At 48.5% G+C, this 115,790-nt stretch overlaps 3 protein-coding genes and 2 non-coding genes across 5 annotated transcripts; 2 read left to right on the forward strand and 3 right to left on the reverse strand.

The window, feature by feature from the left end:
* Positions 1-2,399: 2,399 nt before the first annotated feature.
* Positions 2,400-6,162, forward strand: LOC122372707. The gene is made up of 4 exons (XM_043350234.1): positions 2,400-3,823; positions 4,268-4,557; positions 5,476-5,626; positions 5,732-6,162. The coding sequence occupies exons 1-4, from the start codon at positions 2,497-2,499 to the stop codon at positions 6,160-6,162; spliced, it is 2,199 nt and encodes a 732-aa protein (XP_043206169.1). The 5' UTR covers positions 2,400-2,496.
* Positions 6,163-7,012: 850 nt separating this feature from the next.
* LOC122372704 (WD repeat and FYVE domain-containing protein 3-like) lies at positions 7,013-98,805 on the forward strand. The gene is made up of 40 exons (XM_043350227.1): positions 7,013-7,024; positions 9,483-9,622; positions 63,921-64,092; positions 64,552-64,722; positions 64,958-65,066; positions 66,412-66,504; positions 66,944-67,148; positions 67,471-67,563; positions 68,722-68,878; positions 69,270-69,443; positions 70,083-70,262; positions 70,444-70,544; positions 70,990-71,110; positions 71,865-72,051; positions 72,432-72,616; positions 72,944-73,068; positions 73,486-73,617; positions 74,171-74,269; positions 74,766-74,901; positions 75,782-75,993; positions 76,299-76,431; positions 76,962-77,115; positions 77,485-77,622; positions 78,045-78,141; positions 79,149-79,269; positions 81,757-81,874; positions 82,258-82,381; positions 84,641-84,764; positions 85,244-85,361; positions 86,630-86,739; positions 87,126-87,317; positions 87,699-87,885; positions 88,707-88,916; positions 90,809-90,978; positions 91,411-91,605; positions 91,985-92,204; positions 94,036-94,147; positions 94,496-94,566; positions 95,961-96,081; positions 96,755-98,805. The coding sequence occupies exons 2-40, from the start codon at positions 9,594-9,596 to the stop codon at positions 96,846-96,848; spliced, it is 5,490 nt and encodes a 1,829-aa protein (XP_043206162.1). The 5' UTR covers positions 7,013-7,024; positions 9,483-9,593; the 3' UTR covers positions 96,849-98,805.
* On the reverse strand, positions 58,022-61,967 carry LOC122372705. The gene is made up of 2 exons (XM_043350228.1): positions 61,728-61,967; positions 58,022-60,710 (listed from the first exon to the last, which is right to left on the reverse strand). The coding sequence occupies exons 1-2, from the start codon at positions 61,908-61,910 to the stop codon at positions 58,548-58,550; spliced, it is 2,346 nt and encodes a 781-aa protein (XP_043206163.1). The 5' UTR covers positions 61,911-61,967; the 3' UTR covers positions 58,022-58,547.
* On the reverse strand, positions 67,720-67,828 carry LOC122372710. The gene has a single exon (XR_006254916.1). It is a non-coding gene; the product is annotated as a U6 spliceosomal RNA (small nuclear RNA).
* On the reverse strand, positions 82,725-82,795 carry Trnag-gcc. The gene has a single exon. It is a non-coding gene; the product is annotated as a tRNA-Gly (tRNA).
* Positions 98,806-115,790: the final 16,985 nt, after the last annotated feature.

Here is a 115,790-nt window from a genome sequence, read left to right on the forward strand (position 1 = left end):
TTTTAGTATCTTATTTTACATTTTTGATGCATTTAAGCCAGGGATGCGGAGCCGTGGAAATTTCAGACGGCTCCGGCTCCGGCTCCGGCTCCGGAGAAAAAAAATCGGCTCCGGCTCCGGCTCCGGCTCCGGGTGAAATGTTATGGCGGCTCCGGCTCCGGCTCCGGCTCCGAGTAAAATGGTCCGGCTCCGGCGGCTCCGGCTCCGACTCAGTACATCCCCTACGCAATCAATTAAATACGGGTGGAAGAAAAATTGGATTGGTTATACGCGTTACTCTTTGCCATGACCGGCTCACCGCGTCCCCGCGCAAACGCACCTCGGAGAGAACTGGCAGAACAAAGGGCTAGGAAGCGATGGCATTGGAAACGCAGTCGCCGCGAATCGGAGTTCAGTGAACCATCGTAAGCTGACACCTGTCTCGGCTGCATTGGGGGGTGAGGGGTGGGGGGTGTGTGGGATGAGACGGTGCTGGGAGTCGCAGTCCACTGCACTGGTTTGAAAACAATGGCCGTCACCTGATGACTGGTCCTCATGTTCTGGGGATGCAGTAGACGTGGGGGGGGGGGGGGGGGGGGGGAAGAGCAAACAGGAAGTTGTTTGCGTACTGTGGAATACTGGGGATATTCGGATTTTTTCATTCACTTGATGGCCCATGACGTAAGTACCATATGTTTTACTGCCTTGTACTGTCAAACCGAACTAGGTCAATTATTTTTTCCTCTTCAAAAAATAAAAAGGAGCCGGAGTCGCCCCCTTTTTTGGCGGCTCCGGCTCCGGCTCCGGCTCCGGGCTATATTGTTTCACGGCTCCGGCTCCGGCTCCGGCTCCGGGCAAAATATGCCGGCTCCGGCGGCTCCGGCTCCGACTCCGGCTCCGGCTCCGCATCCCTGATTTAAGCATCATATCTGAATTCAGGACATCAAACAGTGTAAGAATGTGCATTTTTTCTTGTTAAAATAATATTGCGGACCTAAAGTAAATATTTACCGAATATTTTTAATATGATTTACTTAATAATTTAATAATTTAATAATAATTAAATTTACTGAAAAAATAGGTACGTTGCCGGTTGCAGGCAGAAATACTAAAATATAATCTAATCTGACTTAACCTTAGGTATCAAACGTAATCTAACCTTGCCTGGCTCAACTGCAAGGGGTGGTTAGGTGTAACTTATCATTGTTTTGTGTAAAAAGTATTGTTAGTATAGATGTGTGGTATCTTTTTTCAAGCTTAGTAGCATGTGTTCTTTTTCATGTTTTTTTAAATTTTGTGCATTCCTTTAGTTTTTTAGAGGGTGCGAAAGGTAGCCGTAACTGAAGAGTGTGATTACAAAATGTTGCCAATTTTTAATTTGGAAGGTGAAATGGCCATGGGTGGCTACCTAATAGATGATTTTGCTATGGCAAAAGCATGGTCCATCAGGCATTTTTGTGAATTGAAGTGGCAAAATTGTTAGGTACTTATCAATTTAGGTGATCACTTTGATCACTGTGCTGTGAAATTACTTTATCTACCTTGCCCATCCTAACTTACCCTAATATTTATTGTTGTTTTGGTTGTTATTGTTGATACATAAACATTCATTCTGCAAAATGAAACAACATATAACTGAAGCAAATATCAATGTAACTCCTCATGCATCTTTACAATTGTGTACGATTATAAAGCTCATACATAATGTACTGTCTCTGTTCCTTGTCTTGTTCTACTGTGTTCTACATTTGTGATATGACACGCCTACACATCCAGGCAGTATTTGAGCTCAGAAAAGTGTTTATCTGACTTTTCCACATAGCATTGTTCTCAGTAAGCATACTTATTAACAACTAAATGTCTAGTGTTCAAATCACATCATAAGAGAGGAAGATAAAGGCCCACCATTGTCATGTCCTTGCTGCAAAGGGGCATTGCTATTACACTGGTAGGTAATTGACATATGGGAATGTGCGTTTATTTCCAGCACCTGGTGTCTCCACGGAGACAGTCTCTGCCGCGCCCACGGAGACAGTCACTGCCGCGCCCACGGAGACAGTCTCTGCCGCGCCCACGGAGACAGTCTCTGCCGCGCCCACGGAGACAGTCACTCTCTCTGCTCCGCCCACGGAGACAGCCGCTGCTGGTCCCACGGAGACAGCCGCTGCTGGTCCCACGGAGACAGTCTCTGCCGCGCCCACGGAGACAGTCACTCTCTCTGCTCCGCCCATGGAGACAGCCGCTGCTGGTCCCGCGAAGACAGTCTCTGCCGCGCCCACGGAGACAGTCACTCTCTCTGCTCCGCCCATGGAGACAGTCACTCTCTCTGCTCCGCACACGGAGACAGCCGCTGCTGGTCCCACGGAGACAGCCGCTGCTGGTCCCACGGAGACAGTCTCTGCCGCGCCCACGGAGACAGTCACTCTCTCTGCTCCGCCCACGGAGACAGCCGCTGCTGGGCCCGCGAAGACAGTCTTGGGGACAGTCGTTGATGTGCCTGTGTATATATCAACAGTGATGAGTAGTATTCGGCAGATTGAGGGCAGAATGGCAGAAATCAGCGAATCTCTCAAGCGACCGAGCGTGCAGTCCGGACCAACCGTTCTTGCGATGGAGTCAGACATGACGTCCGTGCGAGATCTTGCAAGGATCTTAAGCACTGCACCTGAACTGGTTGCCGTACCAGAGCAGAGCTGCATTTACTGCTCCACTTGTCTGCCTGAGTTCCGACCAGACCGTGATATGCAGACTGCAAAGTCTAACCTGGGCGGACTCTTCCGGTACGACTTTAGCCATGGCGTAAGCTTTCCAAGGTCGTGTCCGGTTCCGAGGGCCTTCAGCGCCATGAAGGATGCTGTCAGGTCGCACCTGTGCGGCAAACGGCATAAGCACCAAGTGGAGGTGAAGAAGGCAAGGGAAGAAAGTATCGCGAAGAGAGAGCAGTCCTCCGCGCGGACTGCCAGGAATGTGCTGCGTGTGGCTTATCACGTGCTGAAGGACTCCCTGCCTCACAGCCAGTTCGAAAAAATGATAGTTACATGCCACAAAGCAGGCGCAAAGATGGGGAATCTGTGCCACTCGGCTCAACAGATGCAGCGATATCGAAAGGCTTTCAGCCAAGAGATAATGGAAAGTCTAGCCCGCCATGTGATGTTCTCACCATGCGTGTCGCTGGTAGTGGACAAGGTCACCGTCATGCACCGCACCATGGACATAACCGGCATTGTCACCATCATCCCCACTGCGCCGCCGCAGCAGCTGTTCCAGAGTTTTGTGGTTGGAGCCCCGATCGTGAAGAACCACGACGGTGCTGGGCTTGCGGAGGAGTGGTTGGGCACAGTCAAGTCATGTGGTGTGACAACCGCTGACAAACTGGCTGCCATCAGCACGGACGGGCAGTACCACCACGGTGGTGTTCCAGGCCGGTTTCTGAAGCGCCTGCGGGACTCTGAAGAGGATGTCGCACAACGGTCAAAGAGGCCATGTGTGCCGTGCCTGTGGGACGATGCGCACCTCTTGCAGCTGGCCGATGGTGACGCACGGAAGGGCGATGGGTGTCAGTGGGTTAGAGAAACCGTGGACACCATCACCCGCATCAACAAGAAGTTCACGCATGGGAAAGCCTATGAAAGCTTTCGTGACACCATTGAGGCTCTGGGCGGCGAGGGAAAAGGCATACTGCTGTGGTCAGACACGCGGTTTGCTCCGCATGCCGCGAAGGTGCTGAAGGCGTTTATCGCCAACCTGCCTGCCTTCAAAGCCGACATGGAGAAGCAGCTGATGTCTGGCGATGTGAAGTCGTCTGTCCTGGTTGAGATTCGACAGGACATCAAGATGATGACAGGTTAGTGAGGCCGTTTTCTGAACAAAATTGGGCATGACATTTTCTTCTCATTTTCACAAGTTCTTGAGAGGAACACATTTATTCGATCGTTGCCATTCAGCAAATATCCACAGTCCGTGGAAAATGCTCAGCTGCGGTGCGTCAGCATGGTCGAGTAATCATCTTTCATATCTAACAATTTACGGATGTCAGCTGTGTCTGTTAAATTGGGTGCTCTTGCATGCTGTTTAACATATTGAGCTGCGTCCTTTTTAGGTGACGGCCTATGATCACTGATCAGGCACACTGCAAAACTCCCGATATATTTTAGCGCCATTATGCTAACGGAGGAGCCCGCTTATATTCACGCAGTATTGGTTCAAGTGTTTCTATTATAATAGAAGGGACGTTGCTATTTACATCGTGTTGTTATTTTTCTGCTTTCTAATTAATCATTATTTTCAGCCAGGTGGTTTCAAGCGCGTGTGGCGGCACTGCTGGACTTGTATACCGCTCTGTCGGAGGCCAGCAAAGCCCAGCAAAACCTCCAGCTTCTGCCCTGGGAACGCCTGAAGCTTCGCAATGGACTGCTGGAGGAACTGCGCTCCAAACACCTCTCGCTACCTCGCGCACGGAGGCCTGGAGAGGTCTCTTCAGCACAAATCCGGGAGCTGCTTGCAGAAAAGGATCCAGAGGACACACCGAGCTACTGGCCAAACCTGGCAAGGCATCTGGAAAACATGTCTCCGTCACAGGTATGCATATTATTAATTCACATTTCGTTTAGTTGGAAGCATGCCAACGAGTCTTTTACTTTTGAACTGATTGATCTAGGTCCACATAAAATTGACTAATAATTCCGTTGATTTTGAGTTTTCTCTTCTTGTTTTTGTTAATGTCTTGAATAGCATATTTTAAATTTATGTATCGGCATTTCAATGACAAATACATCTAGCTGGAGGTGGCTGAGCCTAGGGTAAACATTTTGACCATGGTAAAAATGTTGCACTCATTTGAATTCGGGCTTTTTTACACTCGCCCAATATTATTCCGTGCATTTTCTTGCAAGCTTGGCTTGCGTTCTTCTACGCTTAATCGGAAAATCGGTTCCTTTATTTCGAACTCGACAATATGTCTAAGCCAAAATGTAACAAACCATCTGGCTTGCATGCGGTAAAATATACTAAACGCGGTCGGTGATAAATGTTTACTAACTCCATCTTTACTTCTTCTAACCCGGCCTGCGGCGTTATTCAGCATGCTATATTCCTTACAGCTAAATCGTCCATTATCTCCTTTGTCCATTACCGTATTGTCCATCGTCCATTATCGCATTCATTGCTAAGAATATAGCATGCTTCTAGGTGCCCATGTGATCTTGTTGGTTTGTTTTGGTGCAGTCTTTATAAGACAGTGAGCTATGGTATTCGCCTTTCAATTGTATTCAAGAGACGTACAACAAAGTGATCTGGTGTGGATGGACGTCCAAAATACATTTGCGACACTGACTTTTTGTTCATATTATTTTGGTTGATGTTCTTCTCACACCTCATCCTAAAGTTTTAATGGTCAATATCGCCTATTTGTGTCTTCAATCAGAATACGATTGCCTGGCCATTGTCGAGTCGCAAGGTAAGAAAATGTGTTTATTTGAATGCGCTCGTCTTTTTCAGGTGTGCGAGATCGCGACGTTCACAAAGGCGTTGATCGAGCGCTGTGCCAGTCGCGCAAAAGGCCAGGACTCCCGCGGCTCCTCCAAGGGAAGTCACAACGAGAAGGTGGCCGACAGCATGGAGGACATCCAAACGGTCAGCGATCTGGCGGGTATCCAAGCCTCTCCTACGTCAGGGATCGTGGGCACAGTAGTAATTAGGGCTAGTCGGCTTCATAGGGCGGGGATCATCCCGAATGAGCTTTCCCACACTTCAGCGCGAGCTATGTTCACTGCTCTCAAAAAACTACCACCGGCTGACAACAAAAGGCTCTTCAAAGAACTGTGGGACATGGCCAAGCATGACCAGTCGCTGAGCGACTACATGGCCCTGGTCGTGCGCCTATGGCTCATCTGGCCGGTGGAGACAGTCGTCGAGAGCATGGCGAGCGTGCTCAAAGCCGTCTTCAAAGACTGCCGAGTGCTGGACCACGACAATGCTGCCATGGAGCTCATCATCCGTTGGAACGGCCCAGACGTGGCGCATGCGGAGGGTCTTATAGACCAAGTGCTTCGCCACAACCAGCAGCTGAACAATTTCACGCGCGCCACAATCGTTCAGGCTGTCGAAGGCACAGTCATCTCCCGACATATGTCTTCCCGTCATCCTCGCTCATACATTTATCTCGAAGCTAGGAAGCGTAACTAGTGAAAATGTGTAGCAGTGTCTGTGGTGCGTGCAGTGTTATGAATGTGTAAGCAACTCATTGTGTGTGTAATGTCGGGCCACGTAGGCAATGGAACCAGTGAATTGTCTTGTGAGTTGTGACATTCAATGTACATGGCTTTCCGTCTTCCATGACTTGCATCGAGTCAACGCCAGATCAGAATAGTTTTTTGCCAGGAACACATTGATGGTAATCAATATCCATAATACTGAGTGCTGTTGGTTCTGTGGGTAAGCGGCGATTATTAGTGGGTTCTTTATCCTATTGTAATGTCAGGCCGCAGGGCTGTACACCCGGTGAAAGTGTCCGTATTTCAAAGAATTTCGGCGTCTTTCCAGATCGTTTTTGTCAATCTGCTTCCTGGCTGTATGAATGTTAATACGATGTTCGATCATTCATATCGTACATCCACGGATGGACGGTGAACTCTGCCTTTTAGATGATTTGGCATGGGCCGGAGCGCACGCATTAGTTCTGGGCCCATGCTCTTATTTTCATTTGTTATAGTGCTCGTGTACGATTTTTAGCCCAGTGCCCACTACCATTGATACCAAATACAACGATCTCAGGCCGCTCTCCGGCAAATGCATTACGATGGTGGTGTTTGATACCGAGGCTGGCGACAGTAGCATCAGAAGTGAATTCAAATACATGCATTATTTACTTAAAAAACGTTCCGTTGGCTGTCCAACACCCTAAGGGCTATGGGCATTGGCCAGCCGGTGCTGCGACCACCATCTGAGCGAAAGTTTTGGTCGGCGACCACTAAACGCTTTTTTTGAGCCCTGACTGGGCGCCTCCGCCCCATACTTTGGTGAGTGGGTGCCTCCGCCTCATACACTGGTGAGTGGGCGCCTCCGCCTCATACACTGGTGAGTGGGCGCCTCCGCCTCTTGGTGAGTGGGCGCCCCCGCCTCATACCTTGGTGAGTGGGCGCCTCCGCCTTATACCTTGGTGAGTGGGCGCCTCCGCCTTATACCTTGGTGAGTGGACGCCTCCGACCCATACCTTGGTGAGTGGGCGCCTCCGCCTCATACTTTGGTGAGTGGACGCCTCCGCCTTATACTTTGGTGAGTGGACGCCTCCGCCTCATACTTTGGTGAGTGGGCGCCTCCGCCTCATACTTTGGTGAGTGGGCGCCTCCGCCTCACACACTGGTGAGTGGGCGCCTCCGCCTTATACCTTGGTGAGTGGGCGCCTCCGCCGCTATGAGGCGGTACTTTGGTGAGTGGGTTTGTTGTGTTATTATGTGGTATAACCCTCGCCGGCACAGGGGGGGGGGGGTTGATGCAACCCCCCCTAAGGTTTTTCGCGAATAACTCGCGTAAAAAGCGGCTGATCGCGACGAAACTTTCAGTACCCTCGCATTGATCAATTTTACATGTTCCCTGAAAATTTCATGACCCTGACCCCAATGACCTTTGACCTGTGACCTCTTTTCCGTGACCATGTTTGGCCGAAATCGCGGTTCGGCGCATGTCGGCTCGCATTAGCCGCGCGTTTGCAAGCTTTTCGTGGTTTCAAACGTTCAAACATGTGATTTGATGTTGCTCCCATACATTAGGGTGGGTGTCAAGGTCACCTGAAGGTCAGGTCAGGTCAATGACCTTTGGTGACCTCGGGTGACCTCGGTTCACTTTTTCGAGTTTTACATGTTTCTAGGCTAGTTTTTGGAGCTGAATTCGAATTTAGCAACCATTTGAACATTTACGAAGTAGTTTTGGTGCCTTCGTAACATGTTACGAAGCTGTCAGAGGCGGTTGACACGCATTACGAATACCCGTCACAACCCATACCGGTTGACCTGACCTGACCTGACCTGACCTGGTCTAAATGCTTAAAAACATCGTCTCTGATCAAAACTAACACGATATTCGTGATCAGCATCCCGGAAAACCACGTAGCAGCCACACTTTACGACTTTCTAACATGTCCCGATTTTCCCGGTTTTCGGGTCATTGACCTGACCTGGAAGGTCACCTGATGACCTAGGACCTTAAAATTGGGTATCATCGGCTTCCTCTCGTGACGGGCAACACGCTCGCTTTTTTCCGCGAAGCTCTAGCTCGATCAGGGGCCAAACGCGAGGGGGGGTCGTACCAACCCCCCCCCCCCCTGTGCCGTCGAAGGACGCAAAATGGCCTGTGCCGGCGAGGGTTAACGTACACAACAGCACGTAATAATATCACATTATGTGGATGCTGGTTTGAAAAAGAGGTGAACATAACTTTTTGGTGTTGGGCTATTGTTTCGTATTTTATCAATGAAAAAGTAGGTGAGTGGCTTTGAGAGGGTCAATTGCCAAACAATGTAAATTTGATTGTTTTCGCAGGAGCTTGCCAATTTTGACTATCATGCTTATGAATCCGTTCTTACGGTATCTTATTTTCTAATCAAGGGAAGAGTTTCCCTGAAACATCAGCTAATGTTGTTTTTAAACACTTTTCATCGATTCGAAACAACTGTGCTTCGCGTTTCCTATTTTGGATTAACGAAATTACTAACTAAAGCTCGTAATGGCGTAGTTCATTACACTAGCAGGTCTATTGACACGGAAGTTTTCGGCGCTCCAATCGCTAATCATTGGCATGGAACGGGTGATGTATGTGTGCCTCGTACCTTTGCTCTGACTCGAGTTTGCTTTCGTCACTTTCCTTTCAACACGTGTAAGCATTGGGTGCCCGTTGTTAAGGATGTGGGCTTAATGAAGTCATGCTTGTGCGGTACACAGTACGTCATTGTGAGGACTCTTGCTGGGCCGCAATAGCAGGATCAGTCGCTGCGCCATGGCTCGACGGCTTATGTGGCGTTTTCTAAATAGCCGTGCTGGAACGTACTTCATTTATCTGGGTCTAGTTCTTGCCGATTTGGCTGTGTCATTGTTTTTTTTTATCGTGACCTCATTGATTCCGGTGTGATGTACGAATTACGGTCATATCGAAACCACATTATATTATTCTGAACTGAATATTTCTTTGATTGCTGCATGACCTCTCGTAACTTTTGCTATCACATTAACCCAGTTCTTGACCTTTGCGGACCGTGGGCGTTATTGTTTCCCTTTGACCTCGTGACCGTACTGATAAGGATGACACTTGTGACCCACCAGCGATCTCGTGGACTTCCCTGACCCTATGATTGTGACCCAGACCCCTTCGTCAAACCTCTTTGACTTTTGTAAGTCCATTAGTAACCCCATTGACCTTCCTGACCCTTTGGTGACCCGTCTGACCTCTATGACCTCATCACTGACCTCATTGACCTCCCTGACCTTTTGCTAACACCTCTCACGTCCGAGCAGCTGACCCTGGATACGATCTGGCTGTACGTGTGCGGAATCGACCCGGCCTCCGGGGGCAGGCTGCCCAGTCGACTGTGTGTCATCCCCGAGGCTCTTACTTGTCTTCTGGAGATGGTCCGTGCTCACCTCAACTACGAAAGGTGAGAAATCGGAGGGTCAAAGGAAATAGTTCACTTTTAACATGAGATTTTGAACTGGAATAGCAGTTTGGTAGCTTGCGCTGAGACTAGTACAAATCAGGAGCTGTTACGGCCCAACGATCATCCTAGACGAAGATATTCCATTTCTCGTTCCGAAAAGAGTGCTTTGCAGAGGAATGCGTGCCTTGCACAGGAATGCAGCCACGTCATCGTCAGCCAATCAGCATGCTGCTTTGTACACTACAGAATCCTCGCCTCAGACGGAAGCACTTGCTGCGCGCTCCACAAATGGCAAATCTGGGCAACTTGCGCGTGCCATTCTTTGTGATAGATGCCGTTGCCTGCGGTGCAGTTTTGTGAAGTCTGATTGTGAGCGCGCCTATATAATGTAAAATATACATGAAAAAAATCAGCATGCTGCTTACAGCCAATGCAGCATGCGTAGGTTTGAACTACGCAATATGATTGGTCAACGCGTAATAAGCTTCCGCGTCGAAACATTATTTTATACAGAATATAGTTCTTCCTACATTAAACTATTGAAAATAATCCTTTTTACAAAAAGGTTTTATTTTATTTATCGAACATTTTGAGCATATAAAAATCATAAATCCATAGGAAAATACTACTTTCAGGAATGACGTGAACTATTTCCTTTAATGTGTGCATGTGGTGAATGGTGTTAGGAACTCTTGAATGGAGTGGTGTATGAGATGATTTTTTTTTTTAAATTTAGTCCGAACCTTTTGATGGGAAGGATTCACAAGGACAGAGCCACCGCTAAGCGAAGCTTGTTGCGGTGACCCTGCCCTCTACCCTCCGATCGCGTAATTCCAGTTCTATGGCAGAATTTAGAGTCCAAAGTTTAACGTGCGCACATAGCCGCGCATGGCCGGTCCCCTCACTGACTTCACCTGGCTACGGCCTGCCACCAACCGCAACCATACCTGTCAGGAGGCCCATAAATGTCAAGCGCCCGTCGCGCTTCGAACCTGGACTGTTGTAACCGGGAACGCGTGCTCTCACCACGCGGAGTCCAACGCTCTACCAACTGAACTACGGGACCGGCTGACCTCTGACCTCTGTGACCTCATCACTGACCCAATGGACCCCTGATCCTTGGCTAACACCTCCCTCGTCCGAACAGCATGATAAACAACACATACGTTTTGTGGTTTATTGATCACACGGCAAGCGGAGGCTCAAAAAAGCATGCACCAACATTCGGCATTGGATAAGCATTAGCAACATTGATGTTGACATACAAAAGATATTTGAATCAGGATTTTAACCGCTGTCAATGACAAGGCATCGTCACAAAAGTGATGTTCATGACATCTACAGGCTCTACAAATTTTCCGTATGGCAAGGTCTTACTGAACCCTACCTAACACTCAATCCATGACCTTCCCTAGCCATACCATACTCACTCCACCCTTACCTTCTACCCTTACTTCACCCTGTAGAAGCGTGCGACTCAAGCGGTTCTACTCAAAGCTTGATTGATGACTATGACTACCTCGACACGACATGGACTAAGCGGCAAAGCAGCACTGAACGGCTCACACCACGAAAACCCTCCGTCAAAGCCCCATTTCCATTGGGGTCAAAGTTGTCCACTTGCATTGAATTGTATTGTTTTGTGACCGATTTGACCTTACGAGTTAGAATCCTTAAAAATAAGAGTTTAGGTTTAGCAGAACGCGTAAGTTATGATTATCCTGGCAAGTTGTTATTACTTTAATTGGGTTGGTCAATACTTATATCGCCACCAAACTTTACGATTGATGCGACCCTATAATCAATTTGCTACCAAACTGTTTCATTTTGCACCTGATCCTGTTAAGATTTGACTTAAAAAGGCAAAGTGGATCTGCGTTACAACTCAGATTCCTTCTCAACCCTCTGTGCCCAGTGCGGATCACGTGCCCGCTGTTGAACAAGAGGGTCCTTCGGCCGATCCATCCGGTCACTGGCTGATGACTTGTACTGCTCGTCTGGTAGACGGAAGAGCCTGTCCACGCCGCCCCCTGCCTGGCACTGACTATCCAATGGGACGAGTTGTGGTTTTGGTGGCTGGCGGGGCACGGTGACGTAGTGACGCGTACCTCCGTAATCGCCGTGACCATGTGGCAGGCCTCCCACTGCTCCTCTCTGGTGACCAAATGGAGTGAGACATGGGCTCTGGTAACCCTTCTCCAACTGTTCTGGGCCACGGCTGGTATATGTCGAGACAGGCCCGGCACTGGTTGGGCGGTCTATTAAATCCTCCATGTCTTGGTGAGACGTGTGGCCAGTCGTATTTCCAGCGTCGTGAGTCATTTCGTGGCCGGGCTCAGACATTCCGTGCGCCTCCGTCGATGAATGTGGCGACTGGGACTTTTGGGACTTTTGGCGGACTTCTTCCGACTTTTTTTCCGGTTTTGTTTCACGACTGGTGTGTGTTTCGCCGGTTCCGACGCTGTTCGTGCTGTCTGGGGCGCCCTGATCGGCCGGCTGGTGGGACGCGGTGTCGACTGACCCGGGTACGTAGTTCTGAATCGGTGCGCTGATCGTGGGTCGTGAGTCCGGTCCGGGAGTCTGCTGATCGTCAGAGGGGTGCAGCGGAAAAGTAGCAAATTGGACTTGGTGGGGGTCGGTGTGTTGACCGTCAGATGGATCCAGCAGGGCGTGATAGGGGGACCCGCTTGTCTGCCGATCCTCGGCAGAGACTCGTGACCAACGAGCTACATTTCCTATACCTGAGTGGCGTGTTGTTCGCCTGCGTCGGCTTCCATTTTGTCCTTCAGCACTCGAGTGTTGTCTGAAATGACGTCGAACAAAAAATGCGGTGACGGCTAGCGCAATCAGGACCGCGGGAATGATGGTAGCGACTAGGATCTCATTATGGGTGAAGCCGGTGCGGACCTGGTCTGATCCATCAGCGGACGTTTGGTCCCCGGTCTCAGAGATCGTTTGTTGGTCCTGTTCATTTGATTCACCGGCTGTCTGAGGCGGCTGTGGCGGCCCGCCTCGCGGTGGCGGCCTACCTCCTCTGAGTAGCTTGGTCGGATTAGTGGGCGGTGGGATGGTGGTGGGTCTAGGACAGAACTCCTTCAGGTAGTGGCCCAGTGGCGGTCGAAAACCATTGATCACGCAGAGAGGCTGGTGTATCCAGAACTCGTTCTCAGAAGATGCATCGAGTCCCAGAGCTGTCGCTATGTCGCACGTACAGGGAATGTCCAATGTCATGTCATGCATTGTTATCATCTGGGTCTGGTTGAACTGCAGTGAACCGTTCTGTGGACGTTTGATGTGGAGATTGTCTAACAGAATCCGGTTGCGAGCTGTGCTGTTTTCTTTCATCACACTTACCGACCTGAAGGCTCCCTTTTGCAGAACATCAATTGTGCAGTTCCTGATTGTGATATCGTCTGCACGCACCGTAAGTGCTTCCTCTGACGCTTCAGCGATAGTGCTGTTCTCAATGTAAAACTTCGTAACATTCAGCTGCAGTCCATCCTTTGCTATTGTTCCGAATATGTTGTTCTTGATTCGAACATTCTCAACGGTCCCGCAGATGCCCGATGTTTCGATCTCGTCAAATTCGCTGTTTTCTAGAATAAGCTCAGTCATCCCTTTGCAAGCTGAAATGCAGTTCTTTCTGGTTCGATTGATATGCGACGAGCTCAGGGATAAATATCCAATTTTGCCCCCGAATGTGTTTTCACCGCATGCTTCCATGGCAACATCTTTTACCTTTAGCTTGTCAATGTTTGCCTCGATACCATCCGGCTCAATGTTGAGGTACTTCACTTTTTCCAGCCTGGCCTCTGTCATCCTCGAGTTTCGGGACAGTGCACCTGAATGTATAGTGAGGTTGTCGGTGCCGTCAATCCAGGCCTTGTGCACTGTGACATTTGACGTGAATGCTTGCTTTGATATCGAAAGTGTTTTTATACCTATCATGTGAACATTTTCTATCAGAGAATCATCGCTGAAGGCGCTTTCATGAACAACCAGTGATTGTATTCCACTCAATGTCAAGCTGCGAAACTGTGCGCCAGCAGCGGAAAAAGGGAACAGCTGGCAGTCATCCACGTCTGTTATGGTGATCCTGGAGTCTCCTTTCCAGTCTTGGAATGTCTTGGAATGCAGCTGAAGACTCTTCACTGTGCTAATCCTCACGGTGATCGGTTCGGAGTTGCCGCCGCGCGCCAGAGAACGGGGAAGCAGGATCAAGGTGTTGACGTCGTTGACCTCGATGACGTCCAGGAATTCCAGAGAGGAGATGGAGTCTGCACTGATCGTAATGGTCTCAGCATCGGATATTTTGATTTCTTTTACACCTCTTGGAAACGATGCTGCTGTGATGTTTATCTGGAACAGAGTCATGAACCCTCTGTCATCATTAGAGGTGGCAGAAGATGAAAATTTTGGGAACCAGACTCGAACCAGACCCGGCTGGACATTTCTGGAACCAGTCGGACCCGGTCTTAGTTGGAATCGGAACCAGTCGGACCCGTTCCCCAAAAGTCAATTAATACAAACTACTTGTAGGTATCATTAGTTGCATCATGTAAAACAGCCTATTTCCCACTGGGAATACTCATGAGATACTGTGTGCAAAGAAACATTCACTTCATATTTTGCGGTAATGTGTAGTGTGCAAGATGTATAGTTAATGGTAGGACCCGGTTGGACCCGTCAGAAAAGTTCCAGGAACCGGTCTGGACCCATATGGGTCCGGACTGGTTCTTTGGACCGGGTCCTCGGGTCCACATTTTGCCACCTCTAGTCATCATCATCATCATCGTTGTCGTCACCACCACCACCACCATCATCAATCATCATCGTCATCGTCATCATCACCATCATCATCATCATCAATCATCATCATCGGCATCAGCCATCAGCATCAGGCATCATCAGCCATCATCATCAGCATCAGGCATCATCAGCATCATCATCAGTATCAGCCACCGCCATCAGCATCAATTATCAGCATCAGCCATCAGCATCAGCCATCAGGTCAGCCATCGACATCAGCATCAATCATCATCGTCAGCATCAATCAACAGCATCAATCATTAGCATGATCATCAATCATCAGCATCAGCACTAATCATCATCATCATCATCATCATCATCATCATCATCATCATCAATCATCATCATCGGCATCAGCCATCATCATCAGCATCAGCCATCATCATCAAACATCGGCATCAGCATCAATCATCTGTATCAACATCAATCATCATCATCATCATCATCGTTAGCATTAACAGTTACATCATCATCGGCCATCGCTCATCGTCATATTTATCTGCTCCACCTACCTGTTTCGTTGGCCGGTTTTTCATGCTGCAGATTACTGTATCGGAGGTCTGACATTCTTCCCGTACAACAAACTCGCAGTTGGAAATGTAACAGTCGGTGGCGGAGACCACATGCCGGCCGACGGTCAGCACAATCAGAAATGAGATCACTGAGGTGATAATCCCCATAATGGGTAGTTATATTGAGTTACGGACAAGGGTGGTGCCGCGTTCATGTTACTGTAACAGCGGCACGGCGACGAATGACTTGCAGCGCCTGTTGCACAGAGATTGCTTATCAGTTGTTGGACTATCTTGTTTGCTTTCAGGGGCGTTTGAAAGGTGGGCAGGGCATTGAAACAGAGCACGGAGTTCAGGACGGGACAGGACGGCCGGAGGTCACCCATCATCATTCATTCAACCATCTCCAACGAACTGAGGGTCCGCGCTGAGCTATGAAGACGTGAATAACAACAATCGCGTACGTCTGTGACTTGACTGGGACGGCGGTTCGACTCCAAATGACCTGATTGCGGCCATTGAAGCGGTGCTACACAGATTGCTTGTCACAGTCCGTGGTGAACTGTCATCGGTTGGCTTGTTGACACATTCAAAAGGTGGGCAGAACTTTCGAGCAGGATGGATTAGGACGCCATGGGACTTCCAGTGGTCATCCATCATCGTTCTGTTCATCGGTCGGTGGATCCGCACTTAGCCATGGATAAGGGTGCCATCACATCGTAAGTGTGCCGGGGACAGCGGCCTGACGTCGGATGATTGGGCTTAGGCGTGCCGAGACTAACGCGCAGCCTCACGCAGATGGTTTGGGACTGTTCGGGTCCGTGCAGCATAGATCTGTGCTGCGTGCGTTATACTCGGGTGGCGTCAACCGCCTGGCTCCGCCCACTCTCCGCCGGCACGCAGGGGCCGAGCGCCGCTCCACGCGCGGCAAACCGTGGCGCGGGTGGACTGTCGTTATTGGATTTGTTAAATTAGATTGTCGCATGGGTGAAAAACATACAAAAAACTTTGTATGTTTTTGAGGTCCCATGTGGGACCCCAACGCAAACATCTGGAACCCCAATTTTCGTTTTGAGACCCCGATAGTGGAGGCCCTAGAAACGTGTCAGCTACTTTGCAAATGGAGGTCCGCTGCTCATATACGGAGATTCTCTGTACAAATAGGCGGCCCACTGAACCAGAAGTGGAGATCTCGGGGGGGGGGGGGGGTCAGGACCCCCCCTGAAAACGAAATACTGCTATGTAAGTCAATGGTACTGCATCCAGCCCGCCTCCATCTGCCCGGCCTGGACCCCCGGGACATTTTGACAGATCTCCACCCCTGCACTGAACAAACAGGAGGTCCCATGGACAAGAAGGAGGTCCTCTGGACAAATAGAAGGCCCCTTGCACATATAAAAGGCCCTCTGTCCTCTGTACAAATGGGAGGTCCCCTAGGCAAATAGGAGGCCCTCGGTACAAACAGGAGGCCCCCTGGACAAATAGGAGGCCCTCTGAAGATATGTTGTGTGAAGGTCTTTGTGCCGTTTATAGAAAGGAAGTTTGTAATAAGAGATATTAACCTTACTCTCATATTAGCCAAAAGATATACAATTTCAAAAAGACAAAATACAGTTTCGGGAGCTTTCGGCTTTGCGCCTTTATCAACCGTTATGTATTATTTAGATCATTTTCGTCACAAACTTGCATGGAACAGAAAATTCGAATTGGTACGAACATGCAGAAATCACACACGCACTTCCCAGGCTGGGGGGATCCGTGCTATCGTAAGTTATATCGGACGTGGCTGCGAAACTTCTCTCGGTACGAAACTTCTCTTGATCGGAAGAAAATCGGAGGGATGAAAAAGAAAGAGCGGCCCATCGGAGCTACGTTGTACGTAAGTTGTTTCGCAGCGTTTAAATGCCAGTTTTACTACGATTTAAATGCCAAGCAGATCAGCTGACTTCGTAGTACCATGTCGATAAGGTCGAATTCCCCATACGTATATAGTGTAAAAGTGACCCCTATTGCAAATGGGCTGTCAGGGACATCTCCTCCTCTGTAAATTTGGAGGGATCATGTGTCGGCATTCCCACGTTCGTTTCGGAGTCCATCTGTTCCATTTGGAGCCCGTCAGTTGGCGTCAAGAGTTGGCGCAGCGAGCGCCCCGAAGACTGCGTCTGCGCACGAGGCTTCGCGATGGAGGAGTATTTTGACAAAATCGCCCTCGCTGCAGAAGAAATAGAGGGACTTGTTGAGAAAGAGGAGGCCGCAGTGTGCCGACGACTTTAAACTGTACGCCAACGCCAAGACCAAGGCAATCAGGGGGCGCTCAGATGATCGGGAGGTTTCAATTGATCAGGGACCCACCAGGTGACCAGGGAACCCTCTGATAACCAGGGGCCCTTCCAGTAACCAGGGACTCCTTCAATAACCAGGGGCCCCTCAGTAAACGTGGGCCACTCAGGTTACTGCAAGAGACAGTAGTCCCTTATAACCAGGGACCGGCAAGGTCTCTCAGGTCCGTTTTTGACAAAGCTGTTATTGACGTCATATGCGAGCCCTTTGCCACCAGCAGAGGGCCATTTCAAGCCTTTTTAGGGCCGTTTAACGTCTCTTGAGTTTCCTTTGAGGCTAAGGGCCTCTTCAGCAGCCGAGTGGTCTTTGAGGCCTTTTTGAGGGCCTCTTAACGTCAGCTGAGGACCGTTGGACGCCATCTGAGGACCGTTTGGGGCCTTCTGATGGCCAGTAGATGCCAACTGAGGGCTCTCTGACACCAGCTGAGGGCACGCTGACACCAACTGGGGGCCTCCTGACACCAGCTAAGGGCGCTTTTATATTTGATACGAGCTCAGGGCCCTTTGACGCCCTTTGAGACCTTCTGAGGTCCGTTTGACGCCAGCAGAGGACCCTTTGGGGTCATATGAGGGCCCTTTGCTGCCTTCTAAGCGGCCTTTGAGGCTTTTTGAGGGCCGCTTGACGCCACCTGAGGACCGTTGCGGTTGGACTCCAGTTACGGACCGTTTGAGGCCTTCTGATGGCCATTTTGCGCCAACTGAGGGCCCTCTGACACTAGCTGGGGGCCCTCTGACACCAGATAAAGGCCCTTTAAGGCCTTCTGAAGTCCGGTTAACGCTAGCGGAGGGCCTTTTGAGGCCAAATGAGGGCCCTTTGAGACATTATAAGGGCTCCTTGAGTCTTTTGAGGGCCGCGTGACGGCATCTGAGGACCGTTGTACTCCAGCTGACGACCGTTTGAGGCCTTCAGATGGACTTTTGGCGCCAGCTGAGGAGGGCTCACTGACACCAGCTGGGGGCCCTCTGACACAAGCTAAGGACTCTTTTAGGCCTTCGGAGGGTCGTTTGACGCGAGCTCAGGGCCCTCTGACGCAGGTTTAGGGCCCTTTGACGCCCTTTAAGGTCTTCTGAGGTAGGTTTAACGTTGGCTGAGAGCCCTTTGAACCCATCTGAGGGCCCTTTGAGGCCATCTTGTGACCCTTCATTTGGCCATCTGAGGGCCCTTTGACACCAGATGAGGGCCATTTGACGCTAACCGAGGGCCCTTCGAGACCATCTGAGGACCCGGTGACCCCATCTGTGGGCCCTTTGAGGTCTTTTGAGGGCCATTGAAATTTCACCACAATACCCCTGGCTGCGCTACTGGGCATTTATGGACTCGTATGAGCCTGCTGGGGAACGAGATGGGCCCTCCCGGTCTTTTCAATCATTATTTCAGTTCATTTTGCATGGTCTTCGGCGGTCTAAAGATTAGGGGCCCCAACTCGAATGGGAGGGGAGGCCCGTGTGCCCTCTCCTGTGTGCGGCCTTGCCGACACTACACCGCTTCCCCTCCCTCCGCCATAAACGCACCGCTGCACTGTTAGGCGCCGACAAATACGGACCGGCGCCGCAACCGGCTCCCCCGCGGCCTGCCTCGCGTTGACATAGCCCTTCCCGAACACCAGTGTAACCCCCACGCGGCCTAGGTATCGCCGCGCCCACCTGTCCGCGGCGCGGCCTCTGATGGCGTATCGGATCATTGATGGTGCGATACATGTTTTGGTCAGATTTTCGCAATTAACGCGAAAAATTGCCCAAAACACTTTTTAAATTTCATAATTGAAAAAAAATTACAAAAATGACGTGAAAGTGACCGTTTTCAACGTGTAAATTTAAAACGCTCTAGCGCAGCCATTTTTGAAGATATCGACTTCAAATTTTGCACACGTGTTCATCAACCATATTTGTTTAACATATATTTCGGTTTTGTGAAAATTTTGAAAATTTCTTATATTTTTCTCTGGAGAAAGAGGTAAAGCTTCGCTGCGATCGGCCTTCCGATCGACCGAGAAGATTCGTAAAGTTAGTTCGTATCTTCACCATTTGCGATACAACTTGCGTATCTACTTAGCCTACGATGTGATGGATCCCTCCAATATCTGTTCCGATTCAACTTACGTTTGATCGCAACTGCGAGGTGCCTTGCGATCACATGGATCCCCCCAGCCCCAGCTACTCTTTAAAAACGCATCTATGCAAAACTTACAGAGACATAAAAGATTTATCATGAAGTGCAGAACAAGATAGTCATGTCGAAAACATGAGTCATACGTTCAGCGGAGATAGTATATATCGTGGGTACATCATCAATAATGGGTCCCGATCCCCCGACCAACATTAAAAATATGGAGATAAGCATATATGAGGTAAGTACATGCATGCATACGATAACAGAAGTGTACAACAGCACAACCGCACGGCGCACACCCGCGCACACAAGTTTCCACGGTCAGTCAGTTTAGATATAATGACCACTCAGATGATAGGCCAAGACGAGGTTTGCGTGTTAAGAGTGGGTTGAAGTTCGCGAATAAAAATGGATTCCCAAATTTTTTCTATCTGGGCCGTCTTTTGACGCATGCAGAATCTTGATTGAGACGTTTGAGCAGTCCAGTTGCATAGAGTGTTTCGTTTGGTGAAGGCCAAAAGGGGTGTCTAGTTTGTTGTTTTTTGCATCTCTCATGTGTTCATCTAACTTACTATTTGAGGAGGGTGCGTCTGTCCGTTACCGAGGTCCCGACTTGGTGGTGCTTTGCGTGGACTACAGGCCAGACCGTTGCACCTAGCCCGGTGAAATTTGCACAACTTATAGATCAAGGATGCGCGACGTGCCTTTGGGGGGTCTCAGCTCGATCGGGTCGATAGGGAGCGCGTGGCGCGTGCTCAAAAAGTGCAAATTCGCGTCATAGACTTTACATGTATAAATCGGCTTGCAAAATCGGGCGAAAACGGCTAATATTGGCCGACACGGGTCCAGTTCCCGTGCAATATCTTGGTGACCAGGGGTCCGACCGGCACGGGGAAAACAGCATCGTGTACAGAATTGAACGGGCTATTGAATGGTGTGCAATGCAGAGGATAGCACGCGCCACGTGCACCGCAGAGGGCACTTTTATTTGAAAAATTGCGGTTTTTGAGGGATTTTGGAATTAATTTTATTTTTAGGTGACCGTTAAATGGAGCGAGTTGAATCAACGCTTATTTGCAAGAGAAAGGTACCGCCTCTCATATAAAAATTGTGAAAAGCTGATTGATCCAAATCAAGGTGGTGCAAATCACAGGAGAAAATGGTGTTTGTCAATTTTGTGCCACTTTATTAATCACACGGGGTTTGCTGCATAACCTGATACCTTTGGCAATTGAATATGGTACCATTGGATAGAGCATTCAATTCTGTCCAATATTCACTCTTCATTTTTGCATGATTAGCAACAGTATCCTTAAAAATGTAAATGTTCCAAACCATTACATTGTCATTTTTAGCGAAATTCATCGATGGCCCTCAAAAGACTTCACGTCAGTTTTCGAATCATTCTAAAGTAGAACGCATGATAATACGACACGGGCACCTCGATGCGATGTATCTTTTTGTTTCTTACAAAATGCTTGGCCGTCAAAAAGCAATCGAACGAAATGGATATCTACCAACCAAATCGACACAGACCAACCCAATACCCACGGGTCAAAAAATCCCCCTTCGCGTTGCGGAGCACGCGGGTAACCCTAGTTATATCTAAGCCTGACAGATCGGCGTGTTTCACCGACATACACAGACTCGCCTTGTGCGCACAGTTGACATTCCATCTGGTACACCACATTCTTTTCATGACATCTCCCACGCAACCCTGCCTCACAGCATGGACACTTCCTGCCCCCACCTGGGCAGGGTGCTGGTTGGTAGGCCGCCCGCACTAGTTTTTGTTTCAGGTTGGGACCTCCTTTCCATGCAACTTTCAGGTTGAGGTGACTAGCCCTAATGATACCCTCAATCCTGTGGCTGAGTGCATCATCAATGAATGGAAGCGGCCCAGATAGAAAAATTTGGGAATCCATTTTTATTCGCGAACTTCAACCCACTCTTAACCCTCGCCGGCCGAGGGGGGGGGGGGGCGGGTGCCGCCCCCCCCCATAGGGTTTTTTCGCGATAGCTCCGAACACGCTGGCGATAGAGAGCTGAAACTTGGCATACCTGACCTTTGATCCAAGCCGCATCTTTTGACACCAACCGCATTTTTGGGTCAGGTCAGGTCACTGACCTATGACGTCATAAGTGAACCTCTGCACGGTCTTCAGATGTCGCAACTTCGCAACGCCCTCACTGCCAGAGGAGATGTCACAGGGAAATGAAACTTGCAGGATCTAGTATCCATTATGAGTCCCACAACTTGTATATCTCGGATTTTTCCTAAAGGTCATATGAGGTCAGGTCATTTTCGTGACCTCACCATTATAAGTCAATGGGGAAAAATGAAAACTGCTATTCTGGCGCCGGGAACGATCTCCAACTATCTCAAGCACACAGAATCGTGATTTGATGCACTCCTTGCAAGGTTAGATGCGTCACTTTTGCAATGTTGACCTTGCGTGACGTCATTTATGACGTCATCAAGGTCATATTAGTTTTTCGTCAATAACTCTTGATCAAATTGAGCTAGCGAGTCGGGAAAGCCACCAATGGACTCAGGAAGACCTGCCGAATCGAATGATATGCGACATGACCCCTTTCGACCAGCTTCGTGACCTGGGGGTGCTGACCTGACCTTGACCTGAGGTCAACACCCCAAGTTGACCTGACCCGGACAAAAAGTATATTATTCGACGCGCCTGAGCGAGACGAACACGATGCTGCCAAAATCGGCGCTCTGCGGCCGTTTTTTGCGAAGTTATTCACCAAAAACTGAACCGTACCTTGGGGCACTTGACCTGACCTCAGAGGTCACCGGTTGACCTAGGACCTTAAAATCGGGTACCAATCTCTGCGTCTCGTAACGGCGCACACGCTCGTTTTTTCCGCGACGCGCTAGCTCCACCAGGGGCGAAACGGCGAGGGGGGGGTCGTACCCGCCCCCCCCCCCCTCGGCCGGCGCGTATGTAGAAAACCAATAGGTCCGGCGAGGGTTAACACGCAAACCTCGTCTTGGCCTATCATCTGAGTGGTCATTATATCTAAACTGACTGACCGTGGAAACTTGTGTGCGCGGGTGTGCGCCGTGCGGTTGTGCTGTTGTACACTTCTGTTATCGTATGCATGCATGTACTTACCTCATATATGCTTATCTCCATATTTTTAATGTTGGTCGGGGGATCGGGACCCATTATTGATGATGTACCCACGATATATACTATCTCCGCTGAACGTATGACTCATGTTTTCGACATGACTATCTTGTTCTGCACTTCATGATAAATCTTTTATGTCTCTGTAAGTTTTGCATAGATGCGTTTTTAAAGAGTAGCTGGGAAGTGCGTGTGTGATTTCTGCATGTTCATACCAATTCGAATTTTCTGTTCCATGCAAGTTTGTGACGAAAATGATTTAAATAATACATAACGGTTGATAAAGGCGCAAAGCCGAAAGCTCCCGAAACTGTATTTTGTCTTTTTGAAATTGTATATCTTTTGGCTAATATGAGAGTAAGGTTAATATCTCTTATTATATTCATAATGTCTCTCAAAACTGTGCTAAAAACCATTCAAGAAAGGAAGTTTGCATGAAACCAGTTACTGACTTTTTTAGTAACTTCATTTACAGTTCTTTGTAGGCTATGTATGCATTTATCTTTAAATATAATGGCAGTGTCATCTGCATAGGAGAGGCAAGCTACGTCAGGACTGATGTTTGATAAATCACTGGTATATCAAATAAATAACAGAGGACCCAATATCGATCCCTGTGGAACTCCCATAGTAACATTTTTGACAGATGAGTATGATTTTCTTATTTTCACACATTGCTTCCTTTCTTGCAAGTATGAAAATAATTTTTTTGTTGTGGTTTGTTTTGTGTCTTGCACCATACCTTTCTAGTTTTTGCAGTAGCAACTAGCAAATCAATGTGCACGGTGTCAAAAGCTTTTTTTACTTCTAGAAATAAGCCGAACGAAAGTGGCCCTCTTCGAAAGCTCTAGTAATTATATCTTGAAGAAGAATTGGCGTATAAGTTGACTTTCCTTTTTGAAAACCCAATTGATTACAGTGAATAATGTTGTTTCGGTGAAGATGGTCAATGAGCCTTCGATATATAAGTTTGTCAATAATTTTTAAACGGTAAGATGTTAATTGGTCTGTAATTACCCACTTGCTTATTATCGCCGTTCTTAGATATTGGTTTTACGATTTCCACTTAAAGGGCTGATGGAGATTCGGCTTTGCTTAATCAGGTGTTCAAGAAGTGAAGTGATGGATTTAGTACGGTCTTTTTATGAAACTTTAAAGAATTTAGAGTTAATGAGTTAAAGAGTCAATTTGTCGTATGCAGGCCTTCCGGCATCATTTTATAAACCTACGGGCTACGATTGAAATCGAGGGTTCTACCAATCTGCGTTGTTAGTGCATGAGTCACAGCACTCCTATCGTAGACATGCCAGCGGATGGTGAAATGGTCTGAAGGCTTTGAGTTTGAGTGTATTTGGATAAGCCCTGGGGCCCCTGCAGGCGCCTGGTAGTCTTGACGTCAGGGTACTACCGTGTGCAGCAATCCTCGTCAAGCTGAATACAGATCAGTTCACACCTTTGATAGCACCGGAAAGTAAATCAACTTTAGACTGCAATCAAATCATCTGACCGCTACAGGCTACAGTTCTTAATTATTTTGTTGCAAGGTGATTTTACCTACACCCAAATTCTGCAATGTAAACGATCTTTTTCGGGCGCACTTTGTGATCTTCATAAAAATATCGTTTACAAATTGGCGACTCAGGCGTGCAAGCTGCAGTGCATATAGACTACCGAAATAATTACCAAAATGTATTCTTGTATCTCAGAATATCATGTACCGTACCTACCTAACCTACACTACTCACTCTTAAAGTGTGGCTTCCCATCAGCTCACCACCATGCCAACCGTTCACATTTGACAGCTCATATTCCCGAGGTATATGTATACCTATGAGCACAGACTTTTCTGATAGGATCTTTACCCTCTGGAGGCTAAACCGTTGATCTGAGGTCAAATCTGAGGACGCGTTAGCGAAAGAACGTTAAAATCCATCGAATGCGCTTTTCCGCGGCGCTGTACCTCTATTGGTTCACAACTTAGCCGTCGGGTGTTTCAAAATTGTTGAAATCGACAAAATTTGACCTTTGGTGACGTCTGGCGACCAAACCTTTGACCTGACCTTAAAAATGACCGAAGTGTTTCTGTTTTCTTCGGAAGAAAACAGAATAAGGAAGAAATTCTTCCTTATTTTTTACGCTCTTTCGATTGGCGCTTACCGCGTGTCACTACGTGTCCCAGGAGCCGAGTTAGACGGGGGGAGGGGGGGGGGGGTTGAAAACGCCCCCCCCCCCAACACTCGGCGGAAAGTTCAGACCACAAGCACGGCGCGGGTTCAAAGAACTTAAGGATTCATAAAATCGAGACCAATGTTGCCAGGGCAAGACAGGACGCTGTCAGGTCAAAATGCTCTCACTAAGTTCCCATACGACTGTGATCGTCACTTGTTGATTCCCATAGCCGCTCCTCCATCGTAAGCAAATATAATATATATGTATTATGGCAAACACTTTAATACCAGCCAACAGGCCACAATAGACACACAAAATATACGGGTAGGTACAGTCCACGGCATAAGTAATGTGCGGTTTCAGTCCTCGGTATGTTCTGCTTCTGAAGCTTAGGAATGATAAGCCAGACCGGAATGAAACTTTGATTGTAGCTAACCTGTATCGTCACCCTTGCAGCTGCAACTTTATCTACTGACGTCTTCTTTTCGATCGCTCTGCATTAATAAATCGCCAGTCAAAGCCATCCGTTGAGATTGGTACACATTACTTTAGCGGTGGGCTGTACCTGCAGCTAAGATTAAGATAAACACGATTCATCTGAGCACTGAGCTATACTGCGGAGCTAAAGAACCAGCTTCGGGTCAGCCGGAGGGTCACGGCTCAGAGCGGATCTTTTGCAACAAAATATACCCTATTTCCTCGTACATTTTTCTATGGCTTACCAGGCGAGTTGGAATTCGCCCGCTGGGCTTTCTAGGTGACGGTGGTAGGTCATGGTGGGTGGATGAGATGGTCATAGTGTGTCGTGGATTCCAGGCACTGGTGGTGATGTTGGGTTGGGTTGAGCCGGTGATAGTGGCAGAGGGAGGGTGTGAGAGAGGCGAGCTCGAGTGTTGCGGGCCCTCCCTCCTCCATCTGTTGATGACATTCGGCTATTTCCTGGTAAGGCGCCTCGACAGTCTCATATACATCATCATCAGCATCATCTTCGTGACCGTGCGCACACTCTTCAAGCGCTTCCGTTGGCGGAGGTGGCGGTAAAGGCATAAAGGAGACGTGCTGAGCTCTCCTTTCTGGATGTGTTACACGTGTGTTGTGTGTCCCGGCTGGCCCTGCACTGGCCTGGCTTGTTGGAACACCTTGATCTGGTGTGTGAGAGTTGATGTCGACTGGCTCGACTACCTCGTAAACCGGCGCGCCGATCGGTCGAATTGAGTCTACTCCGTGAGTAGGCCGAGTTTCAGGGGATTCCAGCAGGGTTCTTGTGACAATCTCTGTCAATTGATGGAGTCTGACATCTCGCGAGCGACGTCGACATTTTGTTCGCCTACGTCGGCCTCCATTTTGTCCTTCAGCACGCGACCGTTGTCTGAAATGACGACCAACGAAAAATGCGATGACAGCTGTCGCAATCAGGACCGCGACACTGATGGTGGCGATCATTATCTCCATGTCGGTGGAGCCGGTGCGGACCTGGTCTGAGCCATCGTCGGACGTCTGGTCTGAGCCATCGCCGGGAGTCTGGTCACTGGTCTCACGGTTTGTTTGAGAGTCCTGTTCATTTGATTCACCGGCTGTCTGAGGCGGCAGTGACGATTTGCCTCCTCTGTGCGAGTTGGTCGGGCTAGTAGGCTGCGGAGTGGTGGTGGGCTCCGTGCAGAGCTCCTCCAGGTATTCGTCTAGTTTCCACCGTGTGTTATTGACCTCGCAAAGAGTCTCGTTGATCCAGAAGTCGTTCTCAGAAGATACATCGAGACCCAGTGCTGTCGCTATGTCGCACGTACAGGGAATGTCCAATGTCAGGCCATGCACTGTTACTCTTTGGTTCTGGCTAAACTGCAGCGAACCGTTATCTGGATGTTGGATGTGGAGATTGCCTAGCTGAATCCGGTGGCGAGCTGTGGCGTTTCCTTTCGCCACCCTTAGCGAGCTGAAGGCTTCCTTTCGCACAGCATTGATCGTGCAGTTCCTGATCGTGATATCGCTGTCAGCAAGCACCACGAATGCTTTTTCTGATGCTTCAACGATATCGCTGCACTCAAAGGAAAACTTCGTAACATTCAGCTGCAGCCCTTCCTTTTCTATCGCTCCGAATGTGCTGTTCTTGATTTGAACTTCCCTGACCGTCCCGTAGAAAGCCGATGTTTCAGTGTGGTTAAAGCGGCTGTTTTCAATGATCAGTTTGTTCATTTCGCTGCCAGCTGATATGCAGTGTTCTGTAGCCCGATGGATATGCGACGAGCTCAGGGATAAACTTCCAATCTTGCCCCCGAACGTGTTTTCACCACACGTTTCCATTTCAACTTCTTTTACCTTCAACTTGTCAATGTTTGCCTGAATGCCATGCGGTTCAACGCTGAGATACTTCACTTTTTTCAACTCGGCCTCCTTCATTCTCGAGTTTTGGGACAGTGCACCTGAGTGTATGGTGAGGTTTTCGATGCCTTCAATCCATGTCTTGTGCACTGTGACATTTGACGTGAATGCTTGTTTTGATATCGAAAGTGATTTTATACCTGTCATGTGAACTTTTTCTATCAGAGAATCATCGCTGAAGGCGCTTTCATGAACAGCCAGTGATTGTATTCCGCTCAATGTCAAGCTGAAAAACTGTGCGTTAGCAATGGAAGACGAGAACAGCTGGCAGTCATCCACGTCTTCTATGATGATCCTCGAGTCCCCGCTCAAGTCTTGGAATGTCTGGGAACGCAGCTGAAGACTCGTCACTGCGCGTATTCTCACTGTAATCCGTTCGGAGTTGTTGCCGCGCGCCAGAGACCTGGGCTGAAGAATCAAGGTGTTGACTTTGGTGATCTCGATTTCCTCCAGCGATGTCAGAGAGGAGATGGAGTCCTCATCGATCGTTATGGTCTCAACATCGGTTATCTTGATTTCTCGGGCATCTCTCGGGAACGATGCTGCCGTGATGTTTATCTGGAACAGACATGAACCATCTGCCATCATCATCATCATCATCATCATCATCATCATCATCATCATCATCATCAGTATCAGCATCAGCATCATCATCATCATCATTTTTATTATCAGCATCATCACCATCATCATCATCATCATCATTATTATTTTTATTATTATCATCATCATCATCATCAGTATCAGCCACCGCCATCAGCATCAATCATCAGCATCAGCCATCAGATCAGCCATCAATCAACAGCATCAATCATCATCATCATCATCATCATCATCATCATCATCATCATCATCATCATCATCATCATCATCAACAATCATCATCAGCATGAATCGTCACTATCAGCATCAGCCATCATCATCAGCATCAGTCATAAGCATCAATCATTAGCATCAGCACCAATCATTAGCATCAGCATCAATCATTAGCATCAGCATCAACATTAATCATTAGCACCAATCATCATCATCAGCATCAGTATCAATCATTAGCATCAATTATTATCATCAGCATCAATCATCAATCATCAGCATCAGCATCAATCATCAGCATCGCCATCAATCATCCCCGTGGCTCAGTGGATAAGGCGTCCGTCTCCTAACTCGGTGGCAGCGAGTTCGCGGCCGGGAAGCTCCACGTCGTTTGACCCGCATTCCTATATTCAGCCAGCTGGCAACTGGCGAGAGAGGGCCACGCTAGACCCGGGAGGACCGTGCCGCCATCTACCTGCGGCACGTTAAACTTTCGATCCAAATTATCACCGGTGAACCGGGCGCGGGCAAGGTCGGGTGGTGGGTCCGTGGTGTCATTCGCAACAAGCACTGCTTAGCGGGGCACCCGGGCCCATAGTCACCCATGACCCATTCATTCATTCGGATAAACTTAAAGAAAAAAAATCATCAGCATCAATCATCACCTTCAGCATCGATCATCATCATTATCATCATCATCACTCATCACCATATCTATCTGCCTCCACTCACCTGTTTCATTGGCCGGTTTTTCATGTCGCAGAACACTGTCTCGGAGGTCTGGCATTCTTCCCGTACAACAAACTCGCAGTTGGACTCTTTACAGTCGGTGGCAGAGACCACATGCCGGCCGACGGTCAATACAATCAGAAATGAAATCACTGAGGTGATAATTCCCATAATGGGTAGCAATATTGAGTTACGGACAAGGGTGGTACCGCGTTCATGTTACTGTAACAGCGGTACGGCGACGAATGACTTGCAGCGCCTGTTGCACAGAGATTGCTTATCAGCCCCGCTTCGGGCTGTATCTTGTTTGCTTTCAGGGGCGTTCCAAAGGTGGGCAGGGCATTGAAACAGAGCACGAAGTTCAGGACGGGATAGGACGGCCGGAGGTCATCGTTCACTCATCAATCTGCAACGAACTGATGGTCCACGCTGACACTACTTAGCAATGGAGACGTGAATTATAACAACAATCGCGTACACATGTGGCTGGGACGGCGGTCCGACGCCACATGACCTGAGGGCGGCCATTGAAGCGGTGCTACGCAGATTGCTTATCACAGTCTGTGGTAAGCTGTCTCGGTTGGTTTGTTGACACATTCAAGAGGTGGATATGACTTTTGCGGAGGACGGAATATGACTCAATAGGACGCCCGGTGGTCATCCATCATCGTTCTGTTCATCGGTCGGTGGATCCGCACTTAGCCATGGATAAGGGTGCTATCACATCGTAAGTGTGCCGGGGACTGCGGCCCTACGCCGGATGATTGGGCTTAGGCGTTTCGAGACTAACGCGCAGACTCACGCAGATTGTTTGGGGTGTACGGGTCCGTGCAGCATAGATATGTGCTGCGTGCGTCATACTTTGATGACATCAGGGGCATTCCAGGACGATTCAACAGGTGCATAACACCCGACCCCCTCAGATTTGCTTCTAAATTGCTGTACAGGGTTATTCTGTGCCCAGAAGCCGATTCTGAAATTGTCAGACCCGTAGAAGCAACAGTTTTTGGGTTATAGCATTGGCAAATTTTGGAAAGTTAAAAAACATCATTGTATTTTAGTAGCTATATCTAATCGAAAACTTTTATTAAACTATAAAAATTATACATATTTGAACTCGCCACATCACAAGCTTTCTGATGGTATGCAAAAATATTCAAAATTTTTAATTTTTTATTTTCCGAAAATTGTTCAGAAATTTATTTCAAATTTTTCAAAGTGTGGCCAGTTAAATAAAATTTATTTTTTTAGCTTTTACTAATGCTTAGGGTATTGGGAAACTATATTGTGAAAATTAGAGATAGGTATTTTTATAAATATTTTATTTTATTTTTTTTTACTTTCTCCATGTAAATATACCATTTTGCTTTGATATGGTGCCGAGTGCCGACGGTGCTATCTCGGGAACGGATGATCGTAGCGCGCCGGACGAGGCGGCAATGGAAAGATCTCAACAAGATGGATCTAGACATTGTCCGAATGTTGTTCTTAAAGGTCACGGGTCAGGTCAAGGTCAGGTCAAAGACCAAAATTTCCAGGTTCTCATTCCCCGGCTGCTCCTGAGGCACTTTCATAATGATGAAGCGATGTGAAAATCGCACAGCATGCGTCCAACATATTTATAAAGGCGGTGAATCAGTAAATATGCAATCACAAGGTGAGGTCAATGTCAAAATCAGGTCACGAAAGGTCATGATGAATAAACAGGGATTAGGGACATGCGACACATGTTTTATAAGTTATTTTCGGATTCCAAGTCAATGGTGATGGGCATTTGACCATTCGGGACCAAATCAAGTCAGATTAGGCCAATGCCAAGGTCAATGTGTAAAGTTGCTGTTTCTATGTCGGCATTAAAATACCTACCTAATAAAATTGTATGATATATGGCTATACTAGAGTAATGAGTGAAATGAAATGAATAATTTTTACATTTGTCTCCGTTTCCAAATTTCCATTTGGCCCATCCCGAAACCTATCGCTATATCATCTGCGCCTGTGACAGACCAGTCACTGCGAGCTCGGCTCGCTCGAATGAGCCTTGGCGCGGTGACAGACGACGCGCCGGTCCATGCGGTCAATACAGCACAATAAAATCATCGGGTGCCATAAACGCATAGGGTAGGGCTGATAATCCCGGGATCGGGATCCCGGGATCCCGGGATTGTATTAATCCCGAATCCCGGGATTAGAAGCATCGGGATTTCGGGATCCCGATATTTTCCGTACAGAAACATCGTTCATAAAGTGTAGCTGATAGTAGGTATGTAAAAAAAGGTAAGTGAGTAACAACGCATTACAGTGCAGTTTTATGTCCAAAGATCTTACTTACGCCGTGCAAAGTCGTTATGCACAAGTATTGGTTACATATATACCTAATTGACATTGTTTCACACCGTCTCAGCCTTCACAATGTGGCGAGAGACGAGCTCTCTCTCGGCTCATCTCTCGCTCCCCGCGACGTCCCTCGCGTACTCGGTTTAACAGATCATTTTGCACGATGACATACTATGCCGACTATCGAATTCGAGTCCATCGAGTGGGAGGAGGTCGGCCGTCTTCTCTGTGTGACTGTGGGAGCACGTCTGGTGGCTCAGTTACTGTCAGTGCCCCGTGGCTGGACGATCCATGAGGCTGGCCGGGCGCCCTGGGCATGGTTACCGTTAGTGAATAATTATTAATTACGTGCCTTTGTGATAAGCTATAGCTAACTTTGCCAAAATGTCGGATTTTGCTGAATTTAATTGCATGTAAACTGCATGTAAACGCGATTGCATGTAAACTGTCTGATGCGTTGAAACAGCGCATCCGACAGAGACGGTCACGTGCTGCTAAAGTCCTACAATCGCTCCATAACAAAATGTCGGCAGACAGAGACTGGAAAGATATTTTTCCTAGTGCCTCTCGCAAGGAAGCACAGGACTTAGTTGTCCACATGATGGAAAGATTGGGAGAACAGATGCATGATACCGAAGTAGGTGTAGTAGATACAGAAGTGATGGACGCTGATGATCCTGAATCAGCGCCGTCTTTTCAGTCGATGCTTCAACAAGCTCTAGATGAGGTTAGAGCTCCAGAGCAAGGCACCAGTTCATGCCCGTCTGGGATTAACTTTTAGCAATCTTCTCTGATGATGACGAAGGCCATAAGGAAAGAATTGGAAAATTTACCTATCTCAGGAAGGACAGGCATGGTAGCGCTGTCCTACAACTGGCTGAAGGGCATAGTTCCTACGAGTGTTGAATCGGAACGAGTGTTTTCCACTGTCGGGAATATCGTCACAAAAGTGCGGTCGAGTCTCGGCGACGAAGTCGTTGATGCACTTTGCTTCCTCAAGTGCTACTACCGTAACAAGTGAATGTGACCAGGACATGCTGCTGGTCAGACGACCACAATCCGTAGGCACGTCTACTGTATCCTGACTCGAAATATAAACAAGAAATACAATGATCAATGTCATTCATGCTCTTATATTTGTTCGGGGTGAAGGTGTATGCCTGGTATTGTGTTTATGATGGTAAGGATGCGCCATATACATACGATATTGCAAGAAAATTATGCTTTGTGGACAGGTTAAAATAAAAACTGCTCAATCCCGGGATCCCGGGATATCCCGGGATTGCATTTCTAAAATCCCGGGATCCCGGGATTGCCAAAAAGTCCCGGGATTATCAGCCCTAGCATAGGGTGACGTTGGTCGCTGGTCACAGCTGCGCGGGCCAGTTGCGGGATGGGGACTCCAGTCTTCCGAAAGGCACCGCATGCGACAGTGCGTGTGAACCGTTCGTGCTTGGAAATGTCACCACGTGCAGCAAGAAATTACTGCCAGGATCCGTTTGATTGTCATCATCCGAATCGAGTGCTGAAAGGAGTTCAGAGAGTATCCGCAAGACTAGTGAGTGAAGTCAATGACGACAGGGTAGGAACTGGTGCATTTTTATGCGTTTCCTGCCGGAAACGACTGAGCTTAAAGATCCAAAATGTCTACCGCCAAGAGAACGGTCATCGCCGATCCCTTCGAGCAGCCAGCAAAGGTCACCAAGTCTTCCAAGCGACAATGATCCTGCCACTCAAAGGAGCTCATCAGTGCAGAGTCATCACTGGGACGCGCCACAGTGCACCGTTCACCCGTTCGTGGTGTACTGGAGGGAGAATGGAGAGGGACAGCACCAGAGCTTCTGCATTATCTCAGATAATCTAAAGCACAACACGACCGCTGTCCATGCTTTCCAAAAGGCTCTGATTCCACAACTGAAGGAAAAAATTCCGTCTTTGACTAAAATCAGATACTTTTCAGACGGCTCAGCAGCACAGTACAAAAACCGCTTCCATTTTTCAAGTATCTGCGCTCACAAAAGTGACTTTGGGCTAGACTGCGACTGGCAATTTTTTGCCACCTCGCACGGGAAAGGCGCATGTGACGGCGTGGGAGGCACCGTGAAGAGAGCGACCGCTCTCGAGAGTCTACGCAGGCCCACAAGGGAGCAAATCACAAACGCGACCGAAATGTTTGAGTTTTTAAGTGACAAATTCGAGACTACAGTGAACTTTGTATTCGTGTCCAGGGTCGAAGTCGAAAAAGCTGCAGAACACCTCAAGGAGCGTTTCAGCAAAGCGGTGGCAGTGAAAGGCACGCAGAGTCTGCACTGCTTTATTCCGGTCAACCACGAGACACTGCGAGTCTCAAAGTTGTCAGGGGGACCAGGCCGGCTGGTGAAAGTGCAACGCAGTAGGGCACCGAAAAGACGAAAGTGAGCCCGCGTAGACTTGCTAGCACCCCTGCCGTGTGTCTGTATGGTGGCTGTCTGTGCACTGTATTGTTGGTGATGTGTGTGCCCAATACATTTCAACGAGCTGGTCACCAAAATAAGTGTTGTATTTCCTTCGTTGAACAAGGGATTGGTTGACCTGACCGTGACCTGACCTGAACTGACCTGATTTTGTCCCGAATCGTCAAATGCCCATCACCATTGACTTTGAATTGGAAAATAACCCATAAAACATGTGTCGCATGCACATAATCCCTTTTTATTCATTATGACCTTTCATGACCTGACCTTGACCTGACCCGTGACCTTTAAGAACAACATTCGGACAATCTCTAGATCCATCTTGTTGAGATCTTTCCATTGCCGCCTCGTCCGGCGCGCTACGATCATCCGTTCCCGAGATAGCATCGTCGGCACCATATCAAAGCAAAATGGTATATTTACACGGGTTACGGACAAAAGTACGTATCGCTTAAGTACGTAGGACAAAAGTACGTAAGCAAAAGTACGTAGGATTTAAGTACGTATCGCAGAAGTACGTACAGTATAAAGTACGTATGGACAAAAGTACGTCAGGGACAAAAGTACGTATCGCAGAAGTACGTACAATATAAAGTACGTATGGACAAAAGTACGTCAAGGACAAAAGTACGTATCCCAGAAGTACGTACAGTATAAAGTACGTATGGACAAAAGTACGTCAGGGACAAAAGTACGTATCGCAGAAGTACGTACTATATAAAGTACGTATGGACAAAAGTACGTCAGGGACAAAAGTACGTATCGCAGAAGTACGTGGGGTATAAAGTACGTATGGACAAAAGTACGTCACGGACAAAAGTACGTATAGCTAATGTACGTTGGGTAAAAAGTACGTATGGACAAAAGTACGTATCGCAGGAGTACGTAGGGCATAAAGTACGTATGGACAAAAAAGTACGTCACGTACAAAAGCCTACGTATAGCAAATGTACGTAGAGTATAAAGCCTTGGGCAAAACTCCCCAGATAATTTTTTTTTTTTTTTGCTACATAGGTACCTACTTTTGTCTCACACCACCTGGAAGGCCAAATTTGTGCTCAATGTGTTCTTTGGACATTTTACTTTAAATTCCACCCCTCAAATTCATTCACTTATGATCGGACTCCCAGCTAGGAAGTGCTTTGTGAAGTAACTGCAAATGGGGCATTTTGCCCTAACCCCAGGGCAAAACGCGCCACGGCCAGTGTATGGGGCAAGAAGCCCCATACACTAGATTAACCCTCGCGGGCCCGGTTTGGTATCTCTTTTGTTTGCGTAGCTCCCTTATTTACGGAGTTAGACGGGGGGGGGGGGGCGATAAACGCCCCTCCCCGGGCTGCGGTGGTTGGAATTACCGCCCGGACCCGGCCGGGTTAACAGAAGAGAAGGTCTTTCCCCAGAACCCTGCCAGCTCCGAGAAACATCGGTGAGGCGTTTTACCTCGGCGGGGCGACTTGCCCGGTCTACCCTACGTGTGGACAAAAGTACGTCACGGACAAAAGTACGTATAGCAAATGTACGTAGGGTATTAAGTACGTACCCCACCCTTGGGTTAAGTTGATAAATGTGTAATACCTTTCTTATTCTTTATTTAATGAGCATTTGTTACAAGGCATAGCAAAATTTCTCGATGAGTAAATTGGCGAAATGGACAAAGCTATATTATTTGGTATATGAATTTGTCATGAGTTCCCTGTAGTATGGCAACAGAGCAGCAATAAAGAAAAAGTGGCTCAGCTTACACTACTATACCCTACTTCTAGCTTACGTACTTTATACACTACGTACTTTGGCATACGAACCGTACGTACTTTTGGCATACGTACTTTTTACACTACGTACTTTTGCATACGAACTTTTGCGTACGAACATTTGCGTACGTACTTTTGACATACGTACTTTATACACTACGTACTTTTGTATACGTACTTTTGCGTACGAACATTTGCGTACGTACTTTTGGCATACGTACTTTATACACTACGTACTTTTGCATACGAACTTTTGCGTACGAACATTTGCGTACGTACTTTTGTCATACGTACATTTTACACTACGTACTTTTGCATACGTACTTTTGCGTACGAACATTTGCGTACGTATTTTTGGCATACGTACTTTATGCACTACGTACTTTTTCATACGTACTTTTGCGTACGAATATTTGCGTACGTACTTTTGACATACGTACTTTATGCACTACGTACTTTTGCATACGTACTTTTGCGTACGAACATTTGCGTACGTACTTTTGGCATACGAACTTTATCGCCTACGTATATTTGCGTACGAACATTTGCATACGTACTTTTGTCCTACGTACTTTAGCGATACGTACTTTAGTCCTAAAATCATTTACACGGAGAAAGTGAAAAAATAAAATAAAATATTTATAAAAAATACCTATCTCCAATTTTCACAATATAGTTTCCCAATACCCTAAGCATTAATAAAAGCTAAAAAAATAAATTTTATTTAACTGGCCACACTTTGAAAAATTTGAAAGAAATTTTTGAACAATTTTTTGAAAATTCAAAATTCAAAATTTTGAAAATTTTTGCATACCATCTGAAAGCTTGTGATGTGGCGAGTTCAAATATGTATAATTTTTATAGTTTAAGAAAAGTTTTCGATTAGATATAGCTACTAAAATACAATGATGTTTTTTAACTTTCCAAAATTTCCCAATGTTATAACTCAAAAACCGTTGCTCCTACAGGTCTAAAAATCTCAGATTCGGCTTCTGGGCACAGAATAACCCTATACAGCAATTTTGAAGAAAATCTGAGTGGGTCGGGTGTTAATTTGCACCCATGAGCTGTTGAATCGTCCTGGAATGCCCCATCAGCCACCTGGCTCCGCCCACTCTCCGCCGGCACGCAGGGGCCGAGCGCCGCTCCACACGAGGCAAACCGTGGCGCGGGTGGACTGTTGTTATTGGTTTTCTTCATTTTGATTGTCGTCGTGGATTGTCGTTTAAATAATGGTTAAAATGCGTTCAAGTGTGGTTAATTGCAATGTGCTACTGAAAAGAGTGATAATGATACTAAAAAAACAACATACAAGCTCCTTACAATAAGAAATATATGACGGTAAACTAAAATTCGCGCCACTTTCGCCTCCTGCAGCACCGAATTTCCGGCTGCAGGAAAGAGAAGTATGCTTCAGTAGGTGACACTGACGTCACACAGGCGGTGACGCAGTGGTGTGGGCGGGACTAACTGGTGGCGTAGCCCCCACTGCGCATGCGTGCTGCAGCATATTTCATTTTGGCTGCGCAGCCGAACAGCTCTTATCAACCGTGCGTGTTGAGTGGCCCGGCCGTCTAATCGTACGTTCAAAGAGCTAGAACGGTCCAGCGTTCCGGTATGCCCAGCTCCGTGAGTTTCTGACCCAATTGGAGGTCAAGGCACAAGCCCACTCACCGGCTGTCGGACCCGAACCCAGTTGCCGACTCGCCAGTGCCGCGCGCCAGTCGACCCCCGGGGTCTTGACTAGCCTCAGAAACTTGACAAAAACCTTTGCTTAGTTGTGCCTACCTCGTCCTACTACATAGTTACAGACTAGTGCCCATGCTGAGGCTATTATTGAGCTTTTTGGTTGAAAAAAAGCTGGGAGGTAGACACATCGAGTGGTACTACCATCTAACTCCCAAAGTAAATTTGATGTTATGTCCAATTTTCGCGTGATAAAACCATTTTGCTTAATCGATTTTTATCATTAGTTTAAAAATGTTTATATCTTTTTAACCTTTAACTTCTATTGAGTGATCTAGGTGCCTTTTTGCGGCAGACATAAATTATAGTACTGGATCATTTTTATAGATGACGCTTTTCAGATCATGCTATAACAGATGACGCTTTTTTCTTCTTTACTTTTCAACTGGTAGATATGTTTGCTTTGTTCTCCATTTTTCCCTCATGACTGAGATCATGGAATGGATAACAATTCGTAACCAGTTTTATAAATTATTCGTGGTACCAAATCTGCTGCCTTTCTGTAGCTTTTTATTAGGATTTAGGATTTGACATTTCTTCTTTCGTTCATTTACTGCTATATTTAATGCTCATTGACAGAAACGCCCCTTATCGTAAACGACATATTTTTGACGTCACCGTGGCGTCATCTTTAGTGTTGCAACCATAAAACTTTCCTCAAATATGACCTAGGCATTCATTTGAAGGCTGAAGCTATGTTAAGTATCATGATTTAGATCATATCTTATCAGGCTTCGGAGAGATCATGCAAAACGTAAAGGGGGGCATTATGTCCTCCCCCCAGCGGCTCGGGGGCTAACCTTAACTAACTAAATCTAAACAAACATAACATGACCTAACCTAACCTGATTTAGGACGCTTGCCTTCCGCCAAAAATTACAAAATTTATAAAGACGTCACTTGTAAGTTGATTCTTCGCGCAATGACTTCTTGAACCGACCCATGATTGGACTCTGAGTGGTATACAAACCGGGTGTGCGTGTGTGTGTGTGTGTGTGCGTGTGGGTGTGGGTGTGTGTGTGAGATAAAACAACGTATTTTGTTTGTGGTTTATTGAGCACACAGCAAGCTTTGTTTCACAAGCACGCACCAACATTCACGAGACAAGCAACATCGATGTATTGACAACAGGCCTGCGACTCAGGACTTCAGTAAGCGCTGTGAATCACAATCGCGTCATCACAAATTTGATATTCATGGCAGCTCTACAAGCTCTATACGGGCTTTCCGTATGCTAAACCCTTACGGAATTCGGCCCTACCCCTGCCTTTTTCCATGCGTTTATTTAGAAGCCAAACAACTGGGAACAAACGCATCGCGAGATAAACACGGGAACCGAAGAGCACGCCACTATGATTCCAGTCTCTCGGGCCACCAGAACACAAGCCACTCTCGGCGCTCCAGGCGGGCCGCCAGCCCCCCCCCCCCTCCGCCCGGCAATGCAACGCAACTTTGCCGGACGACGCCCCCTAATTGCCGACGGGGCGAGCGAATCGTCCACCCGACGCAACGGTCGGACGGCCGGCCCCCTCGGGGAGGGACGGTCCCAGGTTGGCCCGAAGGGGTCCAAGACCCACCCGGCACCCCCATCTTACCCATACCCCGGCCTACTCCATAATCATACCCCATCCTATACAAATTCTACCGTACCCAGGGCCTCGGCTAAGGAATGTTGACAAAGGGGGCAAACACGAGCTGCCGATAGCTGGTAGGCCTGTGATCAGGTGCTTGATGCGAAAGGTAATGTACCCTCATTTCTGCTTTTTTCATCGAATTTTACCTACTACTTTTTTGTGTCGGTAATTGGCGTGGCAAACTACAGTCAGTTGGATTCGTTTTGTATTTGTATTTTGTGTTTGTTTCTATTCAACAGACCGTCAACAGGTTTTTGACCCACTAAAAAACTGAGTCACAAGATTAAAAACAATAAATTTGGCAGACGCAGACAACACGCATTAAAAAGGCAGATACGCATGTGTAAAAAAGCAATGAACAATAAAAAGACATAAACGATGGAGTAAGAATATGAAGTAAGAAGAACAAATGCAAAACCCTATGAGCATGACAGTTTTAAAATCCCATGTCAGGTGGGAAAGAAATCACGATGAAGGTAAGCCAGAAACGTATGAGCAAACCGTAAACATGAAGACATGAATGATAAACGATTTGTACTTCAAAAACATGTGTGTAAATGTAGAAAGTGTAATGTAAAAGTGTATAGAAAAACGTTGAAAAAAACTTAAATCATAAAACCAGACGTAATGATGAATCAATAGAAAATCACCTACCAACAGTGACTAGTAGCCCGGAGGTGGTGGTAAGTTCGCAACGTATTTGATGACACGAGCTTTGTACGCAAAACAGCTGGTTGTGAAAAAGTCGTCTTTGGAATGAGTTAGGAATGAGTTTGTCTCTCTCGTGACGCGACAAATCAGCCCGCTTTGGACCGTGCCAATGTGGGCGCGACTCTCAGCAAACAATGATGCGGTGCGCGTCGGTCGGATAGGCACGCGTAAGGGGAATCGGGATGGTTTTATAAAAAAATATAGCGTTTGTTTAAGTAAAAACATTTATATGCATGCTCACATGCGGATCCAAGGAGGGCGTTTCAGGCAAGTGGCCCCCTCGCAACGCCTACAATCGATGATTTTTTTAGAACAAAAGGAAAGCTAATCTTTCATCAGGAAAGGTGCCTTTAACTTCACGGCCAACACGCTCGTTTTTTTCTCACCAAGCTCTAGCTCAATTAACCCGCGCACCGACGGGGGGGGGCGGATATCCGCCCCCCCCCCCTGAGGTTTTTCGCGGATAGCGGGAAAACCGCGGGCGCTACGCGAAATTTGGTATGACTATTCTCTCATCAATTTTACACATGGTGTGCAAGTTTGAACCTCCTAACTTTTAAGGTCAGGTCACCAGGTCACTTTGAATGACCCAACCTCAAGTGACTTTTTTGCAACTTTGTCACCGTGCCAGAGCTACAGTAGATGTCGGAGGCCTTTGAAAGTCGCAGGATGTTATAAGGTCATTAGTAGCTACACTTTGTATATCTCGGAATTTCGATGTCGGTGACCTAAGGTCAGGTCAATTTCGCGACCTCCCCATTATAAGTCAATAGGGGAAAAATCAACTCCCTGTTTTTACCACTAAAACGGGTCGGAATGGCCCCATATACCATACATGACTTCACATACGATCAACCTTCACTACCTTGAGGTCTGTTTTGCTGTTGGGCAGCTGTAAGGTCATGTGACGTCATCAAAGGTCACCAAAGGTTTTTTTGCCAATAACTCCTTACAGGAACAAGATACAGCCGCGCGGATGGTCTCATTGTGTTCAGCTCGTCAAGACGCATCGAATGATATACATGATGACCTCGAGGTCACGTGACCTGAGGTCAACCTTTGACCTTGACCTTTCGAGGTCAACATATATATCATTCGGTGCGGATTGACGAGAGGATCACGATGATGCCCTTAGTTTGTTCCTATCTTGACTACTTCGAAAGTTATTCGAGAAAAACCCTCTCCATATCTAGCGCCGCCATTTTGACTTTTTCGACCCCTGTGACGTCATCTTTGACCTGACCTGAAAATGACCTTAGTAAAAATTGTAGACCTTGTCCGTGCGTATCCGATGCCGTTTACCGCTTGTCGCTATCTTGCTTCGTTCTCGAGATCTCAGGGGGGGGGGCGGTCATCCGCCCCCCCCCCCCGTCGGTACTAAGTTGGCGCAGACCCCCGTCGGTGCGCGGGTTAATGACTGAACGGATTAGGGGTCCAATCGACCCCCGCTCCCTTCACATTTGTGTCTCGCAAAACGCCAATACGGCCGAGAATTACAACTTTAAACTGTCAAATTATATTGGATATCCTGGCAAACGGCCACTGCTGGATCCAACTGGGACCTTAAGGTTTTTCTCCCCTAGTATTCAGAATTGACGATATTTGTCGTAAAGAAAAGAAAGCTTTAATTCGAGCATGCCTACGTTAAAGCATAAAAAACCGAAATCCGTTGAAGTACCCAAAAACAATTAGATGAACTTTTGGAAACTTGAGACTTTTTGAGCGAATACCCCTCGCGTTGACTCATACCGCCTTTCTGAATCCGCCTATGGCTGCCAGATTTAGCCCTTAGAAACCGCACTTCTCACTTACAAAATCCAAGCATACCTACATAGTTGCGTACCTGGGGGGAAGTTCTCCACTTAAACCTTCCAGGCGGTGGGGGGAGGGGCATTTTTTTGCCCCCCCCCTTTACTTTTTTCGATATATCTCGAGAACCGCTGCGCCGATCGTCACCAAACTTTCAGTACCCTCCCGGGAGCAGCTAGCGCACATGGTGACTAAAAATTTTCCAAAGGCTATGATAGGTTGGCCGCTAATGACGTAAGAGTGACGTCATTTTTGCCATTTTCGACCAAAAAAAAAGGTTTCGCGGGAAGAGCTGTCAGGCCTACAGCTTTAGAGATACAGAAAAATGTTTTAGACATAAAAGGTGTGAAATCAAAAGGGCTACAAAACTGCTATTTCGGTTTTTCGAATTTTTTGGATTTTGACCCCCAAAAATAAAAAAATAGATTTTTTGAATATAATAGCCAAAAAATCCAAAAAGTTTTTTTGAATTTCGAAAAAACCGGAACATATGTGATAGTCCCTATCGCCTTCTATCTACATACCAAATTTGAGATCGATACCTCGTTTTTTAGCCAAGTTATAGCGAAAAAACTGTTCAAAATTGATGACGTCAAATTTTCAAACTCATTTTTTAGCAATTCTAGACCTCGTAGCGCAAAACAAAGACCACCATTAGACTCCCCGTGACGAGCTGCATCGAATCGATACCCATTTTATGCAAAAATATCAACTTTGAAATTTGACCTTTTTTGACCTGACCTTGACCTGACCTCCACCAGAAAGTGACCTAAACCGTACCTGATGGTCTTATAACCAACACCATTGAGTTGGAAATGAAAAACTGGCCATAAAACATGCATCACATAACCTTAGTAAAGTTGGGCTCTTGTGGTGACCCTTGGTGACCTTTGGTGACCTGACCTGGTATGACCAGTGACCTCTAATATCAACATATGTACTAGACAACTGACGCCTTATCGCTGATTTTCGACAAAATGCGTTTTACTCGGTGTTATAGCGCTTTCCCTAGAAGCCCTGTGAACGGTGAAACATTTTATCTTTGACCTGACCTGTGACGTCATCGGTGACCCCGAGGTCAATGAAATTTGGTTTCCCTCGACAAATTTGACAGGGCTATCGAACGCCGTTTGAATTTTCCGGATCCGTCCTGTAGTTTCGGAGATACGGGGGGGGGCAAAAAATGCCCCCCCCCCCCCACCGCGTGGAAGGTGGCTGGTAGGCCCACCGCCTGCCGGGTTAAAGATGTGGTGTTCGGTCAAGGTCCTCGCCGACCGTTTCGACCGCGCCAGGTTGACACCTGGCTTATAGCTGCCAGAGGTCTTGAATCTGAACTTTTCGCCATTGGAGCAAATGCAGGTCACTACGGGGGAAATTGCCCCCTCCCTTGATAGACGAGGCCCTGGTCCTACCCAATACCCATATTCTACGCTACCCATGCCTTACCCTGCAGAAGCAGACGACTGAAGCGTAACTACACTAAGCATGATTAATGATTATGATTACCACGGCACAACATGGGCAGATGGTCAAAGCAGCACTGAACAGTGAACATCCTACACCATGAAAAACCTCCAGCAATGCCCCATTTCAATGTGATTTAAATTGTCCACTTCAATCAAATTGTAATTTTTGTGTGGCAGATTTCGTCACACTTGACCTTACAGCCAGAGTCGTTAACAATAAGAGTACAGGGTGTCCCGGAGTCCGTTGACAGGTACCAGCCATGCTTTTTCGTCAATAATTGTTAATCAACAACGTCTTCAAGCAGTGTCATTGTTTTCAAATGCATTCGACCTTTCATGAGCTCACAAAACGGCTGAAAATGGATGTCGCAAAATCGGGTCGGTTGTTAAACTACTCTCTGTTTCAGGGATAATGGGAATGGTTAAGTCGGAACTGACACATGGCAAAGTGTCGGCGATGATGGGTACAACATGATGATCATCTAAAAAAAGATGGATTAAATTTTTGAAGGACGAAACCATGCGAGACTAACAGCGTTGTGAACGGCCCTCGTAGGACAGCAGACTCGTGTGCCGGAAAGCAGCGGAAAATGCGGTTAAAAACTATTGGAAATTTGGAAACTGACAAGAAGCTCACAAGCAAAGGTTTAAAAAATACCAGGTCATCGTAAAATAAAGGCAAAGCATCGTTAACATTTTTCATAATATATAATGCTAACATTTTAGAAAAATAGCACGCAACTCGCCAATCCCAAGGACAATTGGCCCAAAAACGTCAATGAATGTAAAATTTGATCTATGAAAGTTTCAAAAGCAAGATCCAGGGCGAAAAGCTTTCTTTCCAGACACAAATTTCCGACAGAACCACATCATAGACAGGTTTGGGTCCTTTACAAAGCAGAAGCCTTCCTGAGGACAGCACTCCGCAACCCAGGAAATGTTTTGGAATAGGGAATGACGAGCGTTTGGGTTTTGCAAAACTTGCACAATGTGTCTCAGATTTCAGAAACAGACGACCGACACATTCTTCTACCATATGATGCGAAAAATTTACCCTTGGCCTTTCCCGTTTGTTCAGGAATGGGGTCGTTTTGAAAAGGAAAATGGTGCTTTGGATGTCAGCGCCAGTCTTCATGAAGGAGTTGGCGCCGGAGAATACCTACAAAATACTTAGGAATGGTGTCGATACAAGCTGTTGGTTTTCCGGGAGAAACAGATGTTGCCGGGGAGCTCGTCAAACCTAAATCCAACGCAAAAACTGCAGGGGATTCCCCTGCAAGAGCTTGAAGGCAGGAAACCTTTTATCGGTCTCTGGCAGCTGGCGGAGCGACGAAAATCGACATGAGCACATCTTTTTGGAGTTATAGTAAAGGTTTTGGTCTGCAACATTCCGAATTAGTTGCCAAAGCATGTATATTTGTCTAGTGTATCGAAGCCTTATATTTTTGACTGGTTCTTATATGCTTTATTGGAATGGGAAATGTGTCAACGAGCTTTCGGGACACCCTGTAGGCTTAGAACCACGTTGACATTTATTTTTTAAAATAAATTTTGATCATGTATTTAATATGAGCTGGTTAATACTTCTACCATTCAAATGTGGTATCGGTTTTCGCATTCACATTTGCGGTTACTGCGACCCGATAATCAATTTGCCACCAGCCTGTTTGATTTTGACCTGATCCTCTTTAGATTTAACTTCAAAAGTCAGAATGCATCTACGCTACACCGAAGTCTCAGGCTCATTTCCCGGTCCCCAGGGCGGCCGGTTCATCCTGCAGCTGGTTGATCGAGTGGATCGCTCGTCTGGTGGCCCAATGAGCCTTGTTGGCGATTGAGGCTTGGCATTGGGGCGGCCGGCGAGTTGGCCGTGCTGCCCTCTGCTGTGCTCGTGTGGCGGCGGTTGATTGTCGTCTGACACGTGCTGCCGCCTAGCGGACAGGGGTATTTCTCTTTCGTGCCCAGTTTTCACTACGCTGTTTGTGCTGCCATTTATTTGGTAGCGGCGTGGTGCGGCGATTTGTGCGTTAAAACGTCTCTTTTGTTTACACGTGGTGAGTAAGTGATTTCGGAGGTACCCGCCCAGTTTCGCGTCACTTGGTCGTTGATGCTCTTAGGGTTCGGACTGACACGGTTTTGGCTTGATACCCCGCCCCCCTCCCCCTTTGACCCGCTGGAGGATTCGTCCGCTCTTGTCTTGTTGTTGGAATTGGACTAGTTGTTTGCTCGAGAAGATGACTCTGTTCATTAGTTAGGTTAGGTATTGGTCTTTGGTCTTCTGTAGATTTCATTCTGATTTCTTTCCATTGTTACACACTTTCTTCATAAGTATTCTAGGTCTCTGGTCTTCTGGTTTATTTAGGGTTGTTTCTAAGTTATTCAATTTTCCATCTTTTGCTTGGTTGGTTGGTAACATTGGTGCCGAAACCCGGGAAACTGGACTTTTGGTCTTTTGTGGTGCCGAATCATTAGGGACCTTTGGATATTTGTGTAGTTGGTTATCAGTTCACTGTTAGTTATAAGTACATCTCACACTTTGGTAGCATGGCTGAAGAGAGATCTCGCAAAGCTGCCAAAGGGTGGCTTAGTAGAGTTAGTGATAAGATTGAGACATTGTGTTCTGTTCGAGTAGCTGACAGGACAGCTGAGTGGCAGATTGAGGCTGCTCTTGCTCTCACCGAGTTTGATAAGCGTTTGGCCACCTTTGATGATGCCCAAGCGGCAGTAGAGGCTAGTATTGATGAGGATAAGCTTCTTGATGATATAGAGAAGAGTGGTACTTATAGGGACTTAGTTTGTAAGCAACGTGCTCGCCTGGTTGCAGCAACTCAGGCTGGAGCTGATGCTAGTAGTGTTGGTGCTAGCAGTCACACTGGTACAGGAGCTGAGGTGAAGTTACCGAAGCTAAACCTACCTACCTTCGATGGGAATGTTGAGAGATGGTTACTTTTTTGGGAGTCGTTTGAGGCTTGTGTACATAAGTCTGATTTGCCTGATGTCCAGAAGTTGGCTTACCTGAGGAGCCTTTTGAAGGGTGAGGCTGCAAAGTCTGTGGAAGGCCTGGCCCTGACAGCAGCAAACTATGGTGCTGCTGTTGACATCCTCACTCAGAGATATGGACGTCCCGAGAAGCTTATTTTTTTGCACATACAAAGTCTTTTGAACCTGACTGAGCTCAACTTGGTAGCTCTGCAGGACTCTTTGTTGTCTCACATCCGCAGTTTGGAAGCGCTTGGTGTCACTGGGGACAAGTATGGAGTAATACTTACCCCTCTTGTTCTATCCAAGCTGCCTGCGGAGGTGAGAATGGAGTGGGCTCGGACTTCTGAGCAGCATGAGGGTGATCTGTCTCACCTTCTGCAATTTTTGAGCAGTGAGATACGTAGACAGGAAAGGTCTGGTCACTGCACTGGTGTGAGGTCCACTGGAGATAGTGTCTTGGCCCAGACAGGTGGTTCACCAGCTCGTGCTGGTCACGAGGTTTCTCATTCCTCGGCTGGAGTGGTCACTCGCCTGAGAGGTCGGCAGCGGGGAGGGCTGCCTCCAACTGCAGCAGCTCTTGCTGCCTCTGCACAGTCTGGGATTAGGTGTGGCATGTGTGACAAGGGTCACAAAACAGCTAGTTGTCCGGAGCTGTTGAAGCTTCCTGTTCATGAAAGGCATCTGGAGATCAGGAACAAGGGACTGTGCTTCAGATGTCTGCAGTCTGGCCACAGGGCCGCAGTGTGCGCTGCTGTCTGTGACAGCTGCGGGGGGAAACACCATGCTGTGAAGTGTTTCCAGAGTGCAGAGTCCGCTCCCAGGGGTGCTAAACCCACTGATGTGAATTTGTCTTGTACTTCTGGTAGCTTGAGTGCTGTGCTACCCACTGCCTCAGTCACTGTCAGGGGTAAGCATGGTGACGTGAAGGCAACACTTCTGTTTGACTCTGGGTCAAACCGCTCTTATGTGTCCTCTTCACTTGTGAAACGATGCAAGCCTGAGTATCTCAGGACAGAGGAGCTCACCTATGCTGCCTTTGGTGGTAAAGAGAGCAAGGATGGACAAAGGCATGTGTTCAGGCTTGCAATGCATGGAACCAATGCTGCCGAGCAGGTAGTGGTGGACGCAGCAGAGGTGCCGGTAATTTGTGCCCCCTTGGTTCAACCATGCATCCCTGTGGAAGTGCTGGCCTCCCTGGGAAATTTGGAGTTGGCTGACTCGCAGGTGGGAGTTCAGCGCACGATAGACATTTTGATTGGGCTTGACTTCTACTGGCAGCTGATGGGCACAGGTTGTCTCCGCTCTGATGGTGGCCCGGTCGCCCAGCAGACGGTGTTTGGCTGGGTTCTGTCCGGTCCCTCGGGTGGTACATCGTAGCTCGATGCCACCGTGAGCCACCAGTTGCTCGTCAGGACTGATGTGCGTGAGTCCCGACTTCGTCAGTTTTGCGAGCTAGACGTGGGTGGGGTGCTGCCTGAGAACTCTTGTGAGTCGGCTTCCGATGACGCGGCGGCCGATGGCTCGGCTGCCGAGAGCGCGGCTGCTGAGTGTGTGGCTGCCGAGAGCGCGGCTGCCGAGAGCGCGGCTGCTGAGAGTGTGGCTGACGATGGCGCAGCTGCTGAGGGTGTGGCTGCCGATGGCGCAGCTGCTGAGAAGGATGAAGGAGAAGTAGAGAGCACTTTGGTAGCTGTTGTAACTGACGTGGCTCCCGAACCGATTGTCGACATTCAGCGGTTTTCGTCGCTGACCAAAGTAGTACGTGTGATGGGCCTCGTTCTGAAATTCATTAGGTTGCTGAGGTCGCGAGCTACTGCCAAGGGCAGGAGCGCCACTCCGGGTGGTGTGTTGAGCGATGACGAGCTGCGTGAAGCTCAAACATGTTTGATTCGAGAGGTCCAGTCGCGGGCGTTCCCTGAGGAGTACAGTGCCCTGAGTGAAGGCAAGATGCTGTCGCACAGCTCGCAGCTTTCTTCGCTTTGTCTATTCGTAGACGAGTCCGGTTTGCTGCGGGTTCGCAGTAGACTGGCCAACGCAGACTTGTCGTTAGGTGATAAGTGCCCTATTTTGATACCCAAGGGCCTTTTGGCGGACCTCCTTGTAGGGTTCCAACACAAACATCTGAAACACGCTGGCATTGACACGATTTTGACGTCACTACGGTGCGAGTACTGGGTCATAGGAGCGCGAAGGACGGCCAAAAGGATAAAACGATCCTGTTTGGCCTGCCAGAAGCAGGATGCTGCGGCGTTGAATGCACCAGTTGCTCCGCTGCCTACGCTGAGGGCTAGCAAGGCGCCGCCCTTTTCAGTAACTGGTGTAGATTTTTGTGGGCCACTTTCAGTTCTCGAGAGAAAGAAGGTGTATATATGTTTGTTTACTTGCGCTGTCACCAGGGCTGTCCATTTGGAGTTAGTGGACTCGCTTACCCTGGCTGATTTTCTTCTAGCATTTAGACGGTTTTGCGCGAGACGTGGCTCACCCGCAACCATGTATTCTGACAACGCCAAAACATTTGTGAGCGCGTCCAAAGTCCTGAAGTCCGAATTGGGAGCGACCTGTCCGGCCTGGAAGTTCATTGCCCCACGGGCTGCTTGGTGGGGAGGATGGTGGGAGCGGCTGTGCGGACAGTGAAAAGCTCACTACGGAAAACTTTGGGCAAAAATTGTTTGACCAAAGTCGAGCTAGATACATGTCTCGCGGAAGTTGAAGCTTGTATCAATTCGCGACCGTTGACATTCGTGGGTGATGAGCCTGACAGTTGCTTTCCTCTCACTCCCTCGCATTTTCTTACCGGTAGAATAGCTGGTACGCATCTAGAGGTCACTGACGATGCCGAGGAAGTGTCAGCCTCGACGCTACGCGAGAGAGACCTCGAGCGTCAGGGTTTGTTGGCGAAGTTTTGGGCCGTGTGGCAAAACGATTATTTGCGAAGTCTGCCGCACGCCGTACGTAGGTAGGTTTAAGTCGCGCGGTCGATTGCAGGTTGGTTCGGTCGTGCTAGTGCGGGAGGACGGCTTGCCCCGACTGCGGTGGGAAATGGGAGTGGTGTCAAAACTGCATCCTGGCTCTGACGGAGTAGTCAGAGTCGCTGACATCCGCACCGCAAAAGGAACTCGCACGAGAGCGGTACAGTGTTTACATGACCTCGAGGTACTCGAGTAGACACCTCGATTCGCGCCGTATGCAAATAGCGCGTTTGTCTTGTGATGTTTGCAGCTTCCGGCGAACTTGCTGATTCGTTTTTGACAAATCTTTCTTCTGTCAGCTAATTTCTAATTTGTTGTCTTCCTTGCTGAGCTTGGTTTGTTGTGACATCCATTGTCAGACACCATTTGATATTGCTGTTCTTTGCAGAACTTCTTCGTTTAGTTGTTTGGTTGGTCTCGATAATAGTTGTTTGGCCTTCAGGTTTAGTTGGTTGAGTTGATCCAACTGGTTGCTTTGGTTGATTGGACTGTTTTGTTTAGTTTGTTGCGAAGGTAAATGGGATGTTGGATTTACACCCACGCCTTCTATCAGATTAGTACCAGTCTGACCGATAAGCTTGTCCGAGTACCAGTTGCAATGGTTGTCGTTGCGAAAGACGGAATTTCACATTCCCGTCTTTCACGGGGGGGGAGTATGTTGGCGATTGAGGCTTGGCATTGGGGCGGCCGGCGAGTTGGCCGTGCTGCCCTCTGCTGTGCTCGTGTGGCGGCGGTTGATTGTCGTCTGACACGTGCTGCCGCCTAGCGGACAGGGGTATTTCTCTTTCGTGCCCAGTTTTCACTACGCTGTTTGTGCTGCCATTTATTTGGTAGCGGCGTGGTGCGGCGATTTGTGCGTTAAAACGTCTCTTTTGTTTACACGTGGTGAGTAAGTGATTTCGGAGGTACCCGCCCAGTTTCGCGTCACTTGGTCGTTGATGCTCTTAGGGTTCGGACTGACACGGTTTTGGCTTGATACCCCGCCCCCCTCCCCCTTTGACCCGCTGGAGGATTCGTCCGCTCTTGTCTTGTTGTTGGAATTGGACTAGTTGTTTGCTCGAGAAGATGACTCTGTTCATTAGTTAGGTTAGGTATTGGTCTTTGGTCTTCTGTAGATTTCATTCTGATTTCTTTCCATTGTTACACACTTTCTTCATAAGTATTCTAGGTCTCTGGTCTTCTGGTTTATTTAGGGTTGTTTCTAAGTTATTCAATTTTCCATCTTTTGCTTGGTTGGTTGGTAACAAGCCTGTCTACGTCACCCCCTCCAGGATACGTACTGTCCAATGGGTCGAGCTCTAGTGGTTTTGATGGGTGGCGGGGCCCGGTGCTGTGGTGACGCATACCTCCGTAGTCGCCGTGACTCTGTGGCGGGCCTCCGGTAGCTCCTCTCCGACCATGATATGGCACGGGAGGGATGTTGGACGGGCTCCTCTGCGACTGTACGGTGCCGCGGTGAGGGATTGTTGAGTCACACCCGGCACTGGTCGGGCTGGTCGGGACGTTCTCAGCCATTTCTTGGTAAGGCGTGTCACCAGTCTCATTTCCAGCATCGCCACGCACGGCTCTGTGGTGCTCGGGCTCTCCGGGTGCTCCCGTCAACGACTGTGTCGCCGGAGGGTTGTGTTGGGTACCCTTCGAGCCCCTCCCCAGCTCCGTCCCAGGGCTGGTGTGTGTCGAGGCAGGCTTGACACTGGTCTGGCAAGTCGAGACACTTTGAACTGACTTCTGGCATGAGGCGTTGTCGACTGAGCCGGGTGCGTGGAGCGGAGTCGGTGCGCTGATCTGGGGGTGTGAGTCCGGTCCTTGAGTCGGCTGATCGTTTCCGTGGGAAACCAGTGCATACTGGGATGCTATACTTCCCCTAACTGATCGGCACGACTGTCCTTTAAACTGGCGACGAACGAGGAATGTTAAGACAACAGCTAGCGCAATCAGGATCGCGACACTGATGGTGGCGATCATTATCTCCATGTGGGTGGAGCCGGTGCTAACCTGGTCTGACCCATCGCCGGACGTCTGGTCTGAGCCATCGCCGGGAGTCTGGTCACTGGTCTCACGGTTTGTTTGAGAGTCCTGTTCATTTGATTCACCGGCTGTCTGAGGCGGCAGTGACGATTTGCCTCCTCTGTGCGAGTTGGTCGGGCTAGTAGGCTGCGGAGCGGTGGTGGGCTCCGTGCAGAGCTCCTCCAGGTATTTGTCTAGTTTCCACCGTGTGTTATTGACCTTGCAAAGAGTCTCGTTGATCCAGAAGTCGTTCTCAGAAGATACATCCAGTCCCAGCGCTGTCTCTATGTCGCACGTACAGTTAATATCCAATGTCAGGTTATGTACTTTTACTGTTTGGTTCTGGCCAAACTGCAGCGAACCGTTATCTGGATGTTGGATGTGGAGATTGCCTAGCTGAATCCGGTGGCGAGCTGTGGCGTTTCCTTTCGCCACCCTTAGCGAGCTGAAGGCTTCCTTTCGCACAGCATTGATCGTGCAGTTCCTGATCGTGATATCGCTGTCAGCAAGCACCACGAATGCGTTTTCTGATGCTTCAACGATATCGCTGCACTCAAAGGAAAACTTCGTAACATTCAGCTGCAGCCCTTCCTTTTCTATCGCTCCGAATGTGCTGTTCTTGATTTGAACTTCCCTGACCGTCCCGTAGAAAGCCGATGTTTCAGTGTGGTTAAAGCGGCTGTTTTCAATGATCAGTTTGTTCATTTCGTTGCCAGCTGATATGCAGTGTTCTGTAGCCCGATGGATATGCGACGAGCTCAGGGATAAACTTCCAATCTTGCCCCCGAACGTGTTTTCACCACACGTTTCCATTTCAACTTCTTTTACCTTCAACTTGTCAATGTTTGCCTGAATGCCATGCGGTTCAACGCTGAGATATTTCACTTTTTTCAACTCGGCCTCCTTCATTCTCGAGTTTTGGGACAGTGCACCTGAGTGTATGGTGAGGTTTTCGATGCCTTCAATCCATGTCTTGTGCACTGTGACATTTGACGTGAATGCTTGTTTTGATATCGAAAGTGATTTTATACCTGTCATGTGAACTTTTTCTATCAGAGAATCATCGCTGAAGGCGCTTTCATGAACAGCCAGTGATTGTATTCCGCTCAATGTCAAGCTGAAAAACTGTGCGTTAGCAATGGAAGACGAGAACAGCTGGCAGTCATCCACGTCTTCTATGATGATCCTCGAGTCCCCGCTCAAGTCTTGGAATGTCTGGGAACGCAGCTGAAGACTCGTCACTGCGCGTATTCTCACTGTAATCCGTTCGGAGTTGTTGCCGCGCGCCAGAGACCTGGGCTGAAGAATCACGGTGTTGACTTTGGTGATCTCGATTTCCTCCAGCGATGTCAGAGAGGAGATGGAGTCCTCATCGATCGTTATGGTCTCAACATCGGTTATCTTGATTTCTCGGGCATCTCTCGGGAACGATGCTGCCGTGATGTTTATCTGGAACAGACATGAACCATCTGCCATCATCATCATCATCATCATCATCATCATCATCATCATCACCATCATCATCATCATCATCATCATCATCATCATCATCATCATCATCATCATCATCATCATCATCATCATCATCATCATCATCATCATCATCATCATCATCATCATCATCATCATCATCATCATCATCATCATCATCATCATCATCATCATCATCATCATCATCATCATCATCATCATCATCATTTTTATTATCATCATCATCACCATCATCATCATCATCATCATCATTATTTTTATTATTATCATCATCATCATCATCAGTATCAGCCACCGCCATCAGCATCAATCATCAGCATCAGCCATCAGATCAGCCATCAATCAACAGCATCAATCATCATCATCATCATCATCATCATCATCATCAACAATCATCATCAGCATGAATCGTCACTATGAGCATCAGCCATCATCATCAGCATCAGTCATAAGCATCAATCATTAGCATCAGCACCAATCATTAGCATCAGCATCAATCATTAGCATCAGCATCAACATTAATCATTAGCACCAATCATCATCATCAGCATCAGTATCAATCATTAGCATCAATTATTATCATCAGCATCAATCATCAATCATCAGCATCAGCATCAATCATCAGCATCGCCATCAATCATCCCCGTGGCTCAGTGGATAAGGCGTCCGTCTCCTAACTCGGTGGCAGCGAGTTCGCGGCCGGGAAGCTCCACGTCGTTTGACCCGCGTTCCTATATTCAGCCAGCTGGCAACTGGCGAGAGAGGGCCACGCTAGACCCGGGAGGACCGTGCCGCCATCTACCTGCGGCACGTTAAACTTTCGATCCAAATTATCACCGGTGAACCGGGCGCGGGCAAGGTGGGGTGGTGGGTCCGTGGTGTCATTCGCAACAAGCACTGCTTAGCGGGACACCCGGGCCCATAGTCACCCATGACCCATTCATTCATTCGGATAAACTTAAAGAAAAAAATCATCAGCATCAATCATCACCATCAGCATCGATCATCATCATTATCATCATCATCACTCATCACCATATCTATCTGCCTCCGCTCACCTGTTTCATTGGCCGGTTTTTCATGTCGCAGAATACCGTCTCGGAGGTCTGGCATTCTTCCCGTACAACAAACTGACAGTTGGACTCTCGGCAGTCGGTGGCGGAGACCACATGCCGGCCGACGGTCAACACAATCAGAAATGAGATCACTGAGGTGATAACCCCCATAATGGGTAGCTATATTGAGTTACGGACAAGGCTGGTACCGCGTTCATGTTACTGTAACAGCAGCACGGCGACGAATGACTTGCAGCGCCTGTTGCACAGAGATTGCTTATCAGTTGTTGGACTATCTTGTTTGCTTTCAGGGGCGATCCTGAGGTGGGCAGGGCACTGAAACGGAGCACGGAGTTCAGGACGGGACAGGACGCCTGTTGGTCATCCATCATCGTTCATTCAACCATCTCCAACGAACTGATGGTTCGCACTGAGCTATGAAGACGTGAATTATAACAACAATTGCGTACACGTGTAACTGAGACGGCGGTTTGATGCCAAATGGCCTGAGGGCGGCCATTGAAGCGGTGCTATACATATTGCTTATCACGGTCCGTGGTGAGCTGTCATTGGTTGGTTTGTTGACACATTCAAGAGGTGGATATGACTTTTGCGGAGGACGGAATATGACGCAATAGGACGCCCGGTGGTCATCCATCATCGGTTCTCTTTATCGGTCGGTGGATCTGCACTTAGCTGTGGATAAGGGTGCCATCACATGGTAAGTGTGCCGGGGACTGCGGCCCTACGCCGGATGATTGGGCTTAGGCGTTTCGAGACTAACGCGCAGCCTCACGCAGATTGTTTCGGGTGTACGGGTCCGTGCAGCATAGATCTGTGCTGCGTGCGTCATACTTTGATGACGTCAGCCACCTGGCTCCGCCCACTCTCCGCCGGCACACAGGGGCCGAGCGTCGCTCCACGCGCGGCAAACCCTGGCGCGGGTGGACTGTCGTTATTGGTTTTGGTAAATTGGATTGTCGTCGTGGGTGTAACTTTGTATGCTTTTGAGGTCCCATGTGGGACCCCAATGCAAACATCTGGGACCCCAATTTTCGTTTTGAGACCCCGATAGTGGAGGCCCTAGAGACGTTTCAGCTACTTTGCAAATGGAGGCCCGCTGCTCATGTATGGAGGTTCTCTGTACAAATAGGCGGCCCACTGAACAAACAGGAGGTCCCATAGACAAGTAGGAGGTCCTCTGGACAAATAGAAGGCCCCTTGCACATATAAAAGGCCCTCTGTCCAAATGGGAGGTCCCCTAGGCAAATAGGAGGCCCTCGGTACAAACAGGAGGCCCCCTGGACAAATAGGAGGCCCTCTGAAGATATGTTGTGTGAAGGTCTTTGTGCCGTTTATAGAAAGGAAGTTTGTAATAAGATATTAACCTTACTCTCATATTAGCCAAAAGATATACAATTTCAAAAAAAATACAGTTTCGGGAGCTTTCGGCTTTGCGCCTTTATCAACCGTTATGTATTATTTAGATCATTTTCGTCACAAACTTGCATGGAACAGAAAATTCGAATTGGTACGGAACATGCAGAAATCACACACGCACTTCCCAGCTACTCTTTAAAAACGCATCTATGCAAAACTTACAGAGACATAAAAGATTTATCATGAAGTGCAGAACAAGATAGTCATGTCGAAAACATGAGTCATACGTTCAGCGGAGATAGTATATATCGTGGGTACATCATCAATAATGGGTCCCGATCCCCCGACCAACATTAAAAATATGGAGATAAGCATATATGAGGTAAGTACATGCATGCATACGATAACAGAAGTGTACAACAGCACAACCGCACGGCGCACACCCGCGCACACAAGTTTCCACGGTCAGTCAGTTTAGATATAATGACCACTCAGATGATAGGCCAAGACTAGGTTTGCGTGTTAAGAGTGGGTTGAAGTTCGCGAATAAAAATGGATTCCCAATTTTTTTTTATCTGGGCCGTCTTTTGACGCATGCAGAATCTTGATTGAGACGTTTGAGCAGTCCAGTTGCACAGAGTGTTTCGTTTGGTGAAGGCCAAAAGGGGTGTCTAGTTTGTTGTTTTTTGCATCTCTCATGTGTTCATTATATCTAAGCCTGACAGATCGGCGTGTTTCACCGACATACACAGACTCGCCTTGTGCGCACAGTTAACATTCCATCTGGTACACCACATTCTTTTCATGACATCTCCCACGCAACCCTGCCTCACAGCATGGACACTTCCTGCCCCCACCTGGGCAGGGTGCTGGTTGGTAGGCCGCCCGCACTAGTTTTTGTTTCAGGTTGGGACCTCCTTTCCATGCAACTTTCAGGTTGAGGTGACTAGCCCTAATGATACCCTCAATCCTGTGGCTGAGTGCATCATCAATGAATGGAAGCGGCCCAGATAGAAAAATTTGGGAATCCATTTTTATTCGCGAACTTCAACCCACTCTTAACACGCAAACCTCGTCTTGGCCTATCATCTGAGTGGTCATTATATCTAAACTGACTGACCGTGGAAACTTGTGTGCGCGGGTGTGCGTTGTGCTGTTGTACACTTCTGTTATCGTATGCATGCATGTACTTACCTCATATATGCTTATCTCCATATTTTTAATGTTGGTCGGGGGATCGGGACCCATTATTGATGATGTACCCACGATATATACTATCTCCGCTGAACGTATGACTCATGTTTTCGACATGACTATCTTGTTCTGCACTTCATGATAAATCTTTTATGTCTCTGTAAGTTTTGCATAGATGCGTTTTTAAAGAGTAGCTGGGAAGTGCGTGTGTGATTTCTGCATGTTCGTACCAATTCGAATTTTCTGTTCCATGCAAGTTTGTGACGAAAATGATCTAAATAATACATAACGGTTGATAAAGGCGCAAAGCCGAAAGCTCCCGAAACTGTATTTTGTCTTTTTGAAATTGTATATCTTTTGGCTAATATGAGAGTAAGGTTAATATCTCTTATTATATTCATGTCTCTCAAAACTGTGCTAAAAACCATTCAAGAAGGGAAGTTTGCATGAAACCAGTTACTGACTTTTTTAGTAACTTCATTTACAGTTCTTTGTAGGCTATGTATGCATTTATCTTTAAATATAATGGCAGTGTCATCTGCATAGGAGAGGCAAGCTACGTCAGGACTGATGTTTGATAAATCACTGGTATATCAAATAAATAACAGAGGACCCAATATCGATCCCTGTGGAACTCCCATAGTAACATTTTTGACAGATGAGTATGATTTTCTTATTTTCACACATTGCTTCCTTTCTTGCAAGTATGAAAATAATTTTTTGTTGTGGTTTGTTTTGTGTCTTGCACCATACCTTTGTAGTTTTTGCAGTAGCAACTAGCAAATCAATGTGCACGGTGTCAAAAGCTTTTTTTACTTCTAGAAATAAGCCGAACGAAAGTGGCCCTCTTCGAAAGCTCTAGTAATTATATCTTGAAGAAGAATTGGCGTATAAGTTGACTTTCCTTTTTGAAAACCCAATTGATTACAGTGAATAATGTTGTTTCGGTGAAGATGGTCAATGAGCCTTCGATATATAAGTTTGTCAATAATTTTTAAACGGTAAGATGTTAATTGGTCTGTAATTACCCACTTGCTTATTATCGCCGTCCTTAGATATTGGTTTTACGATTTCCACTTATAGGGCTGATGGAGATTCGGCTTTGCTTAATCAGGTGTTCAAGAAGTAAAGTGATGGATTTAGTACGGTCTTTTTATGAAACTTTAAAGAATTTAGAGTTAATGAGTTAAAGAGTCAATTTGTCGTATGTAGGCCTTCCGGCATCATTTTATAAACCTACGGGCTACGATTGAAATCGAGGGTTCTACCAATCTGCGTTGTTAGTGCATGAGTCACAGCACTCCTATCGTAGACATGCCATCGGATGGTGAAATGGTCTGAAGGCTTTGAGTTTGAGTGTATTTGGATAAGCCCTGGGGCCCCTGCAGGCGCCTGGTAGTCTTGACGTCAGGGTACTACCGTGTGCAGCAATCCTCGTCAAGCTGAATACAAATCAGTTCACACCTTCGATAGCACCGGAAAGTAAATCAACTTTAGACTGCAATCAAATCATCTGACCGCTACAGGCTACAGTTCTTAATTATTTTGTTGCAAGGTGATTTTACCTACACCCAAATTCTGCAATGTAAACGATCTTTTTCGGGCGCACTTTGTGATCTTCATAAAAATATCGTTTACAAATTGGCGACTCAGGCGTGCAAGCTGCAGTGCATATAGACTACCGAAATAATTACCAAAATGTATTCTTGTATCTCAGAATAGCATGTACCGTACCTACCTAACCTACACAACTCACTCTTAAAGTGTGGCTTCCCATCAGCTCACCACCATGCCAACCGTTCACATTTGACAGCTCATATTCCCGAGGTATATGTATACCTATGAGCACATACTTTTCTGATAGGATCTTTACCCTCTGGAGGCTAAACCGTTGATCTGAGGTCAAATCTGAGGACGCGTTAGCGAAAGAACGTTAAAATCCATCGAATGCGCTTTTCCGCGGCGCTGTAGCTCTATTGGTTCACAACTTAGCCGTCGGGTGTTTCAAAATTGTTGAAATCGACAAAATTTGACCTTTGGTGACGTCTGGCGACCAAACCTTTGACCTGACCTTAAAAATGACCGAAGTGTTTCTGTTTTCTTCGGAAGAAAACAGAATAAGGAAGAAATTCTTCCTTATTTTTTTACGCTCTTTCGATTGGCGCTTACCGCGTGTCACCACGTGTCCCAGGAGCCGAGTTAGACGGGGGGGGGGTTGAAAACGCCCCCCCCCCCCAACACTCGGCGGAAAGTTCAGACCACAAGCACGGCGCGGGTTCAAAGAACTTAAGGATTCATAAAATCGAGACCAATGTTGCCAGGGCAAGACAGGACGCTGTCAGGTCAAAATGCTCTCACTAAGTTCCCATACGACTGTGATCGTCACTTGTTGATTCCCATAGCCGCTCCTCCATCGTAAGCAAATATATGTATTATGGCAAACACTTTAATACCAGCCAACAGGCCACAATAGACACACAAAATATACGGGTAGGTACAGTCCACGGCATAAGTAATGTGCGGTTTCAGTCCTCGGTATGTTCTGCTTCTGAAGCTTAGGAATGATAAGCCAGACCGGAATGAAACTTTGATTGTAGCTAACCTGTATCGTCACCCTTGCAGCTGCAACTTTATCTACTGACGTCTTCTTTTCGATCGCTCTGCATTAATAAATCGCCAGTCAAAGCCATCCGTTGAGATTGGTACACATTACTTTAGCGGTGGGCTGTACCTGCAGCTAAGATTAAGATAAACACGATTCATCTGAGCACTGAGCTATACTGCGGAGCTAAAGAACCAGCTTCGGGTCAGCCGGAGGGTCACGGCTCAGAGCGGATCTTTTGCAACAAAATATACCCTATTTCCTCGTACATTTTTCTATGGCTTACCAGGCGAGTTGGAATTCGCCCGCTGGGCTTTCTAGGTGACGGTGGTAGGTCATGGTGGGTGAATGAGATGGTCATAGTGTGTCGTGGATTCCAGGCACTGGTGGTGATGTTGGGTTGGGTTGAGCCGGTGATAGTGGCAGAGGGAGGGTGTGAGAGAGGCGAGCTCGAGTGTTGCGGGCCCTCCCTCCTCCATCTGTTGATGACATTCGGCTATTTCCTGGTAAGGCGCCTCGACAGTCTCATATACATCATCATCAGCATCATCTTCGTGACCGTGCGCACACTCTTCAAGCGCTTCCGTTGGCGGAGGTGGCGGTAAAGGCATAAAGGAGACGTGCTGAGCTCTCCTTTCTGGATGTGTTACACGTGTGTTGTGTGTCCCGGCTGGCCCTGCACTGGCCTGGCTTGTTGGAACACCTTGATCTGGTGTGTGAGAGTTGATGTCGACTGGCTCGACTACCTCGTAAACCGGCGCGCCGATCGGTCGAATTGAGTCTACTCCGTGAGTAGGCCGAGTTTCAGGGGATTCCAGCAGGGCTCTTGTGACAATCTCTGTCAATTGATGGAGTCTAACATCTCGCGAGCGACGTCGACATTTTGTTCGCCTACGTCGGCCTCCATTTTGTCCTTCAGCACGCGACCGTTGTCTGAAATGACGACCAACGAAAAATGCGATGACAGCTGTCGCAATCAGGACCGCGACACTGATGGTGGCGATCATTATCTCCATGTCGGTGGAGCCGGTGCTAACCTGGTCTGAGCCATCGCCGGACGTCTGGTCTGAGCCATCGCCGGGAGTCTGGTCACTGGCCTCACGGTTTGTTTGAGAGTCCTGTTCATTTGATTCACCGGCTGTCTGAGGCGGCAGTGACGATTTGCCTCCTCTGTGCGAGTTGGTCGGGCTAGTAGGCGGCGGAGTGGTGGTGGGCTCCGTGCAGAACTCCTCCAGGTATTCGTCTAGTTTCCACCGTGTGTTATTGACCTCGCAAAGAGTCTCGTTGATCCAGAAGTCGTTCTCAGAAGATACATCGAGACCCAGTGCTGTCGCTATGTCGCACGTACAGGGAATGTCCAATGTCAGGCCATGCACTGTTACTCTTTGGTTCTGGCTAAACTGCAGCGAACCGTTATCTGGATGTTGGATGTGGAGATTGCCTAGCTGAATCCGGTGGCGAGCTGTGGCGTTTCCTTTCGCCACCCTTAGCGAGCTGAAGGCTTCCTTTCGCACAGCATTGATCGTGCAGTTCCTGATCGTGATATCGCTGTCAGCAAGCACCACGAATGCTTTTTCTGATGCTTCAACGATATCGCTGCACTCAAAGGAAAACTTCGTAACATTCAGCTGCAGCCCTTCCTTTTCTATCGCTCCGAATGTGCTGTTCTTGATTTGAACTTCCCTGACCGTCCCGTAGAAAGCCGATGTTTCAGTGTGGTTAAAGCGGCTGTTTTCAATGATCAGTTTGTTCATTTCGCTGCCAGCTGATATGCAGTGTTCTGTAGCCCGATGGATATGCGACGAGCTCAGGGATAAACTTCCAATCTTGCCCCCGAACGTGTTTTCACCACACGTTTCCATTTCAACTTCTTTTACCTTCAACTTGTCAATGTTTGCCTGAATGCCATGCGGTTCAACGCTGAGATACTTCACTTTTTTCAACTCGGCCTCCTTCATTCTCGAGTTTTGGGACAGTGCACCTGAGTGTATGGTGAGGTTTTCGATGCCTTCAATCCATGTCTTGTGCACTGTGACATTTGACGTGAATGCTTGTTTTGATATCGAAAGTGATTTTATACCTGTCATGTGAACTTTTTCTATCAGAGAATCATCGCTGAAGGCGCTTTCATGAACAGCCAGTGATTGTATTCCGCTCAATGTCAAGCTGAAAAACTGTGCGTTAGCAATGGAAGACGAGAACAGCTGGCAGTCATCCACGTCTTCTATGATGATCCTCGAGTCCCCGCTCAAGTCTTGGAATGTCTGGGAACGCAGCTGAAGACTCGTCACTGCGCGTATTCTCACTGTAATCCGTTCGGAGTTGTTGCCGCGCGCCAGAGACCTGGGCTGAAGAATCAAGGTGTTGACTTTGGTGATCTCGATTTCCTCCAGCGATGTCAGAGAGGAGATGGAGTCCTCATCGATCGTTATGGTCTCAACATCGGTTATCTTGATTTCTCGGGCATCTCTCGGGAACGATGCTGCCGTGATGTTTATCTGGAACAGACATGAACCATCTGCCATCATCATCATCATCATCATCATCATCATCATCATCATCATCATCATCATCATCATCATCATCATCATCATCATCATCATCAGCATCAGCATCATCATCATCATTTTTATTATCAGCATCATCACCATCATCATCATCATCATCATCATTATTTTTATTATCATCATCATCATCATCATCAGTATCAGCCACCGCCATCAGCATCAATCATCAGCATCAGCCATCAGATCAGCCATCAATCAACAGCATCAATCATCATCATCATCATCATCATCATCATCATCATCATCATCATCATCATCATCATCATCATCATCATCAACAATCATCATCAGCATGAATCGTCACTATCAGCATCAGCCATCATCATCAGCATCAGTCATAAGCATCAATCATTAGCATCAGCACCAATCATTAGCATCAGCATCAATCATTAGCATCAGCATCAACATTAATCATTAGCACCAATCATCATCATCAGCATCAGTATCAATCATTAGCATCAATTATTATCATCAGCATCAATCATCAATCATCAGCATCAGCATCAATCATCAGCATCGCCATCAATCATCCCCGTGGCTCAGTGGATAAGGCGTCCGTCTCCTAACTCGGTGGCAGCGAGTTCGCGGCCGGGAAGCTCCACGTCGTTTGACCCGCATTCCTATATTCAGCCAGCTGGCAACTGGCGAGAGAGGGCCACGCTAGACCCGGGAGGACCGTGCCGCCATCTACCTGCGGCACGTTAAACTTTCGATCCAAATTATCACCGGTGAACCGGGCGCGGGCAAGGTCGGGTGGTGGGTCCGTGGTGTCATTCGCAACAAGCACTGCTTAGCGGGGCACCCGGGCCCATAGTCACCCATGACCCATTCATTCATTCGGATAAACTTAAAGAAAAAAAATCATCAGCATCAATCATCACCTTCAGCATCGATCATCATCATTATCATCATCATCACTCATCACCATATCTATCTGCCTCCACTCACCTGTTTCATTGGCCGGTTTTTCATGTCGCAGAACACTGTCTCGGAGGTCTGGCATTCTTCCCGTACAACAAACTCGCAGTTGGACTCTTCACAGTCGGTGGCGGAGACCACATGCCGGCTGACAGTCGTCACAATCAACAGTGTAATAACTGAGGGGATAATCCCCATAATGCGTAGCTGCATTGAGCTACGGACAAGAGCGGTGTCTCGTACATGTGTGGCTGGGATGGCGGTCTGACGCCGAATGGCGCGAAGTTGCAAAGGCTGCTTATCAGCTCGTTGAGCTATCTGGCTATCACTCTACAGGGCAGGGCGTTGGCAGGACTCATGGCAGGACAGGACGATGAAAATTTGAAACAGAGCACGGACATCGAGGCAGGACACTAGGGTCTAGGACAGCCTATTGATCATCCATTGCTGTTCATCCTGTCCATCGATATGAGGGTCCGCACTGAACAATGGCCAGATTGCTCATCATATCAACCGTGCGGGTTGGGTGGCCTGGCCGTCTGATCGATGATTCACGAAATCGAGGGCAGTGAAGGACAGAAATATAGAACACTGGTCAGGTTCTTACGCGCTCATTTTGTTCCTATCCATCCCATTAAAACATTTTTATCAAATAGCAGCAACACAGATAACTTACAAAAATTAACACGAATCACAAAAATAGGCTACAAAAGTATTACATATATCTGCTCAGATACAATCAGATACTTTTTACAGTTTTTACCAACGACCTTCCGTCTCACGTACCGTGCGGCAGACTGATTATGTACGCGGACGACACACAATTCATTAATACCTGTGGACAGACCAGTATCGCAGAACACGCAGCCGACCTAGAGGTCATGCTCGGGGTGGTCCAGGCATGGTACAATCAAAACAGCCTGAGGATAAACCCGTCAAAAACAGAACTGATCATGTTCGGAAAAAATCACGGAGCCGATTTTTCTATCCAGTTTGCCGGTGCAGTAGTTCAGCCATGTGAGAAGGTGAAGGTGCTGGGAGTGGTGCTCGACTCGCGCCTACAGTGGGTGGACCACGTGTCCTTAGTGGTGCGCCGGTGCTACAGCACCTTATCAGGTCTCTCAAAATTCTCCCATCGGCTGCCGAGTTCGGTCAAAAAACTAGTCGTCGAGTCCCTGGTGTTCCCACACATTTTGTACTGCGCTACTGTTTGGGGCGGGTGTAATAAAACCCAAAGACATAGGGTTCAGAAAATTCTAAACCATGCCGCGCAGATCGTGTCGGGTTGTTCACGTCGGACGCACGTTACGCCACTTCTAGCCCAACTGGACTGGCAGAGCGTGGACTCCCTCATACGCGAGAGAGATATCATTACCGTCCACAAGCTGACACACTCGCATCTGGCTCCTGTCAGACTGAAACAGCTGCTAACACGGCGCAGTGAGGTGTCAAGCCGCTGTACCCGGGCTACGGAGGCGGGTCACCTGGAGCTGCCCCAGGTGCGCTCTGAGCGGGCCCGGCGGCACTTTTGTTTCCGGGCCGCTATGAGCTGGAACGATGCCTCTGATGCTGTCAGGGAGCCAGTAACTGTCGCCACGTGTCGTGCGAGACTGCGATCAAAGTGAGCTTCTGCACTGTGATGACTGCATTTTAACTCTGTATCAACTTTGTGTATTAATCTGTAGAACGCGTCGCGAGGTACAATGTTTTATAGTTAGGCTGTGATTCTTGTGCGGTGACAATAATATGTAGGTATGTAGAAACCATGTGATCATAATTTGTAAGTAGGTACCAATACCATACATGATGCTTCAATGTATATTGACGCAAGCTTTAAAACCCACCATGTGGAGGCTTAAGATCGTAAATAAATAAATAAATAAATATAAATCCCAAGCTTAGCTACCACCCATGAACTAACTATGCAGCAAATATTGAGTGATAAATGTCACCCATGACCTACCGCTTAATTGAATTATCCGTTTAATATTTCCTTCTCTCTGAACTGACTCATCTCTCAACGTCCCAGCGTTACGTCGTTTTCACAATGTGAAGCATTTCGTGACAGCTTTCGTGATGCTATCGCGACTCCTTTCACGACGTCCTGCATGGTTCCTTATGCCGCAATTTTGACGATCTTTGTGCCATTCTTGGCGGTTTCGTCACCTTACATGACCCTTGGTGACCCTTTATGACCCCCGCCCCGCCCCCTCTGTTCCTCAGCGGCTCGGAGCAGCCGCTGACGCTGCTGCAGTTCGTGCTGTACCTCTACCACCACTGCACGGAGATGCGGCCCGTGCTGATGTCGGTGGAGGTTCTGACAGTTCTGGCCGGTACCCTGTTCCCGTACAGAGTGGGAACGGAGAGCAGTCCCACCACCCCACTGGATGACACGGTTAGTGGTGGTGGTGGTGGTGGGGGGGGGGGGGCTATGGGAGGGAGAGAAGATAGATAGATTTGGGTGGATGGGGGTCCAGGGTCAGAAGGGAGACAATTGTGGGGAAATAAAAGGTTTTTACTTTTTAGAGAGAAAAGATTACCGATAGGGTATTAGGAGGCTAAGTGGATGCACGATATATTTTGAAGTGAAAGAAATGTTTCTGAGGAGAGCGGCAGCTAAGGAATTTAGGTAGGGTTGAATATGTTTGGTCGATGATTGAGGTTGAGGGAAGGATCACAAAATATTTTTGTGGGATTGGTAAATGAAAACTGCTGCGGTACGAAGGTCTTTGATCTAGAGATATCGTCAGTGGTTAAAACGAAGGATTTATCGGACAAAAAATAAATAATTGATCAATTACGTGGCCCCCTGACGGCTGGGCCATGTAACTGAAGTTTGCGGTGTCGCCACCAGATGGGTCTGGGTGACGCGGTGCTGGTGAGCGGCGCAGAGGCCTCTGACGCCATGCTGACGTCCCACCCGGCCAGTAAATACGTGCTGGATCTGCTGAGAATTGTCACTGTCGACTCTCTATCACTGGCGCCGAGCAAGACGGCGCCGCCGCTGGTCGATATACTGCTGGAGGTGAGGTCAACACCCATGGTGAGGTCACACTGAGGTCATTTCGTATCAGCTTAGATAACCCCAACTCTCTTCTGGTTGGGTGACCGTCATTCTGTTGGATAATTTAAGGCCAACTAGGCCAGATTTATTCTGTTTTACATGTCACCTTTGGTCAGGCTGAGTCTCCTCCGGTCGGGTCGGATCAAATGTCAATGACATCGTCAGAATTGTCCTTCACCCTGTCCCCCGTGGCCAGGTGACCCCGGAGAGCACCACGCTGGCTCAGCAGATGTCCTTCCAGACCAAGATTCTCTCGCTGCTTATGGATCATCTCACAGCAGCCGACGTACTCATCGGAGAACAAGGTAAGAGAAGAGTCGCCGGATGACGTCCCAGCGCAGACAACAACGTTTCCGGGGCTGCCTGATTGTTACCTTTGCGGACAAACTGATAGTCTGGCGACTGGTTTGTGGAATTTATTAGAAAAAAGACACGACAGTAGCGCAATATTTCCATATTTGAAAGTGCCATTCGGAATTATACCTTGGGCAAATAAAAATTTCCGGACATGACCTCGGAGTATTTCAACACATATTTACCATGGATTTCCTAAATCTGCCGGTGACGCCACGTGCCCGGTTTCAAGGTGCCACCCCCGGGACGCTGCCGGTGTCGTCGCCCGCTCCGTGTCTGGGCAGAATGGCCGTGGTTCTCAGTCGTTGTCTGCTGCCGTGGCCGCTGTCCTGTATGTGTCTGCGGGATGTCTGCGGTGTCTGCGGGATTTGTTTGGAATTTGAGCGGGGCTTCGGCGAGATTTGCGGACTGTCTTTGAGTTTTTCATTTATTTATTTGATCTCGGTGTTTGCGAGCTGTCTTTGGGACGTGTGAGAACTGTCTGGGGGTTATGTATGTGTGTGTGTTTTTTTGTGGATTGTTCGCGAACAGTTGCTGGAATGTCAGCAGTGGCTGTTGGGGTTGGCGTGTGATTGCCTTGTGGGATTTGCGGTGGAGGATTTCAGTTTGGCCCTGTGGCTTGGTTTTGAATTTAGTGATTTGGGGATGTAAATACAGTCTCAAGAGTGAATTTCAACATCACCTTTCCAACTGCCTCCATCGCCCAGCCGTTGCTGAGAGCACTGCATCTGTATCCTTTATCCTTTATGGAGTGTGATATGTCGGTTATACTCAGCTGCTGATGGGCGTTGAGGCTAATTGGTGATCGGACCGCGGTGTGCTGTACCCCGCGTGTCTGGTGCCTCCAGGGAGCTGCTTGTGGTGCTTTTTGTTTTCGGGTGTCGGAATATTCCGACTCTTCCACAGCCCATGACATAGTTTTAATGGAAATGCTAAACGAAATTTGGTAGACAAAAGGAACCATAATTGTTCAAGCCGTCACAAATAATTTATGATTTAATAGTAGCTGGTTGATGATGACGGTTGATAAGCCAAGGGCTGGTTGAGCTGCGCTGGTACTGACCTCTCTCTCTCTCTCTCTCTCTCTCTCTCTCTCTCTCTCTCTCTCTCTCTCTCTCTCTCTCTCTCTCTCTCTCTCTCTCTCTCTTCTCTCTTCTCTCTTCTCTCTTCTCTCTTCTCTCTTCTCTCTTCTCTCTTCTCTCTTCTCTCTTCTCTCTTCTCTCTTCTCTCTCTCTCTCTCTCTCTCTCTCTCTCTCTCTCTCTCTCTCTCTCTCTCTCTCTCTCTCTCTCCGACAGCCGCTCTGCCCATCTCGCCGGGAGGCAGCGTCCAGAACGTCCCCGGAAATGTGTTCTACTTCGCCGGCAGACTGGTGGACAAGCTGTGGCAAGGTGAGTTTAGCACATTTAGCACATTGAGGAGATATATCTGTGGGATTAACAGGCACAACACAAACTCTGGCAAGGTGAGTTTAGCACATTTAGCACATTTAGCACATAGAGGAGAGCTATCTGTGGGATGAAACAGACACGGCCGCGGACGTAGGTTTGAAGGGGTAAGTGAAGTAAATGATAAGTAAATTAGTCATGTGACGTGGGTGCCTAGTAGACGATTTGTTTAGTACACACATGATCAAAAGCTAGTTCAATATGCATTATGGCATAAATTGTAAATATAAGTAATAACTAATAAGTATTCAATTACTCAATATACACGACGTGTCCGACTCACCTAAAGATAATGTTAATCACAATGATGCACTTATGCTCCTATAAAGTTAACCCTATCAACTCCCTCCTTCACCGCCTTTTCTCTCTCTCTTCACCGCAGGCATCTTCAAGCGTGACGCCCACGAGGTACTCGACTTCATCATCAAGCTGATCGGTCAGGCTCGCCGCTGGTCCCAGACCCTCCCTCTGGACAGCGTGTACCACTGCCTGAACCGGGCGGTGCTGTATATCCTCAGTCGTCCCACCGACTCCGTGGGCGAGCAGCTGAGGGTCCTGGAGGCGCTGCACACGCTCACCAATCATAGGTGAGGTGGTTGAAACCGCTGGCCAATCATAGCTGGTGAGGTGGTACAGTCCGTGGCCAGTCGTTAAGTGCTGAACTCGATTAAATGAGGAAATTAGGTGGCCAATCATTAAAACGATAACTATTTTAGCGTTACATTTCCGTGTCTGTTTGCGTGTTATTTCTTTTCTAAATCAACTCTCGTTTTCCTGATAAATCGTCGAGGACATAAATGTTGTTCGAAACGTGTAGCCTACTTCGTGAGCTCGTTTTTTTTCTGAGAGACGACAGCGCTATCCCGGTGTCTTGTCCCAGTTTTCTGATTCCCTCGCTCCGCCTTTCAGGAGTCTGGTTTTCGGCTCCGGGAACCACGACTCGGAGTTTTTCGGCGCGCTCGTCTACTGCCTGCTGCAGCTGACAGGAGGACTGAAAATCATGTGAGCACGAGCCGCGGTAGACATGACGCGCGTGATAACTACTTTTGACTTGGAGGTTGAAATGTCAAATTGGTTCTCTGCGGTAATTTCTTCCCTTTCACGAATTTGGCTGTCAGATTGGATGCGTCTTGCTTTTGTATTTTTGTTTACAAATCGAAAAATTGGATCCGCTTCACGATTTTGCGTGTCATCTCTGCGCGAGGGCCATGCTAATCTTCTCTGTATCGTAATCCAATTTTAGTATATGCACAGCCTTGGCTGGTGCGGAGGGAAAGCGAATAGTTGCCAATTTTATGCCGTTTGGTTTGATTCGATGCCCTTGTCCGTTTCAGAAATGGTGTCAGATCTTTCTTTGTTATCTGATGGAGCGTGTGGTATTGCCCTGATTACTTTTGTCAAAAAGTGGGGAATGCTATTGCCTCCCTATCTACTTGTCTGGCTTTTGTGATATGTTTAGCTGTTTACTTATATGAACGAAAACTTATGTTTTGAAACACCGACGCGACACCGCTGGTCATGGCCCCCTGCCGGCCTCCTCCCGAAACTGCGTGGCCCGGGCCGCTTGAAGGCCGTTTGTTGTGATTTCGGTCACAGGCGAAAACGTTTTGGTCACGACCTCGTGGGTGGCCACCTAGCGGTCGGCGCTGAAAATGAAAACTGGGCTATCCCCGGACTTCAACAGAAGGGCAGAGCCGCAGAGGGAGAAATAGACCAAAGGGAAGACCATTATTGACCAAAGGGAGATCAGTGTCCTACCTCTGTTCCGTCGTTCCCATCCTTAGGATACTGAAATCCTTCTCCACGCCGCAACCCCCACTTCGGGCTGGACAGGCAACTTTATCTCATGCGGGCTGCTCCCTTGGAGCGGCACCGCTGCTCCGGAGGGAGCGCAACCCGTAGCCGGGTGCAGTGAGTATCTTGGGGCTGGTCGGCCTGTCCATTCGGACGGGCTCTGCCCCGGCGACTCTCTAGGGTGTCTGCCCAGACCAATGTCTCCCCCTAATTCCTATCATCCTTTCGGCTCTGAAATGGTCTAATTGGACCGAAGGGGCCTAACCCAACAAAACAAACAAACAATGTCCTACACAGGACACACACTCCTCTTGCAGATTATTCGACAACCATCAATCTAATTGTATCGATTTTGCCTTTTTGCAGCACCGAGGCGGAATCACGGACGGTGTGGCACGCGATCCCCTCGACTCTGGACCCGGAGACGAACCCCAACACGGCACAGGGACATAACCTGATGGCCAACGCGGCACGGAGAGTGTGGTCCGAGCTCTACATATGGAAACGGCCCGCAGTGGAGGAGGTGAGAGAGGGGGAGGGGAGAGAGAGAGAGAGAGAGAGAGAGAGAGAGAGAGAGAGAGAGAGAGAGAGAGAGAGGGAGAGAGAGAGAGAGAGAGAGAGGGAGGGAGGGTGGGGGAGGAAAAAGGAGAGAGAGGGAAAGAGGCACTGACACAGGTGACAAACTGAGAGATAAAAAGGTGGGGAGGCGGAAGCCTACCTACTGCTGTTCAAACAGCGGTGATAGGGCAAACTAAGATCTGAAAGAAAGAAGGAGGGAGGGACAAAAAATAAACAGATATGCAGAGAACGAGAGAGGAGCTCAGCATTTGATATCATTGACCTGTTTGATCTGATGAGCTGTAATGTTTCTCATCTACACCCCTTTCACCCCCTCCCCTTCCCTCTATCCTCAGGTGTTCAAGGTGAGCCTCCCTCTGGAAAACAACACGGCACCGGACCTGGACACTGTCCGCGCCAGTCTCCAGGACCCGGCCACACGGCTCTGGGTGGCCTTCCTGGAGGGAGAGAAGAAGTGCTCCTACCGCCCGCCCTGGGAGATCCAGGCGCAGCTCCAGACTGTGAGCAGCGTGAGTTTGGAACGATGGGAGGGCTGTAAGGGGGTTAATGTGTCAGCACTCAGCAGCGTGAGTTTGGGATTACGGGAGGGCTGGTGGGGGTTTATGTCAGCAGCGTGAGTTTGGGACGACGGGAGGGCTTGTGGGGGGTTGTGTCAGCAGCGTGAGTTTGGGACGACGGGAGGGCTGGTAGGAGGTTGGAATCCCGGAATGGTCTTGTTAGACCGAAAGAGCCCAACCCAACAAAACAATCAACCTTTGGATCGATTGTGATGATATAGCATTTTGAAGTCTCGAATGTTTGCTGCAAGGAAGTTGCGTGGAATTATAAGGAGATTGTGGGGCGACTTGGCAATTTGAACTGGCGATGTGAGAGCGGCGGGATACTTCTTTAGATTTACCTGCGAAAGAGGGAAGAGTGTTAGAGGAGAGGTGACAAGAGGCGTCATATCACCCCCTGTAATATCACTTATCTCCCTGGCCGGCTTGTTACCTAATGGCTTATAACCGGGCTCAGCCCTGGTGACTCTCTAGGGTGCCTGCCCAGACCAATGTCTCCCCCTAATTCCTATCATCCTTCAGGCTCTGAAATGGTCTCGTCAGGCCGAAAGGTCCTAACCTAACAACCTCACCCCTCCCCTCCACCAACAGAAGCTGCAGCGTGTGACGGGCGGCCTGAGCCGGCTGGCACAGCGCACCCGCTCCCGGCGCGAGGACTCTGTGCGCGCCCGACCCTCGCCGCTGACTCCGGCAGAGGTGGAGCTCTGGACTCTGCAGCACATCGCCGGAGTCAGGGAGTCGGTGGTGACTCAGTTCAGACAGTTCAAACAGGTGAGGGCTCGTAGTCATAATTATAGAGATAGACTATATTTTTTACAGGGTTCATTCTAAATTTACTATTGGGGCAATGGACACATCCTGCTTTCGTGTGTGTGTGTGTTTTTTTCTTGTGAGTAACGCAAACGTTACTTCGCCGTGCTCCATTTTACCATTGCTGTTTTTATCCACGCAGAGCCAGAAGTACATGGAGGACTTTATAATGGACGAGTGGCTGCGAATGGAGCGAGAGCTGACCAGAGAGAGGGGCCTGTGGGGGCCCGAGGTGGCCAGCAGGTGAGCAATTAGAGGCCCAGGATCCGGACTTTGGGACTTTTGCGGCCTCCGAGACACACAATGTCCGTTGGGAGGTCCCTGCTGGCATTGTTGATCTTCTTTATCGTATTGAAGCTACGCAATGACCGCTATGGATATGTTTGAGTTACTATTAATAGCCACTGTGCAATTTGACAGCAGCTAACATAACAAGTTTACTGAACGCTGAGTGGCATGATTGATTTTGAGCCTGATTATTGCTCAGGTTAACAGTTACTATGTCAAGTCTATGCCGTTGTCGACGACCATTGACGTAAATGATTTTGTTAACCTGTGACGACTACCCATCTTGACAGTCACGATCTGCTGTTGCTTCAGACATATTGTCATGTCTCACGGTTGTCTGGATATATTGGTTGCTGGTTATATCTGGCGTGTCTAACGTTTGTCTGTGGCGTGTTGTCAGTCTGGACAAGTGGCAGCTGGACACTACTGAGGGTCCGTGTCGGATGAGAAAGAGGACCGTCAGTGATGTCACGTTCTACCAGCGCTATCCGTACAGACCCGATCTGGAGACCGTGGTACAGGTAGGTACATTCTACCAGCGGTACATTCTACCAGCGGTATCCGTATAGACCCGACCTGGAAACGGTGGTACAGGTGGGTACTGAGCACCAACGGTACGGCCCTCCAGCAAAAGAGTGGTTGGTTAGCCTATGTGCTTTTGGTGTAATAACTTTAAATGACAGAGACACTCCTGTAAAATGACCCAAATAGAAAATATGAGAAGAGGGTTCGTGCTGCACGCATTTGGGCAGTGGTTTTCAACAGCCATTAGACGTATTCATCAATGCAGATCGATTATTGTGATGTTGGCAACCAACCACTAAATACCTGGAGGGCTTTACATTCTACCAGCGGTACCCGTATAGACCTGAGGGGTGTTCACGGGCACCGCAAACTGCTGAGTGCGGCGTGTGCAGCAGGCGTGGGGGTAGGGGATGGGTAGGCGGCTCTGACGTCACGGCTGCGTGCGGTGGACGGTCCGCTGTGGCCAGTCCCGACCGGCCACAGCGGTCGCTGTGTGCGGTGACGGAATTGGAGGATCAAAAGCATCTCCAATTCTGGACTACTGTATTATAGTTAAGTCTATACCAGAAGCATTGAGTGTGGAGTACTGGCCACTTTGTGCATCGCGCGTACCGAATTTCAGGTGATAGCCTACCTGGGAAAACAGATACTATACTGTCTTACTTGACTCGTATGACTACAGTTATTGTAAAGAACACATCTGCCACTCCACTACATCTAACACACACCTCTCGCTCGCCCCGTTCCCAGCGCGGCGCGGCCAAGTACAAGGTGCCCGTGTGTCGAGACGCGCGCGCCTGGTCCCAGCAGCCGCGCCGCCGCTCCCTGCTCGGACGGTCAGAGGCAGGGAGGACGGCGGCCGCTGTCGATACCATGTCTATGACGGAGGAGGAGGGCGCTGACTGTGCCGATATTGGAGAGAAACTCAGACAGGCCGGTGAGTGGAAACGGGCTGGTGAGGGAACGATGAGGGCTGGGGCAGGGAAACGTAGGGATGGACCGAACGGTGGAGGCCAAGGGAGTGAGGGAAACAGAGGACAATGTGAGAATTGACTCAACTGATTTAAAGTAAGCCTTAGTGAATGAGCGGATAAAAAATACATTGTCGTGACATGTTGATTTTGGCTGATTAGAGGAGAGAACTGTTTCACCATCGATAGCCTTCATCTTCATCTTCATCTTCATATAATCGGCACGAGAGGCACGGTGTCCTGCAGGGCACGTTTCTCGCCGATTTCGTTAACTTCGTTGATAGCCGAGTCAGTGCTGCTAATGCTAACTTCCACACACCCTAACCCCGCTCCCTCGTGCCGCCAGGTCTGCGCGGCAGCCTGCGCCGCCGCCGACTCACCTCAGACCCCGACGAGGAGCCCGAGTCACTAGACCTGCCAGATTCGGCCACGGACGGGCCGGCGGGCGGCGAGAGACAGCCGTCGGCAGATGTGGAGGATACCAGTCCCGATAACCAGACGCTCTTACGGCTACTGGAGCATGGAGAGAAGGTACGGGGGTTGGGAGAGGGAGGGAGATTTGAAGAGGACAGGGGGAGAGGGTAGGAAGTGTGGTAAAAGCAGATAGATTTCATGATTGTATTTTCGGCCGCAGTTGTAAATTGGCTGCAACTAGAAGGCTGTGTAACTGTTTTCATAGGACTTGGTTTTGATAGGATACTGATATTTTTCTTGATAGTCTCAATTGTCTTTTTGAATATTTTGACATGATCATATAATATTTACCGTAGTGGAACATTCTTATGTCGATAAAATATTTCCTCCGCCGAGTGTCGAACCCACGACCTCCACGTTACCTCACGGGTTCTGTTCGGGCAGATATCGCACATGTACCGGTGCGCGCGCATCCAGGGCCTGGACACGGTGGAGGGCCTGCTGCTGTTCGGCAGGGACCACGTGTACGTAGTGGACGGATTCACCATGCTCAAGACCAGGGAGATCAGGTGGGTGACGCGAGGGATGTGAGGGCAGAGGCTGCCCTTCACCCTTGGTGTGTTTCTGGGCCGCGGGCCTCGTAGACATGCAAATTATGTGCTCTTGAGTCGCATCAAGTGTCTTCCTACGCATGTATTTATTTCTAATTTATCTTATTGATAATATTTTTCGAAGCCGAAGATCAGAATCTGAAGATCATATTTTATCCTGGTTGCCCCCTCCTCCATTTTTTTCCTTTCCGAAGCGTAATATCCCTCACCCTTCACTATTTACCCCTAGCTGATTTATAGCATCCTTGTATGTGCCTTCGTATTCTAACTTTCATTTTCGTGGTCTTCCTTTATGCAACTTCATCCCTAAGTAATATATCAAACATCCACCAAATTATCTCAGTAATTCTAACCCCCGTCCCCGCCCCCTCACAGGGACATCGGTAACCTGCCGGCCAACATGCACGATCCGATCGTGCCCTGCCAGCCGACCGGGCGCCGGGTCAAGGACGTCCGCTCCGTCTCCAAGGTGGCCTACGACGACATCCGGGAGGTGCTCAAACGCAGGTCAGTCAGGGGTTCTCAAACGCAGGCCTGTCGGGGGTTCTCAAGCGTAGGTCAGAGGTCCTCAAACGCAGGTCAGTCAGGGGTCCTCAAACGCAGGTCAGTCGGTGGGCCTCAAACCTAGTGAGAGGTCCTCAAACGCAGGTCAGAGGTCCTCAAACGCAGGTCAGTCGGTGGGCCTCAAACCTAATGAGAGGTCCTCAAACGCAGGTCAGTTAGTGGTTCTCAAACGCAGGTCAGAGGTCCTCAAACGCGGGTTAAACAGTTGTCCTCAAATATATGCGAGAACGCTTATGGCTGGTTTGATCGAGATATGTTGAACCACGGTTGAACTCAAATTTGGTATTTTTTAGTGATTCGTGAGTGTTCACTCACTCTGATGGCTACAACATGAAGGCCAGTTGTTTTTGCTGTTGTTTTTCACATTGCGTTTGCATTGTAATTCGTCGTGCCTGTAATTATAGCGCTTTGACGAAATGTCCCAATTAAACATCTGAAGCGTAGTCATCCAGCGCGCATCTGGGAGGTTTTTAAGACCCCGGTTCTTGTGTCCCAGGTACCTACTGCAGCCGATTGCGGTGGAGTTTTTCTCAGCGGACGGTCGGAACTACCTGCTGGCGTTCCCCATCAAAACCAGAAACAAAATTTACCAGAGGTGAGAAAAAGACTAACTGGTTTAGAGATAGACGGTTTAAACGCCAAGCCAGTGGTGGCTGGGCATGACTATGAGGGAAAAAAATGTTGGTACATCACGCAGTCATCTTTGGTTTTTCTTTCGTTTGAATATCCGCGTGCGCAGAACATTTATGGATGAATTAAATTGTATAGGGCGATGAATCGCTATGCCTATCCGCAGTTTATATCAGGAGGCTAATTGTTATACATATTTGAAACTACTTCATCGTGTGAACTGAGCATTTATAAACCCTCAGCCCCCAATCCATTCCAATCCCACAACCCATTATCCCCGGCCCATGAACCCAGGCCAGTAAGCCATTGCCAGTGAGGGTATTCTAACATATGGCCACCTAGTGTGTCCCCCCCCCCCTCCCCGCAGACTATGTAAAATCTGTAGCCACCTCGATGTTAATGGCTGGCGGACACCCAGGAGAGTGTATGACCTGACCTTTGACTCCTGTGTGACCCCACAGGCTACAATCTGTAGCCACCTCTATGGCGGACACCCAGGAGAGCGTGGCCGGACAGAAGACCTCGGCCAATGTGGATCAGAGTGGCGGCCTGCTCAGCAGTCTGATGGGGGAGACCAGCGTTACGCAACGATGGGTGGTGAGTGAGACAGTGTGTAACGTGACGTGACGTGACGTGTAACGGGCTGTGACGTGACGTGCTCAGTCGGATGGGAGAGACGCAAAGGGAAGGGGGGGGGACTTGGTGTGTAACGTGACGGGTAACGGGGCTCAACGTGTTGGCTGTAGCGATGACTCGACTGTAACGTGGAATTAATGTGTCGGATTCAGCCTTATGTGAAGGTTTAGATCGTCGTAGTGAGGCTTATCAATTTGTATGTCTAGTGACTCGACTCACAATTAGATCCTGGTGTTTTGGAACTTTCAGCAATATTTTATCGGATATTGAAAAAGGGCCTTTGACTTGTAAACGTATGATTAATCGTACTCGGGGAGAGACATTTTATCGTAGAACTTCGTATGGCTTCATGGCTGCCCGATTCGCTATGTTAACCGCTGTGCTGCAGGTGTCATCGACTTTGGCAGACGCTCTTCTATTTGACAGACGCTTGTATGCATACTGCTGAAGTCATCTTTGCAAGTATAACTTGTTGATTACATGGATCATTCTACATAGATTATGTTCGAGCCTCCCGGCCCGGGCTGACGCAGCGTTATCAATTTACCCACGTGGCAGCCACGTGGACACGAGTCCCGCAAAACGTTTAACAGTTGAAGGCCTTCTAGACCGTTCCTTTACATTTATCCCCCCCCCCCCCCGTTTGTGTCTGCAAACATGTGAAGTCCTACAATGTGGGGTTAGTTCCATATCTCTCCCCCTGACTAAGACTACCATTGATACAATCATCTCCGGCCTCTCCCTCCCTCCCTCCCTCTCCCTCCCTCCCCCTCTCTCTCTCTCTCCCTCCCTCCCTCCCTCCCTCTCTCACACACAGTCTCCCCATTATCTGTCTCCACAGCGCGGTGAGATGTCCAACTTCCAGTACCTGATGCACCTTAACTCGCTGGCCGGGAGGTCCTACAACGACCTGATGCAGTACCCGGTGTTCCCCTGGGTGCTGAAGGACTACAGCGCCGACAAACTGGATCTCACCGACCCGTCGACGTTCAGAGACCTGGCCAGGCCGATGGGCGCCCAGACGCCCAAGAGGCTGCACCAGTTCGAGAAGAGGTAATTGTGGGGATGGTGATTGTAATGAGGAACAGATGCCGATGGATAAGCAGCAGGGTGCAAAATAGCCAAAGCATTGGAATGATTAGGGTGTCTTTGACCTTGGCTTTTAGGACTGTCAACCTCTATTTACTTAACTCGCTCAGTTTTCTTTTTTACATGACCATTTGACTTGTGTGTTATCCTTTGTATACACACGACTATTTGTTATACATGACCTTCCTGTTGACTTCTGCGCGACCCACTGCCTAGTGAGACCCCTTCTGACCCCTTTGACCCCTTTGACCTCTGTGTGACCTCTGCAGATACCGTGAGTGGGACGACCCGACGGGCGAGACGCCGCCGTACCACTACGGCACCCACTACAGCTCTGCCATGATCGTCTGTAGCTACCTGGTCCGACTGGAGCCTTTCAGCACGCACTTCCTCAGACTGCAGGTGACGAGAGCGGGGGAGGGGAAAGGAAGGGAAAGAGGAAGAGAGGAGGGAGGAATAGGGAGGGAGAAAGAAGGAAATTGATTATATTAAAAGGAGGGGTAACTAGCGGAGGGAGGATTAGGGAGGGAGAAAGGAAATGGAGGTGAAGAGGAGGAGAGGGAAGTGGGAGAAGGGATGAGGAAAGAAGAGTGGAAAGAAATGGAAGAGAGAAAAGAGAATTAATGGTTACGAATGAAAAGGAAGATGAAGGTTAGAACAAAAATGGAAGTGAGGTTTAGGATAGCAGAAGAAGGAAAGCAGAACGAAAGGAGAGGGTTGTAAGTTAGTAGACTAAGTAGACTTGAGGAAAGTTGGTGGTGGGATGGGCCAATGGGATGGGCCCAGAGGAAAAAGGAATCGTATCAGTCTATAGACGGACCAGCAAATATTTACTATCGACGACTTGTTTTATCTACCATATTCCCCCTGGCACTTCCCATTTGTCGATTTTCCCACGCTGACCGGAAGTTTCCTGTTTCCGTTTCCGGCAGGGCGGCCACTTTGATCTGGCCGACCGGATGTTCCACAGCGTGGAGGACGCCTGGCGCTCGGCCTCCGAGCACAACATGGCCGACGTGCGGGAACTCATACCCGAGTTCTTCTACCTGCCCGAGTTTCTCACCAACGCCAACCAATTCGACCTCGGTACGCAAAGTGGACAGATACACGGATGAAGATTTGTTCAGACGAGACATATTTGTGCTGCTTACGTTTGGACAGTGCATGCTGTTTTTTTATTTAGCTGATGAGTGTTTTGGGGAGATTACCAAACGCATAAGTTTTGCTAGAAAATGTCTACCTATTTTCTATCTTAATCAAAATGCACATTAACATATTGCAAATACCTACACTGCAACAAAGCAGAAATAAATTGTCAAAGCAGAGATAAATTTCGATCTTAATAATAATTATGCGTCTACTCTGGTAGCATCGATGACCCTATATGACTGATAACGTCGGTGACCTGACCTTTGCCGCCCCCTGCTGACCTTTCATACCCCCCGCCCCCGCCAGGTCACAAACAGAACGGGACGGCGCTGGACGACGTGGTTCTGCCGGCCTGGGCCAAGGGTGACCCGCGCGAGTTTATCAGGGTGCACCGCGAGGCACTGGAGTGTCCCTACGTGTCGTCACATCTGCACCACTGGATCGGTACGTGGGGGGGGGGGGCGGAGGGAGGCCGGAGAGGAAACAGAACGGGCAATCACATGCTTCATGTCAACCTTTGATCTGAAACTTTGTTCGTCCATTAATGTGGGCACACGAAAGACGATAGATTTCATGTGTGTTTTAATGAAACAGGAAGTGTATCGAATCAACACACTTAGTGAACTAGAATTGCAATTGCCTAGCACCCTCATGCTGAAACCGAAGTTTGGTCACTACATCACCTTTCGTCGGCCAGTCTCGCACAATTTCAAACGCATTGCTGAGTACCACCAGTAAGACGCCTTTTGGGGCGACAAATGATATTTAACGCCCTGCTATCAAATCAACATCATTTATCCCTGCAGACAGAGACGCATCACATCCGTTCTATAACACCTCTCGTAACATCTCTTGATGTTTCTCAGACCTGATATTCGGCTGCAAGCAGCAGGGTCACGGCGCTGTGGACGCCTACAACGTGTTCCACTACCTCTTCTACGAGGGAAACGTCGACATCTTCAGGTCAGTGGTCTAGTTACATATCCTATCATCTCCAGGCCAGTGATATTTTCAGACCTCAGCTAGGGAAAACGTGGACGTCAGCGTCTTCAGTGCAGTGTTCTTCGATGAGGGAAACTTGGCTTTCAGTTGTCAGTGAAGAGCTCACATGTCTGTCTATGGCATTACGTGATCAGGTAAGTGATGAGGACCGTAGGAGAGTAATTGATGACGGTAAGTATAATGCCATAATAATGACGATAGAAACAGGCTGCAGCTTGATGCAGCGAGTAGCACAGCCTGGTCGGTAGTTAGTAAAATATCCTACGAGTCTCGCCGTATGCGGGTGAGGTGAAGTCAGTCAAAGTAATCGACTACCATACAAGCTATTGTTCAAAGGATCAAAGTCTCACGCTTATCTTTCGGTTATGCTGAAGCGCGATTCGTTACGTGACGGAGTCGAGCATGATGGCTCGTTATCGCACTATTTTGAATTTTGAATTACCCGCCACTAACGGTTTAGTGTGTAAAGTAGAGGTGATACCATGGAGCACAGTGCAGCTGCTGCTGCTGCTGGTATTTTATTCAGTGTGATAAGGGTCGATGCAGCAGATGCTCTATTCAGCAGCTGTGCTATCATAGCGATGTTATCTTTTCAATTTGCGATTCAGAACTACGGGCGTACGAGTGGAAGTTTTATCCGTATTGCATCAGTCTGAATCTGCATAGAGATGACCATACTTTGTGAACGACGAATGCATATGTGACCTCCACTTTGTCATTGCCATAAGGAAATATGGGTGTCTCTTTGCACCCAGTGTTTTCCATAGGTACTCTTGGGGCAAATCAGGACTGCGTAACTATCACTAAGCCATTCTGTCACTAGGTACTTTGTCCAATATACAGTTGGTACCTGTAGCAGTCATGGATGTAACCAAAATCCTTTTGAACTGCTCGCATATTTTCATGCTGGCTTCTTCACAAAACAATATTCAGCGGCGTAGCACCACATGAACGTATCCTTCTCGCAGCATCGAGGACCCACTGAAGAAGACGGCCACCGTGGGTTTCATCAACAACTTTGGTCAGATCCCGCGTCAGCTGTTCAAGAAGCCTCACCCGCAGCGGCGGCTGGTTGGCAGCAGTCTGCAGGTGAGCGCTGAGGCGTACTGAGACATAGCTGAGACATAGCTGAGACATACCTAGCTGAGACGTACTGAGGCATAGCTGAGACGTATAATTTGAGACATACTGAAACATAGTGAGGCATACTGAGGCGTACTGAGACAGTGAGACATGCTGAGATATAGCTGAGACATAGCTGAGACATAGCTGAGACATAGTGAGACGTACTGAGGCGTATTGAGACGTACTGAGGCATAGCTGAGACGCACTGAGACATACTGAGGAATGCTGAGACATAGCTGAGACATAGTGAGAAATGCTGAGACAAACTGAGACATAGTGAGACAGCTGAGACATAGCTGAGGCATAGCTGAGATGTACTGAGACATACTGACGTACTGAGACATACTGAGACATGCTGAGACATACTGAGACATGCTGAGACATAGCTGAGGCATGGGTGAGACGTAGCTAAGGCATAGCTGAGACATACTGAGGCATGCTGAGGCATAGCTGAGACGTACTGAGACATCATGAGACGTAATGAGACATAATGAGACATGCTGAGACATGAGGCGTACTGAGGCATACTGAGACGTATTTACTGTTAACGCCAGACCCCTTGAGACCCTAATTTTTCGCGATTATTTTTAAATGCGTGGAGGAATTTCAACCAAGCTCAGGACATGGCCGTTTCAAGACAGGCCGAAACTTTTACAATTTAGATATTTTATCGCCATTTCAATATTTCAGGCACTTGTCATTGACTCGTAATGTTAACTGTTTTTCCATCCTGGATAGAGGCTTTCTACGTCATATGACATTAGGCTCCGCCCACGACTGCGGCATTGACCCGTGCCCATCAGCGACCTCTGTACAAACGACACCCCTGCCATCTGTGAAGGACTATGAATTTCGCTGACGCTTCACGTGCTATGAGTCAATTGCAGCAGACGGTCAAGTAAATGTTAGGCTCTTGTTGACTCTTGTATAGGACCAAGAGGACCATCACTCCTCAACCTACTACTCAGTCGTGCTTCGAACAAACGTCAACGATTCCTAACAAATACGATTTTCGATGTAGGGTATCTGTTTGAAATACGAGCGAGCCGTATGATGTGAAGCTCAGGCAATTAACTTATTATTGCGTTGTTCGATGGTTGCATAGCGATGTACAAATCGGCAGCTACTTGGTGACATCCGACATCCCATTATCGTATTATCTGCAACGCCATAGGCTTTAAATACAGGTGAATATTTCCTAACCTTATGTCAGTTATATGCCATCTGCCCGTCATATGCAGCTTATAAAAAAAAATATCAGCGAACATATCAGCATTGTAGAAGCAATGCGCATTGAGCATTTATGACTCCTTAGTCATCATGTCGCTCTCTGGGCACTGTCAGCCAAGACGCTACGCACAACTCCGCCGGCTTTCGGCACCGCTCGACCGTCGCCCGGCGTCCCCGCTCCCCGCCACAGCGAGAGTGACCGCGCGCCGGCCCGAAACCGCCGCAGGCCAAGACCACAGAGGCGGGGCTTAGCTGTGACGTCATAACGTATCACAGACTGACTGGTGATAGCCTCTACACACCGGATGAAAATCTTGCTCGAAATTTAACATTACGAGTCAATGACAAGTGCCTGAAATATTGAAATGGCGATAAAATATCTAAATTGTAAAAGTTTCGGCCTGTCTTGAAACGGCCATGTCCTGAGCTTGGTTGAAATTCCTTCACGCATTTAAAAGTAATCGCGAAAAATTAGGGTCTCAAGGGGTCTGGCGTTAACAGTAGGCATAGTGAGACGTACTGAGACATAGCTGAGACATGCTGAGGCATACTGAGACGTACTGACGTACTTGGATTGGGGCGCGGAACGGTGAAAGGGAGATACTGGATCATGAATATACCGGGTCAGATACACAGCTGATCAATTATCTACAGGTTCATGTGATGGGACATAGATGACATGATTTATGTTATTTATGGATGGCATAATGATATATTTCCTTGCAAGTTTTTGTTTTTTACTGCCGTGATTTCAGCTTTGACCTGACCCCCGTGAATTATGACCTGTCCTGTGACTTCTGATCTGTGAAGTGTGAGGTCATATGTGGGGCACCATGCGTGAAGGCCTGACCAAGTTTCTCTTTATAAAGCCTTACGGATATATTTGTATCCTTGTTTGTCTCACTCACTCACTCACTCACTCACTCACTCACTCACTCTCACTCTCACTCTCTCACTCACTCACTCACTCTCACTCACTCTCACTCACTCTCACTCACTCACTCACTCACTCACTCACTCACTCTCTCACTCTCTCACTCTCACTCTCTTTCTCACTCTCACTCTCACTCTCACTCTCTCTCTCTCTCTCTCTCTCTCTCTCTCTCTCTCTCTCTCTCTCTCTCTCTCTCTCTCTCTCTCTCTCTCTCTCTCTCTCTCTCTCTCTCTCTCTCTCTCTCTCTCCCACTCACCCCCCCCCCCTCCCTCCCTCCCCCCGGGCAGTCTGTGCGCCTCACGAACCGTCTTCTGGACGGGGCCTGGCAGCAGAACATCAGCGGCAGTGACAAGCTGTTCTTCCACGCGCTGGACGGTCTGAGGCCCAGCATGCAGCCCGTCAAAGGTCAGTGCGAGAAGGGCGGAGGTCAGTTTGGAAGGGGCCGGGCTGGTTTGAAGGGGTCAGAGATCCCTTTTAAGAATTAAGGCTACTTTGTAATTCAGTTGGAGAGCGTTGTCGGTCAGTTGGCCATGGTAAGGGGTTAGTCAGATGAGCGTCAGTTTGTCAGAGGCGAAGGTCAGTTTAGCGGGATCACAGGTCAGTTGGAGATCACTAGGGAGCACGCCGGCTTCGTTGCCCAAGCTGACAAGACCCGACCCAACTTGATTCGGACCTATGGAGCCCGTTGTAACTTCACCTTGATGAAAACTGTGAACACAACCTGGCCTGACCTGGCCCAACCTTACCCCAAATGACCTTTACTGACCATTCCCCTGTGTTTTCCACAGAGCTGAAGGGCCCCATCGGTCACATCGTGCCCCAGGAGCGCTCCGTGCTGGCCGTCGAACAGAACAAGTACATTGTGCCCGGAAACAGCGGACGCTACGTGGCCTGGGGCTTCGCCGATCACAGGTGAGGCGACGCTGAATGAATGAATGAATGAATGAATGAATGAATGAATGAATGAATGAATGAATGAATGAATGAATGAATGAATGAATGAGCGGACGGGTGTATGTATACACTAATACAATATACATGCATGCATGTATATGTATGTACGTGTGTATGAATGAATGAATGAATGAATGAATGAATGAATGAATGAATGAATAAATGACTGACTGAATGAATGAATGAAACGAGCATGCATAGCGGATTAAGACTGGGATGTTTGGTTGTGGGGCGAGAATGCTGGATTGCTGTACCATCGACTGTAGCCATTCCATGGCAATATCAAACATAGCGATGAAAATGCATCGGCCGGGAATCGAACCCGGGCCGCCCGCGTGGCAGGCGAGCATTCTACCACTGAACCACCGATGCTTGGGAACAAAGGACAAAATGTAGCAATCGGTCCAGAGGTAGGTAGAAAATATGTCTTATAAGAATTAGTAAAAGTGGGTAGTGAAAAATTTGCAGCTGTCTAAGACTTCAGGTTTGATTAGGCAGACAATCCCTCATGCTGTTTCTGTATATATTTTATGCACAGTTATTCAATAGACATTAGACATTCAATAGAAAATCGAGGCGCGCATTCGAAGCGTTATGTTTTTACCCACGTTCCTCCCTCCTGACTCTTCAGTGCCCTGGCTCCTCCGTTCCGTCGTTTCCATCCTTAGGATACTGAAATCATTCTTCGCCACGCCGCAACCCCCACTCCGTGCTGTACAGTGTACAGACATCTTTATCTCATCATGCCGGCTGCTCCCGAGGGAGCGCACCCCGTAGCCGGGTGCAGAGTGCTTGGGGGGCTGGTCGGCCTGTCTATCATTCGGATGGGCTCAGTCCCGGTGACTGTAGGGTGCCTGCCCAGACCAGTCTTCCCCTAATTCCTATCATCCTCCCGGCTCCAAAATAGTCTCGTACCGGAAGGGCCTAAGTGCCTAACCCTACAAAACAATAACAATGTAGCCATGTGGGGCGCCATCTTGCAGTTAATTCGTATAGCACCGGGCAACCCCCCTGACGTATTGAGCGGGATTGCGCTTCATCGCGGTCGTGGCCGAGTGGTTAACCCTATTAGTGGCAGGGGGGGGTTGTTTTTATCCACCCCTCAGGTTTTTCGGGAATATCTCCGAAACCGCTAAAGCTACGATGCTGAAATTTTCTGACTTTTCCTAAAACTAAATTGGGCACATTCCCTGAAAATTTCAAGTTCATAAGTTTACCAGGGGCGGCTCCAGAGCACTGGGAATTGGGGGTCCTATTCGTGAAGCGAGTCATTTGGGCGAAGATCACGATGCTGCACCAGTTTTACGAACAGTGAATGAAAGGTATCATGTGATAACATATACAGTTATTGTGCATCCTCTTTTGACACGTTTTTGCTATAATAGGCGGATCCAGGCGTTCAAAAAGGGGGGTTATGTTTTACCTCCCAAAATAGGTGCCCTGACACCGCCTATGCATGAATACTACAATTGTAGTCGTTCTCTCATAAGAAAATTGTAACATAACAAGACAATTACCACCCTTTTTAGAAACAGTACCAACAAAAACCTTATTTACTATACTTTTTGTGTACCCCCAATCTCAATGATCTGTATCCGCCTATGATTTTTGAAAATGCATATTTTTAGGATCCATGTGAATTCCTGGTTCATTTTCTATCGATCGGCAAAAGTTGCGTTAAGATTGGTTCAGAAACCTGGCCGCGATAAACAGTCTAAAATGTATCTGCAATTTGCCCGTTTTTACCCCCCTCTACCCCCCTATTGACATTTTTTCAATTTTTATTTTTTAGAAATGTAGATCACGTTGAGCGAAATCGAATGCCGTTTGAATTTTGAAAATCGGCCCGTTAGATCTCGAGATATCAAGGGGGGGTCGTAAACAGCCCCCCCCTGCCACTAATAGGGGGTAGCCAGGAGCCTGCCACTAATAGGGTTAAGGCGTCTGACTAGAAATCAGATTCCCTCTGGGAGCGTAGGTTCGAGTCCTACCGACCGCGTAGGTTTTGATTTGGACGTTTTGTGTCGGCGCTTATCCTTTTCCTAACTTCAGCCTCGCTTCCTATTCGTATCGAACGTGTTAACTTTCAGGCTCAAATTTTGATTTTGTTTGTTTGTTTAAATTTATGAAATATACACTGCTTTCCAGCATTGCACTGTCTGTCTGAAATGTATATTTTTATCGTAACCTCCCCCCCCCCCATCCCCCGATCCGCAGTATCCGCGTGGGAAGCTACGAGACGGACCGCGCCTCCCTGGTGGCCGAGCTCGTCTACAGTGGCGAGGTGCTCTGCTGTGTGGCGCCGAGACCCAAACTGATCGTTACCGGGGGCACCAGCACGGTAAGAGTGGAGAGTATTTTTTACAGTATTTTTGGAGCAATGCTAGGAAGGAACATGTGATCGAGGGGAGTGAGTGAAGAGTGAAGACCGTCAGATGTGTGTTCTTATGCCGTACGGCAGATGCCGCTATCGTGAAGCTAGGCGATTTTGTCTCAGATTTTCTGTACGATTTATTCTTAAATATAATGTGCTCACTGTACATACATCTCTGAAATGCAAGCAAAAAATAAATGAAAAAGTGCTGAGGTGGCATCAAACACAACCTCGCGTCATGTCCAAGTGTGTAGATGTTATGTGGTCCTTTTAAGCGTCCGCCATCAACCGTTCGCTCGTTAGGAAGAAAAACGCTAATATTCACTCGATTTCGAAAGACGTTAAAACAAACGCCAAACAAAGGTTTATGATGGCACTTCCCTCACAAATAGTGAACCTACCGGCTATTTCTCTAACCTCTGTTTCTTTCTTATCATCTCCGCCAGGTGGTGGTAGTGTACGAGTACGGTAAGCGCCGTCTGCAGGTGAAGGCCCGTCTGTGTGGTCACACAGAGGCTGTCCTGTCGCTGGCCGCCAGCACCGCCTACTCACTCATCGTGTCGGGTAGGTGGCTGTTCGTTTCGTGCTTGTATTTGCTGTACTTTTTCTTTTCACTTGACTTCACAAAACACAGTTCACAACTTCACATTCAGCTAACAGTTAAGTGTTTTGCTTATATGTAATTTTGAAGTGGATGCTTTTGCAACACGATCAAGCGATCTTTAGATATCACTGTGTTTGTAATCCATGGCCTTGTGTTATTCTCTTCTGAGCTTTCTAAGGCCCTTAACCCTCGCATGTGTAGGGGGGGGGTCGGATGGACCCCCCCCCCCATGGTTTTTCGCGAATAACTCGCGTAAAAAGCGGCCGATCGCGACGAAACTTTCAGTACCCTCGCATTGATCAATTTTACACCTACCCTGAAAATTTCATGACCCTGACCCAAATGACCTTTGACCTGTGACCTCTTTTCCGAGACCATGTTTGGCCGGAATCGCGATTTCGCGTATGTCGGCTCGCACTAGCCGCGCGTTTGCAAGCTTTTCGTGGTTTCAAACGTTCAAACATGTGATTTGATGTTACTCCCGTGGGTGTCAAGGTCACCTGAAGGTCAGGTCAGGTCATTGACCTTTGGTGACCTCGGGTGACCTCGGTTCACTTTTTCGAGTTTTACATGTTTCTAGGCTAGTTTTTGGAGCTGAATTCGAATTTAGCAACCATTTGAACATTTACGAAGTAGTTTTGGTGACTTTGTAACATGTTACGAAGCTGTCAGAGGCGGTTGACACGTACTACGAATACCCGTCACGACGCCTACTGGTTGACCTGACCTGACCTGACCCGACCTGGTCTAAATGCTTCAAGACATCATCTGTGATCAAAACTAACACGATATTCGTGATCAGCACCCCGAAAAACCCCTTAGAAGCCACACTTTACGACTTTCTAACAGGTCACGATTTTCCCGACTTTGGGTCATTGACCTGACCTGGAAGGTCAGCCAATGACCTAGGACCTTAAAATTGGGTATCATCGGCTTCCTCTCGTCACGGGCAACACGCTCGTTTTTTCCGCGAAGCTCTAGCTCAATCAGGGGCCAAACGGCAAGGGGGGGGGGTCCAACCGACCCCCCCCCCCCTACACATTAGAAGCTGGCAAATGCCGCACACATGCGAGGGTTAACATGACGTATTTATTCCTACCTGTGATGTTGCGCCCCAGGCTCCCGGGACGGCACGTGTATCGTACCTTTGTCTCCTTACTTTGATGATGACGCATTCCCAGGCGCTTGAGCCGTACCTTTGTCTCCTAACTTTCATGACGCGCCCCAGGCTCGCGGGACGGCACATGCATCGTGTGGGACCTGTTCCGGCTGACGTACGTCCGTCAGCTGAGAGGTCACTCGGCCCCCGTGGCCGCCGTGGCCATCAATGACGTCACGGTTAGTGGTAGTGACGTCACTGGGAGATTGAGTAACTTCAATGAGAGGAGTATGGTGTAGCAGCTTTTTGTAGCAGCTGAAGCTCTGTTAGTAATGGTGGTAAGAATTGGATCGGCTGGAGGGGTATATGAGGGAGCAGCAACTTTATTTTTTGACATTGTTTGGTACATTGCGATTAACGCTACACTGGCGGCTATACGAATTAATGGGCATTTGTTTATCGATGTAACTTATGAAATGAAACTTCCGTTCTGAATAAGGTGAAGTAGCTCTCACTCAATGCAAGAATGATCTTTTATTCTCTACCTAGCTAAATGTCAGGAAAACGTTAACAGTTACTTTTTCCTGTACTGCACTGCTCACCCATTGGCCCCCTCCCCGCGCAGGGCGACATCGCCACGTCGTCAGGCACGTGGCTGCACGTGTGGACCGTGAACGGCGCCGAGGTGGCACGTGTTAACACGGCTGTGGGCGCCTCCGATCGGATGCAGCAGATCCTCTGTCTGGGATTCAGTCAGAGTAACGAGTGGGACGCGGAGAATGTTATCATGACAGGGAGCACAGACGGCGTGGTGAGGGTGAGTTCTGTGGGGGAGAGAGGGAGTCTGAGTGAGAGTCTTGGAAGACAGCTGACGGAGTACGATTCATGAGCTCGTATTAGATTCAAATTCAACTGTGTTCATTTTACGAGTCGCTTACTTATTTGTCAGGATATCTGACGAAAAATACGATTCGGTAAAATGAACAATGTTGTTCGTATGAACGTGTTACTATGTAAATGGCGTGTATTTTTCTGCATGTTTGCTCCGCTAAAGTAACCATTAACTCCTTCCCCATACTCGCCTCAATATGTAGTTAGTCTGTACCAAATAGTTGTCTGGCGTTGCTGGTATGTCAACACATTACTTTTTCACGACAGCTCGTTTCAGCACATGACGTACCCCTCTCTCACTCTCCAGATGTGGTCTCTGGACTACGTTCAAGTCCCCGTGGCCTCGCCCTCGCCCGAGGGTAGTCCCGACTCGACCTCCTCCGAGAGGTCGCTGCCCGAGCGTCTGTCCGTCGGACCGGGACAAAGGAGGTCCTCCAAGGCGGACGAGATCGTACGGAAAATGTCGCTGGTCAGCGGTGACCTGTCGCCACAGGGTGAGTAGCCAATGGGAGGCGAGGAAGGGGGTGGGCGGGCCAATGAGGGATGAGGAAGGGGTGGGAAAGTCAAACAGAGACGAGGAAGGGGGATAATGGTGGCCAATGAGAGGCGAGGAGGGAGACGGAGGGCCAATCAGAGATGAGGAGGGGGTGGGCGGGCCAATGAGGGATGAGGAAGGGGTAGGAGGACCAATCAGAGGCGAGGAAGGGAGATTGGTGGCCAATGAGAGACGAGGAATGGTGTTAGGGACGAAAGAGAGACGAGGCGGGATGGGTGCGACTATCATAAACAAGGAGGAGGATGGGCCAATTAGACTCGGGTAACGCACATCACGACCAATCAGGGGTGGAGAGAGAAGATAGGTGACCAATTAGAAGCGTTTAAGGTGACCAATGCAAGACTAGAGCGTTTAGTTAAGCATATCGAGTGTGATTACTGTTTAACATGTAGCCTTGGGAGTGATCGGTCGGTTTTTAGAATTATGTTCGCAGTACGACGTGAATCTAGCGACGTTTGTTAGGAGATCGAGGTATTGTGTGTAGTGTGTACATAATATGTGATAGGAATCAGGAGCCGTTACTTACGGAATTGAACGTCGAAGTTTATGGTGAAGTCTCTCGATTACAGTGCCAGAGGTTATGTGGACTGAGTCATTAGTGACTTTCAATCACACTAATTTACTCACACATACCTAACAAGTCGGCCCTATCCCTATTTCACACCCTTTTCGTGATCCCGCTCTCATCTCTTTCCTCCCCGTCTCTCTCCCCATCTCCCCACACATTGCTAACCCCTCTCCCCACCACGACCACCCCAGGCGGCCTGTCGCCCTCGCTCTCGGCCGCTGCGGCCGGCGGTGGCGGCTGGGTGGGTCTGGCCGGCCGCTGCGTGGCCCTGCTGCCTGACGCTCTCAGAGAAGACGTGCGGGATGTCGTGGAGGCCGTGAGACGCGCCAGTCTGGTGGCTCCGGCGGCCGGCGCGGCGCTGGGGGCACAGAGAGCCGCTCAGGGGACGGACACGGGAACCGGTGAGGAGAGGGGGGTGTGAGGAGTAGTGGTAGAGGTAGTGGTAGAGGTAGTGGTTGACGCAGGCGTGGTGGTTGAAGTAGTGGCAGGGATAGGTCGAGTAGCTTTAGGTGTAGTGGTAGAAGAAGTGGTTGGCGTAGTCCATTAGACGTGGTTGTAGACTTTAGTATAGTTAGTTGTGAATGAAATAGTTGAAGCTGACGTAGTGGTAGAACATGTATTGGTAGAAGTGGTAATTAGTGTAGCGATTGGCGAACCCTCAGTGAAGACTTAGGCTTAGACGTAGATTTAGTAGAAACGTGTTTGTGTGGATGAACGACGTGCAGAGATGAGTCTGCGTGGTGCTGATTTGAGTTTTGGCTTGTGTATATTTGGCCTAGGCCCTAGTGATATCCGCTGGCGTGTACGTAGGCTTAGACTGTAGGGCTGTGTAGAGTTGACGTTGCATTAGATATAGATGTAGCTACGTCAGAACATGCGTCAGACGTTGCGTTAGTTTTGTTTTAGTTACATGCGTAGGCGTAGACTTGAGCATGGTATATTTGTAGACATTATTTGTAGGACGTGTAGATTTAGTGTAGATCTAGCTGAAATCGTGTGTTGTGATGGTGGTAGTGCTTTAGTTGTTGAATGCGTTAATGATGCACGGAAGATGCACGTGAGGTGGTGGTAGAGAATATGATACTGAGTGCACGTTACTCGACCTGGTTTCGTGAAAAGTGGAGCGTAGATAGAAGGCGTCTAGAGTAGTGCGTTTTTACTACACGTTGTGTACTTGTAGCCACCGCGATATCCATTATCCACTGTGCATTATCTTAAGGTTATGCCACTGAAAATGGCTGGCACGTTAAGATATCAGATTGTATGTGTTCAATTCACAGAGATTATACATACGTCACAGTGTGAGGTGTCAGCCACCAGGATTTTCCGACGCACGAATCTACAGTGTTCATGCTTTGACGATGACATGCAATTCCTGACTATGATGCATGGGTTACGGCTTTTGGAGTCGATTTTACGAGCAGCTTTCGGCGATTGTGTAATGCTGGGGCTCACCATCCTATTTTCCGTAATGGCATACGTTCTGTATGATACTTCAGAAATTTAACAAGTCGACAGTTCCCAGCCGAAATGGTATAAAATGTCGATTTCGAAAATTTGACACTTAAGATGTTCTTACTTGGAACTGTCGAAGTGTTGTAGTTGTACGCTCGGGTTAAAGTCAATATCAAGCGTGAACTATATCAATAGTGCGATGCTTTTAGTGACAAATGTGAAGCGTATGCTACGGTTGTTTTGTAATGAAGACGATTGTGCAGCTTTTGTCAATGGCAATCCATTTGACGTCTCCTTTTCCATTCCAAGCCCTTCATTCTTTCATTCCGTCATCCTCCCTTCATCCTTCATCCCGAGTCATTCACTGACTCTGACTCCGGCTGTTGAGCACTGATGGAGGAGTATCACATCATCTGCTTGTTCAAGTCCGATTCCAATGGTGACTGAGACATGACAGGCTTGACAACTTTTTTAACTTCAACTTTGACTCGGCAGTGTCTCTAACTCCCAGTCCAACTTTCTGCTGTATCGAACTTTGTCTATTCCTCTCTAACTCCTCAGTGCCGATCGTCTCAAATCCACCTTTCTATCTCCCACCATCTCTAAGTCTTAATCCCTATCTCACTCTCCAGTGTCGCCGCCTCCCACTCGAACTCCATCTCTCTAACTCTCGTAGTACCCCGCTCCAACTCTAACTCCACTTCCCCAGCTCTCCAGTAACTCGCTCAACTCTACCTCCCCTCACCAACTCTCTCAGTCCCGCCACTTCTAGCTCCAACTCCCCTCCCCAACTCTCCAGTACCCCGCCCAACTCTAACTCCCCCTCCAACTCCCGCAGTGCTGCTCCGTTCCGGCTCGGAATCCAGTCTCTCTGAGGGTGGTGAGGGCTCAGAGGACGACATCCGCTCGTGTGGTACCGGCGGATCCGCCTCCAAAAGGTCCTCCCGTCGACCGTCCATGCTGAGGAGACAGCAGGCCGTCTCTGGGGCCTCCGGTGGCGCGCATACGGTACGGAGAGGGGAGGATTGAGAGTCGTGGGGTGGGTGGAATGGGGGAGAGAGTGTCACGTTTTTTTATATTGTGGAGTGAAGTGTTGGCTGGGATGATCTGGGTGTCATGCTTTACGTTAACCGTCCATTGATATTTCTTAGTTATTTCCTGACTTGTACCTGTTGTGTTTTCTCTGACGCTTTTTTCGTCTCTGGAGTCGTCCCTGAAGTAATAGGCCGATTTTTTATGCGTCTCATTTTCCGTAATATGTCTTTTTTAGAGTCGCACCTACCACTGAGCTCCTGCCGTCGCTTACCATTTACCAATGACGAGCTGAGGTCGGTCTTGTTATCTTCCTTGTCTCTGTTCTGCCTATTTGTTTTCCTTGCACCTGTCTCCCCTGTCTACCGTTTGTCCCTGTATCTCTACCCCCTACCTCGTGTTCGGCAGGTCCAGCTGAGCGCCGCCCTGGAGGCGCTGGCCAGTGTCAGCTCCTGCGAGGAGGCGGACCAGTCTCCCGGGCCGTCGTCCCAGCACCCGCCCTCAGCCCAGTCGCAGTCACAGTCACAGTCACAGGGACAGACAAAGGGACAGGCGCTGGCGGCCGGCAAGGCGCACAGTCTGGAGACGGCTCCCGAACAAACGGTAAGGGGCGGGAACAGTTATCAGACGGTTAGGAGGAGTTATTATACGGCTTTCCGGGTAATTTTTATATTATGTGCGGAAATAAGAGCTAAATAAGTCAGGACGTGAAATTTGGTGACTTTTCTTGAACATTGATTGTGATTATTGTGCCCCAATATTGACAAATACCTATCTCTCCCTGTCCCTTTCTCTCTTCCCGGCCGGTATCTTTCTCTAATTGTCTCGTCTCCTCTGTCCATGCATCTTCTCTCTCTTCTCTGTAAGCGCTTTCTTTTTCTTGACGTGTATACTGCATACTCTTTTTGTTTTATAATGACTTGCATATGTTTCTCCTAATAGCCATATATCTAACACCCTGGACTTTCCAACGCTTCGTCAGGTGGTGCGTCGTCAGAAGTCTGAGCACAACACCCAGGAGGCGCGCAAGTCGACTGGTGACCGTCTGATGCCCCCGGGCGTCACCGCCGGACCCGGAGGGGAGCTCCGGGGCAGCCGGAGCGACACGAACCTGGCCGCCGCCGAGCAGGGCTTTGTGGTGGTGACGGCCGCAGACCTGGCTCCCGGAGCAGACAGAGAGAAAAGGAAACTGCTCAGAGAGGGTGAGTGGGGCGGGAGAGGGTGAGGAAGGGAGGGTTTAGAACGGTAACGATTCAATGTGGATTCAATTGCCAATGGAAGTCGCAATTACTCTTCAATTTTCCAGTGCAGAATACAAATACCAGTGTAGCGGACGCACATTGAGTTGTGTGGTGCTAGTTACTCTGCTGATGTTACGGGTACCTGTCCTACTGATCAGGGTACTGATGCTTGCTTTCCGTTCAGGATCTAAATTGATGGTATGGGTGCTGATATTTGTGTTCTGTCAATCGTAGTCGATTGTTTTTCATGGCGCATCTGCGCTCGTTTCAACTAACGGTCATTCTTATACCGTTCATCTCTGTTCTGTCAGGGTTCCGCAGTAAACTGACCCCTGTCTGTGTTCTGCCAGGGTTCCGCTGGCAGTGTCAGGTTCCGCAGTAAACTGACCCCTGTCTGTCTCTGTTCTCTCAGGGTTCCGCAGTAAACTGACCCCTGTCTGTCTCTGTTCTGTCAGGGTTCCGCAGTAAACTGATCCCTGTCTGTCTCTGTTCTGTCAGGGTTCCGCAGTAAACTGACCCCTGTCTGTCTCTGTTCTGTCAGGGTTCCGCTGGCAGTGTCGGGTTCCGCAGTAAACTGACCCCTGTCTGTCTCTGTTCTCTCAGGGTTCCGCTGGCAGTGTCAGCTAGTGTTCCGTAGTAAACTGACCCCAGTGTCTGTCTCTGTTCTCTCAGGGTTCCGCTGGCAGTGTCAGCTAGTGTTCCGTAGTAAACTGACCCCAGTGTCTGTCTCTGTTCTGTCAGGGTTCCGCTGGCAGTTTCAGCTCGTGTTCCGCAGTAAACTGACCCCTGTCTGTCTCTGTTCTGTCAGGGTTCCGCTGGCAGTGTCGGGTTCCGCAGTAAACTGACCCCAGTGTCTGTCTCTGTTCTCTCAGGGTTCCGCTGGCAGTGTCAGCTAGTGTTCCGCAGTAAACTGACCCCAGTGTCTGTCTCTGTTCTCTCAGGGTTCCGCTGGCAGTGTCAGCTAGTGTTCCGTAGTAAACTGACCCCAGTGTCTGTCTCTGTTCTCTCAGGGTTCCGCAGTAAACTGACCGCTGTCTGTCTCTGTTCTGTCAGGGTATCGCAGTAAACTGACCCCTGTCTGTCTCTGTTACTGTCAGGGTTCCGCAGTAAACTGACCCCTGTCTGTCTCTGTTCTGTCAGGGTTCCGCAGTAAACTGACCCCTGTCTGTCTCTGTTCTCTCAGGGTTCCGCAGTAAACTGATCCCTGTCTGTCTCTGTTCTGTCAGGGTTCCGCAGTAAACTGACCCCTGTCTGTCTCTGTTCTGTCAGGGTTCCGCTGGCAGTGTCGGGTTCCGCAGTAAACTGACCCCTGTCTGTCTCTGTTCTCTCAGGGTTCCGCTGGCAGTGTCAGCTAGTGTTCCGCAGTAAACTGACCCCAGTGTCTGTCTCTGTTCTCTCAGGGTTCCGCTGGCAGTGTCAGCTAGTGTTCCGTAGTAAACTGACCCCAGTGTCTGTCTCTGTTCTCTCAGGGTTCCGCAGTAAACTGACCGCTGTCTGTCTCTGTTCTGTCAGGGTATCGCAGTAAACTGACCCCTGTCTGTCTCTGTTACTGTCAGGGTTCCGCAGTAAACTGACCCCTGTCTGTCTCTGTTCTGTCAGGGTTCCGCAGTAAACTGACCCCTGTCTGTCTCTGTTCTCTCAGGGTTCCGCAGTAAACTGATCCCTGTCTGTCTCTGTTCTGTCAGGGTTCCGCAGTAAACTGACCCCTGTCTGTCTCTGTTCTGTCAGGGTTCCGTTGGCAGTGTCAGGTTCCGTAGTAAACTGACCCCAGTGTCTGTCTCTGTTCTCTCAGGGTTCCGCTGGCAGTGTCAGCTAGTGTTCCGCAGTAAACTGACTATGCACACCGCTTATGACCGCCGGGATAACGCCGAACCAGCCAGTGTAACGGCCCTGGCCGTGTCCAAGTAAGTGGTGGTACTCCCTAATGGAGGTGCACGAGTGATGGAGGCACGGGCGCCCGGTGTGGGATGTTTGTTGGCAAGGTTGCAGGGGAGGGACGTAAAGAAAGGTATGTGATTATGCAACTTGTGATGTTGCTGTGATTTACGTTAGCTTTCTTTGTAATGATGTGGGTTTTGGGGTGTGATTTTGCTGGTAACACAAGCTGTTGCTGTTTCGCGAACAGCTAAGTTCATATTTTATTTGTGCTACTGCCTTTTCATTAAAATATCACTGAATGCGGTTTATTACTTCAAACACGGTTGAATCAGCTCGTGACCTCCCCTCCCCTCCCCTTTTTCTCTCCCCCTCAGGGACCATCGGACTGTCTATGTGGGCGACTCCCGCGGCAGAGTCTGGGCCTGGAGCGTCTCCGACTCGACAGGTGAGTCCGACTCTGACTCACACCGACTCACACACTGACTCAACCCACCAGCTGAGTTAAACACCGTCCTGCCGCTCCTTTCGTTAGAGACCTTCTGGTCATTGGCTGATGTATTGTAGTGAAAATCGTGGCTGTAGCTCTAGTCTGATATTGTTTGTGTGTTTTTCTTGTGATTCCACCCGGAATTTTGCCTCCCACAATTTGTCAATGGTGCCCGTCTGTGACGTTTCATCCGTTCTGTCATGTCTAGTTTGGGTGTTGCGTTCGGAATGTCGTCGCTTCTCAGGCTTCTAATGTTTCTGAATGGTTGGCTGTAACGTTTGTTACGTTTTAGCTGCTGCTTTATATTTCAATGATGGTCGACGTTTCGTTTGCATGTGATTATGGGCTCTTATGCTTATTATACGTTTCGTTTTCGGGTAGTTTACGCTGATTAATTTTTCAGCCGTGCTGCTCTTAAAAATCAGGAAAATGTCGAGTCTTAGACTGGGGATTTTAAGACGTCACTTGTATATTTCCGTACAACATCTCAACCAACCCTACCATGCCTTCACCTCCTCCCAGTCCTTGTATTTCAAATCTCAATAGTGTGAATCTCAAAAACTCCACCGTGGATAACTCGCCTCTAATTCTCCATCGCGAAGAACTTCACTCCAACAACTCTGCTCGAGTAACTCCGCACTTAATAACTCCTTTCCAAACACCCACCGTAAAAAGCTCCGCTCAAATAACTTCCCGCCGTTCATAGCTGCATTCCATTAACTCTCCACCGTGAATAACTCCATTCCAGTAGCTCTGTCGCCAACAACACCACCCCAATAACTCTACACCGTGAATAACTCTACTCTATAACTCCACTCCAATAACTTCCCCGTGAAGAACTCCACTCCATTAGCTCCGCCGCCAATAACTCCGTTCCAATAGTTAAGCGTCGCCAATAACTCCGCTCCAATAACTTCACTCCAATAACTCCGTCGTCAATAACTCCCATCCAGTAGCATCTCTGTGAATAACTCTACTCCAATAACTATCTGCCGCCAATAACTCCGCTCCAATAACTCTCCGCCGCTAATAACTCCGTTCCAGTAACTGTCCCCCGTTGTGTGGTGTCCCGTCCCGGAGTAAATAGCTCTCCAACGCGAATAGCTCCACTCCAACAACTCCACTCCAATAACCCCGCCGGTGGATACCTCTACTCTAATAACTGGTTGGTAACTCCTTTAAACTAACTCTCCGCCGTGAATAATTCCGCTCCAATAACTATCTGCCGCCTATAACTCCGCACCAGTAACTCTGCGCCGTGAAGAACTCCGCTCCAACAACTCTCCGCCGCCAATAACTCTGCTCCAATAACTGTCCCCCGTTGTGTGGTGTCCCGTCGCGGGGTCACCCAGGTCCCTCCGACCACTGGCGCCGGGACGACTCGGCCCTGGCGTGCGCGCTCTGCGGCGTCCGGTTCTCTGTGACCGAGAGAAAACACCACTGCCGAAACTGCGGAGACGTCTTCTGTGCCAAGTAGGCCGACAGCGGAAGGGGGGGGGGCTTTCGGGGAGGGGGTTAAGGATGACTTTAGCGGGCTAAGGTGTTACATATATGATGTTGTCACATGATATAATCCCACCAGTATACAAAATAGTGGTATACCCAAACAAATTGAAATTGTAACTTCTCAACCACTACGCATTTATAGCACTTTGTCTTTATATACGTCTTGACTACGCCACGCCCTTGTATGAGTATAGCAAACAGCTACTCGTCATGTTTTAACTTTTAATCGGTCATATCCCCCCCCCCCCCATTGCTAACATGAGACACACTGTACCTTACGACATGTAGATTGTAGCTACTTTGTTAGTCTAGTCTGCGTTGGCTTCCTAAGAGGTGATTTGGGATTTCATCTGCTTTTTATTGTTCATAATTTGCTTTTCATTAGCTTGGCTTTTCCTGTGGTTCCTTTTCGCACACGTGTTGTATCGCATGTTTGTCCCGTCATGTAACGTTCATCCAATTTGTCGGTGTCTTTTCGATGTGTTGTATGTTTTATTAAAACAGCTTGCTGTCACGTTCAATTGAAAAGCTTTATCGTAATACAGATATATGATTACTTCTCGAAAAGTACACTCTTCGACAAATGTTGGCCTGACACGTCGACCTTAACCTCTGACCTTTGCCCTTGACCTGCCCGCGGATGCAGTCACCACGAGTCGGAAATCATTCGTCTGAGGATCCTGAAGCCGGTTCGTGTCTGCCAGCGCTGCTTCGACCTCCTCCGGCCGCACTAACCAATCAGCGCGCTCGGTGGGTCGGCGTCCACCAATCAGCGCGCTCGGTGGGCGGGCGTCCACCAATCAGCGCGCTCGCTGGGCCGGCGTCCACCAATCAGCGCGCTCGATGGGCCCGCGTCCACCAATCAGCGACGCGCAACAGCTGACGGCGACCAATCAGCTCCAGCTGTGGCCGCCATGACCTCGCCGACAGCCAATGGGGAGCCTGGGATACTCTCAGCAGCCAATCACGATTGACTTTAATGTGACGGTAAGAGTTACCCGCTTCTCGTGGTTCTGAGCCACGAGAAGGGCAGCTATTGGAGGAATGACAAGGAAAATCTCCTGGTTTATCGTTTTTAGTGGACTGTAGAGCCGAGTTTCTGTGCTGATTGGACATTGTAGTGTATATCGTATAGCTCTAGTCGCTAGAGTGGCGTCCAGCTATGTGCCATACTGCGCTGTTGTGTGTGACGTGTACCGTATCCAGTCGGCTATCTGTATGTGTTTGTCAACGCCAGTTTCCCCCGCTTCTGTCTGTAGTTGTGTGAGTGGCCGATAGATGGCAGGGAGCTCTCGCTGTCGACAGACAGAGAAGGGAAAATCAAAACATTCCCAAAGGCTGAAGGGTAGAGGTGCGTAGCACCGAGAAATTGAAAACGAAACGATACAGGAAAGTGGAATAGAGTCCACGGGAAGGTCTCTCAAAGTTACGGTGCATGTTTCCAGCCAGCTAAGGCAGAAGAGTGGACTTTCACGTGTATGTTACAGGCCAGCTGTCATGCTGACATTCCGCTTTGCCGCTAGCCACTGGGCAAACGCTAGGCTTGATGTTGCTAGTCATAAGCTGCCTAAGCTGCCCTGAGCTTGCCTAATCGCTGAGACCAGTTCGTAGGCATGTATCCCAGTCGATGCGCGAAATGTATCCGCGAAACTGGCTGAACTTGTATATTGACGTAGTCAGTCATTTCCAACCCTGGCTTATTCACGCCCTAAGACATGTGTTGTCGAGGGTATAATCTCCTTTGGTTTTGTGTTAGTAAGCGAATATCATGCTGTTTTGTACTTTTATGCTATTTCTGATCGCCGCAAGTCAGCTATGCTGGTTTCGATATGCTATGTTTGCGGCATAACTATCATGTATCGTTTTTGCACGTGCGTTATGCGAGTAGTACGTCCTTCAGACAAACTCTCACAGCTACTTAACCATCTCTCGCGCTATGATGTGATCTTTTTAGGAATATGAATGCTTTGATCATGTATAACGGTGATTATCGATGATCTTTCGCTACGCAGTGTGTATTTAAATTTAACAAAAATCAGGCCAGTATGGATTCCCTACGTTAATTTCCATGAGCTTGTTCAGTATTATTAGCGCGGAGGACGGTTTTCGTTGTGACACCTATGATACTGTAACCCTTGATCGGTGATTGTTTTTGGAGCCGCCGGTTGCACCCTAGTCATTGCGTCTTTGCACGTATATTTATTTATCGCCCTGTGTTTCAGTGATAATCTAGGCATTCCTCTGGTAAGACATGTAGGCACTACGGCTAGTGCGAAGCATAGTACATGAAAGAGCACGTGAACAAGTCCGATTTAATTGCTGGGCACCTAAATTGTCGTAGGATAGCCCGTTGGTCCGCTTCAAATATGCATGCTATCGCTAATGATGAACGGCAAAACGGTTTTGTAAAAATGAAGAAAAAACGTTAAAAAAATATTCACTAAGCTAATGAGTCGCACAGCGTATAGTTTCGTCATATTGATGGAATATGTATGTTCCTTTGTTGTCATTTGGCTTTGTGTTGCGATTGAATATGTTCTGAAGCAGCTATATGGGCCCCATTATGTCCGATATTTTGTCCCGATTTTTCGACTTGCGATGTGTCGTGGTTGCACCAATGCTGAATGCTGAACTGGAAGAGACGCCAGCCAACGCCTATGTGATGTAGTCAATACAACAGCTCTATGTGTATATGATTTTTGTATGCGGTTTTCGAAATGCCGATATTTGTTTTTGATGACGTCACTTCTCTGTTACACACTTAACACGGTTTTGTCGTTTTTGTTTGACACGTTGTGGTCCAAATTCCTCAAAAATCACCCGTTTCTCCGTTCTCCTGTGTGTTCGATAGCCATCCTTGCGTGGCTCGCAGTGGTCTGTCCCCAGTACGGCTCCGCGGCCCTGCCGCTGTTTTTCACTCGCTAATCCCTCCCCTACCCCTGCCCTAGCGTCCCCACCCCCTTACCGATCTCCACTCGCTTCCAGACGGCCCAGATTGGCGGCTGTCACCGCCCGCGGCCATCACTGGTCATCCCGGGGTCAATCGGTTCGGCGGGCCGGTCTAGCTGCCAGGGGCCGATTGCCTCCCCGCCCGCCACCAGGCGAGGCAGCACTTGTCCTCGTGGCCTGGTCACTCCCCCCCCCCTTTCCCCACACATCCCCTCGTTGCAAGAGTCGTCGGTCGCATTGCCCGTGTGAACATCCCTTACTCAAGGAACAACACTCTAGAATATTTGGTTGATCGGCATGATCCGAGTACGACGCAAAGTGGGGCGGTTGGACAAGTCTTCGAATGGGAACGTTCTGCATGTCACGTGAGAATAAGCGTGGCATGGGCGGTTCGGGAGACTGAGAGACCAACGCACAGAGCCAAACACTTGAAGGCAGCAGTGGATGTGACGTCACACAGGCTGGGCTGACGACAGAGAATAGTGGGCGGGGCCTAAACGGCCCTAATCAGAGATCGGCATAATGCGCTTCCAGGTGCCCCAACGGGTTTACCCTGGTAGCCGAGTGGATAGCGTGACGTCAGCGTGCATTTTAGACTTTCGAAGGTTTTGGGTTCGAGGCCCGTTTAGGACGGAAAATTTACCGTAATCAGGGGCGTTTCCGGGGCTCGAACCCAAAACCTTCGAAAGTCTAAAATGCACGCTGACGTCACGCTATCCACTCGGCTACCAGGGTAAACCCGTTGGGGCACCTGGAAGTGTGTTATACCGATCTCAGTTTAGGGGCCATTTAGGCTCCGCCCACTTTCGACCACGGCGAATGCTGGCTGTGGCCTGGAATTGAATGTAAGATTTGGATGCAGCCGAGCGTTTGCTATTCCTAGGTTGTGTGTGCACGCGTTTGAATGGGCCAGACATCGTTGGATTCTGTGTCTAAGTGCTGCTAATTACTATTCGTTCAAACCACCTGACCTCTTCTTTGACATAACTACGTCACTTTTGAACGTCCCAACCCTTCTGAATGTTCCCCAATTGCGCCAAACTGCAGAGAACGATTGTCCAATCACATTTTATTCACTGGGACACTGAAAAACAACCTCCAAACCGGCATATGTAGGGGAGACTGGGGCTATGCGTTACACTTTTTGGTCTTCTGCACTTAGTGGCCAAGCTATTCAATGAAATTGCACCAATTTTGGTCACATGCTAGCTGAATCAATTTGGAAAGCACATGCAAACTTTCACTTCTTTACGACTATTCACTTTTATGTGAAATTCAGAAAACCAAAGCAAGATTTTTGGGGTAAGTTGAAAAATTGTGGGGCAACTTGATACACGATATGGGGTTACATGTTACACTTCTTTTTTCGTAGTTTCTTCATCATTATAACGGTCATTGGCCGTCCTATCGGAACCGATCATAAGCCTCCCTAATGGATAATACTAAACATGCTTTCCTTTCTCATTGAAAGGCAAGAACAATAAAGCATAAACCATTACTGTACTCCACACGCATGAAAAGGCTCATCAAACATGGCTCAATCTCTGATTTGCCTTTACAGCGACGCCAAGGGCACCATGCATTGCCATACTGACCGGAGTTTGATTTTCTGCACGAAATTTACGCCCAGGTGAAATGGAGCACGCTATAAGCAGTCTTGGATAGCCATCTTTAAACATGCCCCGCGGCCCTGCGGCGGCCGACTTTCACAAGACTGAACTCAAATGTTTGTTAACATGAAGTGGCTAGTGCGTTTTACTTGGTGATCTTACAAAAGAAATCATCGCTTAATTTTGTGAACATACATTCAACATTCTTACACAAATAACCTTGACAAAAAACGATCCAAAGTGTTGGCCAGCAAAAAATACTTTTGCTGTCACAACTTACCCCAGTGCGCCTACAGGGTGACATGGCGTTCCACCAGGTCTGAGCCTGCAGTGACATGTAAAATGTGCGTAACCTTTCTGTTAGCGTAAATATTGGCGCCATATCAAGAGTATTTTTAAAGATATTTCCTTTGTAACAACTTACCCTTGTAACAACTAGCCCCACTCTCCCCTACCTAATCTCACAGACCTTACACACATCGTAGACATATGAACATTGAACATGCTTCCGAACGGGACAGCGTTTTATGAAACGAGCCACATAAGCACGTGCGAGAACGGGACACATAAGTGCATTAGAGAACGGTATGCAACGCTTTAGAGAACGGGAAACATTGGGGAACGGAAACGGGGCACAGCGCACTAAGAAACTGGACGTATTAGCGCGTTCGGAAACGCGATACATTAGCGCATTCGGGAACGGGAACGCCGAACGGGACACATCAGCGCTGGGGAACGGGTCACATCAGCGCATCAGGGAACAACATTGTTCTTGCGAACGGACTTATTGCTCTATCGATAGGAAGCTCGAACTTCGTATAATTCGCAGTAACACACGCGAAATAAAATAAACTACGGACACGAGTGATCTGTCGAGACGTGAGGAACCACAAGCGACGACCCCTGAATCGTCCGAATCGATGATCCAGGCACAAACAAGACGGCGGTAATCACAGACGGGACAGATGGGAATGGCCACACGTGACAGTTGTTCCCACGTCCCCTCAGTTACAATCCAAAGGAAAATGTCCGTGTGTTCAAGCCACGGTCCACAAGAAGACAATAAACGCAGAATAACTCCTCACTAGTCACTACTAGCTAGATGTTCGAGACAATCGATCTACTGAATCTCCCAAATTAACGCGGCTCTGCATGATATAAAAATGCAACAACAACGCAGTTCTGCAGGGGACAAAGTCATGAGATACCGCGCCCCATAACGGATAAGTCGCGCACAAAGTCCGCACGTGTCGCGGCATTCCGCATTACGATATCATCGAAGTGGTCCGAGTTATCATAATCGGAAGCCGGTACCACCGACCTCTCGACAAATGTAGAACAAATAATGCACAAACTATGGCTGACGCCCGACCAGATAGCACACCAATCTGTCATATTCTCATGATGAATCAAGTTAGTTACATCAGCCATAACGGAGTCGGAATTGGCGAAACAAGGTCGACCTCTAGCTTCGAATCATACCTATCCCTCCACGATGCTATGGTGGACAACAAATAGATGGACACAGGAAAGATTGGGGCAGCAGGTACACAATACACATGCATGTCTCGGAGCGGCAGAATCACTGGCCATTGCAATTAACCACGACCATCGCAGAGCTATGGAATGATATCTAACACTGGAGGAAGGCTCTGGACTGTGCGACGTTGCGCCGCCGCCCGATGGGACGGGAATGGCCCTACGGGACCCCCACCCCCGCCCCGTCGCTCAAACGGTTACTAGAGAGAGTGTAGTCCAACGAGGACCTACCCTCACCAACGGTTGGTCAGAGGGGGAGACTGCCAGACAAGAAAAGGTGGTGCACCTGAGTGAGGATACCAATGGATCGATCCTGAGAAGTGAAGAAGGCAAGAACGGATAACAATCGTTTCATATTGAACGTTTAAATGCACACAGGTCAGACAAGAGGAGAGATCAAAGATAAGAGACAGGTAATTGAAGAGACAGCGTGCAGACGGTTCGAAACGGGCGGGTGTCGCCGACCGGTCGACGATGCTGCCATCTGTGCCAGCGGTGTGAGCGCCAGCTGCTGGAGGTCGCTCGCCAGCCCCGGTGGCGCCATCTGCAGCGGCGAGCGCTCCGCCTCGTTCTGTAGGTCGATCCGCGCCCCGGACTGGACCTGAAGGAGCCCCACCTCCGCCTGCGGGCAAACAGAGGGAGCGGAGATAAGATCAGATAATGAAACAGCTCACAGTGTCATTCGCCAAGAGCATCGCACTACCACACTGCTGGACCTGTGCCTTGGTTTCATGAACCGGACCTTAGTTCTTTCAAAAGCTGCCTTAACCCTCGCCCTGGCAGGGCATTTTTCATAACACGGCCTGGCAGGGGGGGGGGGTCGATGCGACCCCCCCCCCCCTCGCGATTGGCTCCTATGGCACCTAGAAACACCAAATTTGGTAGGTAGGTGGGCCCCCTGGAGTTCTCGCCCCTGTGCAAATTTGGTTGCTCTTGGTCAATATTTAGGGGGGTTTTGGGGGGTATAAATGTAAAAATTTCGCTAAAAACAGGTCAAAAGTTTTTCGCTTATAACTTTTGATCCAATTAAGATAGAGCAAAAAGAAAAGCATCAGTGAACTCAGCACGTCAAGGCGCGTCGAATGATATACTTTTTAGCTTGCTTAAGTGTACTTGAAGTTTTTCTTAAATTTTAAGTAAACTTAAATAAATAAATTAAGTTCAAGTTAACCAAATTGCATCATATCGCATATCATTCGATTCGGCTGATCACCAGGAACACAATGATACCATTTTTTAAGCTCTAGCGTCATTATGTGCCAAGTTATTGGCAAAAACGTCATTTGACCTCAGTTGACCTCATTTGACCTGACCCATGGATAAGTACACCAAACAAAGAAGCACCAAGTGACCTCAGCTGTTAAGTACTGTGGTTTGAAAGCACAAAAGTGATAGAACGAAGCGGATATCTCCAGTATTTTCCGAATTTAGTATTTTCCCATAGGCTTAACATTACGACGTAATGACCTCTAACTGACCTCAGGTCAGTGACCTAAAAAACCCGAACTATATGTTATAAAACTATGTAAACTTAGCACATCCTGAAAGTTTGAAGGAAATCAGTCTAAAACTGTGAGTTGGACAGGTGCAAAAAGAAAATTGAAATTTGACCATGACCTTGTACCGATTTTTTTGACCTGGTGACCTGACCCAAGGTCACCCGGACCTGAAATTTTTAGGTCATATGTAAAAAGGCTGCCCCATAAGCTGTGCCAAATTTGGCGGCGCTGCGCGCCGCCGTTTTTACGTTATTTTCAAAAAACCTTAGGGGGGGTCGCATCGACCCCCCCCCCCCTCTGCCAGGGCGAGGGTTAACAGCCGCAGTCAATGAACATATTTGGCAGATATTGTAATTGGTAAGTATGTATATACATGCTCTTGGACTCATGTTTGCCAACAGACATGGTGATTAAGGCTGTTGAGCCGAGATCAGAGTATACCTATAGGCCGAGGTAGCCTTCAACTTTCGGCAACCGAAAGCGACTTCAATCGATAGAAAAGGTGCTTGGTAGAAACTCAGCTCATGTTTTTCTCCCTTCTGTCCTTCGTCGTCTCACCACCCGTGGATTTTTGAACTTCCAAGTCTAGCTAGGAATCCAGGAAACTTCTACCTAGAAAACGTCTACCTGGGGAAACGTCTACCTAGAAAACGTCTACCTAGGGAAACGTCTACCTAGGCTAGGAAACGTCCCTCTAAGAAATGAGTATTGAGTGCCTGGTAAACGTCTATTTAGGAACATCCCTTATAAGCCTCGGCCCCTACCTACTAATAACACTGACGTGACGAACAGAAAACTCAAAACGGTCGTCATCCTTGGCTCAGATATAATCAGCCAAAAGAATAGTATCTACCGCCATTACAAGACTGATGGTGCTGGGATGCGATCCAGCGACCTTTCTCTTACCCTGTTCTCCGATGAGTACGTCGGCTGCTATGAGATGGTCCATGAGCAGCGAGAGAATCTTGGTCTGGAAGGACATCTGCTGAGCCAGCGTGGTGCTCTCCGGGGTCACCTGACCGCGGGGATGGGGGACAGGGGGTCATTGACAGTGCTGACAGAGTCATTGACAGAGATGATAAGATCACTGATTGAGCTGACAAGGTAATGGATGTGTCCAATAGTGTAGCTGACAATTCTGACACTCTCAGAGTTGTCTCACTCTCAGAGTTGAGAGTTGACTTGTCTCACTACCTCTGACAATGTCTTTGACACCTTTTATAGTGTCACCGAAACAAATACATCTTTTTCCAGTCATTCATACACTGCTGATGAACACAAGCAGGCACATCCCCGGCCATAATACGCGGTTATTTATCATTATTTGCCCCTCTCCCCCCCCCCCCATTTCATGAAGCGCACACTTTACGAGTTCCGACCATCGCAGGCGACAGGGTCGCTATCTAATCTATCATATGCCCGATATCTGCAGCAACCAGTGCACCCCCCCCCCCTTACACGATTACAAATCCCTCCTCCTCCCACCTATTCAAATACTTCAGGCTAGGTATCTAATCAATCAAGTTTGTAGCCGGCCTGTGCAGGATTCGCCCGTGAGATTGATAAGTCGCCAACGCATTGCCATGCCCTGTAGATACTGACACCACCAGTCACTCCGTCTTGAGCCTTGGTCAGTCACACTCGTCAGGGACCTGAGACCGGACCGCTCCTCTCCAGAGTCCAGTCTGGTCCCCCGAAATGGGCGGGCCTTTCCCGCTGATCGCGCTGTTGGTTGTAGCGGTTATGCGATGGCATGTGGTCTCAGCCACCGACTGTTACATTTCAAACTGCGAGTTTGTTGTGCGGGACGAATGCCAGACCTCCGAGATAGTGAGCTGCAGCATGAGACACCGGCCATTGAAACAGGTGAGGGAGACAGAATGGGGGGGGGGGGGGGAGCCGGAGGAAGGTACATACAGGTCTCGCGAGATTAAGCGGTAGGTTTTGCACTTTTACATTTCCGGTTATATCTCAGAAACTAATCGATCTACGATGAAGCCATTTTACACGATCATGGCCGGCTTGTTACCCAACAAGACGATCGCATCTTCAACACTTAAGAGCTTAAGACGACGAAGGTATAGCCTGAAGTACACTTAATTTTCTATATCAAAGCCTACCGCTAAAACCCGCGAGACCTGTCTGTACCTAATGGACAAAAAAAGAACATGGTTGTTTTCATTATGAGAGTTTCAAAGCTAATCGCGGGTAACTCGCTTGTAACCGCGCAGATATCATTGTGGAATAGTTTTGGATGATGAAGAACATAATCTAATTAATCTTGCTCATCTTGCTATAGTCTGACAAACCTAGAAAGGAATGGAGTAAAAGCACTCGGATCCCTTTTGCACGCGTTTTGCTTACTGGAAATGTAGGAAGGATTCGGATAAAATGTGTCTGAAATGCCGCGAGAGAAATGTTCTCGGATATATGTATATTTGTGAGGCAGTATACAAAGATACCTGCATTAACGACGGCTCGCGCCTCAGATTCATTCTTTCTTGATATTGTCAAGGAGAATAGTTACAGGGTGCTGGAGCATAATTTGATGACGATGGTAATTACGTTGGTGTTACTCTTCTTGTGTCTTTTTGCTCTGCGGTCTGTTTCAGCTTCGGCTTCTTTCTCTCATGATGGTGATGCCTGATGGTGGTGATGATAATTATCTCGCGTCCCATTACGCTGTAGTCAGGACCACACATGCACTCCGCATAGGGGAAGGGGTTAGATTATACCGGGAAAGAAGTCAATCATGTGCATCGCCCATTTCACTCACGGGACGTTGGCTTACGGTGGTCATGTCTGTGTTTCAGATCCACATCACGGCAGCATCGTTTCCAAAAGGTGTGCGAGACTTCAAAATATCCTATGCTGAGACCATAACGATCGGTGCGGACTCCATCTCCTCTCTGCCATTTCTGGAGGACATAGAGATCACCAACGTCAACACCTTGACCCTGCTGGCCAGGTCTCTGGCGCGCGGAGGCTACTCCGAACGGATCACCGTGAGTATACGCGCAGTGAAGAGTCTTCAGCTGCACTCCATGATATTCGAAGACTGGAGAGGAAGCTCAAGAATCACCATAACAGAAGTGGATGACTGCAAGATGTTACCGTTTTCCATATCCAACGCAAAGTTCCGCAGCTTGGCATTGAGCGGAATACGATCACTGGCTGTTCATGAAAGCGCCTTCAGCGATGATTCTCTGATAGAAAAAGTTAACATGACAGGTATCAAATCACTTTCGATAGCAAAGCAAGCATTCACGTCAAATGTCACAGTGTTGAAGACCTGGATTGAAGACATCGAAAACCTCACCATTCACTCAGGTGCACTCTCCCGGGACTCGAGGATGAAGGAGGCCAGGCTGGAAAAAGTGAAGTACCTCACCATTGAGCCGGATGGCATTGAGGCAGACATTGGTGACCTGAGAGTAAAAGACGTTGTCATGGAAACGTGTGGTAGCAACACCTTCGGAAGCATGATTGGGTCCCTGTTCCTGAGCTCATCGCATATTAATCGAACCAGAAAGCATTGCATTTCAGCTTCCACAGAAATGAAGGAGCTGATTCTAGAAAACAGCCGATTTGACGAGATCGAAACATCGGGCATCTTCGGGACCGTTGAGAATGTTCGAATCAAGAATAGCACGTTCGGAACAATAGCAAAGGAAGGACTTCAGCTGAATGTTACGAAGTTCTCAATTGAGTACAGCACTATCGCTGAAGCGTTGGAGGAAGCACTTACGGTGCGTGCAGACAACGATATCACAATCAGGAAATGCACGATCAATGCTGTGCAAAAGGGAGCCTTCAGCTCGCTAAGGGTGATGCAGGGAAACGGCACAGCTTACCACCGGATTCTGTTAGACAATCTTCACATAAAACATCTACAAAACGGTTCGCTGCAGTTTGACCAGAACCAAACAGTAATAGTGCATGGCCTGGAATTGGGCATTAACTGCACGTGCGACATAGCGACAGCGCTGGGACTAGATGTATCTTCTGAGAACGACTTCTGGATCAACGAGACTCTTTGCGAGGTCAATAACACACGGTGGAAACTAGACGACTACCTGGAGGAGTTCTGCACGGAGCCCACCACCACTCCGCTGCCTACTAATCCGACCAACCTGCTCAGAGGAGGCAGGCCGCCACTGCGAGGCGGGCCGCCACTGCAGGGCAGACCGCCACTGCTACTGCCGCCTCAGACAGCCGGTGAATCAAATGAACAGGACCCACAAACGATCCCCGAGACCAGAGACCAGACTCCCGGCGATGGCTCAGACCAGACTCCCGGCGATGGCTCAGACCAGGTCCGCACTGGCTCCACCCACAATGCGGCCCTGGTCGCTACCATCATTCCCGCGGGCCTGATTGTGTTATTTGTCATTGCTTTGCTCGTTCATGGACAATTCAGACAACGGGCGGGTGCTGAACGACAAAGTGGAGGCCGACGCATGCGAACGCGACGACGCCGTCGCTCGCAAGATGTCACTGATGTCAGGCTCCATCAAACGTCAGAGATTGTCACGAGACCCCTGCTGGGAACCCCTGAAACTCGGCCTACCCACGGAGAAGACTCACGTCGACCGATCGGCGCACCGGTTCAGGACGTAGTGGAGACAGTCGACATCAGCTCTCACCACGCGTCAGATCAAGGTGTTCCAACAAACCAGGCCAGTGCAGGGCCAGCCGGGACACACAACACACGTGTAACACATTCAGAAAGGAGACCTCAGCACGTCTTCCTGATGCCTTTACCGCCACCTCCGCCAACGGAAGCGCTTGAAGAGTGTGCGCACGGTCAGGAAGATGATGCTGATGATGATGTATATGAGGCTGTCGAGGCGCATTACCAGGAAATAGCCGAATGTCATCAACAGATGGAACAGGGAGGGCCCGCAACACTCGGGTCCGCCTCTCTCACACGTCCCTCCCCCTGCCACTATCACCGGCTCAACCCAACCCACCATCACTACCAGTGCCTGAAATCCACGACACAATATGATCATCTCATACACCCACTATGACATCGCGCCGTCACCCAGAAAACCCAGCAGCCGCATTTCAACTCACCTGGCAACGTATATATGTACGAGGAAATAGGGTATACTTTGTTGCAATAGGTCCGCCCTGAGCCGTGACCCTCCGGCTGACCCGAAGCTGGTTCCTTAGCTCCGCAGTGTAGCTCAGTGCTCAGATGAATCGTGTTTAGCTCAATTTTAGCTGCAGGTACCTACCCGTATATTTGTTGTGTCTATTGTGACTTGTTGGCTGTAATTAAAGTGTTCGCCGTAATATATATTTCCTTGCGATGGAGGAGCGGTTATGGGAATCAAATCAACAAGACGATCACAGTCGTCTGGGAACTTAGTGAGAGCATTTTGACCTGACAGCGTCCTGTCTTGTCCCGGCAACATTGGTCTCGATTTTATTAATCCTCAAGTTCTTTTAACCCGCGCTGTGCTTGTGGTCTGAACTTCCCGCCGAGTGTTGGGGGGGGGGGGGGGCGTTTTCAACCCATCCCCGTCTAACTCGGCTCCTGGGACACGTGGCGACACACGGTAAGCGCCAATCGAAAGAGAGTGAAAAAAAAAATAAGGACGAAAACACTTCGGTCATTTTTAAGGTCTGGTCAAAAGTTTGGTCGCCAGACGTCATCAAAGGTCAAATTTAGTCGATTTCAACAATTTTGAAACACCCGACGGCTAAGTCGTGAACCAATAAAGCTACAGCGCCGCAAAAAGCGCATTGGCGATAGGTCTTTTAACGGTATTTCGCTAACGGGTCCTCAGATTTGACCTCAGATCAACGGTTTAGCCTCCAGAGTCCAGAAGGTAAAGATCCTATCAGAGAAGTCTGTGCACATATATATAACTAGGAAACTGTCAAATGTGAACGGTTTGCAGTGGTGAGCTGATGGGAAGCCACACTTTTAGATTGAGTAGTGTAGGTACGGTGCATGATATTCTGAGATACAAGAATACATTTTCGTAATTATTCCCGTAATCTATATGCACTGCAGCTTGCACGCCTGCGTCGCCAAGTTGTAAATGATATTTTTTATGAAGATCACAAAGCGCGCCCGAAAAAGATCGTTCACATTGCAGAATTTGGATGTAGGTAAAATCACCTTGCAACAAAATGATTAAAATATGTAGCCTGTAACGGTCAGGTGATTTGATTGCATGGTCTATAAGTTGATTTACTTTCCGGTGCTATCGAAGGTGTGATCTGATATGCATTCAAGTTTACGAGCATTGCATTATACCCTGACCGCTGACGTCAATACCTATACTATCAGGCGCCCAGGGCTTATCCAGCTCACAAAGCCTTCAGACCACTTCGCCATCCGATGGCATGTCTATGATAGGAGTGTGACTTATGCACTAACAACGCAGACCCACAGCTCTCCCCGGGGTCGGGGCGGACACAGCCAATGGTGCCGTCCCGGCCTGGCCGGACGGGCCGCACATACAACTGGGGATACGCTAGACAGTTGTGATTCGAAAGTGTCCTGTTTTCAACATTGTTGTTGTGTTGGGTCATTGTTATATAAATAACTTATAAAAAAACTTTTATCCACGTGTATGATCCGCTTTCATACACCAGCCAATATTTACGATAATGTATTATTGCGGTGTTATTGGCCTTGTTTTGTGTGTTTATTGTCAAAGTCCGTCGGACTGTTTATGGCAGCTATGTGACTAACTGTAGGTAATGAACGGTAGTGGTGTATGAATTTGTGACATTGTGGGCTGTGATATCATGACTGGATGACGTGAAATAAACAAATGAATGTCATAAAATGCAGATTGGTAGAACCCTCGATTTCAATCGTAGCCCGTAGGTTTATAAAATGATGCCGGAAGGGCTGCATACGACAAATTGACGTCAAACGCAGCTAGAGTGATTGGGTGGATCCGATGTGAATAACCTACAGGCACAATGTTTGATGCTCTGCAGACTATGCTGAGCTAAAATGGGCCTCGAAATCAGCAGACCGGGACGACATCCTATATCACAATTCCCAACCCCCATTGAATCTAGTAAATTCCCCAGATCTCTCTACTATTCCCTGCCCTCTCTCTCTCTCTCTCTCTCTCTCTCTCTCTCTCTCTCTCTCTCTGTCTCTCTCTCTCTCTCTCTCTCTCTCTCTCTCTCTCTCTCTATCTCTCTTTCTCTCTTCTGTCCCTTCCCCTCCCGCTGACCTGGTATGGTAGTCATGTTGACGTCCCTGCCCTGATGATGGCCAGGTTGGCACGTGCTTCTGTCACCTCCGTCACCAGTTCCAGAAGATGTTCGTACAGCGATTGGCTCAGCTCGCATGGAACTTCGTTCTAAGTCTGTGGCGTCTGGCGATGAACAATGCCTGACTTACAGCACTTCAGCGGTACTTTCAATGAAGAACATGCCTAGCTGACCGACTACTGTCCCAGAATTGGCCTGACAGTTGGGACGTTGGCTTACGACCTAAAGACCGTTCATGCGAGCTACTACAGGGTGTAACGAAATTAGGTATCCGGACATCTTTCTTCGCGCTGTAATTAAGAAGCAAGACAATCTGATATTTTCTCTTTTGAATTATTATATAGCCACCTTTCATAAGAGCGCAGGTACAAATTTCTGGAGCATTCCAGCCACTGGGATTTCCAGCACAGTGGGTTTCATGTAGAGCAGCGCCTTGCTAGCCTGTGCCCACAGTTGGGCGGCGCTGGTGGCGGGTGTCCCTTCATTCATCTCCTGCTGGACAATAGTCCATAAGATATCGATGGAATTGGGATGGGAACTATTTCCAAGACATAGACCGTTAGCCCAGAAGAAAAATAGGTCCTCTCGGCATCGCTTCTCATTCTGCTAGGGGACTTGAAGGTGGTGCGCCGCCCCGCATGAAGACTGCGCGGCTTGAATCAGACATCAGTACGCGTTCAGAAACAGAGCCCTCCTGCGCCGTCTGGTTGAGTGGCTCCAACCAATCGCTAGCCAGGATGTTGCGCCGGTAATACTCGTCACTAATGTGGTTTTCTGTGGCGTCATGAACAGCCTGCATATTGCACGGCAGCTGAACATGCTCCAGGTCTGGATTTTGACCGGATGCTTGACGCCGGCGACGGCCGGCATGTTCGAGCTGCTGGCAGCCCACACATGACCGATTTGACGGTTCAACGGACATCGCAGCTCGAACAGCTTCCCATCCGACCAGGCCATCTCATTCATGTCTTCCTTCGACCAGTGGTCACGCCCTGGCCTGAGGCCAAAGGTGGTGGACTGGTTGTTTTCCCGTCAAATTCATTGTCTTTTTCAGTTTGAAGGGCAGTAAAACCAAACTAAAGAGCGGGTAACGGTGAATTATGATGTGGGACCTCTTATTATCTGCCTTGGTAAGAATTCGAGTCAGTTTGCGGATTAATTGGTGCCGTTTCCTTGTCGCTATCTTGACAACTCTCCCCACCACTTGGCAAAGGGCGCCTTCTGCGATCGAGGCCGGGCTGAGTCTGCCACCAAGTCCCAGCTTATTACGCCTGAGGCAGATGTGCTACTGGCTGCTGCTGATGTCCAGCTGCTGACAGACCAGCTTCTGGCTCATGCCACCATGCCACCAACACGTAGCCTTACTACGAAACGGGAGACTGTACTCCCTTCTCTCCACTGCCTTAAACGAAAACTATCAAATGAACCCGTCGGCGACTCGACTCTTACTCAGAACAAGAGTCATTTCGCAAGGTCAGGTCACTGCTGAGTTGAGAGCAGATACCAGAGGTATGCATTCATCCAATTTTCCAGCTTCTAACATTAAAAAAGAAACTTTACGAGCAGATATGGCGAAAAAATAGATGTCCGGATAATTTCGTTACACCCTGTAGTTACGTTGTGACGTTCGATGCAGTGATTAGCTTGCAAACGATAGCGCAAGAACCAATATGCTGGTGGCTTTAAACATATTGAAGCTAGCAGCAAAACCAATCAAAAGTACCGATAGTTACGGCTGAGTTTAGTTTCGTCCAAAGGTACCGAAGCATGCAGCAGCACCTTACTCTATTTCCGCAAACACCGGAGAGAAAAGCTTGAACAGAGAAAAGCTTGAACAATCAACTCGGTCAATCGTTTCTGCACTACTTTCACTCACCATTAGATAGCGTTTCCAGCGAAATTCACCACTCCACACAATTGCCGTGGCTCTGTGCCAAGAGCAGGACAGATGTGTGGACGGAAACCGTGGTTACTGCGCATGTGTCCCGGCCGGTCAAGGTCACTGCCGAGCCGCGGCCGGCGGGGCCGCGACGATACAACCAATCACAGCTGGGGGTGCGGGTGACGTCACAGCTCAGGTATGACGTCATAGCCAATCAGATACGGCGTGGAAACTGCGGGGACTGGAGAGCGGGGTGGTGTTTCACCGGTGATAGCAGCACGCTGCTATTACACGTGTCAAATTGGGTTTCCATGGAGACGTCAACAAGCCCATTGCTCCAACACTACCACACGTGTGACGTCAGCAGAATAGCAGCGTGCTGCTATCACCGGTGAAACATCTTGGGTGAAACCAGGGCACTGGTGAAGCATCACCCGAGTCATATAGGGTGTCGATTATTGGTGGGAGCTTTGTATAGTCTCGCGTGCTAATATTATTATACGTTCTGCTGGTTCAAGGATATTGGCACTTCTGAGCCTATACACAGTGGCGAGATGTCAGCCAGTGCCTTCGCGGAATGGATAGTGGTGACAGTGACATAGACGGTAAGTGGTGACAGTGACATAGACGGTAGGCGGTGACAATGACATATACGGTGAGCGGCGACAATGGCATAGACGGTAAGCGGTGACCGTGACATAGACGGTAATCGGTGACCATGACATAGACGGTCAGCGGTGACAGTGACATGGACGGTAAGCCATAGACGGTGAGCGGTGACAGTGACATTGCATTGTCTTCTTCCCCTTATCGTGTTCCAAGACATGGTATTAGTCATTCTCCCCCCCCCCCCCTTTCCAACGGCGGAAGGAACCGACACATTCACTTCTCACGGGAAGCTATACCTTCCCACACCAAGATAACGTTGTCTGTCTGCAACGTTTGGATTGCAGATGTTGGAAGGGCAGCGCTGATGTGGCTTCAGTGCAACGTAGTAACTGTGCAACCATGCTCACTTTACTTCCTCTATTGATAGAGGCAACGATTTAGTGATAACGTCATGATTGATTGACCATGGTTGACGGTGAGAACCTTTCGAATTTTCTGTTGTTTTATTTGGTTTTCTTGCTTGTTATTGTTGTTTCTTTTCTGTATACCTAAGTACAAGTGTAGTGTGTACCAACAGAGCCTGTCCCGAGCCTCAGTTGGTAGAGCATTGGACTCCCGGTAGTGAGAGCCCGGGTTCGAGACGCTCCGGCGCTCGATATTTGAGACTCCTGACGGGGATGGTCTGCGGTTGGTGCGAGCAGCCGCAGCCAGTTGAAGTCAGTTGAGTGGGACAGGCCGTGTCCGGCTTTGAAGGGCACGTTAAACTTTGGCATCTAAATTCTCCCGTTACCCGGAACTGCGCGATCGGACGGTAGGGGTCGGGGTCTGCGTAACAAGCTCTGCTTAGCGTGGGCTCCGGCTCTGTCAATCCGTCCATTCAAACATTCGAGCTAAATTTATAAAAAAGTGTAGGAGTTACATGGCATGAGACGGAATGCCCCCCCCCCTCTCTCTCTCTCTCTCTCTCTCTCTCTCTCTCTCTCTCTCTCTCTCTCTCTCTCTCTGCAGGAGGGGAAGGGTAATGCTCAGACTCCCTAGCTATGCAGTGAAATACCCGCAACAAAGGCCAAGCCAGACCCGAGTAACCAAACTATGTGTCACGTTTTACACTGAGTCTTTTCCATACTGTTTAAGGCATTGGTTCGCGACTTTGCGGACCCCCCGGAGGTAGTCACTGCAGACACCCCGGAGTGTAATGTTCGCAATATTGCCACCCCCTGCATTCGTTGCACCATAACTAATGCATCATCTAAATGTCGGCTACGTTACAGCGTTCCTAAGGCGTCGACTGTCAACAAAGGTAATGAGATCCGCAAACTGCTGTGAAATAGGCTTGTAGGAAAATGTTGGCTAAAGTCTCCTGCAAAACACTTTAGAGACGGTATAATTGGTAGTATTGCAACTTCATTGCATTTATGTATCTATTCGTCCTCCCTCCAGCAGGTTTATGGCGCCAAATCACAGTAGGGTTACTACTTCTTCTCTTCCTTCAGCCCTCCCCCTGGTCTGGAGAGGCAGCGAGGGCCCACCCCACTCCTGGCGGCGTACAGCTAGCGCCTGGCGGCGACACCCCGAGGGGCGGGCGCTGTCGGGGATCGAACCCGGAACCTCCCGATCACCGGGATGACACACTATTCAGCTACGCTATCAGGGCCGCCGTATCGCATTTCATAGATGTGCGATGCCATCATTTTTATAGCTTATAATGATACACCATCTGGCCTTGCAACACAGGACAACAGTTTACTAACTCCACTTATTACTAACTCCACTTATTCTACAATTCTGCAGAATTACGATTTATTAAACTAAAAGTGTTTAGCTTTACCTACTTGTCAATCCTAAATGAAACAATGTACCTATTTATATCGCTATAAGCGAAACCGTGCAGGATAACTGTAGCCAGTACCGTTACCAGTTGCTGAGATCAAGGTCCGCGGTGTTTTTTTTTTTTAACTATGATTTTTCAGTATGCTTTTGACGTTGTAGCGGAAAATTGTTTCGTCGTAATAATCCAATTTGTTTACCCTCACCCCGTTGGGAGGGGGGCCATTTTGCCCCCTCCCCTGTGTTTTTTCCTGAATAGCAAGAAAACGGCGGCGCGCAGCGCCGCCAAATTTTCAGCACCTTCCCGGGCATCAATTTGACACCTGCACACCAAATTTCAAGTCTTAGGTCACCTTAGGTCAGGAGTTATTGAGGCCAAACTGAGGTCATGTTCGAGCAAAAAAGGAGCAAAAAATATGTAATCTTGAAACGCTCACCAAATCTACAATTATCAAGCAACTTCAAAGTTCTTTAAAAGGCTAGTAGGCAAAAAGCGGCGCTACAAAA

This window comes from Amphibalanus amphitrite, unplaced genomic scaffold, assembly GCF_019059575.1.
Source record: "Amphibalanus amphitrite isolate SeventyFive unplaced genomic scaffold, NRLGWU_Aamphi_draft 001389F_arrow, whole genome shotgun sequence".
In the NCBI taxonomy this organism is placed as follows: Eukaryota; Metazoa; Arthropoda; class Thecostraca; order Balanomorpha; family Balanidae; genus Amphibalanus; species Amphibalanus amphitrite.

Bases quoted from the DNA above. Each gene is read 5' to 3' on its own strand.
- LOC122372707 (XM_043350234.1), top strand. From the start codon at position 2,497: ATGAGTAGTATTCGGCAGATTGAGGGCAGAATGGCAGAAATCAGCGAA. The intron at 4,558-5,475 runs GTATGCATATTA...CGTCTTTTTCAG, and splicing joins AAAACATGTCTCCGTCACAG to GTGTGCGAGATCGCGACGTT. The intron at 5,627-5,731 runs GTATCCAAGCCT...CCCACACTTCAG, and splicing joins AACGGTCAGCGATCTGGCGG to CGCGAGCTATGTTCACTGCT.
- LOC122372704 (XM_043350227.1), top strand. From the start codon at position 9,594: ATGGTCCGTGCTCACCTCAACTACGAAAG. The intron at 67,564-68,721 runs GTGAGCACGAGC...GCCTTTTTGCAG, and splicing joins ACAGGAGGACTGAAAATCAT to CACCGAGGCGGAATCACGGA. The intron at 71,111-71,864 runs GTAGGTACATTC...CCCCGTTCCCAG, and splicing joins ATCTGGAGACCGTGGTACAG to CGCGGCGCGGCCAAGTACAA.
- LOC122372705 (XM_043350228.1), bottom strand. From the start codon at position 61,910: ATGCAGCTACGCATTATGGGGATTATCCCCTCAGTTATTACACTGTTG. The intron at 60,711-61,727 runs GTGAGTGGAGGC...TGTCTGTTCCAG, and splicing joins AAAACCGGCCAATGAAACAG to ATAAACATCACGGCAGCATC.